This window comes from Apteryx mantelli, chromosome 1 (genome assembly GCF_036417845.1).
Source record: "Apteryx mantelli isolate bAptMan1 chromosome 1, bAptMan1.hap1, whole genome shotgun sequence".
Lineage (NCBI taxonomy): Eukaryota > Metazoa > Chordata > Aves > Apterygiformes > Apterygidae > Apteryx > Apteryx mantelli.
The window spans coordinates 135445293-135552357 of NC_089978.1; the positions used below are offsets into that span (position 1 = coordinate 135445293).

Sequence of the window (107065 nt, forward strand, 5' to 3'; positions counted from 1 at the left end):
TTCACAATTTAAGTTATTATTTATTTATTTGTTTATTTTATTTTTTTACCTACAACACTAGGGTACGTGTATTTTGCCTATTTTGTTCTTGACACTCACTCAAAAGCACAAGAGACTAGTATCTGGAGTAAAGATATTCTTTACTCATGTAAGGACTTGGTTTCATTCAGCTTCCTTATTTGCATCCTACAAGCACCATCTGAGTCTGCAGGGAATCGCACCACTGTGTGGATTTGAAAAACAAGATACCATCTTGTTATGGCAATGATATATGGTGAGAGCAAAATGCATTCAGAGCAATGTTTCTATTATTTGTAACTTCACAGAAACAGGTATATGAAAACAGAGAATAATTAAGACACTTCTTATGTCTACTTTCTCAGTATAATCAATTGGGATTTAATCACAGTTTTTCTACAAAGATACACTAATAATCCTGAATTTATTCAAGATTTTGCAGGACCCCATGTACTGGGTACCCATCAACACACATTTCTTCCTGATTGAGCACTGTTGTAAGGATGTGTGTGTTCCATCAGAATAGGCATGCCACATTCAAATTACTAACTATGTAACAAAATAAAGAAACAAACATGAACTCTGGAAGATACTATCTTAAGAAATTATGCAAAATTCTCCTTATACAGAAGTTTCATTTCTGTGCAGAGATATAGTTCTCCAAAGGGAAGATATGGTACAGATTAATCAAACAAGAGTTCTTTATTTTGACACCTCAAGGCAGTAAAATATAGGTATACAAAAAGTATATACGAAAGTGGCAGTGATAATGCAACTTGATGCAATCCTACAGAAAGGTAATTCTTACCATTTCAAAGAAGGAGCACTCAGGAAGAAAATGTTTATATTCCAGGGAGAAACAACACCCCTAAATTGGTATCTTAACATTAGAGTAAGGCATCCATTGGCAAGTATGATCCTAGATCTGCTTATCACGTGTTGTGTGCAAGATAAACTGCATCCCTTTGTGCTTCCTATTCATTTCTATCTTGAAACACAGATTAAAAAAAGCCACACTTACATAAAAAGAACAAGGCAGGAACTGTCAACCTACTGTGACAGAATAGAGAAGACAGAGACTCAAGTATACAGACTGTAGTCAGTACGTAATCCAGTATATCAGGATTTAGGCTACCACAAAACAGAACAATGCCCATCTCCCCCATCACATTACATGGCAGCAACTGAAACAGGACATGAGGCAAATTACAGTATGAAGAGAATGCGTAGGAAACTTCCAAAAGAAGTGATGGATTATGCCACTGCATTTCTGATTGACCAGTTATAGTGACACTTTGCAAACAATACTGGCTAAACAAACAGCTTTAAATGATCATGGCTGAAGGAAGAAAACTCACAGAATAAGGGTGATCATAATGTGAAATTCTTCCCTTTTAAATGAAAGGGAAACAAACTGCAATGATGAATAATCCAAGCAATATGCTTAGACTGTAAAGAGCTTCCTTGAATAATTTTGTTAATTAAACAAACAAAAGACAAGATCCTTCTGTACACTGTTGTGGGGTTTCAGTCATATAGTGCAATTTATAGACTGCTGAGAAGTTGATGGAGTGTCTGAATGCTGTATTTATTGTGACATGTAGCTACAATGGCAAACTAATTCATCAAAGTGATACTCTACACCGTTGCTCACATTTGGGACCAAGGGGAGCTAATCTAGAATTTCTAGATTCAAAACTATTTCTGGGGCAGTTTATGGAGACCCATTCCCGCATACAGGGAGTCCAGTAACTCCATTTATTTTCCTGCTAACCTGGGATGTCTTGTGGTTCTGATAACTTGGCTACAGAAGGAGTATGTGCAAAGTTAGACTTTAAGTGATGAATTGTGAAGTGTCAAGTACTGAAACAGTAGCATTTTAGAAAGGAGAAGGATTCTCTTTCACAAGGGAGTCCTTTTCTAACATGCACAGGATGTGACTGTGCTGCATGAAGAACCAAGCAAAATTACTTAAAAATGTTGATATAAAAGCATAAATAGCAATTTATGAATAATTTTCATTTCAGAAAGACTTTTCCAAAAATCTATATGAATAGTCAGTTTCCTTTTTTGCATTCATGTTGCTTACAAGTACCCTTATGTCTCCTTCCAAAGGATGTTGCCACTTCTTCCTAGTTCCAGTTCTGATCTGTTCATCAACATCTATACATATGGAATACGCCAGGACATTACAACTTTAAACCCTGAATTGAATCAGATTACCAATAGTTGCCAGATTATTTTAGAAAAAGACTTCAAAAATTGGCCTAGCCAGACATAAACAAGCATTCCTTGCTTGGGCACCTGACATCAAAGTCCGCAAGAAAAGAAACGTAGACAACCATACTCAAGAGTTCAGCTTTGGCAGTATAACTCTTCCAATAGAACTGGCAGGGTTAATTTCGTGCCAGGTAGCCAGGAAACAGGTAAAGGTCCCGACAGAGTGTGCTACAGTATTCTGACATTTCCTTACAGCGATGGAATTCTGTGCCTGGGGCATAACCTTCTCTTTGTTTGATCTGTCTATTCACCTAAAAATGAGAGAAAAAAAATTACTGGAATAATTAATAAAACAGAAGTAAGGAAAGTGTCATCACCTGCCTTACTCATAAGTTATTTTATTTGACTTATCAAGTAGTCCCCTGTATACTGCCTTTCTAAACTACAGGAAGCATTCAGAACTAGGGTGCAGTTCCACAGCAGATCAGGTTATCATGGTCACATTGCTGACTTCCCCCCATATTCTTAACCTTTCCCTTGTATTAGTCCAAGTGCTTGCGCGGCTATATGGTGAGCCAGTTCAGGGAATGAACTTATCTGAAAAATAAAATTATCGCTATACAAGAAAAGTGATTCCTTTTAAGCCAGATTAATTCTCCTCATAAATTCACCAGATGGTCACACAAGTACAAGAGAAGGAGTCAAAGAAACACACCATTCTTTACTTTGATTAAACTGCTGTGGAACCGTACCATTAATTCTACCTAACTGCTAGCAATAACTATGACAAGAAGTTCTCTGTACATTAATGGAGTAGAAAGTAATTGTTTCGCAAAGAATAGGACAAGAACACTTGCTTTAAGAGTAGATTAAACCTGGCAAGTTGAACCAATGGAGGGCTCTTGAGAAACCTGGTAAATGTGGGACAGGAAAGATACTCTAGCTCACCTTCACCAACATGTCAGCTACATGAGTGTCTCGGGAGTCCTCTGCAAACACAGAGGTGAGAGCCTCGATATACCAGGATCCACGCTTGGTGTTTCGCATGGCAGCAGTGCCTGAGAATAAAGAGTGTATATGATGAAGTTCCTGAGGGAAGACAGACAAATGCAACCTCCTTAGGCCCCAAGAACTAGGGCCTCTCCCTAGTACCTTTCAGACAAGCATATCCACAGATCATATCAGACCGTGTAGGCAGACGTAGCTTGAGATTTTCTTCCTTGTTTGCATCACTTTCCTCACAGCCTGGGGAATCTGACCGTTCTTTCCCATCTCTTTGATCCACTCCCCGGTCTGTCTCATCTAGGGGAACAATGAGGAGGAGGGGAAAAAAAGGAAGGGGAGAAATTATCCTAAATTCTAGGATGTAGTTTTCCTGTATTCCATCATTATCTTTGAGTCCTGGTCAGCAATCCCACAACTGTTGTAAAGCAGACAGCTTTTGCATGAACTATTAGCTTTTTCAGCTGTTTTTAAAACTTATCTGCAAGTTCTTCTGCACAAACTAATGCAGATACCAACAAGTGCTCAACCTGTTCAGCCTGATGTGACTGTTAGTCTGCATGCTGATTGGATTTTTCTTCCCTCCCTTCCTATGCAGACTGAGGGGTAATCGACAAAGCAAAAGTTTTTGGTCGTTCTTCATGAAGCATGAAGGATGTGATGCCTAGCCCTAAAAGTTTCTCTTTCCCACTTTTGATATCACAGAAATTGCAAAAATGTCTAGTCTAGTTTGCAATGCTAACTACCAACTTATTACAGAACTCAAAGAGAACTATACATTTAGTCTCTAAGATATATGCACAAGAAAAATCAAAAAACACAGACCAAATAACTCATCTAGTTCAAAATCCTGCCTATAATATCACTTGCTTCAATGAGAAGCATAAATTCTGCAATAGGAAAATGCAAAATAATTTGACCCCAAACACTAAAGACAGAGATCTCTAGCACATGTGGACATTAGTTTAAAACCTGGAGAACATTTAATGTCCTTGGAGTCTCCTCCTCTGGAGATATTCAAAACACGCCTGGATGCAATCCTGTGCAATGTGCTCTAGGTGACCGTGCTTGAGCAGGGGGGTTGGACTAGATGATCTCCAGAGGTCCCTTCCAACCTCAGTGATTCTGTGATTCTGTGATTCCAGGATTCATTAGATTTATTATGACAATTCTGGATATTCTCAATTGGTTGTTAACAGTTTCCATTTTAATCTAGAATAACTGCTTGGTTGCAATAACTTTAACAGTCCAGGTATGTTGCAATAAAAATGAAACTACATTAGGAATAGCTTTTACAGACTTTCTATATGATTTTGTCCTTTCTTCTTGTGTTATAAGATGAAAATCTCTTATTCTCCTTTCTTCCTAATAGCATGGGCCAGAATTTAGGTTTAAAAAGTGTTAAGTGTTCACCTCAGAGGCCTACTGGTTAGGATGGCTCTAGGTTTTAGTTGCTAGGTTGTGCCTAAGAAATGCATTTCTAACCCTTCTTCCCACATATAAGCAGTACTGCTGGTGGCAGCTCATAATTATGCACAGGGGATGGTTAGTTCATAGGGCGGCAAGGTCATTCTTCTTTTCCTCCAGAATAAAAGGAGAAGTGGGAGCAATGTGACTATAGACAGGCTAGATTTAGCCTACAACTAAGGCGCTACAGCTCAAGATTTAATGAATACCTTCATCCTCTCTTTAAGGAGTTTTCACCACACTTTTTTTTCATGGTTTTCCTCACACTTCTCCAAACCATTTTAGTTCTATGCCTTCTTAAACATTTAGAGTACTGTTCATAATGTATGTTATTTCAGATAAGATGACACAGGTAATTTTATAATGAAACTATATTATCCACACTGTCATCATCCCATAAAGTGTAAAGTCAAAGTGTTTTTGATCAAAGCTTCAGAAGAAGTAGAAGTCATTATTAATTTTTCTTCAAACACCATCCCAGTTCACTTGCCAATGTTAATTGAAAAGTGTAAACAATTAATGCCATCAAGTCATTCTTCTGAATGCTTAACCTCTAATTTATATCACCAGTAACTGGTATGCAAACTGATCCAGCCCGTTTGTATTTCCCTGAAGTTCCTCACACAGACCCTTCTTGCCCTGATTGATTTAAGTAACTGCCAACTGCACATCTGCCATCATTTGCCACAGTTCTTCATTTTTTTGAATTATCTACTATATTAACCCCAGCAGCTAATCAGCTTTAAAGCCTCTGAAATGAAGTGAACTCCGACTATTTGTCTTTTTCCATTGCTTTCTGTTGCCACCAATTTTTGATCCACGACAATAAGTGGACTACTTTAATTCTTTAGTAGACTCTGGCAAAAGGATTTTTGGAAATTAAGTAGTACCAGCTCTTCTTTATCTACATTTTTGAATGTGTTATTAATAGAAGAGAGACAACTATTTTACATATAGTTAGGGAGAAAGAATAACCTATGCATTTCCATTTTGTTTCAACTGGTTCCAGCTAATGCGCATGGGATTAAGATATTCATAACTAATCTAAAATCTCTCAGACTACTTTTATAGCCTTTTAAATATGAATTTTTAAGAAAGCAGTATTGGCTAGTCTAACCTTTGAATGCTAACTAGAGAAACTATACACTTTTGCTGGCAGCTTATTTAATTCACAAGTAGCTTTGCCTTCCAACTATTAATGAAAGTTTACAAGAAAGGTTAATAAAAGGCAGTTTATTCTTTAAACTACAAGATTTTTCCCTTTCAGTTGCTCAAGTCTCAGTCGTTTGCCTATTGCAATATCCCAGTGTACAGCGTGTTGTAGAGAAAGCTTCTTACTCTTTCCTAACTGACACCTTCTTGGGAAAAGGAAGGCCAAGCCTATTTTGTTTATGTGGACAGAACAACTGTGGTAACATTACAGTCAAAAAAACAATTAGGTAAGCTGCCAATACTGGCTTATTACACGTATTTCCACACTGATAGGAGACTGTACATTCACTTCTCTTCAAGAATATCTGACAGTTAAATAACATCAGGAAAGCAATCACATTAAATTCATATTGTAAACACATATATTGTAATATTCCCAAATGCTATAAGGATCAAGTATTTTTATTGATATCTAAAATATTTTTATTGTAGAGATTAGAATTTTTCTGCATTAGAATTAAACTCGTGTAGATAACAGTTGAATGAAATGTGCACTTCGGTGGAGGACAAAATATAAAGCTCAGCTAAAAATGAAAAAGAAGGGAGAAAATTGCAAGGGACAAGGGAAGAGAAGGGGGAAAAGCATGCACACTAGAAAGGATATTTCAGGCTTCTCTATCACAAGAGAAAAAAAAAAAGTTTTCCATGACAGAACTTCTCTTTGGAGTATCTGCAGTTTCACAGCAGTGCTCAAAAAGTGCAAACATTTCAGGGAAAAATTTAGTCATCAGCAGATCTGAAAGCTAGTTTGTTACACACCATATTTAGTTACAAAAGGAGCAAAATAATTAGTAGAAATGATAAAAAACAATAGGAACATGAAGAGTGAAAAAAGCCACAAGTCTATGAGAACTAAGGAAAGAATTCTATAACTGCAATAATATATGAAAAAGGGCATAAGGAAAGGTCAGATGAAGGTTGCGAGAGCAGGAAAGGGGCAGGGGGAAGGAAAAAGACTTGGAGCCAACTCAAGAAACACCAACACAAGAGATGCAACATATCTAGGATCAAGAGAAAGACAGGACCTCAGACAAGATTCCAGTGCTAATGTACCACTCCATGCTGTGCTGTAATTAGAACACCATATGCCTCACTACCTCTATTTCAGGCATAGCAAGAGAAAGCTTCAGCATATGATATGGAATATGACAGGGCTTTCCATTACTAAGGTGCTCTGGGGTCTGCAAGTCAATGCACACACCTCATGCAGAGCGAAAGACACTTACAGAGCAACATATGCAGTGGCAGCAGCAGGGCAGAGGGAGGTGAATATGGGTTCCACTTACACCTGAGAGAAGCTTTTCTCCTGAAAGAGGAGAGTTGACAGCAAGTTGAATGTGAGGGTGTGTATGTGTGCAAATGAGCCTTAATGGCATGCCAAATACATGGCTTTTAGTATTTGGACACTCACCTCCCCGGCAGGCCTGAATAAAGAACATTTTGGGCTTATTCTGGAGATTTGGACAGTTTGCATTATCAAAGAGCTGGAAAGCCTCCTGCAACTAAGAGAAGAAATAAGGTAAGTATTCTTCACTGCAGCCTTCTGTGAGCTGCAACCTAAATGGCTCACTTTACTTCACTGTATTTTGGTTATTACCTCACTACTCTTGATATTTTCCCCTTTATTTCACTTATTTAATTCCCCTCCAAACAATCACACTGGTCAGACCACAGGTCCATCCAGCTCTGTATCCTGTGTCTGACAGTGGCCATACACAAATACCTAGGAAGGAGTATAAAAGCAGGGCAATTATACCTGACAGATCGCTCTAATACTGTCCCTCCCAGCCTCTAAACATTTTTAGCTCAGAAACTTTTTGAGTTGGGTGTTTTATATGTATTTTGTAACTTTCAGCATCACCTACAAAGATGTCCAGTCTCCTCTTGAACCCATATAAATATTTTGTATTCTTAACATTTTTTTGTAAGAAGTTTCCCAGGTCAACTATTCACTGTGTGACAAACATCTCCTTTTGCTTATTTTCAACCTTACTCCCATTAGTTTCATTTGATGCACACTAGTACTTGTATGGGAGGAGAGAATGAACTAATTGGTTCCTATCTGCCCTATTTCTACACCATTCCTTATCTTCCAGATCTCTCACAGCACCCCCACACTTTGCTTCTCACATGCTCTTATTTTTCCTTTTTTAAAAAAGTAGATCCTCAGTCTCCTCATCACTTCCCCTCCTAATTTTTTCTCTTTACATCTAGGAAAGTAACAACGGAATCTAGAGCACATCGGTCACAGGAATATACCTGTAGTAGTTTGCCATCAGTGCCATAAACCCCACCCTCCACACCATGGGAAAGTAAGGCTATAATGCAGGAATCCACATCCCGATGATCTGGCAGCTTAGAGAATCTCTGCAATGCATTGTGCATCTCCTGGAAGAGAGAAAAAAAAGTGTTTAATGATTCCCATATTTGCACAGGGAAAATGGGTGAATGTACAAGGATAAATAAAAACGGCCTGCCTGTTATGGAACAAACCCAACAAACACACCAAATTTACAGCACAAAAGACATCTGTTCCATAATAATACGTGTTGTGAGGTAAGCAATCTCCCACTTACCTGTGCAGTTTGATCATGAAAGACAGTCACTTGGTACCCAAGATGCTTGAAAAGCATCTCCAGTGCAGTACAGTCCACATCTCCCCCTGAGCGGTACTCCAAGTCCTTCTCACTACTGAAATGCATATTGCTGAGAATAAGTGCTAAGCCTCGTGGCTCTGATATCAGTTTATATGCCTGAGAAGAACAAAGAAGGTTTAATATAGGTAAATTTAGCCTGCACAAGGAAATAATACAGTTTCAGAGTAGAATAGCAATCCCTGCATACCTGCTTAATTACTGAAAATCTGTAAGATATCTAGTTTGAGAAGGCACAAAAGCAGCAGAGGTCAAATTTTGGAAGTGTTTTTTTTTTCTTTTTTTAAATTTATCAAATGTTTATATTGCAAAGGGTCCTAAGGCAGCTCTTTCTGCAAGTCTCTGCAGCTGATGTCCCTGTAAAGTTGCATTATTAAGATGTTGTAATAGCTTGCCTTATTTCCCCTCTTAACAGAAACACAGATTTTATATTTCAAATTGTTAGGTCTTGCTAACTTCCCTTCCCTCCCCTTCCCCCAAACACACCCCCAACATGACCCCACATATTTTGGTCAACATCAACATCAACAACCTTAGGACATTATGTAAATTTTAGATAACATTTCTTAATTGCTGTTCGGAGCAGGTAAAAATGTAAAATAACACGAGTGCAATTGTAACAGCAAGAGATTGTCAATCACTGATCCTGAGAGTTATGAGGCTGGAAAAAAACGTTAATAGAGAAAAAACTAACTTAAGGAAGGTGTCTTTGAACTCAGTTCCTCCTTGCCCCTTCCACTCTAACAACAGCAAACTGATAGTAAATTGGTTACTAACACTGCCTTCAACTGGAAATGAAGTTTAATACTGAAAGAGGATACCAAATAGGGTGCAACCACAGACAGATGTAAAAATAGGCAAGTTGGGCCCATACTGATGCACCCCAATTAGGCCTCCCCAACAGACAGTTAAAAAAATCTGTTTTGCTGCATGTATAATCTGTGATAGAAGCATTAAGTGTTAATACATTGTGTATCTCTACTAGAAGAAGCTGTCCTGCTACACAAAATGATTCATCTTCCTAATGCCCCCCCCCAACCTATGCATTACAAACAGAATAAACAAAACATAATTACACTATCTACACAATGTCTGCAACTAGAGAAGACGATCCAGGTTGTTCTACCGGGTACAAAACAGAATTCTGATCTGGTTCTTGTGTCTAAGGAGAGAATCTTCCTAAGCCAGCTGGCAGTTAAAACAGCCAAGACTGTGATAGCAAGCTGAAACACAGTCCTAATATCTTACAGTCATTTGCAGAGTGTCTCAGCACAGAGAAGAACAAGCGACAAAGTAGATAATGATACAGATAGATAAACATGAGGCAACAATATAGGCAACTTACAAACACAGAGCAAAAAACAGAAGACATTTCAAAGAGTTCTTCATGAATAAAAAACAGAGGCACAGATATGTATAGAGTCACAGTCCTTCTCAAAATTTCTTGACACTTATAAGTGGGAACTACATCAAATGGAACATGACTGGTTAACACTTCAGTTACACAGATGGCACAACACTAATCCACATTGCAGCGAAGCATATGCTTCCAAGCAAGTAGTAAGTAGTGTTGTTTCAGTTGATATATCCAAACACTCCATATCTTGAGGAGATTTTGTCTATCAACTACTTACCAAGTGCTGGTGATCACGATAGAATTCTGGAGTGCAGTGCTTCACTGGAGGAACTGGGGGACCATCTCCATTATCCCAGGAACGTTCCACTGGTTCTGTGTGAAACATGCATATTAATAACAAAAATAAAAAAATTCTAACCGCAAAGCCTCTGCATTAAGGTCCTAAGCTACAAAATCTTAAGCATGTGCTTTTAGGCATGTTCCTGTATTATACTATTCATACCTCTAAAAATTTTGCTTGACCAGGGACTACAGACACACAATGAAACATAACAGAAAAAGCTAGACTACTCAAATGGTATACTTACTTTTTCTACTCTTTATATTTTTAATTTGCTGCCCTGTTTGTGGTTTAACTTTAATTAAAGCCTAGCAAATTCAATTGCACAGATTATGCAAACAGTATTCACACCTAAAATTACAGTTCTGCACTTTTCTGTTTTCTACTCTATCCCATCCCCTTCACAGTGAGGTTGACTAACTATTACTAGAAATATTCAAACAAAATAATGCTTTTTCTTTCATAAAAGACCTCCCATTCTCACTGGATACAATTTCACTGCTTGTTTTATGCTGAATACTCGTATAAGTGATCAAACTAGATGTTTCTAACTTCTATACAGGGCAATGCCCTTTTTAGTTCATCTGTCTGAACAACCCTTACCTCTGGACAGAAGCAGATGAGGGAATGAGAATCAATTAATTTTCATTTGCAGACAAACACTCATTCTCCTGTCCTGAAGAAACTGAGCTACTAACATTCATGACCTCCTTTGAAATCCTTTTGCAGCCTTTTGAACATAGCTCTCTGTTGAAGGAACATCTGCTCTAAAAAAAGAATCTTTGCACCTAACCCCCCCCCCCTTTAAAACCTAGACATTTGTTCTTTAATACCAGAAAGAGCTCCCTGTAACCAGCATCCAGTTAAAGAAGTGATTAGGGAACATTAGTACTCCAGGTATTACCAGAGACAACATAACAACCAGCAAGGTGATGCATTCCAACAACTAGTTCCTTGATCTAAGTCACAAATGCCTGCTTAAAAAAATGCTTATTTGCTGCACTCAAAGGAAGTTGAAAATCTGTTTTGGGCCCACATAACCTATGTAACGCCTTCTACTTAAACTTATATGCTAAGAAAGAAGTATAACTAAATTACAAAATATTGCTAGAAACCAGTATTAATTTTTCTACACTTCTAGAACTACCTAAGTTAGCCACTGTTTCTTACAAATCTTAAAGAAAGAAGAAAAACTTTGAAAATCTGAAATTTTACAGTTGACATGTTTTGCTTATGTAATAAAGTTTCCTATAAGTATAAATGAATGAAGCTGATAGAAACTGATTGTTTCTCTCTCCCACTATGCTCTTCCGCTATCTTTTTCTTGCCTAATTCTGCCTTCAACATCCGTTCACAATATATTCAATTCACTGACAAACTTCTATTACGAGGATGAGCAAAGTGGTGGCAAGTTTGCTTCTAAAATTGAGATACGACACTAAAATTGAGATAGGCAACCAAACAAATAGCCAGTCAAACATTCATGGTGTCATGTGTGACTCACCAATCCAGCGTGGTCTCTTTGAATTACATGATTCATGGACAGGGAATGGAAGATATGATCCATAACAGTGTTCCAGCTACAAGAGATCCAATAAATCCATGAAATCATTAGCAAAAGTCTTCTATTTTTTTTCCATAGCACAAGGCTGTAAGTATCATGGAACAGAGAGATAGGTATTTACACACATACATAAATGACTTCAAACATAATACACATCCAAATGAAATGGATTATGACAAGACAGCTGCGCTATTTTTTTTTTTCAATGCAAAATTCATTCCTGCCTTTGCTTATCTCTACTGCTACTCATATCCCCTGTAGGGAAACATTACACTGAGGTATCAGATCCCCCCTGTGCATCCTTAATCTCAGAACCTTTTGCCAAAACTTCATCTGTCTAATGATTCTTTTAGGTTGCTATCAAAATTTCATCATGTTTGTACAGAAACATGCAATTTAAAAAAGGAGAAAAAGTAGTCCGAGAAAGCCTACATTTTTCATAAGGGAACTTCTCTGCTCAAAAAAATCTGGTCTTCCTTAGTATGAAATATGCTTACTGCAAGTTCCCATCTTTGTCAATGCACTGAGAATACTGAATCTTTATTAAATTCTTTCTTTAGTCCAGTGTTAACAACTGCAGATAATGAAAAGGTGAAAACGAAAAACAAAATTAGGAAAGAAAAGTCCTTCTCTTCCTCAACAGATCAGACTAGTAGCTTTCTACTAAGAGAATCTTTCAACACAAATTGAAAGATTTTAGAAACAATATTTTCTTTCTGGCTTTCAGGTTCTTGGTGACATCAATAAGAATGCGAGAAAACTTTCTTCCTCCCCAATTCCTTCTCCCCTCTTTTTAACCTCAGACTATTGCAAGTTTCAATTTGTTAATAAAAGCCACTCTGTCCTTTGTACACACTCATTTCTTTTAACATTTAAAAACCATCCCTTTGTGCTCATACCCAATCCCAAATGCAGCCCATCCTTTTATTTTTAAAGTTGTTGTACCCTTGAAACCCCATTGCTCAAGTTGGATTCTGTCTTCAAGATCATTTCCTCCAGATGCTGCTGTTTGGTTTCTCGCAGAGCTTCGCAGAAGGCTGAGAAAGCATTAGGGCCTCTCTTGGGCAGCAAATTGAGGAATTCCACATTTTGGCTGAAGCTCCCAGACTTGGCCTAGATCCAGAGAAGAAACAGAATCTACACTCACAGAAACACCCCAGCACAAATCTTTTTTCTTCAAGTAAATATTCCATCACCGTGCTTAACTGTGCCAGATGCTTTTTAATAGTTTTTCCTAGTTCATTTCACCCCGCTGTTCACGTTAGTTTAAGAGGGAAGAGTATACGACAACATAGCAAGACAGCACTTCATACATGACCACACATAGTAACACATCCTCTCATCTCTAAACTTTCACTTCCAGTTAATGTCTGTATAATTTCTATTTCCTCTAATACACAAAGTCCCAAACCACATTTTCCGCTACTGCACAGCTTGTTTATGGTCTCCTGCACTCACGTACAAATCCCTCAGAAAGTGTTAAGTAAAATACTTGTTTTATGCAGTTAATTCCAAAAAGATACTACACATGTATAGAGTGTTAGATTTAGAGCAATGAAGCAATTTATAGTACTGTACAATAAACAGTAACAATCAACACTGAAAAAAATATATATATAACCCCCCCACTTGCTATATATATGTTTTTTTATATATGTATATATATATATAAAAATATAAAAAATCCACTTCCTGTGGATGTTTTACAGATATATAGATAGATATATAGGGATATTTATCTATCTATCTATCTATCTATATATCTGTAAAACATCCACAGGAAATTTTAGTTGTTAGAATATTAACAGAACATTTGTTAAAGAATTGTGTAATTTATGAAATAGTAGTCATCCCTGTGAAATCTGACATATAATGAAACACTGTGTACTAAAATACTGTGTACCAAAAAGCATGTTTTTTCACTTCCATGGAATTCATCCTACACTTTTTGGTTAACCAAGGCAATAGTGCTGACAACTGTAGTCATTAACAATGTCACTTAAATCCAAGATCTCTCTTTTGGTGATGATAAGAAACGGTTGATAAGTTACACAGAACAAATGACTAAAAGTACTTAAAACATTAGCAATAACAGGAACATAGGATCAGAAAAAAGCCTCGAGTCTGATATGTAAACCACTGCTACAGAAGATTTTACATCATAGAGTCCCTTTTATAAAATTTATCAAGCTTGATCTTAAAAGTAGTTTGGCTTTTGTCCCATCATATTGTTTAGAAGGATATTGCAAAATCATGTTGGTCTAATGCTCATGAACCTATTCGCCACTGTCCTTTGACTTCAGTGTTCTCCTGTCCTTTCCCTTATTTAACAAATTATTTTCTATAAATCAGTTTTCATTTGCTAGAGTAAACAAGACACATTCTTTTAGCCTCCTCTTATAACTATGGCCTTTTCCCTTTGACAATACAAGTACTCTTTCCTGTTTCCACAGAAATTTTGTCTTTCAGAACACTGCTGACTAAAATTGCATACAATATTCTCACCTATACCTTTCAAAAAAGTACAAAAATACTTGCCTCTCTCTCCTGTAAGCACTTCTCTATTAGTCCACAGAAGATAACCAGCTCCATTTACTTGTATCTTGCTGTAAGCCCTCTGAATTTTATCTTCCCTAATAAAGTAAAATGACAGCGGATATTCTAAAGGACCTATTAATTATTTCTTCCTTTCTAATAGACCAGCAGCTGTTTATGACAGTATTAAAGCTCAAGATCATGAATCTTCTTCACTTTGTACATCTTCATAGTCTATGACTCTGAGCCATAAATCATAACTGAGAACACGAGTTGTCTTGAGAATTGGACCTTAAGGTTAATTGAAAAGTTATATTTCCATAATGTTCATATTCTGCAGGTTGTATGTATAGTAATCAGCCTTTGCATAACTCCTTCCTTAATGGTTCCTTAAATACCCAAAGTGCAGTACCTCCTCATGTAACTTCTACATTAATGCCACTGTTACGGGTTAATCTAAATAATGTTCAGCAAATATTCAGGAGTAAAAGTTTCTTAAAGCAGATTTCTTTCATTCTGTTTTCTAATACATTCTTAATTCACCTTCATGCCTACAGATGAATTTGATAATCTGTAAAACATGGACTGGTTGTAAGACATACTCTGAATTCAATTCTTCATCAAAATTCCACAGTATTAGTCTTGTTATTGAGCCAGAATATACATACAAGATCTAAGCAGACAGGATACATCCTTGACAAATATCCTAACTGATCTTATGCCACTTTGTCAAAGCCACTGATCCCTTCATTGTCATCTAGTAACCAATATAAAGCATTTAGATATCCCTATCCCCATGACCTACTAACCCACAATTACATTATAGAGGCTTCAATTTGTTTCAAAAGGAAAACAAAACCCTTGCCATCATAACTGCAATTTTGAAGTTCTCTTCCAGAGCTCTGGAAGTACATTTGACACCCTGACAAGAGGACACTGATGAAGTGGATTTTGGACTTCATCTTAGAAATGGCTGTTTTCACTTTCACATTTTATTCTTATTGTCCACCTTTGCTTGGCCTTTGTGTTTGAAATCTCTCTTCAGGACCTTCATCTAGATAATGATTAGATTTACCTCATCTGCACTACATAGTAGGTCCAAATTCTTTCTTTGTTCTTTTCAAAAAATATTATGATTGAAAATATTCATTTTGTCTAGTATCTTTTATGATGCCTCAGTTCAAATTCATTCCTGCCAATGCTTACTCTTTCTCCATTTCTTCTTTTGGCATCCAAGCTGCTTCTATTTATTAATTCTTCTCCAGTCTACACATATAAACTCTTTACTTACTCTTCACATGCCTTATGAGCTCTTCATCCAGTTCAGTCACTTTCTCTTCAGTTGTTCTTCCAACAGTCTCCTTCCCTCCCACCTCTTTCTTACTTGTAATACAGATTCAGGATTGGTTTAGCAGCTCATACTTGAAGATATTCCAGGCTTTCTTCAGCAACCTGAGCTTCTCAGTTTATTTCACTTTTCTTGTGGTACTTCATTTAAAGAAGGTAGACTTTTATAAACTGTTTCCAGAACCAATTTGTTTATTCTTCCATTTAATATAAATGGAACAAACACATGACCAGTACAACTGAGAGATTTTTAAGATAGGATGATTTATAATATAATAACTCATCCAGATCTTCATTCCATGACTATTTGTTTGGAGGAAGGATACAGAGAACCAGTCAGTTACAACATCTAGGAAAATCTATGCTCTGTTATCAAACACAGTGGCATTTGTCTCTTCCCATTTCCACTAAGGTCCACCATTAATGTCAGAATACATTTTTCGGGAATGGTTCTCCTTAACAGTATTCCTAAGACCTTTGTTCTCATTTGACCCAGAGTGCAGGAGATTATAAGAAATTCACAGAACTACCCTAGAAGAATGAAAGAAGATAACTTGTTTTTGACTCAAGCAATCATTTTTTATTCATGTTATTTCTTGTTTATTTGTTGTCTATTGCACTGTTATCATCAGTAGTATCCTGCCACTTCTACCTTCATTTGTCATTCTAGTGCAATGCACATTTTGCATTACTATTGTTACAGGTTGCCACTGTTCTACTCCTTTCCATTCCCCCCCAAACATTTATGCTGTTACTTCCAGCTTCATATTCTGTATCAGTAGTCTAAGTTATTCTATTTTCTTGCTCCGACTGATGCTGCTATTCATATATATTTAAGCTACTCCTTATGAGTATACATAGTATCATGTGCAATTTGCCCATAAAGCTGGTCCACTTACCTGACTTCTCCATCACAACACTTTCTTCCTGCGTACTGTCTAAAGTATTGCTGCATTCCCTTTTACCTAATTATACCTGGAGGAAAAGACGCTCAGTCTTCTCCTCTCTTTCTCAGTTTAAACCTTATTAACTACAGCAGCATTTTTCCCAAAACTATTTCTTCTGGCACTGTCCCCGCTTCAAGAGGGTTTCTCTTTCAGTGACTGACTGCAGGCCAACAACGGAACATCTCTACAGACCAGCCACACATCATCAGTTCTTGATTCATCCTCTGCTCTTCACTATCTTGCTGTATCTTTGTCTTCTTTCACTAGGGATTGGAACTATTTCAGGGAAGACTGCCTTGGCAGGTATCCTCAACATGTTGCAAGAGAAATTTTGTGCTATCTTTTGACACATACTGAGTCAAAATTCATCAGGAAGTTACTTCCTCATTCCCTTCAAAAATTCTTCAAGCAATTTACAAAACACACATGAAATATAAATTCTTTATATAAAAGTAGCTTAAGTGCCACAACAAGCTGGCTATAATATATTCATTTACTTTTTCTCACAAGACTCTTTTGGAAACAGATATTATTCTTGCTTTTACAAATGGAAAAAAAATAGAGGTACAAAATGACAGCTAAGGACCAAAAGATACTACCTGACTCATCAAGTGCAGCCTGCCACAACTACAGGCCCCCATGCAGTTCCGTGATTTAGTAGATCTCAAACCATAATCATATTGTCGAGAGGCATACAATCCTTTCACGTGTTGCAAACACACCCTTGCTGCTGTGCACGTTCTCCAAATGTAATCAGATTAAAATATGCAGGTAACGCATATATGAGTTTTACCATGTTGCCACTTCCAAGAACGACACTGAGCTTAACTGGGAATAGAAGTAGCAGTGTACCGAGCATGACCTACATACCTGTATCACTTCCATCATCTCGGTGGTGATGATGTCTTTCTCTATCATATGCTCCATCAATTCTTTCAAAACCAGCTGCTTCGCCAGCATCACCCGGTTCTTCTTTAATGCTTCCTGCTGACACCTCTGCATGCCGCACGCCCCCAGCATCCTGGCAGAGAAGGGGAGATCAAAACCAAACTGAACCACAAGAGCGACACCATCCCGCCCAACTTTCCGCTCAGGAGCGAAAAGCCTGTCTCCGCGGGCAGCCGCCACCTGCTGGAGGACCGGAGGCGCCCGACAACGGGCGGAAGAGGTCTCCGCCGGCCGCACCACGGGGATCGCCGCCGCTGCCGCGGGGAACGGCGCGCTTCCCCCCACCAGCTGCCGAGGCCACACAGGCCCTGCGCCCACCTCTCGCCGTAGCCCGTGGCAAACCACCTCGGCACCGCGCCGCCAGGCACCGGCCGGGACAAACGGCCGCGCGCGCGCCCGCCCCTCCCGCCACTCACCTCCCCGCGCGCGCGCACTCTTTCCCTGCTGCCCCAGGGATTCAAACCGCCCGACCAGCTTCCTTGGAGTCACGTGGCAGCGGCGGGCGCCTGCGCCGGAGCCCCGCCCTGTGCAAGCGCCAAGCAAAACTAGCCTGTCGTCACCGGCTCTGCCGTCTGCGTGCGCGTGCGCTGGCGTGCCCGCTTGGTGCGATGTGCTGGGCGGGAGGAGAGGGAGGTTTTGCTGCTCCTCCGGCCGCGGGATGGCGGCGGTCGTTGGGGGCGGGTCTGCCTGGTGCTCCCGAGCGTCGCCTTGGCCCTCCCCACCGTTGCGTTTCTGCACATCAGAAGACTAGTAGGAGTGGTTCTGCGTGCAAATAGAATTAACAGGTATGCTGCTTTGCAAACATACTGCTTCTCTGATTTCTGTATATTTTTGGAGTTGTCACATACATTTTGTTAGGCAGAAATCAGGTGAAATCAAAAAAGGACTTCAGTGTTATTGAGTAAATAAGAGGAAGAAAGGCAGGATACAGGGCATGTGGAGTACAGCTGAAATAAAGAGAAAGGGAAAAGCAAGCAAGCATCCTTTTAGTGAAAACAAATTTTTAGCTCTTGCCATGTAAAGCTTCAGATTGTTGTTCCTTGGTGCATGCTAAAATTTAGCACAAGTTGAAATGCTTAACTAACCCTCTCAGATGCTGAAGAAAAAATCCTGTTGATCATAACTGAAGATATCTTTTTATCTTTCTTTTGGCTAGCTCTTATCTCTGCTGGTTGCCTGTGTTCCTGACTCCTAGGAATTTGCGCAGCCAGAAAGATCCTGGAATGCCCAACCTAGGCCATAAATCTCTATGCCCTTATGGTACGCTGCTACCCTTAACTGTTAATTGTGATTAGTTCTCTTGGTTTTGCTGATAGTGGAGTGAGAGAGAGTGTGTTCTGAAGCATGAATGAAATAATTAGCCTTCAAAAAATCATGATGTCTCTCTTGGCAGTTTTTTTTTCTCTTGTAATACTTTAATGATAGCGATATCATAGCTGCTTTGTCATTAATGGTACTAAAGTGATTCAGCTGTAGATTTAGAAATAGAATTCCTCTCCTCTTTCTAAGCCAAGGTTATCAAATAAGCAGAATGCAAGCAGCTGTTAGTCATGATTTTGTGGAGTGTTTCTGACAGGATGAAAAACTGATGATACCATCAGATATTTTTAATATTCACCATTAATGGTCCTGTTTACTTATAACAAACAGAGTCATCTTCTTTTGAACTATAAAGACTCAAACAGTTGGAAATAATGTATTTGCTCCTAGCCCATGGCTTTATGGTTCCTGGTATGAATTAAAAATGATGCAGTCATATGAGACAAAATGTTGGTCAAGTGTAATGTCACCTTGCTGAATCAAAGCCATTCAAAAACTTTTCATGGTTAACTTCAATAAGAATTTTTGCTATTTTGGATATTTGGATGCTCTGCATATGGTACTGAATGGCTGCACTTAGAACAGCAACAAGGCTGTGGTTTTCTTGCTTCATCTTTTTTTCCACAGTACTCCAAGGCTGTGATGATTGCTGCTCTCTTTCATAAGGAAATTTGGACCTCCATATTTCATGTTTTTATTTGGACATTCACCAGACTTGAATGTCTCTTTGCATACTGCAGACCACTTCAGCTCTAACAGTTCAGAACCTAACAGTTTGACTCAGCTATTTTAAAAAACAGTGTAGCATCACTAATCAGTGAGAGCTAGGACCTGGCTTCAGACCAGAGCCATCATGACAAAGATAACAAGTGCTTCATGACTGTTGTTCCCAGGTGCTCTCTGCTGCAGTCTTAACTTGGCCTTGGAAGAGTGACTGGGCCTTTCCAAACAAAACCATCCGCATATAGGTTTGTTACCAAGAACTTGAACAACATTGACATTTCTATGCAAACACATCAGCCATGATGACAATAAAGTATCTAGAGTGATCTGTGATGGCCTGTAGTACAACAGAGAAATGCTTTCTCCTGTAAAATTGGGAAGACGGTAGTCCAGGCAGAGGGTATGTGTCTGTGTCCCATTGTTGGCCTCTCTTGCATGAGAGAAACTGCTATTATCTTCCTCTTACTTATTGCTGTTTCTGTTCTTGTCCTTTCCAAGCCAGCTTGTCCTGGCTACGTCCCACAGTTCTTCAGCAATCCTTTGGCAACCTTGTCTCTTCCCATGATTCACTCTCCTCCTCCAAAAAGGGGTATCCCCAGGCTCGGAATTGCTGCTGTATATCATACATCTTTTTTTTCCTAGTGGTCTTCTATATCTTCTGCCAGGACAAAGCACTGTGGTATTGTTTTGGGCATGCATGAAGGTTCTAGTGAAATCAGAAGCTATGTCTGTAGTTCATCTCTGGTTCGAAGAATGGCAAGACAAACTTCTACTGTTTCAGGCATGAAAAAGACTCATCTCTTTCTCCTTCCCTCCAGGTGCAGCCTGCGTTGTGGTGAGGGATTTGGTCCTGCATTCATAGAAGGTGGAATTAATCATAATATTGAGGGCTGGAAAGCATTTTCAAAGATCTCATCATTGATGACACTCTCATAAGCAGGTGGTGGAGTAAGTGGCTCCAGTGGCTCAAACCTGTCTTCAATACCTTTCACTTCATGGATGTCTGAAACAAACCGCTGCAACCTGGGGGGCTGCACCAGCTGCAAGTGCATCCTGGAGCCTCTGTCTGTCTCAGAGGTGCACCTTGTGTTTGTTGGCACTGAGACCCTGAGAGTCTCTACCACAGTCTCTTCTTGGACAGATGATTCAATAACTGTATTGTAAGGCGGAGGCTCATTCAGTGGTGAGGGCACTGTGCCTGGATTGGATGCAATTGTCCATATTGCTGGAGGTGACATAGTCATCACCTCCTCGTAGGTAGGTGCTTCATAGGCAGCATTCACCCTATGCATGAAAGAGAGGAATGCCAGTAAAACTTTTTTATTTGTTTATTTTATGCATAGGCAGGCAGTCTGGGTAATGTAAAATAGGGACTATGCTACAAACAATAGATAGGACTTGTTATCTCATGTGGTCTGATATATGATATTTTCCTACACTTACCAGAATAAGTGATAACCCAGACTGTTCAATCCAGTACTCTAGTCTTGGCTTAATATCCCCTCATTTAAAATCTGCCACCAGTTAAAATTTATTACTAAGAATTACTAAGTGCTATTTCTCAGAATAAAAACAGGATTTTCCTGTTCTATCTCTGTTTTAATACATTAGACAAACATTCATTTATTTTTAAAAATGTAAGTGGAGAAAAATAAGTATTTTCATTTAGTTTAAAGAGGGACTTTCCATTCAGTGTTAAAAAGAATGTCTGCAGAGGAAAAATGTTACTTTAGAGACATTTTCACTTTTAGGTCATATTTTTGAATAGATAGATACAAGTTTTCTTCTAGTACACCTAAACTAGGAAAATGCACTATGAAACTTTTTTTATGTATTATTTCTAACAGTAAACACGTAGTAGCATTTTTGCTCTCATACAAAAACTTTTATTTGAGAATGTCGAGCAGTTTATGGATGTGGATAATGGTTATCCTCGATTATACAGACAGGCAAGCAAAGATGCAAATAAAGTTAAATTCTTTAACTACAGTAGGTAAATTGAGGTTAGATGGTACAGAATATCTGAAAACATAGATGAAGCCAAAAGAATTCGGGAGTATTCAGAGCCTCTCAAAATCAGGACCTATTAGTGTCAAGTTGGGTTTTTAAGAATGGAAACGCACCCAGTTACAAGTTCCTTTGTAAAATTTTGCCGAGGAGCAGTTGTTTTGGAAATAAAGTTTATAAAAGTAAACCAGCTAAGACTGAGTATTACCTCAGCATTTTTTCCTTTTTCCTTGTCTGACTCATTGTTGGGCAAGGCTCGATTACTCAAGGGAAGATAAAGGGGGGCTGGATCTGTTTAGTCTTGGAAATTTTCTTCCCCTTGGGAACAGACTATTTATATTGGACAAAATATAGGAGGTCAGTGACATAGACGCTTGCAAGCTCTACCTGGATAATGAAGAAAAACACCCTAAAATGAACTTCTGTACTCTGAAATGGAGTTTGTGTTTGGTTCCTTGGGGAAAGGGCAGCAAAACAATATATATAGCAGTCTTATCTAAGAAGAGAAGGTTAAAGTAAGAGGAATAACAGGGGTTGCTTCTTACCCTGCTTGGCTCTGTCTGTTAGGAGATCTCTCATTTGTATCATGTAGGCGCTGATGCTTCAGGTAACACTCGACAAACACACTCAGCAAATAGCCCATCAGGCACACTCCTCCTACACCTAGGAAGAAATAGCCTACTGGATTGATATTAGATGAAATGGCTAGCATGGTGACCCCAATGAGAAGAGCAGCAGTGAAAAGAAGCAACAAGGTTTGGCGGATATTCTTCCAGTGTGACTCTAACCACATGGTAGTATGGATGGTGGTAGCAGACAATGGAGGACAGATGGGCGGCTAAGGGGACAGACATCTGTGGAAGACAGAATAATTTTTCATCACAAAACATGAGGATACAAAGATGTTCTTATGACCAAAATAAGAACATATATACTTAAGTACATACCATCATGAGAACATGCAGATATACATACATAATAAGCCTGGAAAATCTGTGTGTAAATACATGACAATGTAAATATATATTGCCCTTAGAATTTGATATAGGAATGCATATTAAATAATGGGAATGCTTGGACTTGCAGTTGCAAGACATAAAAGGCATAAATAGACCACAAGCATTTATTGTCAGGCTTATCTGAAAAAGTATAGTCACTTAACAGAACTGAGAGAAGTCTAGGGTGCAGATTTGATGTTACCATAAAAGATAAAACTCAGAATAAATTTAAAAGGTCTATTCTAGGACGTTTTTGCATTGCATAAAGAACATTCAGATAATGGCTCAGATCTTGGAAGAAAGGTAGCACTCTTAATGGGGCACTCTGCACAGGTGAATTGGAGGGCTAACCTTAGCGTAGCAATACAACAGTAACATTAGGTTCTGGATATAGCTGGGTTGTGTCTGTTTTTGAGAAATGTGGATGTATGTTTGACTGTCTGGCTATATGCTCAGTTCTTTTCTGTTGATGTGCTTCTTCCCATCATTCTGTTCTCGGGCACCTCAGCCCTTGTCAGTTGACAGACTCCCTTCTGCCCCTCATTCAAAATCCCATCTCTGTAAAAGACAACAGTCGTCACTGTGTACAGTGGATATGGAATGAATACCGGTGATCTGTGGTATCCAAGAATTAGCAGAATTAAGGAGTCATCTTGCATGTGTTATACTAGTGTATGTATAAATTCCATTGTAGAAGACCCCTTTGAGGGAAAAGAGCATAACACAACAGATACATTTTTTTGTGAATATGCATCTCCAAACAAAAATAGTTTTATATAATTCCATATTACATTCTTCTCTATTGTTCACTAAATGCATTCCCTTTTATACAGCAGAAATACATAAATATATATATACACACATGCCACCTACAGAAAGACACATTCTTTCTGAACATATTACCTTGTTGCTTTTTTTTTTTTTTTTTTTTTTACTGTTGGCTTTCAGCATGCACTCACCAGAGAGAGCTTTTGGTAGGTAGGAACAATCATGTTTTAACTTCTCCCTTCATCACAGGGAAATGTGAAATCTCTTTTGTTCCTGCTACTTCCCCTTCTGACCTTAAGACGGGGTGCCAATAAAAAACTCTCCCTTCCTTTTTTTTTGAGTTTTCCTATAGGGAGACAAAGAAGATTTCTTTTAAAAATAAAAGCTGGAAACTAGTAAATATGGGAATGTACCAAACCACAGAAAGATCCTGTTACACTAGTTTTGCATGGGAAACTAGAACCTCATTTTCCAGATTCTGAACACAAAACAGTTTCACGTACCTTCTCTTTTTCCAGCTTTTCGATTTGCACATCCATCCCATGAAAGCAGGAAACTCATTAGGGGAAAAGGGCGGAGTGAACAGTCGGGGAGTGCTTACCTGTTTGAGATCTGTTTGGTCTGCTTTCCTTTAATGAGAGAAACTGTTCTGAAGATTGTTTTCCTGGCACAGCAGAAGAATCTTGATCTCTGCCTTACAAAGCAGGAAGGACTGCGGGCCCAGCCCACATCACATGGCCACCATATAAGTCTGTTTATGAGCTCTGTAAAATATAAATCTATACTTTTTTCTGTCCTGATTGGCTGCTGCATGTCAGATGTTGCTTTCTACCCTCTTTGATTTTACAAACAAAAGGAAAAAAGGAGGCAATAGGTTATTATTTTGCAGAGGGCTGGATTAATATTGTTTTTACTCTCAGATATATCTGGGAATGAGGAATACAGATAAGCAACAGGACAGGTACTGAAATATTCTTGAAGTTTATAGATCATCTGAACCTTTAGTACGTGTCTGAAAATCACTGGAAGTTCTCAAACAATGAGTGTGAATTAACTCCAAGAGCTGGCTGCAGCTCATTTTTATCTGTAATATGAAGATTGTTGACAGATTATTAATAAATTCCAGGCTGGAAGATTGGGCCAACAAGAATTGTTTGAAGTTTAACAAAGATAAATGTAAAGTCATGCATGGACAAAATAATTGCAAGTAGCCATGCAGACTGGAGTCTGACTGACTGCTCTGCAGCTCTGCTGAAAATGATCTGGTGGTCATGGTGAACAGCAAGCTGAACAGGAGTCAGCAGTATGCCTGAGAAGCAATGAAGGCAAACCATGTTCTGGGCTGCATCAGCAAGTGTATAGTCAACAGATCAAAGAATGGGATTATTCTGCTCTACTTAGCACGTGTTAGGCCATACCTGAAATATTGTATACAGTTTTGGTCCTCCCAGTTCAAGAGGGAAATTGAAAAATTGGAGAGGGTCCAGTGAATGGCCATCAGGATGATTAAAGGGCTGGAGAATTTTACAAATGAAAAAAGGTTGAAGAAATAGGATTTATACAGCCAAGAGAGAGAAGGTTCAGAGTGGGGGGAGTGTCTAATCACGTGTCTGATATCTAGTAGGTAATATCTAGTTTCTTCATCTAGAGAAGATGCAGGTACTCTCTTCACAAGGATACATAGTGGACAAGAGGCAATGGCACAAGTTGATTCCAGGAAAATTCCATTTGTATATAGGAAATAAAATCTGCAATGTGAAAACAATTAAATATTGCAATTACTTGCCTAGAGAAGTGGTGGGATCACCTTTGCTGGAAGTATTCAAGACTCAGCTTGACAAGGCCCTGGATAACCTAATCTAAGGTTCTACCTTCAGTAGAATGTTGGACCACATGGTCTCCCAACCTAGACTTTTCCATGTTGTTATGTTCCTAATATTTTTCCCTTAGGATTGCCTTTTTGGCTGCTGACATATAAAGGACTTTCAGCTCTCAGTCTTAGATTGCAACCTGACTGTTATCTGTTCAAGAATTCCTTTGAAAATGTCAGACAACATCAGTCTAAAGAGGAAAAAGTCAGGTGTCTGGTATGTAGCATGTCCTTTTGCAAGACCATAAATGGGAAAAATGATCTGTTTCTTGCAGCTCTTTCTGGTGTGGGGTTGCATAGTTTTGAAAACAATTTGACTGCTAGGGAAGATGTGACAAAAATGTTTTCAGTTTCTCTGCACAGAAAGCATGACTGACTTGTGGAGTCTGGATGCCTCAATACTAAGAGCAACTTCCTTCTAACCAGGGGTAGCTGTTAGGCTGGTAGTTATTAGGACTACTATTAGGTAGTTATTAGAGATAAAAGATGTAGTTTTACATTCTGTTGGGTTGAAGGGGGAATTAAAAAACACTTCAGAACATGGCTAAGTGTTCTGTTTACTGAGCTATTGTAATAAAAGAGTTTCACTACCAAAAGAATTATTTTAAAAGAAAATAGTTCCACTTTTTAAAGTAGTGATTTAAAATGTGGTTTGACAAGGCAGTTGAACCAATCTGATAGATTACTGCTGTGGAGTATGGTAGTCTTTGCTCCTTCCTGCCTCAGCTCCAAGCTGTCAAATCCTGTCCTTTCCTTTGCAGTGATTCTGGTGCTCCACTGATCCCTTGCTGAGCCAGTTCAGCTCACTAAGTTGGCAGGAAAGTCTTTACATTTTTCCAGAGTTAATCTTTTGCCAGTTTAGTGGGCTGAATCTGGTACTAAAGGATCAGCTAACTGCTAGATCCCATTCAAGGGAAGCAATGGGAATGCATAGCTAGCGTGGTGGAGGGGAAGGGGGAGAAAGCAGTAATATCTTTTAGGGCTGCAGTGAGGGCTGTTTGATCAGTTTAGCCCAAACCGTTCTAGTAGAAGGAAGTTGTTCCTTTTTAGCTGAGTAAACACTAATCCATGACAGAAAGGTAGAATTCAAGACCCATCACGTCCTCAGCATATTCTCTTAATTACATTAGGAATTGTTGGCTCAGCCTCATGACTTCAGGCAACTCCCAGCTGTGGTACACTGACTTGTTGAATCCGATTTTGCAGTACTTTTCCTTCCTCAGGCAACGTACAGGGAACCTAGGCACTTCACTCTTGTCTGTAGATTCTGTGATGGGGACTAGGCACATAAAAAACTGCTTTGAGGCTAGACTTTCTTGCTAAGTTAGGAGAAAGTTAGAAAGGTGGAACTAGCTTCATTAGTTGGTGGAAAACTACCTCTATGATTGCAAAGACTATTAGATTTGGGGGTAGATAAAAAGAAATAGATCTTGCTCAAAATATGTGTAGTAGTTTTATTGGTGCACTTTTTGGGGAAATATTTGTAGACATATCACTGATGAGCATGAAAAAGGCTAGAAATAATAGCTATCTCTGTTGTTTGCATATGTTGTTGCTTGTATTACTTGCGTTTCAGTTTAATCAGTAGCTGCTGGTATTTTACCCATAGAATTACATGGATGACTGGGCTGAATCTATGTAGGAATGATTTTTATGCATTTACAAGAGTGATACCTTGTAATGCAGCTGTAAATGCATTGGTTGAACATGTTTATGTAGGTGATACTAGCTACCTTCTGGATCTGAAGATACAAACTGCTATGAACTTCTATGAAATAACTATGATAATATGATTTCTAGCACTCAGTGCTTCTGTTTGGAGCCTCTTTGCATTTCTGAATGACTTTTGAATTTTTTGTTTGTTAGTCTGCCATTTTTGATTCTGTCCACAGTCTGGTTCAGACTGTCATTGCTTACAGTGTGTGGCTATCTATAACAGAAAAAGATGGACCACATAGCCACATCAAGAAGTCTGTGGAAATACCAAGATGTTGAGAACCTAGAGGGGCCTGGATGAGTCAACTGGGAAAGGCCTGACACGTATTACTATGCAACATTCCTGAAACAAGGGATAGAAGTCAAGGAGAGTAAACAAGGACGTTTATATGATCTTCTGAAACTATCTCCCTTTCATGTGCAGTAGAAGTGGATTTTATAGAAACCTTTGTGTTTTCTATTGTTCAAGCATGGTGTGGTGATCAGCCATCATTTAACGCAGCAGATCTCTGTAGTCAAGACCACAGATTTTCTTTGTCCCTTATTCTTTCCTCCTGTGTCTTATTGTTGATCTTTGTTCTTCATCTAGTCTCTGAGAAGCATTTCACCTTTCCCCTGTTTCATCTCACTCTGTTCTACCTCCTGCCCAGACTGCTACTAATTAACTTACTATGTACAGTAAATTCTCTTATCAACTTGGTATGCGGAGAAGCTTGCTTTATTCCCAAGGGCTTGTGACGTAGATTCCATGGCACCATTAACCTCTCTGTAATCACTAAGCATATTCTTCCCTATAGCCTTGTCCTGAAGCAATTTCTGAGAGCCTTAGCAAATATTGGGAACAAAGTACTACTGAACCACCTTTTCCTGTCTCTGTCTGCCTCTTCTTTCATTTCCGAGGTTCTGCTGAGTCACCTTGATGAAATATGACTTTGCTTTTTCTGCCGAGACAGCTCAGGATAAGGAGCATGTTGTGTCTACGTAGGCAGCCATGACTTATGGTTGATATGTTCCTGGTCAGTCTAATTTCCTGAGTATGAAGAGGCAAAACCCCAAGGAAGTTATGCCTGTGCTCATATGTTCGAAGAAGGTGTGTAATTTTGAGAACTTCAGTTATGCTTGAGCTGCCAGAGCTGAATGTTCTTATATTTCTTGGTAGCTGGCAAAGTCTTTGTTTCTTCTAGTCCATTCCAGTTCTCATAGGACACCCTGTAAAAGTTCTAATATGTATAGTACGCTGTCTGTTTTTTTGTTGGCCTGGCTGTCTTCCAACCTACAGTGACTTGGGTTGAGATGTGTTCACAAGAGGACTGATGTTGCAAGGAGAGCTTCTACTGCAGCTGCTAGTTCCTCAATTGTCTCAAGGATACCTGAAAAGCATAAATCTAAAGAGACTGCAGAAACAGTTGAGTCAGAAATGCTTGTTGTGTTGTGCAGAACTAATGGATTTCTCTTGTCTGAAAGTGGACAGCTGTATTTAAGGTGAGAAGCGTTTTCAGGACTGCCTACACTTTTAAAGTTCCTAAGTATTTAAAAGTAAGGAAGCAGTGCCTTCTTAATTCTCATGGCAGAGAAGTACTAAGCATTAACCAAGGCAATGTATTTTGGGTTTTTGATCTCCTTTCTCGGCCCTTAAAATTTGCTTATGTCACATTTTTAGCTTTTTCTGTGAAAAAAGAAAATTAAGGCTAGAAACTTCCTTTTCTTTTTATTTCAAAATCCACTTGTAGCAGGAGCTTTAAAACTGTGAGATTTCATTAGCTTTGGAAAAACTTTCTTCAGTTGGTTTTGTTTAATGACAGAGCCCAGTCTGGTCTATATTGTTTACTTTTTTTTGAGAGCTTTCTATACTTGTCTAGGGTCTCTGAACATTCAGTAGTTCTAACAATGAAAAATTGGATGTTATTGCATATAGGATGTAAGTTGGCAGTGTGCACTCTTTTGAAGGAATTCACTCTGGTGACTGTAGCACTACTGAATGGAATACTAGAGTAACTTTTCTTTTGGCACTAATTTAGTGCTCCTAATGTGAAGCAGAAGGAGAAGGAGAGAAATTGACTGACTACAGGTTAAGAAGAAGGAGGGCAGTTAAGATTCTATGGCTAGAATATGGTGAAAGAATCAAATAGAGTAGCTAGTGTTGTGGAAAGAGGAAGTGAAAAGAAATAAGTATTTTCAAGAAGAAAATAGGAAATTGATTGAGAATAGGTAAAAGAACACAGGAAGATCATTTGCTGTCATATTAAGCTGTATTAGATGACTCTGGAAATAAGAAAGAATATGACTGTATAGGCTGAGCTGCTCTACTATAGAAGAGTGTTTGCATTCATTACGTTAGAGAATAGCTTTTGCACTCATTTTCATCAGACATAATTTCACTATTCCAAAATGGTGAAATTTTCAGTCGAAGGATATGAGATGCAGTGAGATAAATTAACATTTAATTTCCACAGAGTTCCTGTGCCCTCTCTTCCTCCATGGCCCTAGCCACTTGTTCCTGCTGCTTATATTGCCAGTACTGGTTTCACTATAGCCCTCCCTGTCATGCTCTGAATTGCTAACAAGGCATAAAACTAACCAAGCAAAATGTCAAAAAAGGCTGTTTTTTGTTGGGTTAGTAAATTAGCAGTCACGGAAATATGCAGGAAGCACCAGGCTGGCTACAAGAAGGGAGAAAGGATCTCATGGCCTATGAATTTGCTGAAGAATAGAGGAAGCAAGCCTTTTCCCTTTCAACAGCATTAGATGGTTCTGCTAGTGGAATCGCACCTGGAATGTTTGGAAATTACCACCCAACATTAAAATATAGCTTCTTTGGGTTGGAATTCAGCAACTGTATACAACTCACTGCAATATTAAATAACAGTGTAATGAAAATAATAGGCATGAGAGGAGAAGAAAGAGGTTGAAGTTAGTGTTGCAGAATGTAACTTCTTGAGCTGGAATTTGTCATTGTTCTCTTTAGCTGGTGGGATCCATGTCTCCCCTGAAGCATTTTGTGGAGTGGCTATATGCCACAGCAAGTTTGCTTGGGAATGGAAACATCTGTACAGAAAAGCTGCATATGAGAGCAAAATGGCCTGAGTCCACTTATCATACGCACTTTTTTTTCCTGGTGTGACATATTCTTAAATAAACCTTCAGTATATTTACAGAGATTATTAATGGTTTAAGCAAATTAAATAAAAGCTTTCAGGAAATTTGCACCGGTAGTTGTATGGATGACAAGTCCGTAAATAGATACTAAAAGGACTGGGCAATTATGTAAGCGCTAACATTCCTAATACACTGCTCTTGTATGCTGGGAAAGTTTGAGGAGAATAGAATATTGGAAGTGAGCAGGTTTGTGCTCTCTTCCTAACTGGCATCTCCTATAGCCCTTGTTGAAAACAGACTATATGAATTTGTGGTCTGATCCAGTAAAGCATTTCTTACATTCCTATTGTATAGTACTGTACTTTATGCAAATTCTTGCAGTAAATAGCGTGGGAGGGGGAAGGGGTGGCACATTGCCAGGCAAAGGGCTCATTTAATTAGTTTATTGATGAGATGTGCTTTGAAGAGAAAGAGGACATTGCAGTTACTGGCTCTGATTATTCTTAGAGTACTGTACTTTATAGCAAATGTAGTGCAGAATGCAACGCGTTCCTAGGCACGTGTTCCCAGGCCTAAGGTATTCAGAGTCTAAAGCAAGTGTGACAAAGTACAGAGCAGCAATTCAAGTATGGAAGGACAGAACTTTATTTACAGACTGAATGTTTTTCTTCTAGGCTGTGTTTAAACTGGTAGATCTAACAATAGGTGTAGGATCTGTAAATGTGTTTCCACCCAAAATAAAGGCAAAAGCAAGGCTGTTTGTGAACTGTGGCAGTCTAGGTGGAGAAGTTTTGGCTGGAAATTGCCATAGTAAAGAGGTTTGTATGGCAGATTGATAGGAGACATTTGAAGTAGAACAGCTGGAAAAAACATACAGAAAAAGATGAAAAATAAAATCTGATATTCTCCAAATCAACACTGGATGGATGTCTTTGGATGAGTCCAAACAATAAATTACTGGGTTGGGGTGACAGATGCAATAACTGATGTTATAAAGAAAGAGGCTGTGGTTAGTTGATTCCTCATGTTTGACATGCCTGTGCAAAGTTCTTCAGGATGAGAAAGTAATTGGTTGTTATTGTTGTTCCTAAAGAGTCTGGTTTAGCCTTTGGCTCTTCTGGAGTTCTCTTGGAGTTTGACCAAGCCAGCTGGGTTTTGAGCACTAACACAGTATAAGTGTTTACTCTCTCTGCAAATCTAACTTTCCTCATTTTGATAGAGCTCCACTATCAATTATACTTCTGCCTTTCATTCCACAAATGTATTCGGTTCTTAATATTCTTTGAGAAGGAAGAAAACAACTTGCTCTCCTTTCATTGTATTTTAGTCTGTGCAGCTCTACTTGCAGTTAGAAGATTGTCAGGTCTTCCCTAATCTCAGTTTTATGTGCTACCATGGCATTGCTGGTGGTCTTTATTTCAGATCTACAGTTTACAGCAATTTAGAAATTACTGGATGTTCCCTAGTCCAGCCATGTGGTCACTTGCTGTCTAAGAATGGCTGGATGCTTTTTATCCCATGCAGATTTCACTTCAATCTATAAGGTATTGGATTTTCTTCTTTTAGCAATTCAGCTCACTGCAGTCCGGGGGTTATACTGAATTCTTACTGTCCATATTGCTCTATGCAGACTAATTTTCCAGTGGTGCTCGGGTGTTCTGATAGTACTGTCCGGGTCAGTGAAGTGCATAACAAACTGGTCCTCAGAATAATTTTTCCGTAGTTGTTCTGTCAGTTAAGTTTAATATGGAAACACTTATTTGTAAGACATGTTTCATAGCACTCCAGAAAGTTTGGCGAGCACTGCTCTGTAACAACTAAACTTTAAGCCATAGATGTAGTTTTTACTGCAGTGCTGACAGCCAGAATATATTACATATTTTATTAATATGTGTATACATATGCTTTACAGCCCATACATGCTAACCGGAACCATGTCCTATTATGATATATATACTATACAAACATGGTAGGAGACATCTTTTGCCATCTATAAGCAAAACATACCCCAAATAAATTCTTAATTAATAGAATTCTGGGTGTTCAGAGTTAGTGTATGGTTCCTACTAAGTGTTAGACATTTTCTTGCTGAATATCATGAAGTGATTTTTTTTAAGACGCTATCTATGCTGAATATTTATCAAAGCAAATATCAACTGTTTCCTGCTATGTCATATGTAGTGTTATACTACTAGACCCTCCTTATTCTTTGCATCCTTGTTAGCTCACAAACAGATAGATGATTCATGATTTTATCTCCTAATGCACTGCATGAACCATCTTTGCCTGTGTCCTGATGGCCTATCATTGTGGAATAATTGGTGGGTGTTTTTTGACTAAATTTCCCTTGATGTAGTAATTGTGAACAGTCTGCATATTGTTTGTTTACTATCCTAATTTATGTAAGTAACAATGTTCTCCCATTCCTGTAACTAGGGAAGGGCACTTGGTATTTTATGATTTTTGTCTAAATTTCCAGTTGCTACAAACATGTCTTGTGCGACTTTAAGCAACTCCCTTAGTTCCTCACATGTCTCTTGGAGAGCAAGATTTTTAGAATGGGGACTAAATCTTACTTTGTGCTTTGCAAGTAGGACCTAGATCTTAATTGAGCTGTCTTACAGCCTTCCTCAATGAGAAAAAATAATAGAATCGTTTCACTGAAACACATAATTTCACAACATTTCAGGTGTTGATGACACCTAAGAAATTTGCACCATGACCTCCCCCCAACATGTATTTATTAGTGAACCTCTATACCTTGGGGTATATGCCACATTGGATTGCCCTAATGTTTTAAGGTAAAGTAATTTGTGGATGTTCCCTGCTTCTGGCCAGCTCAAACACTGCAGTGAATCGTGCTCTTCACACTAATAAGCCACTGCTTCTGCATTTAAAGGGCCAGCTTCATCTTTCTCATTTCCCAGAGACCTGCCAAAACAAGAGGATTCCTGACAAGGAAGGGGAGGCTGGACAGGTGATGTAATACCTCCAGGAATTCCCTAGCTTGAGGTGGCCTGGCAGAGGCTGCTCTCCCCATTGTTGGTATTGCAAGTTCGTTTAATCCCTTCCAGCTCTGTCAGAATAAGAAAAAATCTCTGAAAGCTTCAGAGTTTCAGGCTGATAGGAGAAGATTGTGGTTCAGTTTATTTGTACAGAGAGAAATTAAGAGGTACTTTATCCCTAATTCTGAAAAAGAATCTAGCTCTTCTGATTCCCTTTTCATCTAGGTGTTCTCCCTGTTGTTGTCACTCACACTACATCCCTCCAGGTCTGACCTCCCTTCCTCTCCCCACTGTACATTATTTTGTTTACCCATTTCACAGCAGTCCCACTGCCATTTTGGAAACTTGTGGGTGCATAAATAGCACAATAACTTTGCATGTGCACCCTGTCTTTCTGATTGTTTCGTTTGTTGTTCTGTTGACTACTGTTATTCCCCTTGTTTAAATACTATTCCATTCCTGCAAACTGTTTAACTTGCTGACCTAACCCAGACAATGCCCATATTTTTAGCTATGTTCTCCTCAGTCTAACCTCATTCTAATGACTTGCCTCTCTGTTTTCCCCTCTGCAGAATACCCAGAGTTATACTGCCAAAATCTCCCCCAACTTATACTCTACTAACAGGTAAATTAGTAAATATTTCTATCACTGAGTTCTACTAGCAGGCCACATAGGTCAAAGCCTGAAAATAGGCTAAGGCAAAGTAGGAGTTGCAATATAGTTGCAATAATTTCACTAATTTAAAATACTGTTGTTTTCAAAACCAGGAGTCCTGCCATTTCTCATTGCTGTCCCTGGCTGTTCATTCCAGTCCGCTCCCTTGCACCGGTACTAGCATTCAGGATGTTACCTGAACAGTTGGCTGATCAGAGTGGGACTATCCCCATCGGTGTCAATGTAGTATGCAATCAGCTAAAGCTGCTTATGCAACTGTACTGACAGACTCCGAGTTCTGTTTCCTTTTCCTGACCCTCCTGCTGATTTACTGGGTGACAGCAAGAGTTAATCTCTCTGTGCCAGTTGCTTCTTCTGTGGAATGGGGCTAATAATGGGGACCATTCTCAATAACATGTTGTTCTCGATGACATATCTTCAAATAAAGGTGCCAAGGAAACATGAAGTGTTTATATGAAGCACTTATATAGAAACAAGTTCTTCTAGATTCTTTATAGACAGACATGAAGACCCTGCCCCAGATAATTACGTTCCTATAGACTTGATAAAAATATCCAACTGGGGAAAAAAGAAGTTGCCGTAAGTGCCCTGACTGAGGGAAAAGTTGCAGAGTGAACCTCACCAAAGATTCAGCATAACAGAGGGATCTTGTAATTGCTCCAAGAGATTCAGTCAGAATTCACATAGTCTTAGACCCAAAACAACCACACAAAACAAATCCACAGGAAATCATTCCATTTATAGAACTTGTTGGTTCCTATGCTTGTGTGAAAACAAAAAGGTGCTAAGTCTTTAATAAAACTTTTCCAGCCTGCATAACTGTGGAGGAAAGCTGAACAAAGCGATCCCTGAAGACTTGAAAACAAGAGCATAATTAAAAACAATTACAGTTGCAAACAATCGCAGTGCATCTTAAAAATAGCTCCCAGTTTTGGAGAGTCTGGCTCACAACCGGAGTTGCAATACCAACAATTTTTAATATACCCTTTCTTTTTGATCTGATTTGAGGAAACTCTTTGTTACTTCTGGTCAAATTCCAGCAGTTATTTGTTCAAAATATAGGAAAGTTTATACAGTCCAGAGAAGCCAATGACAGCCTGCTGTTTGAGCACACTAGTATTCTGTTTCTTTTGTCCCTGTGCCATGGGAAATATTTAACAGAAGAAATTGTTGTGGCATTTAATATGACATAGTAGGGGGTTCCCCCATCAGACTGATAGGACCAGAATGAGTAAGGCTGAGTTAACTTCAGTGCAAAATAGAATGCTTAATTTAACCTGGGGGATTAAACCTAATTTTGCTCTGAGTAAGATTTAAAGCACTCATTCAGCTGTAGATAATAGCCCTCTACAGAGGCAAAATGCTTTAAACTGCTTCGTCTATGTCTGCCAGAACTCATTTTAACATTGCCTAACACTGGTGCAACATAAAAAATTCTTTGATTATCTACAAAAATCATGACTGAATAATCTTTCCAATCCACAGGTGATTCTAATAACTAATAAAGTATTGTATCATCATGTCCTTTCACATTATTCTCTTTCAGTGCATTTGCTATGGGAGTAAGTCAGTACTAAGTTAGTGTTTATCAGATTTTTCCAATCTACCACTTTCTCTTCCTCCTCTGATCTGTACACATGGTGAATTCACATTACCCAGTTCACTGTCACCAGATAACTCTAATTATACTTACGTGGACTATAGAAATGAGCCTCCCTATGAAAATCCTCTCATTTCTAAAGGTCATCGCTGCAGGTCTGGGATTAGAAGCGCAGGGAGCACTGTGTGAGTGTACAGAGCTGCTCATGCTCCACCTATGGAGCTGCCAGTCTGGCCCCTTCCCCTAGGACCAGTCTTCTCTGCTTAAGAGCACAGCTGCTCCACAGGCTGGCTCCTCCATATTGACAATGATCTCTAGTTTCAAGTATGACAGCACCAACCTGCTCACTCTCCATTCATCTGCAGGTGGGGGCAGCGGAAGAGAAAGGGAGGGAGGGAGAGGGAGGACACTGCAACCTATGTGAATAATTGATAGTGCAAGGAAAGGAGAGCGTATGTGGGAGCAGCTGGGTTCCCTGCCTCCATCCGCTCACCAGCTGGGGATGAGAGATCATTGCTCAGGTAGGGGATGAACAGCTTAGTTGCTTTTATGCTCTTCTTGCCTGCAATACCAATATATTTTGCATCTAGAAGGAATCGGGGCAAAGACAGGTGGGGGAGGATTGATAGGGATCTTCTGTGCTGCTTGCTGGGCGTTGTGTAATGGATGGACCTTGGGGCAGTTTCAGCCTCAGCAGGGACAGCGGCTGTATGCTTTTTAAAAGACATTGTGCTGTACTGCGTTGTGCTATACTGCCTTGTGCAAAGAAACATTTAGAGAGAGAGAGAGAGTGTTGTGTGCAGATGGGGAGGGTGGATGTTCTTGTAGGAAATGAGACAAACTGGAGACCTGGAGGGGTGTGAAAGAGGGTCTGTCTAGACTCTAAGAAATCCCACCCTGATTCTGTCAACCTTTGGCATAAAATGATGACACCAAATAGAAGTGGGAGGTGCTGTTTGTGCACACTTAGTGCTATTTTAGAAGCTGTGTGCATACTTTTGTGGGAATAGCTGATGTGAAATCGTGCATGTTTCTGTTTGTGAGTGCATCTGTGAGCTTGTGATGATTGAGTGTAGTCTTGTAGTAATGCATAAAAAAGACAGTTTCTGCCCTGAAGAGTTTACCGTTGAAGGATATGTTGTGTTTATGTGGCAGTGTGTGGCTTCTGTAGAGCTTCTGATGTTCTTACAGTTGACTCAAATAGTTGATTAAAGTGCAGAGCTCAATTTTTGTGTTAGAGTAAATTGACACTTTTCCTATGTGAGCAAGAGAAAATGCTAATGCAGTTGTAAAAAAAAAAAAGTTTTTTTAAAAAAAGGGAAGATACATAGCAAAAGGTATAGGTAATAATTACTAAAATACATATGTTAACGTACCTGAAGGGATACATAGAAGAACAGGAACTTGTGTGCTAGTTCCTAAAACACACAATAACTATAAAAGGCATAATGATCCACACAAATATATACAAATATATGGATACTAATATGAAACTATAAATATGCAGAATTAATCATACAAGAATGCAAGTATCAATATGAACCAAGTCTACTTATTAATACAATTGAACATGTATATTAACTGATACTGTTGTACTATATATGAACAGTAGCAATTGTTAGCTTGATTATAAGTCAAGGAACAATTAGGGAAGAGGGGGTCTGTGATTTATGTATATGTGGAAGTGATTTATTCATATGATTATAAAAGTAGGCTGCTAGAAACAGTAATTAGGATATTTGATAATTGTTTGCTGTTTTGCTTGTGGATCTTGAGGGCTGTGTACACAAATGGAATTGCACAGTAGGTTAGGTAAAGTTACGAGATAGTTACATGAGAGCTGAGCCCGGGTCTGGTTTTATATGTGAATCTAGTAGGCACTTGTCCATAGTGGCAAGCTGATGGAGAATGGCAAAAGGACCAGGGCCTCTCTATATACTTTGCTTTTACTGTAAACAGGCTTATTATTGTGGCTGATAATGACCCTGGGATGGGGGAGGGCAGCAGTTACTACTGCCATCCCTCTCTAGCAGCAGAAGCTAATGTCTCTTCCTTCTGCCTAGATGCAGCAGAAGTAGCAGCTTGGCTCTCTGCCCTGGCCCAGTCACTTCCCTTTTCCTACTCAGAGGTTCAGGTGGATGAATAAGAACTGCTTGTACAGAGAGCAGCTGCTGTGTATGCAGTGTCCTGGAAGGGTGTGAGAGGCGCAGGGCTTCTAGGGAGGAGGGGACTGTACGGCAGAACCGATACCCCAGGATCAGATCTGCTGAAGAAAACAAGTAAACAAGAAGTGATGGAAACAGCTGCCCTCCCTTCAAGTTCCTAAAACCAGCAAGCTAATCCTTTCTTCTTTTATTCCAAGTTGTCCCCTACTTTGATTTCTTACAGTCTCTTTTCCCACCCACCCACACCTGAAACCCCCATGATACTGTTTGTCCCGGTCTTTTATAACTAGAATTTCTAGGAAGCATCAGAACAAAATTGCTGCACTCTTATCCCTAAGAGTTTGTTGTTACTGCTTTCTCTCTCTCCCATTTTTCTTTTTGCCCACCTATATCAATTATTTCATATTTTCTGTCGGTCTTTCTGCTTTCACTTCTCCTTAGTATCTCTTTCAAATTCTGAATTCTGAATTCTGTCTCTCATTCTTTGTTTCCTACTGTCCCTTGGTGAGTTAGAACAAACCAAGTGTGAGGCTTACTGTTTGTAGCTGCTGCCTTTACAGATCTTAATGTAGAGAGGTAACAATACCTCATCTTGTGGAATAAAATTGGGGATCGCAAAAGAAATGTATCTGGAAGATCTCTATGTTCTCATGTAAACACAACTATATGCATACACTTGCCATAGAGGATAGCGTTCTTACCCTCAGTTTTGTAAGGAATGACAATCTGTCCATGTATAAAAGCAAATACATGTGGTTAAAGGGTTTCTGGCCCTCAAAATTTGAGCTTCCCTAGAAAATAGGTAACATGTTAGAGCAGCCAGTTATGTTACAGGAGGGATGTTGTGCCAAATATATGTATTATTTGATGTATATCTGCCCCAAAGATCAAGGGCTAGTGGGCTTGTTATCCTCTTATTCTCCCCTTGAAGAGCATGAGAAGTTGTGGAGGACTGACATGATGCCCACTTGTCCTGGGGATAGATCTTACTCTACAGCAGAGTTGAATAAGGGGCCCCTCTGCTGTCCATCCTGGAGACTGTTTCTGTTACCCCCACTAACAGATCTGGAGTCAGCCTTCTGTGACTCTGCTGTCACAGCAGAGACCTCCTGCACGCTATTGCGTGTCCTGTGGGCCACCCAAGAAGGGGGAATGTGGGGGAATCAACCTTCCCTGGTGAGGAGAGAGAGCAGTAACTTCCCCATCCCTCAATGCCTCCTCTTGCTCCATCTGTCTACCTTCTCTCCTGTCTTTCTCTCTCTCATTATCTGTCTCCCCAGGAGCTTCCTTCCCATGCTGTTCAGGCCTGGTCCCGGCTGTGAGGAGCTCTTTGCAGTCTCTCTCATTTGAAGCATAGCTTGGGAAGGGGCGGGGGAGAGGGACTGATCTTTGTAGGGAGCAAGGAGAGAACCTGTGCCCTTCTCCATGCTGAGGCAGGAGGAGAGGAAGCACCCAAGGAGAAAATCTGGGAGCTGCCTTTAGTGGAGAAGTCCAGCATGTTTTCCCGAAAGCACAGATTCTGTGTTGGAGCCTACGGAGGGTATGTACTGGTATTGGACTGGCTGTCCATCAGGTGCATTGCACTGTGCATTTCCTCCCTTCAGCTTGGGGACAGGGTAGGGGAATGGCTTAAAATATTTCAAGGTGGAATGTGGCGGACGAATGGCATGGACTCAGGAGGGTTTGCGTCCTGAGACATTTATTATTTATTTCTGAGCATATTTAAAAAGTTAGCTGCTTCAGTGGTTTCACAGACACACTTTGCTAGACCAATCATCATGCAGATTATGTCACAGGTAGCCAATCATTACACTGATCACGCACGCAGCGGTCATGCCTTGTACCTTGCTACTTGTTTAGAAAAGCTGTCTTGCTCTTAACCTTGGTTCCCACTGGCTTCTGCTAGTTTATCTGTACTTTCTCAGGATGTATCATTCCCAGCTGCACCAGTGTCCTTGGGTATGTTTGTCTGAGGCTCCTGTTGCTTGCTACTTGCAACTTTCCACCAGTTTAACCCTGTCATGACCCTCCACAGTGGAATGCTGAAGTGAGTCTCTTTTGCCTGATGCAAGTCTTGTTGTAGGAGCAGGAAGAATAGCTCTTCCGGGATGTGTGAAAAGGAGGGGAGCTGAGAAGGTGGAAGGTGGTGGTCATGATCTAACCTGGAAAGTCCTGATCTAGCTTTGGAGTCAGCCCTGCTGTGAGCAGAGCATTGGACTAAAGACCTCCACAGGTCCCTTCCCACCCAAATCTTTCTGTGGTTCTAAGATGGTGAGTGGGAGAGAGGGTTGGCAGGGGTTCTAGTATTTCTGAAAGCAAATGGAGTAAGCAAAAGTTGCTTTCTCCTCTCTTCTCCCCCCAAACTTCTGGCTCACTGGAAGAAAACAAATTCTCTAATTAGGACTTCTTAGGAGGTAGAAGTAAGGATTTGTGGAGAGGGTCATTTCCCTCAGGAGTTCTCCTTTCTCCTGCCATGAAGGAGAGAACCCTGTTGTGGAGTACAAGATTAAGGGTAAGAACTGAGCTGATTTATCCAGGCTTTTTTGATACCTTTCCCATCTTTTTCATAGATACATGAAGGGACAGAGGAAATCCTGACCAAAGAGCAAGGACTGACCACAGCAGTTGGAGCAGTGGTTCTCAAGCTAGGGGAAGTAGCTCCCTAACAGTCAGAAAACAGGAGTGCTATTGAAAGTGAGATTTCTAACTTGAAGTCAGAGTCTATGAGCAGAAAAGTTTGGGGCAAGCCAAAAAAGAGCAGTGATTCATCTATAATAGTTACTTCCTTTTCCTAGTTCTGCCTTGCTAATTCCTTTTCTTGCCTTTTAGGAAACTGTATGACTTGGAGCAAAATAAAATGCCATAGTTTCTACACATACGGGTACTTACTAGAGTAAGGTCATTAGTATCATGTTTTTAGCTGTCTTCACTGAATACCTAAAAATCTTATTTGGTGGAGTAAGTCTAAGGGAGAAACATGGGAGTGAAATAGCAGAAACTGTTGCTCAAGGGAAGTGACTGCCCAGAAATGTTCCATACAAGCACTTCAGGCCTGTTTTTCTTGTTTCAAATCACCTTCAGATAGCCTTCAGTTCTTTTGAATTGGCTGTCCCTTCTAGTGAATGGTTCCAAGAATGTATCAGTGCCTCATTGCAAGAATTACTCATAAGGTTGGGACCCCAGCTATTATACTGACTGTAGTCCCACAACTAGTTGCAAGTCATGTAGTATTTTTTCTTCTACTGAAAGACTTCTAGGTTAGAAAAGGTTTTTATAATGGCCATATACCTGCTTCCCTGTGAACTTTCAGGAAAATAGTTACACAAGGATTTGGGACACTTGTCTCTTCAAAGTGCAACAAATCTCTGGAATACTTAGGAAAGATGAAAGGATTTATGAAACCTGTCAAAGTTAATTTTTAGTTTTCTCAGAACAAATTTTTGTAGAGTCTTTGCTATTGAACTGGTTCAGCTGTAAGCATCTAGGAATGACTTACAGAGCTGTGTGGAGATCACAGGACTGACATTGCTGGGGATGCTGCAGGACAGGAGTACAGGGCACTAACAGTGGAGATGTAGAGATCTGCAAGGGTTGCTTCTCTCACCGTTACAGAATTGAGAGTGGAGTCTTTAGGAACAGAAAGTGCCTGCTTTTAGTTAGGATACATGCTTAAAATGAATGCAGTGGTTGCTGAGAATAAAAACAATCTTTTAGTCTTTTCCATGGCCTCTACTTTCCCTAGCTGCCATTTCATAAAAATAAAGCATCAGCAAATATATTTTGACATATATATCTCCTTCTTCCAATCTGGAGAATTGTTTTTTTTTCAAAAGGATGGTATTCTGCTCTCTGAATGTGAGGTTTATGTATTATAATTACACGTTAGCTTTTGTTGGAGATTCAAGTGCAGACAACTCCAGAAGTTCAGAATACACAAATGACCTTTCAACCACCAAATTATGTGACTTTTTTGTTTTGTAAAAGATAAACTAAAATCTAAAACATTCTCCTGTCTTTTTAAAGTTCCTCTGCACATTACCAGCCTGGGATAATTACAGAATTGACAACATCTCTAAATGTGTAATGGGGCCAGTGATTTTGGCATCTACTCTAGTCCTTTTGGCAGGAGAACTATGCTAAGACTAAACAATAAGGAACAGTTGCTGCATGAAGACCTACAGTCAGTTCAAAGCACAGAGGTGAGTTTATGGCAAGAGGATGGGGCAGGACTGTCCACACTCACCTAAAGTAGGAGTTGCCAAATTTCCATGATACATATATGTATTTTGCTCTCTGCTGAATGATTCAAGATTCAAACCAGGGGCATGCAAAAGAAAAACACTATAGCATGCAGCAAGTCCCCAGGGCATCCAGTTGCACAAAAGACATATTGTTACACTTTTCTGGAAATGGCTATTTTCTGAAAAAGAGAGTTTATCAAATTAAGTTCTTTGCTTTTTAGGGTCCACAGAACAGAGCCTTCAGTTTTCTAAAACAAACAGTGAAAATCTTTCACATAAAGCCTTGGACATAAATTTGTCCTGTTTGTCCCAAACATGCTCCAACTAAGTGAATAAAACTAATAAATAAAGCAAGTGTTGGTATAACACTCGCACTCATTTATAAACACATTTGCTATTTAACTATTCCAGTATTTATTTCAGGCTGTTTAGACTGACTCATTCATCCTTCCTCCCATATGCATTATGTATTTAACCTTTAGATGTGTAACACCGATCTCTTTCACTTTAGTTTTAGAATAAAATTGTGGGATGGAAGTGTTATGTTAATCTCTGTAGAGAACAGCCCATATACCAGTTACGTGGTGCAGATGGGCTACCAAAATACATTGTGAATTATCAGAGAGTTGGTGGACATAGGGATTCTTGGAGCTTGTAATAAAGTGTAGTCTCATGATTATAGAAAATAGATTAGACTTCCATACAACAGAGAATGTAGCCATTGGTTTCAAATCATGGGCCTTCACCACTTACAGATACTGATCTCTTAGCATGGAGGCAGTAAGAGCCCTGCATATTTTATCTAACAGCTAGAGGATAACATCAAGCCTCCTATGTTAGAACTGATTTGAGGCATCCGGTTTTGAATGTGCTATACTCATGATTGCTTTACAAAGTGGGTAAGTTTTGTCTCTTACATTAGAAATCTGGACTTTGTTCCCCACCCTGCCTATTTATGATCCTTGCCTACATGACCTTAGCTGTGAAACGACATACTTGCAACCCAACTGTGACTTCTAGTAAAAATTGTGAATGGCATGGAGTTTTTCAACTCTCAGTGGGAGACCTGCAGCTAGCACTGATTGTGTCGCTATTGTAGTTTAATATATGTTTATTAAAGTACAGTACGTTGGTTGAGTTATTTTTTGTTTTCTGTGAAATTAAATGAGGGCTGCTGCTGTTTGTATACACACAACATGCTGTTTCACTAGTGGCCAAAATAATAATATATTTTCAACAGAAGATGTGCAGACAGAAGCCCATATAATATGCACACTGGCTTTATCAGCAGTGGTAACAAACTCATGCCTGATTCTCTCCTGCAGTATGTACCAGCTCTGTTCTAGCACAACGTCTGTTATGTTCCTGTCTTGGAGACTAATACCCAGGCTGTGGCAACTGAGTCTGTCCTTTAGGTTCTGATTTCAGTGACATTTCAGAACTTTTAGCTCTTTTAATACCGTTCAGTTTTGAGATGGGTGGAAATTTCGAGGAACTGGCAATTTGTAGTAGTATTTTGGCATTTGGACCTGATTTGAGAGTGGGTTGCATCACTATCTCCCTCACTGCTAGCGTTCCTCCCCATCTGGTGCCAGAGCTTCCTATGAGACCTGTCTTTCTTCTGCTGTAAATCTATGTTACAGTAGGAACTTGGTAGAAAAGATCATTTAGCACTTGAACAACAAGTGTGAGGAAAATAATGCATGTGAGCAGAGAGGAAGACCTAGGGGCCAGGAATTTTTTGGGGATATATCCAGGACATCCGCAGGTGGTAAGTGATCTGTGAACCATCCATATCTTCAGCTGGGTTGAGGTGATGGGAGTGACAGCTTCCTCATAGCCAAGAAATGATCTGGGGATAGAGTGAGTGAGCAGAAGACAGCAGAAGGCAGAAAAGGCACTGCAGGCAAGTGTTGGCATCTTGAGTTCTCCCAAGAGTTAAGTTTTTCTTCTCCCCTTCCCTCCACCCCCTTCTGCCTCTGTCTTACAGGAGGTCCGATGAGGGGGTCTGCTGCATCAGTGATGTTATAGACTCTCCGACCCAAGACATTCCATCTGCTCTCACTCCTGCTGTTCCCAACAAGGTAAATGCAGTTCACATTCCTTTGGTTCAGGGTAGGAATGTGCCTTCAACTGTTGTGCAGATCAGAAGTGAAGGAAGACAAGTTTGTGTGTGTGTATGTGTTATAGCTACTGTTACCGACTTCTGTGTGAGAGTCCTAAACTTGTTTGTGTAGTTCGTTCTTATATTATATTGTATCAAACCATTTTGGGGGTTTTGACCCATTCAAAGAGAAATTCCTGAGACATGCCCTATCAGGTTCCAGGTCAAGCTTTAACAAGGCAAGATGAAAATTTAGCTAGTTGTATTGACCATGCCATCAGTTGAGGAAGAGAGATTCCATCTTGCCTTCAGCAAGAAAATAGTTTCTGTGCCAAAACATAGAAGCTGTTGGCTCCATCAATATCTGGGTTACCACAGAAGATAGTGTTTGCTCCTGCAAATATTAAATTATTTTCCCTATTACCTTTCTTTCTTCACAGACTGTGGACTTATTTGAAATGATTGAAAAAATGCAGGTAAGGAGCAATTATTCTGTCAGACTCTGAGATCTCTTAATTTTTTGTAGCCAGTCAATCATCAGCTCCTATTCCAGGCTTGTCACTTCACCCCCAATATCCTTTACTTTGGGCTTGCAGCATATTTAGCTCTCCTAGGCCAAACCTCCAATACTCAGTCTTAAGTGGGTTTTCAAGAGCATTTCCCTATGTTCATTTTTCCAGCCAGCATGATGGAAGGAATAGACACAAATTCTTATGAGTCTGTCTGTTCTTTGCTGAAGTATGATTCTGAGAGAAAATTAAAGTTGCGTTAAGGTATATCTGGAGTGTTCTTCAAGAAATTGTATTACTACGGGGTAGTAAGCAGGTTTTAATGACAGATGATTAATAGGATGCTAGCATAACTGCGTTTAGCAAGGCCAAATAGTCTAATAAATGACTACTGTAGACCTAATCTTTAACTCTCACAAGTGGTCTGGCTTAATTGTTGTATGGAAATGCACACATGCAGTTTTATCTATTACGTGGTAAAATTAAAATAGAGAAAATTAGAAAAAAAACCCCTCCCCTACCAAAATAGGAGATATGTATATAATAATACTGTGTTATATATTTAACGAAAAAATAGTTAAAACTGTATTTTTCAGATGGCCTCTTCTCAGAGCATCCTTACATAGTGCCAATATTATTTTCTCTGACTGATGCATTTTCTTTAAAATGCTAGGGTTAGCTTTAACCTCTTCAAGGGAAATACATAACTCCTACCCTTTATTATAATTAAGAGTTACCTTTCTAAGAAAGTGTTAACTTCTTTTCTGGAATTTGGGTGGTCAAATTATGGATATGGAGCAAATGCAAGATTTGGGTGAGATCATAAAGGTGAGGAGGTGCAAGTTAGCAGCAAAATACTGCCTACAGATAGAGATATGAGACTGAGGTACTAGATTGCAGACTAGGAAGTATAAATAGGAGGAGGAGGGGCAGAAGGTATGTCTCCTTCAGTATATTCATGTATATCTATTGTCTATACTGACACCTGAACAATTGGGGTCTATTTTCAGTGCTATAGAATAAGGTACTTTATAAGAATGCCTGGGTTATTTAATTCTGTGCTAGAAAGTAAGCTTGAATGTACAGAGTTCCTTGCTCAGTTCAAGCACATATTGAAAGGTATGGTAATACTTTCTTGCAGGCCTTTTGAAATCTGTAGAAAAAAGGAGCACTAGCAGGTGTCTTTTAGTGGAAGAATGGTCTGCTGTAAGATTCTCAGTGTTTCTCAGCTCCCAGCTCACCATATGAAAACTGTGTTTCTCACTGTATTTAGACCTCTTGTGTTAGAGAGAGAGAGATAAATTTAAGAGAGGGAGCTGGTAAGAATTTCTGGCCCACAGACCACCTAATTTCACATCTATATTGGTTTCTTAATTGTCCATTGTTAAGACTATATGGTGTATGTCTAATTTAGCTTGTTTTGTCACCTGACTTGCACTAGGAAAAGTGGTAACTACTGCTTACACATGGTCAGCTTTTTTTTGAAGGAAGGGTAGAGGTGTTTTCCAGAGAAACGTTCCCTGCCCCAGATATATTTATTTATTATTTATTCTTTTTTGTTTGGTTTTTTTTTTTTGCTCTCCCTTTCCTTCCATTTGATTCCGACTCTCCTTTAGATTTATTGAATCATTCTTGAAAATTGAATTCGGGATTTTCATAAGCAATCAAGTGAGCAAAAGCACAGCAGGAGACTTGAACATTTCTCAAAATCCTGTAAAATAACAAAGACACAAGATAGAATTAGTTTTTGAGTATTTGCACAATCTTACTAGAGTATCATTGTTTGAATGAAAATTAACCTAGCTATTTCACATCATACATGATGAATTAATGGGTAAAGTTGTGTTCTCATTTTAAACTGAAACCATTCCATGAGACCTGAGAGTGAAACCTTTTTTCAAGCATAATAATCATTATTTGAAATAAATGTGCTCCATTGACTTCAATACATCTGTATGTATAGAACATAATAAATAAATCTGTTAAGGATACAGGAATAAATTGTTCCTAGATTGCTTTGCAGTGCAAATGGTTGAAAAGCAGGAGAAGAAAAACAAACAAACAACCCCCCCCCCCTTATTTCAGCCACTAAAATGGGATGTTAAGGTCTTCACATACTTGCATAGCCAATCCCTCTTCAAAATGCCTGCCTTCGTCTTTTATGATGTGACCTTCACTCCCTCTATTCTGCCATTAATGACAGTCTCAACATGTGTTCAGTCTTTTTCCTCACAATCATCTTCATATTTCCATCTCTTTCTATATACGAGTTATCTGTTTTGAACTAGTCACAGAATCCCAGAATAGCTGGGGTTGAAAGGAACCTCTGGAGATCATCTGGTCCAACCTTCCTGCTCAAGCAGGGACACACAGAGCGGGTTGCACTGGACTGTGTCCAGATGGCTTTTGAACATCTCCAAGGATGGAGACTCCACAACCTCTCTGGGCGAGCTGTTCCAGTACTCTGTCATACTCGCAGTACAAAAGGTTTTCCTTATATTCAGATGGAATTTCCTGTGGTTCAGTTTGTGCCCATTGCCTCTTGTCCTGTCACTGGGCACCATGGAGAAGAGTCTAGCTCTGTATTCCTTACGTTCTTCCTTCAGATATTTATACATATCACAGAATCACAGAATCACAGAATCGCTGAGGTTGGAAGGGACCTCTGGAGATCATCTAGTCCAACCCCCCTGCTCAAGCAGGGTCACCTAGAGCACATTGCACAGGATTGCATCCAGGCGCGTTTTGAATATCTCCAGAGAAGGAGACTCCACCACCTCTCTGGGCAACCTGTTCCAGTGCTCTGTCACCCTCACAGTGAAAAAGTTTTTCCTCATGTTCAGATGGAAGTGTCTGTGTTTCAGTTTGTGCCCATTTCCTCGCGTCCTGTTGCTCGGCACCACTGAAAAGAGTCTGGTCCCATCCTCTCGACACCCTCCCTTCAGATACTTGTACACATTGATAAGATCTCCTCTCAGCCTTCTCTTCTCCCCATACATATTGATAAGATCCCCCCTGAGTCTTCTCCAGGCTAAACAGTCTTAGCTCTCTTAGCCTTTTCTTATATGAGAGATGCTCTAGTTCCTTAATCATCTTAGTGGCCCTCTGCTGGACTCACTCCAGTAGCTCCGTATGTCTCTTGTACTGTAGAGCCCAGAACTGGACGCAGTACTCCAGATGCGGTCTCTCCAGTGCTGAGTAGAGGAGACGGATCACCTCCTTTGACCTGCTGGCAATGCTCTTCCTAATGCAACCCAGTATACCACTGGCCTTCTTAAAGGGCAGCTCACCCTCCTCACCTTCCCAGCCTGTCCTTCCTAAAGAGCCTGTACCATTCATTGCAGCATTCCAGTTGTGTGAACTGTCCCACCATGTCTCCATGATCCCAGTGAGATCATAGCCCTGTAACTGCACACAGACTTCTGATTCCTACTGTTTGTTCTCCATGCCGTATACATTAGTGTACAGGCACCTCAGAAAGGCAACCCAGCATGCTGTCTTCCTAGAATAGGCATGAGGGCTTTCCCTATGAAAGTGGTCCCATAGGCACTTCCTTATTTACTTGCATACACTTCACTTCAGCCCTGTTTTGTTGATCAAGAGGTCCCTTCTGCTTACATCACCCCAGACTGTTTGGTTGCCAGCCCTGTCCACTACTTCTTTACTTGACCATTGGTCATTCGCTCTCACCCCTGTTATTCCTGTTGGCAAAGATACTTTTTCTCATTTTGTCAGGTGGATCCTATCTCTACCAAGCTGTTTTTGGTCCTTGAAAAGGATCCCATGGTTTTAGAAACTAAAACTCTGTTGTCATCACCAACTGTGCAACCAATTATTGACCCGCAGGATCCATCTAGTCCTCCTCAGATCCATCTAGTCCTCCTCAGACCCTTCCCCCTCACCATCAGAATCGAGGAGAACACCACCTGGACCCCCATGCCCTTGATCATTACCCCCAGAGTGATGTAGTCACATTTGATACTTTCCAGGTCTCCCCTGGCAGTACTGTTAATGCCCAAATGGAAGAGCAGCAGGGGGCAATAGTTTGAGCCAGACAAACTTTGGCAGCCTCTCCACAACATCATGTATGCAAGCCCCTGGCAAGCAGCACGCTTCCCAAGATAGCAGGTCAGGTCAGCAGATCTGGGCCTCGGTCCCTTGCAGCAGGGAGTCTCCCACTACTAACACTTACAACTTCCTCCTGGTGCTTGTGGGTGGCTGAGGCTTAGCTGGCACAGGTGCTCCATTTGAGAATGTTCCCAGCTCCTTGTCAGCTGCAAGAGGAGTGAAACTATTCTGAAGTTTCAAGTCTTCTGATAGTGCAGGAGCCCTTCTCCTCATACCAGAAGGCACCAGCTTCCAGCCTTCACCATCATTGGAGTTTCCATTTTTTTAAGGCCCTCCTTAATCAGGGTTTGGCTGGAAAAAAGGTCCCAACAACCTCCCATCAGGGGCAACTGACAGAGCTTGTTAGCAGCTGCTAGAGCTTCTCAGGAGAAGTTAAGGCCTCCTGCGGCTGTCCTTACCTGGCTTTCCTTACCTGTCAGCAGCAGGCCCCCTCTAGTTCCTCAGAGGGTTTCCAGGAATACCCCAACAATCTCCAGCAAAATCCCCAGAAGATCTAAGCAGGGCCTAGAAACTGCTGCACAAACTGCTGCAACCATTGCTATCTGTTACCTGCGCTCTGGGAGCAATACTCTGGGCCTGCCTTTTATATAGGCGTCTCCCTAGCACTAAGCTAAAAGGGTGCTTGACTGTCCCTAATCCTGTCAAAGCACTACTCTTTCCATGTTGAGGTCCTTTCTGAAAGGATCTTCTCTGATGTGTAGAAATAAACTGATTAACACTGGAAGTGAAGCTATGCCATAAATGCCATCTGTGTTATCATATGATTGTTATTACTCATTGGACCCCACTGTGTGTCTGGACACCTTTCTGTCTGCCATGCGTTCTTTCATCCTGCTCAGACCAAGTGGTTCCCCTGTACAGGACCCTGGGGATATCAGATTCCAAGTTTGATGCTGTCTCCATTAACCTACCTACCTAGGGAGATGGTGAAGGAAAGTCCTTTGTTACAAAAAGAGTTGCAAACCAAACTAGAAGGGTGTCTCAACAGACAGGTGAGACTGCTGTAGTTGATGCCTCTCCCTTTTGGGGAATTACAGTGATCATCAACCAGTCGTTTTGTCCATACTTTGAAACCACTTCAACAACTTATGCTGTCCCCTGCAGTCCCAGTTACCCTCAAAAATAAAGCTTTGGACTATATGGCCAGGCTGCATTAGATCTTTGCTAGTATCTTGAGCCTCACTCCAGAGGAGGGGTTGGTAGGTATAGGCCCACATCCTCCATTTTCACAGAATCACAGAATCGCTGAGGTTGGAAGGGACCTCTGGAGATCATCTAGTCCAACACCCCTGCTCAAGCAGGGTCACCTAGAGCACATTGCACAGGATTGCATCCAGGCGCATTTTGAATATCTCCAGAGAAGGAGACTCCACAACTTCAGACTGACAGAGTAGCTAGTGCACTATGTGGTCATGGGAACAGAGCTAATGGGACATTAAATTGGAATAAATGGCTCAGGTATTCCTCCTAATCTTGCAAAAATGCCTTAGCACTGCTCAGTTGTACACCATAGGTCTAGCTTTAGGATGACACATCCTTGATCTGACTGTAAATATAGTACTATTTCTACCATCCTACTGTCATCTCTCTCTGTAAACTATTCCCCTGTGCAGAAGAACAGCAGCAGTCTAACATTATGTGGAAGGAAGGGAGAGAGGTTATCACTCCTCACACAATTTAATTTGCACATTCATACCTGCAGTTTGGCCACCTATCTCATTTTGCATGCCTATATTTTGTGTAGTTTTGAGGAAGAAGGTGGGTGAAATCTGGCTTCCAAGTTTATTGTTCTGAAACTTCTGTATTGTAATGCTGGGACGTGGGAAGTGGAGTCTAATCTATAATCCTAAAGTAAAACTCTAAAGACAGGCTAAGGCTGAAGCCCTAGCTGGGGACACAGCTTGGGTTATCATGGGAGCATAGCATTTAAAAGATTTCCCACATTTCTGCTAATGGTCCCTTATGATTTCAGACAGAAGAGGAGTATATTCCTTACCCCAGCATTCATGAGGTGAGTTATTACTGCTCTTCTCTGGTTTTCCCTTGGGCTTTATTGGCCTTTCAAGTTAAGAGAACATCATGGTCTCTGTCCTTCTGAATAGGTGTTACAGAAAGGGTGGCCATATCCTCTCATTATCTTACCCCAGTTTGGGGGCTACTGGATTGAAGGGACGAACCACAGCCTCTCCAGCTTGAATCCAACTCTGTCTGACATGCCATTTCCCTGGAGTGGTAAAGTGAAGCTGGAGAGCGACCCTACAGCCAAGCTGTACCGCAAGCATTTCCTGGGGAAGGTAAGGGTGACCTTCAGAGCCTTCTCTGCCCACCCAGCCTCGAGGCTGAAATGTACCTCAAGCTCTTCCTGATGGATTTAGAAATAACTGCAAAGCCACTCCGTCTCATTTCCTCCCACGGTGGTCTGAATTAATGTAAATAAGATACATTCTACCACATGGCCATTAGTATGTTAAGTTGGTCTTGTCCCCTTGTGACCTGTGTGTAGTTCTGTGCATTAACAGGAGAGAAACATTTGTCTTAGAAAAAGCTTATATTCAGTTAAGAGTCTCTCTTGAGGCTTGTGGACTGATACCAACTTTGGGATCATGAAGGGGAAAAAGTGTAATAACATTGGAAATGGATATGCTATTATTTTTTAGAGGGACTGAGATCATAACCTTTGGCACGAATGGCGCAGAGCCCTCAGTAGTGAGCAAAATGGTTCATTTTTGTCACTGTAGATAAGTAGCAAGCATGGTGACCAGGCAGTTCTGGTCACCAGAGAATGTCTATGAGAGAAATAGAGAATGGGGTGTATAGGAGTTTGGTTTAGGTAAGTTTGATGCTAAGTGTTTCCTGACTTAAAAAATTCCAGTTTGACAGATAGGGAAACAGAGCTTGGCCTCAGAAGGTGGACATTTGTCCATCTGCCCATCTGCATTGGCCTTTTTAGGGAAATAGTTGTTTCCCAGATTGACTCTTGAGATCATAGTAACCATCAAGAACACTTGAGAACAAAAACCACAATCTATTCTGAGACTCAGTTCATGGCATAAGGAGATAAAAAATCCTGGTGGATGCACTCGTGCTGTGGCTTATTCAGTGAACTATCTCTGCAACTGCTTGAAAAGCTAAAAACCAGGAAGAGCTGGAGTTTTGGGCAGCTGTGCTGGAGACCTGTTTGGCAGTAGTCAAATTTGTCTGAATGATCTTGTGTAGTATGTAACACTAGAAACAGACCAATGTTAGTATTGTTTATCATTTAGTAAATATTAAGTACCTTTTCCAGAGGCTTCCTCTCAGGACTGACAGATCTGCTGTACAGCCTGTTAATAGACATTGGTTCTGGGACATTCTGGAAGCCTTCAATATGCCAACTGTAATTATTTCTCTGTCATGGTAAATTTAGGGTTGAGCCTGAAGGTTTCTAGAGGTAGCTACACGCGAGGTAAATTGGGATATGATTTTTGGTCTGATTTTAGGATTCACTGCTGACCTGATATCATCATTGCTCCTTCCAAGTGAAGATCCAGGACTTTCCTTTCCATCAGACTCTATAGTTTGCAAAGTGCCCTGATGAAGAGTACTAAATAACTAACAGTACAACCATCAGTGGTTCAGTACTACAGAAGAACTCCTTTCTCCTCCTGTATTCTTCCTTTTCTACAGTGGTGAACAAAACATTCTTCATTCATTCTTCAAACATAAATTAACCAATGTAGGCTCAGAAATCTTAATGCAAATGTAACACTGCTTTTTGGGAACACCTTACCAGAATTCTCCTCACCCCCTTCAAAATATCAAGTCCATTAGGTCCTCTGTTATCACAGACTCTTTTGAGTTAAATGACAATATCGGATATAGATAGGTATTTTTGGTGTAAGCAGACACCATTTGTTGCACAAAGAATGTTGAGACAAGCTTCACATGCACAAAGATTTATTTGTGGGGTCTGTAGCTGATGGCATACGTTGACTCTAACAGTAGAAGATACTTATGCTGCTAATAGTGCTGATTGGCATACATTTTGATCAAGAGCAGGTGTTGAATGCTGACTGATCATTAGCTTTATGCATGCATATTACTGGGTAATGCTTACTGGCCATTTAATGACTTCATTATTCAGTAAGTCTTGTTTTCCCTCTAATTTAAACTAAAAACTGAAAACAAGGGATAAAAATGAGGGAGGGGGTGGAAGGGGTCATTCTCACACCAGGATCAATTCCTCTCTGTAGGAATCCTGATAGAAGAACAATATTACAGAATAGCAGAATAGTTGGGGTTGGAAAGGATGTCTGGAAATCAGCTGGTCCAACACTCCTGCTCAAGCAGGGTCAGCTAGAGCAGGTTGCCCAGGATAGTGTCCAGTCAGGTTTTGAATATCTCTGAGGTTGGAGACTCCACAGCCTCTCTGGGCAATCTGTTCCAGTGTTCAACCACCCTCACAGTGAAAAAATGTTTTCTTATGATCAGATGGAATTTTCTGTATTTCACTTTGTGCCCACTGCCTCTTGTCCTGCCACTGGGCACTGCTGAGAAGAGTCTCCCCATCACAGAGAGAGTGGGGTTTGCAGGTGCAAGACATGAGTACAACAGTACAAAAACAGCAGCACAGGGACAAGGGTAACCATAGTAACTTTGGAAAAACCCTGCCACAGCAGTTTGGGTGGAAGGTTACAGAGGTAAATGTGAAAGGCAAATTATAGAATTGCAAATGGAAGGCCCTTAACATTACAGAGGTTAAGGCACTGTGCAACGTAAGGTACATTGAATGTCCACTGAAGTAAGCAGAAATGAAACTCACCATGCTAAGTCTGACTTTTGCCTATTCTACAAAGAAATCACTAAGTCATTATTAAGTTATGTTCTGTAGCTCTGAACAGAAGGCAGTTTGTCGCTCAGTGTTTGTAGGGAAGAATATTACATAGCATCTGTGTATGGGAAAGAAATGGCAATATTCAAGAAAGTGATCAGGAGAAGTCAGCATGGCTTCACCAAGGGGAAATGATGCTTAACCAATCTGATAGCCTTCTATGATGGAATGACTGGCTGGACAGATGAGGGGAGAGCAGTGGATGTTGTCTACCTTGACTTCAGCAAGGCTTTTGACACTGTCTCCCATAACATCCTCATAGGCAAGTTCAGGAAGTGCAGACTAGATGAGCAGACAGTGAGGTGGCTTGAGAACTGGCTGAATGGCAGAGCTCAGAGGGTTGTGATCAGTGGCACAGAGTCTAGTTGGAGGCCTGTAGCTAGCGGTGTCCCCCAGGGGTCAGTCCTGGGTCCAGTCTTGTTCAACTTCTTCCTCAATGACCTGAATGAAGGGACAGAGTTCACCCTCAGCAAGTTTACTGACGATACAAAACTGGGAGGAGTGGCTGAGACACCAGAAGGCTGTGCTGCCATTCAGAGGGGCCTGGACAGGCTGGAGAGTTGGGCGGAGAGGAACCTCATGAAGTTCAACAAAGGCAAGTGCAGGGTTCTGCACCTAGGGAGGAATAAGCCCCTGCACCAGTGCAGGCTGGGGACTAACCTGCTGGAAAGCAGCTCCCTGGAGAAGGACCTGGGAGTGCTGGTGGACACCAAGTTAAGCATGAGGCAGCAATGTGCCTTGTGGCCAAGAAGGCCAATGGTATCCTGGGGTGCATCAGGAAGAGTGTTGCCAGCAGGTGGAGGGAGGGGATTCTCCCCCTCTCCTCAGCCCTGGTGAGGCCACATCTGGAGTGCTGTGTCCAGTTCTGGGCTCCCCAGTACAAGAGGGATGTGGCACTACTGGAGCAAGTCCAGCAAAGGGCTACAAAGATGATGAAGGGACTGGAGCATCTCTCTTATGAGGAAAGACTGAGAGAGCTGGGCCTGTTTAGCCTGGAGAAGAGAAGGCTAAGAGGAGATCTTATCAATGCGTACCAATATCTGAAGGGAGGGTGTCAAGAGGTTGGGTCCAGACTCTTTTCAGTGGTGCCCAGTGACAGGACGCGAGGCAACGGGCACAAACTGAAACACAGACAATTCCATCTGAACATGAGGAAAAACTTTTTCACTGTGAGGGTGACAGAGCACTGGAACAGGTTTCCCAGAGAGGTGGTGGAGTCTCCTTCTCTGGAGATATTCACAACCCGCCTGGATGCAATCCTGTACAATGTGCTCTGGGTGACCCTGCTTGAGCAGGGGTGTTGGACTAGATGATCTCCAGAGGTCCCTTCCAACCTCAGTGATTCTGTGATTTTTACTTGAGAAATACAAGAAACTGAAAAAGAAGTAGACCAAACTTTTTGGCAGGAAGTGGTGTTAATCTTAATTGAAATGAATATGTATCTGTGTCTCATTAAACATATAAGTCAGTGAGCAAGCCTGTACCACAAAAGAACAAAGTGAACAGGACTCCTGTCTCCATCACAGAAAACACTATCAGATGTCACGGGTATGAAAGGTTGCAAATGCTTGCTGAAACGGACTTGGACTGTGGAAGCTCTTTATGTAAACGTGGCAGTATGCATGGCTTAAAGGCTTAGGTAAGCAAAGAGTTCACAGCTTTTCCACAAGGAAATTATTTCTTCAGTTCAAATTTGGAGAGACCGGTGATTTTGATGCTGTGCCACCTGGATTCTCTTCTTGCTGAAAACTTGTGAAGGTTATTTCAGAAAGGTAAAAAAAGAGCTCTTGCATGTTCTGAATAACTGTGGTCATTTCTTAGTCTGAGAAAAGAGTCCATAAGCATGATATGATGGGAGAGGCACAGCAAGTTGTTTAGAGAATATCCTTTAAGTGAATGGAGAGATTAGAGTGTAGCTGGTATTACAAAATTAAAACAATAGTCTATATGCATATTTTTGTTGTGGGTATGCATATGCTAAGTCACTCAAACCCAGACAATTCTTTTGACCCTTTTTACAGAACACCTTACAGCAGACCTTACAAAACAAAAAAATATGTGCTAAGACATACAAGCCATTACTCAGTTCCTTTCCTCTGTTTCATGGTCTATGTTTGGTTTTATGATGATTACACGGTAAGATTCATTTTGCCTGTAGGAGGAAGACTGTAACAGCTTATGTGTTATACTGTGGAAAATATTAACTGCATAAGTTGTCTTCAGAAGGCTATAGTAGAGAGAAGTAGCCTGAAGTAAGAAAAGTTTTAATAATGGTACACATTGGAAATGCCAGTTAAAGAATCTTAGGGTGCAGTTTCATAAAGACTTGAAGCTGGCACTGCTGATGAAGGAAGAAATCCCTGCCTTACCTTTGCAAGTGGTCATGTATTTCTCCATTATGCTGTGCCTTCTTTGAGCTAGTTAAAGTACTTCTGCAGTGCTGTGAACTGTATTGGGGAACTAAATCAGACTAAAACTGTCCAATAAAATAATGGCAAGAAACTGCATCTTAAGTTATTAGTGGGAAATTCTGGCTTAACCTAGGAGAAAAAGGTGGAAACTATTTGATATACTGAAGCACTCAAAGGGCATTTTTATTAAATAGGTATAATTTTAATGATGTCTTTTGTTATTTTAAAGTTTCGTTTCATTACTGCAAGTCTATGCTTTCAGTAAACATGTTCTCTGACTTGCCAAGACTGCGGGTCTTCTCATATTTAGGATCATTTTTTTCTGGCATGCAAATGCGTGTGTTTAGGAGCCTGTTACTGTTTTCCTGTCATGACAAGCTGACATCAGCCCAAGATTCTTTTTTTTCAGTTTTCTCCAAGCAGAGATGCAGGGAAGGCCTGAACGGAGACAACCTTATCAGGTATTATTTTGGTACCAGCCCTGCCTTAGTGGTTCTGTGTTCTGCAGTTGCCAGCAATGACATTAGTTTCTAGGTCCTTGTTGTCATTTGACTGGCAAACAACACCTTACACTCTTCCAGTAAGACATCTTGCTGGAATAATGATGCTGCCTAAGCAGTACTGTAAGTTTATTAGGTATCTATCACTGTTGATATGTTTGGAGGTTCAGGTATATTTGTCTTCCTGTTTGTCTTCACATAATCATTTGGTCACCTACCAGGTGACCAGAGGTTACTGAGTTTTTTCCAAGTTGATTGTTTTTTGTTTTTAATTCTCTTGAAGGAAGAGAATGAGCTAATGAACCCATTTTGAATCCTATAAAGATCTTTTGATGTTCCCTGGCTTCATATGCTCCTATTGCCAAAAGAAGTGATGAAACTTACCAGGTTCCATGGGGGAGACCTCTTTTACTTTTGTCTGGTTTGTTCATCTCTGGTGCAATTGCTGCTACTGAGTAGTCAAAATAATTCTATTTCATCAACGCTTTGTTCAAAAACAAGCAACTAAGAATATGGCTGATACCTTAATAACTTTATAACTTTGCAAGCGAATTGTCAGCACTCCTGGCCTCTTCTCTCAATTGATTCTCTTGGCCTCATGAAACATATCTAGTTGCTTTTGACAGAGATCCATCTGACATCCAGAACTCCGTTTCAGACTACCTTAGATGTTGCACAAACTGTTTCTATGACTCTGACCAACATTGTCATCTTGCCTTCAGGGTATCTTCTCACCACTGAGTTGCAATCTTCCATATAAACTATTTAGACTTGTGATGGTTCATCTCTATTTAACACTGACAGACAGAGATAAATGCTGTTGTATGTTGAAGGACTCTGCCTTCTGCTCCCTCTGTGTTTTCACAGAGGAAGAAAATCATAGGAGGAAGAAAAAGTCATAAGGAGGAAATTACAGTTTTTTTCATACTTACGATTACACAGATCTCAGTTTATAACCCAGGCTTACACTCAGGATAAACCTAGGCAGCCAGAGTAGCTTGAAAGGTGACAAAATTTCAATTATTTTAAGCCTCCATTAATTCTGGTGTCTGGTCCCCTGGTAAAGATTGCACCCCTTTATGCAGCTCTGTCTGGCTGTGGCCAGCCACAGATCTGACACAGCCCGGTCTCCACAGCAACTAAGATTCCAGTAAGTCAGACCTGCTGGAATCTGGCTCAGAAGTCTCATTGAGAGGCATTCTGTTTTGTGGTCTTTGCAGCTCAGTGTGACTTTCAGCTGCAACTAACTTCAGACTTTGGCTCCTGTTCCTTTTTTCTGCCTTCTAGTTCTGACTTTTATTTGCATTTTTCCATCTTTTCATGATGGAGCCTGTCTTGGGCATCTACCTTAGCATATGGATGGCTTTGGTTTATGGGCTTCCTTGGTTTCAGACTTTAACCTGGTCATTGAGCATGCTCTGTTTTGCTCCTTGCATTTATGTATTCCTCAACTGCTCTAGCTTTCTACCCTTGGTCACTCTGACTACTGCATCTGATTCTTGTTCACATCACAAATATTTATTAGTATCCCTGAAGTAATGCTCAGAAGAAATACATCATAGTATGCCTGAAGTCATACTCAGGAGAAAGAAACCATTTTCTCTGCCTTTGTGTCTTCCTTTGCTTTTGGCTGTTCTTCCCCTGTAGAGATAGGTTCAGTCACTACCACTGACTTGTGTGACAGATCACACTGGATTTCTGTGATTTGGACGCTGCAGCTAGAGTCAGTTTGCCCATTTGCTGCTCTGTACTTACACCTTGTCTTTTTCAGTACCCACTTCTTGAGCCTGCTTCAGCAGAAGATAGACTATGCTAGCACTGGAGCCATAGAACTTTTTTCCTGTAAGTCAGTAGCAGGGAGGGTCTTGGTGTCCTTTTTCTATATCAAAGAGGAAAGCAGGACATTGATATCTCTTATACTTAAAAATGTTCAATAGCTTCACCTTCACATCCAAGTTCGGGGTAGTGGCTGAAGTCTTAGGTATTCCTTTTCTTTTCCAAAGAAGGGATTGCTTTATTTCTCTTTACTTCAAGATGCCTACTTCCATGTAGATATCAGAGCATTTCACTAGTCCTATCTTTGTTTCACAGCAGTTCAGAAGTACTACTAATACAAAAATTTGTTTAGAATTTTCCACATCCAAAAGAGATTTTACCAATAAGCTGGGAGAGATTGCAAGATGCCTGAGACACAACAGACCTTCTACTGTATTTTCTAGGCAAAAGGCTGAGAAATGAACTCTTAGAACGCTAGTTGTCCGCCTGTTGCACAGCAACTCTTCTTGATCAAATGACACAATGCTTCCATTCAGTCCTTATTATTAATTAATTGTGTCCAGAGTATTCCTTTCACAGAACAGATTCTAGATCATGCAAGTTCTGACTGTGCAACTGGACACTCAGCTTACTGCCCCAGTGCATACCACTTCCATGTCATGTGCAAGCATGCGTTTATACAATGCTTCCTATGATGCTTCCTCTGCGTCTTGTGATCCTAGTTACAGACTGCAGCTTTTCTGGCCATCTTCTTAGGTTGCGGATGACTCTTTGTCTTGGATTTGAGATGGCTCTTATGCGGATGGTAGAACAACCCATTCAATATTTGCAGGAGAATGGTGTTTTATTTCCCTCTTACAAGTAATTTACCATGACAAACACTTTGTGTCTAGGCTGGGAAGCTCATTCCTTCAGCCATACAGCATAAAACCACTGGTGTGCATCAGAACAGAATCTAAGCAATATGAGATATACACAGACTATTTTGTTTATACTTTTCAAGTCAACAGATGATAGACAACACTAGCATTAGGAAGTATATCAGCAAACAAGATGGCATTTGATATTGTTCTCTATGAAAGAGTTGACGAGTGGAATTTGGGAATCAAGTTCCCCATTAAGGTGTATGCAGCTTATCTCCTGGGAGTTTTTAATATCTCAGTGAGTGGACAGGGTTTCTTTTTCTAACAGAACCACAAGTGGGAAATCCAGCTGGATATCTTTAGGTATGTGGAGGAATGGTTAAGCGAGAGAGGGCATGATCTGATTGGGATGAGCAATCCCGTTCTCAGGGTAAGGGAAGGAATGTAGGCCAAGGCGAGTGAGCCTTGCAGCGGCCGAGTGAGCCTTGCAGCGGCCTTGGGCACTACAAAAGAAGGTATTCACAAAACTGGTAAACAAGTCTGGACGGAACTAGGTTCCATAAATGTCGACGGAGCGTGGACAGCAGCCTTGCACCAATCATATATCCGCTTTATGCGCGTGGACAGAAACTGTAACCAATCATGTAACTATTGCTAGCGCATGCGTATTGCTTGTCAATATGTATACTTTGTGTAAGCTCTAATAAGGGGAAAACGACCATACTCATATTGAGACTCATCGTTACTCCGGGTCCGTCCCCCCACTCCGACAAGGTACATCATCTGGGATTTGGAACATCCCAAAATTTCTCTGCAAAAGATACCAAAAGAAAGCCTTGATTTTCTGTTCTGTGCTGAGGATCTCTGTGGATACATTCCTGATTCCATGGTCAGCAGATTGCAATATGGCTTTCTTCTGATTTTCATGGTTCCAAGGCATAAGAAGGCACTGATAATTCTGCCTATTGTAGTGTAGCTGAGATGATTTTGCTTTCAGGATTCTACTGGTTTGTGTGGTTGCAGGACTTTTGTTTTTGTTTTTGCTTTACTGAGAAGGACTCTTACCCCCACCTCTCATCATTGCTAACTCAGAAGTACAATACCAATCTCATTCTATTCTATTTCCTGGATTGGAGGCTAAAAATTGGAATGTACTAGCGCCCCTTAAAAGATGTTCTCATTAGCAGCAACAGATTAAGATACGAATCTAATCTAATCCAAAGAGAATCAGGTCCCCTGCATGACATTCTCATTGATCTGTCTCTCCTGCTCATACATCAATCCCAATAACTCTGGACTATTTGCTGATGACAGAAGAGTTCATTCTCTCCTCTTTGTTCAGTCAGTCTATATAGCAGCCAACTCCATTCATGAACTGTCCATAAAGTGTTTTTTCTGATGATAATTACCTCTGCTAGGAAGATGGGAGAGATCTAAATCTTTCTGGATGATTCCACCCATGCAGTGTTCTCTTTGTGCTTGAAGTTTCCCTTCATATCTGATGTGAAAAGGCTATATTTGTTGAGATAATCAGGCTATTGGAGCCCCCTGTGGCTGTATACCTCGGAGAGATCTATGGCCGCAGCCACTTCCACACAGAGACTGTCAAGTGTTTGCATCATGGCTCATTATTTGGCTGAAGAGGCAGAATGGCTCTCTATGTTGGAGGCACACAACACTGAAGTTCAAGGCACTGCTGAGAACAGTCTTCATCTGCAAAACAGTTTCCTGGAGCTCTGGCTGTATCCTTCCCAAGATGTGGGTGCTCTTAGAGATCAACCATAAGTGATATTGCATTTGGTATAATTATCCTGCCAGTACTGTTCATATAGAAAATTTCCATGACCATTTGAATGTGCTAGAGATCACTGCTTAGTCATACAGAGTGTGAATAAATGCAGGGACAGTCCCTCAAATTTAAGAAGAAAAGTTATTTACAAGAAACTGGAGTTATTTAAAATGTGTTGTGGAATGTTGTTGATGAAAACATCCTGCTTCCTTCTCAGGAGCCCTTCTAATAGTCTACAGCTGAGAAGGAGCTCAACTGACAGGGGGTGGACTTTGCATCATGTACTTATATGTTGATTGCCAAGGTGACTGTGAGACAGCATATTAATGTTCTCAAGCATGCCATTGCTAGTTAAAGAAAAAAAATAAACTAATCTTGAGTGATAGTTTGTATGCAAAAAATCTGGTGAACTTCTCTGGGAAGTGCGTTGGGAATAATCTGCTTTGACTTCCTGTTTTCAGGAGCACCAGAACTTTTACTCCAGTGACACATCTTTGGGCTACCTGGTACTTTCTGTGAAATATGAACAGACTGAAAAACAGGAAAACCTACGCCTGTTGCTGAGGTAACAATGCCTGTTGCTGAAGTGTTTGGTACTGTGCTGTGTCTCTCATCTTACCAGGAACTCCCTTCCCATAGATATGAGTATGAATTTCATGAGTCTTTATCCTAGGGAGGACTGCAAAGTAACCTTTAAGCCTTCTTTTCTTGCCTTCCCTTCTGAGCATCTCTCAGCAGTTTCCTTCAGAAAGCTGAAGTGGTGTTTTCAGGCACATCTTCAGAGTTCCTGTGAGAAAAATATCTGTTCTTTCCTCAAAAAGGAACTTTTTATCTTCATTCTGTTTACTTAGAGACATGTGAGTACTCTCTAGGAGAAGATGCATTCCCTGGTAGAGGGCAGCCTAGCTCAGGCCTAACTTTGTACTTTGTACTTGAGACTAAGGCTCACCTGACAGTGAGCTGGAACATTAATTAGCTTTCCAAGACAGCCTGCAAAATACCATTACCTTTGGGGGTCCCACCCCCAACCTCTGAGGGTTCCACAGAGGGCCATTACCCAGAGAGAGATGCTGAATAAGCTAGAGGAAGAGCAGAGATGGTCTTGTGTGCGTGATAGGCATGTTACAGAAAAGCTTTTTAGCACACTGTTAGCTGGATGCACTTCCAGTAGGCAATATGCTACTTAAAGCAACTGAATCTCTCATCCAGGATTGGCAGAAAACTTCGGGTTGCATAGGAGTCAGCTGCAAGAGAATCACTGGTGTTTTTCCTCCATTGTAGATAGAGAAGAGTGCCAGGCAGAGAATAATCTTCTGAAAAAATTCAAAAAGAAACAAAAAACCCCCACAGACAGCCTATCTGTGAGCTGTGCCAGGAAAAGTTTGAGCCCAAAAACCTTATATAGAAAGAGTCTGGTGAAGAACAGGCTGGTATTGATTATATTAATTATTTTATTAAAATATCCTATTATATATGACACCCTTCTCAATAGCTTGTTTATATAGATGGAAGATGACTGTGACAGTCAAATATTTCTTCTCCTCTAGAAAGAGAGATTTCCTTTAATATAGGGAGAGAGAAAGGAAACTTTTCTCTATTTGTTTTCTGGGACAGCGCTACACCGGTTTCTGCTTACCATACATCAGTTTGCACAGGTCGACCTACCTAGGCTGTATCTAACAGACCTTTTAGCAGTCCTTCAAACCCTCATTGTATGGTCTTCTGTATCCATCGTAATACTGTGTCCATGAATCATATTTCGACATTCATATTTCTATAAAAAATAGAAAAAAGTGCAAAATGTGTATTAAAGCACAAAGGCAAAGGAGCAACAGATGAAGCATTTCTTTCATCTTCCCCTCCTCCCCAACAACAAGTGATGAGCAATAAGAAGCATAAATACTTCTCCTTTTTAGTGATTTTAAGTGCTAGGTTTAAAATTAATCCTCTGGAATTAATTGCTTTAAGGATAGATCTGAAGGAATGGCTACTGTTTCTTTAAAGAGACAGAGTTGCTTATGTCTCCCTCAGCATTTGCTCTAACCTCTTTTGTTTTGTGTCAGAACTCGGACTGGCACCAGACATGATCTCATCCCCATTTCCTGTCTGAAGGAGTTTCCCAATGCTGTCCAAATGGCAAAGGTGAGATCCACGCTTGCCTGTTCACACTTACACCATGAGTCTATCTCTGCCTCTCCCAACCCTTGTCCTTCACGTTATTTTCACACCTCTGTCCTCCCATTTCCCTCTTTTTTACTATTCTCCACCAGTACTGACATAAACTTCCCTTTTACGCTTCCATTTAGCTTCTCTTCTCTCTCTTCTTCTAATTTTACCTTAGCATTTTCTCCTGAAAGGACTCCTGTCAAATAATTATTAAGCAATGTCCTCACTCTCATGACTGCAGCAAACAAGAGCACACTTTGATAACACTTCTCTCTTCCTCTCTCTCTCTCGGCAGCTACTGTGCGAGGATGTGAATGTTGAACGATTCTTTCCTGTCCTCTATCCCAAGGTATAATGTACTGTTATGTCTGTATGTCCCTTTACCATCAAGGGCTGGCTGATGAGATTAATTCATAATTTGTATTTTTCCCCCTTTCATTCCCTCAGGCTTCACAGCTTATTGTGGCATTTGATGAACATGTCATAAGCAATAACTTCAAATTTGGTGTCATCTACCAGAAACCTGGACAGGTAAGCTCCCTCTTTACTCCAGATCCCAAGATATTTGAGGCAAAACACAGAGCCAGTTCTCTTAACTTAAATGTGATAACAAGGTCTGTTATCCTGTGGAAAATAAAGGCTCTGTAAAGAGAAAGGATACAAGCTTGCCTTATGTTGATTTATTTTCTTTGTGCAGGATCTCAAAGCTGCTGGGACTGTGTGTAGAAATCATTGCCTATTCTTTGTACTGTTTGTGCTCTTTATCACTTTTTCTTTCCTTTTGAAGACAACTGAAGAAGAAGTCTTCAGTAACACAGAAGAGAGTCTGGGCTTCTTGGAGTTCCTGGATTTCCTTGGTGACAGGATTCAGCTGCAAGATTTTCGTGGGTGTGTAACCAGCACAGTTCGAAAGTCAGTATGAGTTAGGGAACACTGCTTATGAGGCTTCATCTCTGAATGAGCAACTCTGTTAAAGCCCTGCTTTCATAAAAGTGCTGTGTTCTTGGAATCCCAGTGGAGGTGTAGGAGCCCAGAATGCTTTTGTCTACCATCCTCTCTGCAAGCCAGCTGGAGTTCAGACCACTGCTCACTGTTGGCAGTTTTCATTTACAGGTCTGATAGGATCTCAGTCTGGCCCACAGCATCAGCAAAGAATAATTTTTTTTTGATTGTGTGGAGGTAAGTGGGTTTCACAATGCCAGTGGAGAGTTTTGGTCTGTTTCTGTGTGGCAATCTATACACTGTATGTTTCTCACATATGGATTTTGTTTCTCGGGGGAATGCCAAAGAAAGGAGTTCCTCTAATGATTCCTGGTTTAGCTTTGTAGTTTTTAGTAAGCAAGGGAGTTCATCAACAGAAACATAGTGCGGCTTTAGTCAGTGCATTCATTTTGGGAAGATGTGGTGCCCCTCTATCACTGATTTCTTAAAAATTACCTTTGATAATGTTGATGTACGTGCTGGTGTTACTGATACCTTCTTTCTTCTCTCCACATTCTTATCTCTCACCTCTATCCTGCCCAACCTATCACATGGAATTGATTTATTCAGGTTCCGAGGAGGCTTGGATGTCACTAGGGGTCAAACAGGCACTGAATCGGTCTATACAAATTTCCAGGGCAAGGAGATCATGTTTCATGTGTCTACAAAGCTGCCCTTCACTGAGGGAGATTCCCAGCAGGTATTGTAAGGAGAGCTGAGGAATTCAACAGGGTGAATGAGAGGGGTATTTGATGAGGGGCTAGTTAGGGGGAGAATGCCTAACTGCTTAAATGTTGGGAGTTATAACCGGAGTAATGGTAAAAGAAGTGATGAGGGTTTTGACTGAGGAGATGGGATGGGTTGGAGATACTAGACAGATTGATGTTTGAGGAGGGAGGCCCTGTCTTACTGTTCTGCTTTTTTTCCCCTGCATCCCCTTTTTAATACTTTTTCTCTCCAGCTTCAGCGGAAGCGTCACATTGGGAATGACATTGTAGCCATCATCTTCCAGGATGAAAACACACCTTTTGTTCCTGATATGATTGCTTCTAATTTCTTACATGCTTATGTGGTAATTCAGCTCACTCACAGCACCAGTGGGGAGACTCTCTACAAGGTAAATGGAGCCAATAGTGATGATTTAGTGATACTGATCCTTGAAGTGGAAACCTTTTCTTGAGCCTTTGGGAGAGGTACATGTTCAACCAACTGTAATCCCAACAGCTTTGCTTCCTCTGTCAGTCAGTGTTATCAGCGTTATCAGTGAAAGTGAACATTATCAGTGAAATTAAATCTATTATCAATAAACATAGCAATCCAGTGGCTGCCACCAACTCTCCTTCCCCTTCACTCACTCTTTGATCTCTGATTAGGAATCTCCTTCCTGCTATTTTCTTTATTCTATAGGTTTGCAGAAGTCCCCTGTTTTGTGTGATTGCTACTATTTAGTCTGTGTTCATGTTTGGTGAGTATTCGGATTTCATAAAGACATTGGTAAGCTGAAGAAGGCTAAGAGGTGAGGCTCAGAATGATTAAAATTCTGGAACACAAGTATTTTACTGAAAGGAAAGCAGGACTGCTTACTGCCTAGCATAGAGAAGGTCAAAGTATGATTTGATCAGTCTGTAAGTATCAACATGTGAAACTAGAATGTACTTGTATGTTTTTCAAAGTAGCTGACAAATTTCAAAAGCTTAAGGCTTGGGAATTGAAATCAGATAAATTCAGATAAAAAAACTGTGTTTATATCAAAGAGCATGAGGAGCAAATGATTCAGTTTGGGGGAAATATGTCTTGTATTTTATATGTTGAATGAATCTTGTTCAGGTGACCCTGAGTGACACTTTGTGACAGTCATTTCTGCATTGCTCATGCTGTACAGCACAGTGCTGAGAGCTGTCCCATCCTAAGACTGCACATGGCAGATACAGCTGGTTGACCTGATCTATGGAACTAACCGGCTGCATCTGGTTATCTGACGTGCCCATCTGGCAGGGGTGTGCTACCTGTTAAGGCTCCACACTGGAAGGGAGCCCTAATGGAACACAAGTTCCCTGTCTGCCGTCTCTTTCCATAGCTTTTTCTCTGTCACAGGTCACTGTATGAACATCTATATTACTTTATGTTCAGCTTTCAACCGTCCTGAGATAATAGAAAGTTTAGAAACTTGATTTTATGGTGGATTTTCCATTGTAGAAACATTTTAATCAAGATGGGATACTTTCTAAAAAAACCCCTAGTTCAAGCACAGTGATTGAACTCCAAGCAGAAAATGCAGTAAAATCCTATGTCTTATATTATGTGGTAATTCTGATTTGGTGATGATAAGGAGTAAGGAGTCCTGCCTTTTAGATCTATCGAATGCCAAGAATATCAAATTTAGAACAAGATCCTATCACATCTCCCACCAAATAGGGTACTGGGGGTGGAACTGCCAGTTTCAAGTGTTCCCTGTACTATTGGCAGCCAGGTCTATAGCAATGTAATAGCACCATCATGATCAGGGGCATGGGGTTTCACTTCTCTCACAGTCCATTTTGTAGGGCACAGAAATTCAGTGGATTTTTTTATTAAAAGAGTAAGAGCTGGGGAAGCTTGTCCTTTATCTTGTACCTTTCTACTATTGGTCTCCTCTCTGCCTGTCTGCAATGGCATTGTTTTTGTTGCTATAATAGGGTTTCCTATATCATTTCATAAAAAAGAAATAATCCCAGCCGTGACCCTGGGGCCAATGCAGAGTTTTCTCTAAAGGCTTTTCCCAAGGGGTTTTAACTAACTCTACCTTGAGAGCATTCTAGTACATAAGAGATTTCAGTTTGGGAAGATTTTTTTCTACCCATCTTTTCCATGTATTTAAGCTTTAGTGCTTAATGGTTAAATTGAAATATTCACAGTATTTATTATTTTAAATCAATTTTTGCAATCAGAAACAGGCACAAGATTTTAACTGGTGGATATCTATTGGGAGAGAGAGGGAGGTCTTGTGATTAGGGGAGCTGGCCTGCAATGTGAGAAATTTGAATGAAGTCAAAGGCTTCTTTCCTTCTTTCCCTCATTAAATCCATGCCTCTGGCTCTGGAACATTTCCAGTGTTATTCTGAGGCAGTTTCTGTTAAATTGCTCTGACACTGTTCCCTGTTGTATGAAATGGCAAAGAATGGTATTGCTTCATCTCAAACACAAAGATAAAATTATAACTGTGAAACACACTAAGTGCTCTATGTGTTGGGTAACATAGCTGCATACACTTAAAGTTATATGCTCTGAAGAGTTAAGTGATACTATACAGAAAACTAGATAGGCTACACACTGGACTTAAAGAGTGCTAGCTACACCATTGATGGTGTCCAGGACTCCCTTACAGTTATTTTTTTGGCATGAGTGTGTCAGGTAGGAGCAAGTTAAAAAAAAAATAAAAGCACTGATCCCTTTATCTCTTACTGGGAAAGTACTTTTGTCTGCTTAGCACATCTGGTTCAGAGAGATGGTGTCACTGTACAGAACTACTCCTTTCAGCATAGAGTGCATCTCCACTGAGGAGTCTCTGTCAAAAAAAAGGTCAGTACAACCTCAGTGACAGAAGCTTCTTCTAGTGGAGATAAATCTTGCAGACTGAATAGAAGCATCTACTTTTTTTGTTCTAAATATACTGGTTAACTTAATTGGCTTGGCTGGGTTTTGTTGCTATTACTGTGTGCACATCTAGCTAGCTGAATTCTTGGGAGCTAAGTCAGCACATCTATTCACTGATGCCAGGAACAGAGAATGGATAGCATATTAGATATCCTTTGGATAGCTACAGTGGATATCATACTGTATTTCTGATTGCATTAGCTTTCTCAGATATGTAAATGATTCAGGAGGGTTCAGAAGTACCATAGTAGATTGAAGTCTTTTTGCAAAATGGCAAGGTTTTCACAAGAAGGTCATGCATGAGATGATGGATTTTATTCTATCTGATGTTTTCATATCTCCACACAGTACAAGTGAAGGTTTTGGTTTTTTTCTTTTTCTTCTGATGATGTTCACACTCTGAATATCTGTGTTACTCACACTTGCAGCTGGAGGAATACTCGTGTAGGACATATAGGGTGGAATGTGCTAAACATCCCTCAGCTCCTCTCATCTTCCTCTGCAAACAAACAGGACTTTGATTTTCAATAGAAAGCTATTGTTTGTGAATTCTCCTTTGGAGGTCTTCCTACCTTTTATTTATTTTCTGGTTTTATTCTTTTTTTATCTAGATTTGTTCCTTTTAGCATTCTGTTTCTTCTTCTTTTCTGCCTGGAGCTGTGCTGCTCCTTACCCCTCAGCCAATGCCTTATTTTGCTTTGCTTCTTTGTCCCATTCTTCTAGTTTGAGATGTTGTCTTTTAGAATCAAAAAGGAACAATCTTTCTTGACTAAGACAAAGTACTTTCCAGTTCTTCTTGCTGTGGGAGGCTTTGAAAGTCTCACTTATGTTATGACACTGATTTTTTTTTCATGTATTGTTTCAGGTTTCAGTCACAGCCCGAGATGATGTCCCCTTCTTTGGGCCCTCTCTTCCAAATCCAGCCATATTTAGAAAGGTTTGTGTCTCTGGTCCAGTGTTAGATGGCAAGGGGATGTATTTTTATCATATATATCTATTTACTTTTATATATTTTTATACATTTTACATTATCATTTTTATATATTTTTAGTTTATATTTTTATATCTTTTATATATTTTATACATAAATATTTGTTTTTTATTACTTTTATTCTGAGTCAGTGTTTTCAATCTGGCTAGATGACTTTGGAGGTCTAAAGAGTAGTAAGGCAGAGCTCTTCACATCTGATATCTATATTATGGTCTTCATCTCCAGTCTGGTCTTCATCTCCAGTATAGTCTTCATCTTATGTTGTAGAGTGCAGAGTTTCGTGAATTCCTCCTGGCCAAGCTCATCAACGCTGAGTATAGCTGCTACCGATCAGAAAAATTTGCTAAATTAGAGGTGCGTTTATTACCTGTTTGTTCGTATTAAAAATGATAAAACTGTGTTACTGCCAGATTAAGAACACAGGGTATAATTTTTTACTTTCTTCTTCTAATTTTGAGTTCCTTAAAAAAGGAAGATTAAATGTAATTCTGTTCAGCCATGTAATGCTTATTTTACAGCAGGCATGATATGAAAAGGTACATTCTAATGTAAAGATTTAATCCTCAGATAAGAATGGGAGTATGACACACACACATTGCTGGAGGAAATTCTGTATTAGTGTGAGAGTCAGTGTTGTTAGAGGGAGTGTACTCATTGATTTTGATTCAAGGTACCAAAATTTTCTTCCAGACTCTGCTGCTTGACTTTTGGATGACCTTGAAAAAAACTGTTTGCCCTTAACCCATGCCTCAGTTTCCACATCTGTAAAAAAGTTTTAATGGCCTTTATGCCTTGTAAAGATGTCTTGATTAGAGAGGGTTCAAAAGGGCTGAGTATTACTATAACTACAAAACTGAAACTACTTCATATTGTCTAAATTAATTTATTTTTTTAAGGGAAGATGGGAGGCATTGGGAAAAGAGCATAAAACCCAAACCACCCCAAAACAATAGCTGTTTTTTTATTTCCACTGTTGGTGCAGGAGAGAACCCGGAGTGCCCTCTTGGAGATCCTTTTTGAGGAGCTGCAGCTTCGCAGCCGCAGTATGATGGGCTTGCCCATAGGGGAGGATGACAAGATGGAGAATGGCAGTGGGGGTTTCTTTGAGAATTTCAAGGTGAGCCTTGGTGGATTGTGACAGTTCCTTAGCCAGCTGCTCACACTGAGCTCAAGCTCACTGTGTGTCCCCTCAAGGAATATTGACCCTGCTGACCAGCTGTTCTTAGGGTGAGACAGAGAAGACATCTTTCCCTACAGCAGCCTTTCTTTAGAGCATCTTCAATTGTTCTTTACCATATCCCTCAAGAAAATACATTTTTCCCATTCCTCTTCTCCTTTCTGAAAAGCTACAGCTTGGTGCAGTATGGCATCCCATACTGTCCTCAAGGAGTCAAACTCTTTATGCTTCATGCTGGTATCTAGTATCAGATGGGGTTTCACTCATTGATGTATAGAAAAGAGAACGGGTGCTTGCAAGAGGAATTGTAAAAACCAGTAGGAAGCAGCAGATCTCTTTCAGTTCATTTTCATTATGACTGGGAGTTACAAGAATTACATGTAATGATTACTTCTAACACACAGGAGTGTAATGTCTAGAAAACTGTGACGTTTTGCTTTCCTTCTAAAAGCCAGAGCTAATTTCCTGTTGTTCAGCTTAAAGCACTTTTTTAAAAATCAGGATTAGGTGACAGAACCTACTTTTACAAGTGTAAGATGTGAGAAAGCGGAGTTTGTGCATAAACAGGCAAATGAGTTTTGAACTGATTATATAGGAAGGATCTTACATCAATTGCCTGACTGCTTTCCCTTCCCACTTCTGTCTCACCACTTCTTTTGTATAACATGTTATCTGTCTGTACAGAGATTCTTAATATAAATAGCATTATTTCAGCTAACCTCCTCATGCTTTGTCTGGTGGGCTGGTTAGATTTGCTAAGGGCTGTGGACTAGTCCATTTACATATCTGCATACCTTTGGTCAGAGCTGGGATGCTTTGGTGTGGTGTAAATTTATATGTACAAAGCCTACATTACCTTTGCTGCTCACCAGGAATTTCATACCCATTCCATGTCTTTCATTAATTATCCCCAAATGTGCTTTTTTGACTTCTAGCAGATGCTGTGATCTGCATGTCATTGTACACAGATGGCCTTTGAAGCAGGCTGGAGAAGACTGAGTAAACTCAGAAAATGGCTTTTTCAGATACTGCAGATTTTGATATTATTGCTTTCTCTTTGGGACCAGCACTCAAGTTTGTGCAAGACTGAACCATACAGTCTTGAATAGGAGTTTGATTTTGTGTTTTGTAGCCTATACTGGGCAGGACTGTTCCAGATGATGCTGTCTTATCTAGAAAGTTGTGATACTGGTAGGGAATCTTTATTTGTTGCAGTAGGACAACGGAGGTGAAAGCAGAGAATATACTTGGGAATAGTTCTTCCCTGGCAGTGAGGTTCATGAATCAGCTAGGACCAAAAATGGGTAATATCTAGAATGCTGTCTTCTAGGAGTTAGGATTTCTGTGGTACTGGTGTTGGTCTGTCCCAGCTTTCCACCCTTTCTGTGGTGTTTTTCATTCTGCCCTACTGTATGCATGTCTATACGTGTATCTGTGCTTGTCTGTTTCCCTGCCTCCCTTCTGTTTAGCGAGTGATCAGAGGCCGCAGCCAGAGCCTGGATACCATGGGAATATCCATGAGAAAACAGCAGTCAGCTACCCTGCCCAGCCACCCAACTACAGCTGGTCTTGCCCTCAGCCAGAGTGTCACCGAGGGCCCTAAGGCCATTGTCCCGGTAAGGTATTAGGGTGGACTGTAAGAAAGAACGCAGCATACCTGTGGGACCCACCCATACATTTTGTTTCTCTTTCCCTATTAGTTTTTCCTTCTGTGAACCTCTTTTGGTTCTGTCATTCCATTTCACAAGTGGTTTTAGACAGCATATGTTGCAGTCTATCTGTTTTGTCTATGCCTGTCTCCAGCCCCAGTTCATCCATGAACTAGAACTGAGATTGATGCAGACTGTGAAAAGAAAGACAAATGTGACTTTATATCAAACATCTAGCTCTGCTATCCTGGATTAGATCCTACAGGGTGTCATAACTTAAAAAAATGCATGCACTGTGGTTTGACCAGAATGGTACTGTATTTGTCTAATGACAAGAGCTGAGAATGTTGGGGTACTAGAACTGTTTCATTTTTCAATTTCACCAGTCAAAATTTTTCTCTGTAATATAAACAACTGCACAATGTTTATTCAAGACATTGCTTTGCTGTAAATGGAATTTGCGTGTTGGGAACAAATAGCAAAATGAATAGAGTTTAGGGTGAGAAAAAAAGTGAGTAATTATGGGTATTGTCAAAGTCTTTCTTGTTTAACAGGGATGCTAAAGATATGAGATCAGTGTGGACATGATAAATCCATGACAAATATTTTCCAGGAAAGTATCCGTATTTCTGATGTTGAAAATATGGTCACCTTGGCTAAATTTCATCCAGTTGACTGTGGTCTCTGCCCTAGTGGTGTCAATATAGGCAAACTCAAAAGAGCATCTCTGAGTAAGCTTTTCAGTGCGGGAGTTTCTTGGTGACAGTTTACTTAGTTGTATGCATTCTTTATGTCAGCATGACAAAGCTACAGAATAGTAATGACATGGGCTTGCTGCCTCCTTCTGTCCTTTAACTTCTAGTTTTCTCTGCCTCTTTCTGATGCTACCTCTCCTTCTCTCTTCATACAGGGATACCTCTCTTCCTGAGCCCCTTTCTCTGCATACTGACTGTGTATCTTGTTCTGCCTTTGTTTCTATATCTCTCTGTCTCTTTCTCTGACCATCTCTGTACGACTTTGCTTCTCTTTCTCACTGACAGAAAGTATTTTTTCTTGCACTGGTGGAGCTGGGCAGTGCTATAGCATACCAGAGTAAAGGAGAGGATTTGGGATCCACATAGCAAACTCTCTCACACTTTTCCAGTTCTTCGCAGTTTTTTTCCTGTCTAGTTCCTCTTGCTATTTTCTGTCACACTTTCCCTTTTTCTAGTCTTTTGCCATGCCTGGTAGGAGCCCATCATGCACTCGAGCCAGCCGCTTCCATGGGCGTCGAAGTAGTGCCATTGGCATTGAGAACATACAGGAGGAAAAGAGGTATGAGCCATGGGAAGGTGAGGCAGAGAGAAAAGACAAGAGGAGATGAGAAAAGGGAGATAGAAGAGCTCATATAAGGACAGAAGGAATCAGTAGGAATGAGAACTAAATGGAAATGGCTGGAATGGGAAAAAGGCCTATCAGCTAATGGAAAAATGGACAAATCATGGAAAGAAAAAGAATAAGAAAGGACATTTGGAAATGGGGAGAATAGTATTTAAGGAAGAAAGGAGGAGATGGGAGGAGGAATGTAGTAAGATCACTCATAAACACTCTTAAACTGCAGTATGATCCAAGAGTCCTGGTTCTCCTCTTCTGTATTCACCACATTTAGATAAGAGACAGGAGAAAGGCTTTTATTTGGGGAAGGAAGGGGTGCTTTTTTATTTGTTTGCATTCACGTTAAAAAAGTTCAAATAGGCAAAGCTCATTATCTTTGGAAGAAAAGAGGATTTTTCTTTTTCTAAAGTTTTAACTCAAAATGACTAACATTTAAAAGTTCAGATGATTCAAGGAATAATTGTCATTAAGGCATAACATACAGGCTCAAGGAGTAATTAGGTGTATTTGACTGAATTATAAGCCTTCAAAAATTGTCTACTGATCACCAGAGATTATTTAGTTAAATGAATAAATTTGCCTCTCAGGTCTAGTTATGTAACACCTTTTTAAGAGTATACAGAATCTCAAAAGCATGTGGGTGCTCTGCACTTAGTATACAGTTTTCCCAGTTCCAAGAATTCCAAGAAATAGCTTAAAGACACAGTGTAAAAGAGGAAAAGCCATCTTTAATGTAGAAACCAATGATTTCACAACAGGAAGAATTTTTGCCTATTACATTGCACCTTCTTTTCCTTCTTTGTTCTGTTGGACCTTTCCTTAATGAGGTACCTATGTTCTTATTTGAATAAAAATAATTTAAAACTTTTTTTGAGAGAAATAAAATATTCTGAGACAACTTCTCTTTAACAGTCTAAGCCAACACAGTAGCCATAGTTCCTCATTGCTTACCTTAGTTTTGCACCTTATACAGCTATACCTCTCAATCCATTACTTTGTGTACTACATTCTTCCCTATCCCTTTCAAAGATTTGTAAAACCTTCCTACAACAAGAGGAAAAAAAAGACTTATTTTCTTTTTTTCTTTCTGCTGCTATTTGCTAGGAGCGAATTGGAAAGGTGTTGGGTTAATTTAGCTCTTCTTCTGCATATTTTTAACCTTGGATATGAGGAATGATGAGCCTTATCTTCTTGTGTTTTCTAGAAGACATTTTGGGTGATTCTTGAAGGTGCAGTTTCACTAACAGCTGGACTGATCTAACAGTTCCCTGCCACTGAAAAGCAGATATCATACTTTCTCTCTTATGGTATCTGATTAACTACATAATCCTGTTCCATTCCTTGTGATGGCTCAGATGCTGTTGTACCCTCCATGGAGCTCATTCAGACTATTAATGTAACAGAAGAAGTATCAACTTTCTTTCACTGCATTAGTTGTCTCATGGAGAAGTCTGATGAGTACCAGAACTGATGGAAAAGTACACCCAGCAAGAGCGGAGGAGGCTGGAGCAGGCTTTCTGTTTGGCAACAGTCAGCTCACCGTGTCATGTGTGACTTCACCCTGAAGTTGTAGTTTAATGATATGTAGGCTTTGGTGACAGAGCTGACCCAAGTTTCAGTACATCCTGCTTGTTCCTGTGTTGTGGAAGTTTCAGGGGTTTTTATTTTCAGGATTGTTTCTTATCAGGATCATTGTCAGTCCCACAAACAGTTATATTAGCACAAGTGGGAGGGTGATGAACTGTGATGTGAGCAGTAGGATCAACTTGCCAAAAGAGCAGAGGAGGAACTCTAAACTGCACCACTAAAGCCACATATCATGAAAATAAAAACTGAGGTGAGAAGTGGGAGTTTTCTAGTCCTTAATTAAACACACCCCACTTTTCAGGTACTCACACAGACGGCTTTCTTCAGAAGTATCTTGGCAAGTATCAGTACAAATAAAAGTATTGTAACCATCCTGGAAAGGAATGTTTGCTGACTTCAGTTAATCAGAAAATCCTTTTTTCTTTATGCAATAAATATATTAGCACTCCAATCATAAAGCTTCTCATGACCAATGAAATGGGGTGGGTGGGAGAACAAGCTGAAGAAATAAATAAAAATACTGAAATTAATTTAGGCTTTTATATTAATTCAAAAGAAGCATGAAGTTGGCCAGTTCTAATATATTGCTCTCAACAAGTCACATCTAAGGAGTCTGCCCTGTTCAACACAGCTGCATTTGCTTCCCCTTCTGTCAAAGAGATACAGCTTTGTACTGTGACTTATAAGGAAGTATTAGAATAAATAGTGGAGAACTCTGACCTTGGGGTATAGCTGGTTTTCCTTGCATCCCAGCAGGGACACTGCAGAGAGGATACAAAAGGTGCTGGACAGTCCAGGAACGTTCTTTGACCTGAAGTCTGATGGATCATCTAGTCCCAGCTCCCTGGAGTTCCCCAGTAGGAAGAGCAAGTGAGTTGAAAATAATTTTAATATTTGAAAGGTGCTCACTGTCTCTGGCATTGGTTTAAGTGTGCTGCATGTCTTGTTCTCTTGGAGGCTCTACTAAGATTGTCCATGTTAGGCATTGCAACATCTGAAAAAATAGATGTCTGGCCCTGGCATAGTTATTCAGAGCATGAAAGTAAGGGAATCAGCTTTCTTATACTGCCAGCGAAGAAAGATGGGACTGCTCAAAGGTGATTCTGGCTTGATTACTGTCATGCTAGCTTATATCCAACAGGATACACAAAGCCCTAGATGTCCAAATATCAGTGCTTACTTATGTGTGTGATTCCTCTGTAGCTTCTTCTGAAATGATTTTGGACCTTTCTGGAGAAGCTTGGAATAGGGTATGTTAGGATGTTGGGTTGTACTCAAGTTCTGCCCCTTTAAGCAGGATTCATGCTGCTGCTCCCAGCTGGCTTGAACAAGCCTGCCTTCAGTCATGTCAGGGTGTTCTAGCAGGTGTTATGGTCTCATGTGTCTCATCTGTGTTTCATTTGTAAAATATCCCATCCCACACTCAATGTTCTCCTGCAAAACACTTCATGCAGTGGGCTGTGCAACAGTTCTTCACTTTCTGGTGGTCAAAAACTGGAAAAACACACTTCCATGGCAGTGCAGCTTTGCTTTTGATAAGCTGTATTATTGGGCCATCTGCTGGGATGTGATCCTATCTAGGTACTTTAGGACTTTGGAGAAACCACACATTTACATTTCTAAGACTCCAGAGCAGCCTATCACAAAATCCAGGACTGCAACTGACTTTTTGGAACAGCTTGCCACACCAGACTTTTTCACAAAAACTTAAATGAAACCTGTGGCAGAGGGGGTCCTGAGTACTTAGTACTAGGCCATGTCCTTCTCCAGGACTGAGGCTGCTGTAACAAAATTGAAGGAGGTGCTCTAAAGCTAGGCCTCTATGGCTGTAGTTGCTCTACATGCCAGGTCTGTGAAGGAAGGGCCTTCCTTCCAGCTAGACCCAATGCTCCCTAAAAATTACAGGCTGGTGACTATCTGCAGAAGTTCATCTCTCCAACTGTATGCTCTGGGACTGCCCAGACTATTGTCACAGCCAAGGTGCAGAGCTCTGATGAGTATGTTTTTGTGATGTTAGTTTTTGGGGTGGGTGGGAGTGTAAAATTTTGGTGGGGAGGAGGTTGGGAGCATACTTAGGAGAAACAAACCATTTGAGATGCTAGCTTTGTCAGCCAAGGACAAGAGAGAATGCAGGACATAGAACCACTGATTGATCAGCAATCCCCTTTTTTCAGCATTACCACATCATTCCACATCTGTTCCCTCATCCTGCTTGGGGCTTTGATAGAGAACTAGAAGTTCTTCACTAGGCACATGAAGGGGCTCTTGCTCTGATTAGGTAGCTGAAGTCATCATAACCGGCTAGAATTCTGCCTAGTAAGAAAATATCTTATATCTGGGCCAGTCCTGATTACCCTATTATGGAATGTGTGCATGTCTTGGAAAAACTGAAGCTCTTGGTATCTGTTCCTGATTTCTGCACTTAATTGTGAGCTTCCCCTACTTCCCAACTCCCATTCTTTGTTCATCAGCTGGTAGGTAAGCCAGCTGCAATGGCTGTTTCAAACTGGTATCACATTCTTTTGGATAGCAAACGTAGCATGGGATTTCATTAACAATACTTGCATGAATATTGTTTATGAAAATGAGACATGGTCTTTCTGATTTTGCAGTCCATCTACCTCTGTCGCTGTGATTCTCTCTTTGCATCTTTTTCTAATCATGGGCTCAAAATCACTTGTACAACCCCAAAAATGTCTATTCACAGTTCTAGTAGGTTAGTCCATTCCTGGATAGTTTGCTCACAAAGAAGAGTGTAACATGTAGTTTTGCAACAATTGTGATTATCCAGTCTTTCAGAGCCAGGGACCAGCTCAAATCCAAGTATATCTTCTGCATCATATCCAGGACAGGTAATCACAGACAGGTAATTTCACCATACAAAGCAGACCATTTGCACCAGGACAGTATTAGCACAATATTGCAGGAACAGGTTAGGGGTGTCATTCCATCAGTCTCTCTCAGAGCTCCCTAAAATTCTACTGGACCACTCTATTTACTGTTCATGAAGTGAAGAATCACGAATCAGGATCATGATATAGGCATATTTCTAATGATAAAGAACTCTAGCTCTTTCTAGAGTTATTTGGGCAGCCCATACTGCAAATGTCATTCCTGATAGTCCATCAACCCACTCCTGATTCTCTCCAGGAAATAGCATCACAGAAAATTTCTCTATTGCAAAAATGTCCAGCATGTCACTGCTGGTCTTAAATAATCATTTTAGATTCCAGACTTGAATCATCAAGTTTTTCATCTGTGTTCTACTAAGATCATAAATAGAAATAAATGTGAATGAAACACACAAATAACAGATTAATTCTTACACAGTAGAGATAAACTAGCACTTACTTTTCTTCCTCACATGCTAATTTCCAACACAACCCTTCTGCAGTGATCAACCTGAAATCTGTGAAACTGCACTGTTTGCCTGGGCTAATCCTGTCTTCTCTCCCACATACAAGGACTATTATCCTTAGTTATTCTGCTCTACTGTTCAGGTAGCCCTCCAAATAATCCTTCTTCCCAAGAAGCAGACTCAAATGAATGAACCCAGCCTAGGTAACCAGGTAGGAAAATTCCCCAGGACCAGATATCTTTCTGGGTTGCATCTGAAAATCAAGCACTGTACTGTGTATGTCCAAATCCTAGGAAAAGTACATGTTTTTTTTGTGTATGTGTTTTCCCTCCTCAGACACATCTGAGTGGAAACATCAACTCAATCAGGAGTGGACCAGATGCTAATCAGTCATTGGTTACCTCACTGAAGATACTGACAAGACTTTTGGGTTGAAATGAGAGCCCTGGCTAAGAGGAGCATGAACTTGCTTAGAGGACCTCAAGGACTGTGCAGAGACCAAGTGGCATGACGTAATGCTCCACTGGCAGTTCCTGGAGCAGGAATCCTGGGAAAGGGAGATGGACAGACAGCTCCTATTGGAGCATTTCGGCTCTAGGCCTTTCCCATTGCCCAACCAGCAGTCACTGAACCAGCTTCTCTAATGACTGGGGGGAGGAGGCCACCTTGAGTGCTCCCCTTCTCTTCTTCTCCCCTCAGATGAGCAAAAAGAGAACAGCTTGGCCTACAAAAGGCAGGAGCAGAGAAACACCTTGCCCTCTGTCTCTAGTGCCTTTGGATGACAAAGGTCAGGAAGTGCAATGCAGAGAATGAGGATGGAGAAATCTGCTGAGGAAAGATGCTGAGAAGGGGACATTTCATGGAAATTTAGGTCCCAGCTCACTTAAATTCATGTTATTGATTTGTTCTGCTAAGGGAGAAGCATGCTGGCCTTCATTTCCTCTGAAATATATTTCCTTATCTCCTGAGGAAATATCTTTGGCCTGTATTGGCCCTGCCTTTAATGTTCTCCCTGTTGCATGCTGGCAGGTAGTATGCCTGGGACTTTAGGTTTCATAACTGCTTGTAGATCAAGACTGGCCATATTTTGCAGTGTTTCTGAGGGAATAAATATGTTTAGTATGTTAAAGTTGTCTTTTCTTGCCTCTCCTAGCTTTTTTGGGTTTCTTAGCATTTTTAAGCCCTTCATCTCTCTATTATTGGCTGGCCTCTCATGGAGGCAGTGAGTATTTCAGCATAAATGTTACACTGACATGCACAGTGCACCTTGAACCATGTAAGCACTTGAGCCTCATGGACTGCTCTTTCTCCTGGCTGGTTGCAAGCAGTGGGTCCCACATTCTGAGCTGGAGGAAGCTGACCTTAAGGGTCTTGTCTTGGTGGATATGAAACATGCAGCAGACTACCTTGATGTACATGACATCTGAGAGACTGGTGGTCAAGTGATTCGGTAGTTTTCATATATAATGCTTTGAATGTTCCCTTCATAACCACCCTGCAGGAGCTAAAAATCTAGTGGGATGGACCTACAAGAGCCAGGCTAGTGGCAACTGGGCACATGCAAAATCATCAGGATGGGCTCCCTGACATGGGGGTGTTTGTGTCTGCCAGCAGGAAGAGAGTTCTGACCTGCCTCTGCAAGAGCTTGGCACTTGATCAAAGTAATTTGGCATTGAGACATCCCAAAGTAATGCAGATTTTGGTAATTCGTTTCTCCCTCCCTCTGCTTTCTTCTTAATTAACCATTCTGTAATGTTGTGTAATGTGTATATGCCCTCCTGACTCCTCCCATTACAATTGCCCAGAAACCTAGTGGCAACACTTTACAAAGTGTATGAATAGAAAAACATTCTGTTATAATACCCTTATACTGCCTGGAGTTTCATATAAGAGCAAACATGGCTGCTGGTGGCTGTGGGAGTGAGTTGCCTAGACTGGGTAATGCCCACCCTTTATATCCAGTTTTAAATTTGATAATGTTGTGTTTAGGCCCCTAAAATCTTTGATCTCCAAAGTGAAGGCATCTGTTGATTTTAATGAACGTCTAGAGGTAAAGTGCTTAAATGTAGGTGGTTTGACTCACTATAAGACACTTAAGTCTGTAAATTAAAAATTCAGCTAATCTGAACATGACTGTTGTTCTTTCATACAGCTATCTTGAATGGAAGTAATGAGGGGTGTTTCTAATAAATGAAATACTAGAAATTAAGGAACATGAGCTAGTTCTCTTGAATTCAGTTCCTAGTTGAAAACCTAACTGGATGAGTAATTTCTTCTTCTTGTTTCTGATTACTATATAATAAAGCTACATCACAAAAAGTGCGAGCCTATATGTAACAATAAGCATGATGATGTTAAATGCTTGCATTTCACAGAATACTCACGAGTCAAACTTCAGGATACTGTGCGATGCAGCCATTCTCACATTCTTCATCCAATGTAAGCAGTTGTTGTAGTGGTTTGAGGGAAAATGAAACATCTGAGGAAGAGGAGAATGACAGGGTGGGTGCATGATCTCTAACATACAACAATTACCCTCCCTGATTTTACAGATTGCATTATTAAAACAAGTCTCTTTTGCCTTCTTCAGGAGCTGACGTGCTCTCTTGAGGGCCCTCCAAAGCAGGATTCATTGGTTCAGAGTATCTGGCTGGATGAAAGTGACTGCACACCCACTACTTCCAGCTCACCAGGTAAAAAAAGAAAAAAAAAAAAAGAAAAAAAATCCTCTACTTAAGCATCTAGAAACATATGATAGGTTAAGCTACGTAAACTTTTGGCAAAATCTTTTGTGTGCTATACTGAGGATGTGAAGAGCATAGAGAGATGACAGGTTCAGTGGAACAGGGAGAGAAGTTAGTATGCAAACTTTAATAGGGAGGGAATGGGGCAGGGAGAAAGGTGTTTCAGTAGAATGAAAAAATAGTGCTGTACACACTGGAAAAGGAGTTACAGCAGATTCTAGGTAGTTAATGTGTTTGTAGGTCTCTGTAGAGAGCATATATCTTGATGCATTGGTTATTGATATGACTGCAGTGCTATATACCCATTCCCATTTATAAACTGCAGAGTCTGGATATGGGCATCACTGCAGCCACAACAGAAACAGTGCTCCCTGCACAATGCAGTATGCAGTATGGGTAACCAGGGAGCTAATCTGTCCTTAACTGCCACAGCTGGGCTTTTAGTGATAGGCAAAGTACTTGATTGAAATCAGCTTGGATCTGTTCACAGTGCAGAGATGTTTACAGTTACTATAAACTCTGCTTAGTCTCATAGCAGGCAGAACTATTGCACTGTCTGTTGCTGAGATTGTGTCAGCCATCCTGATCTCAGACCCCATTTGCAGTTGTGTTTTCACTTTGTTAAAATTAACTCTTCAGATTGAAACATTTCATGCTGGGCATCAGCCTAAAGCTAAAATTTTGGAAAACTTCAGTCAAAACAGTACAGCTGTTTCTGAGAATGAGCCTGGAGGGACTGGGTAAGATTTTGGGATAGTATGATTGAAAAGACTGCTCTGAGATTGGGAAGTCATTAGGATCTGTGGAAGGCAAAACTTATATTTGTTGCTAAAAGTTTCTCAAGTTGGAGGAGGCTGAGATGATAAGAGATTTGTGTGGTTGGTGAGGAAGAGAATGGTTGGAAAAACGGAAACCTTTATAGGAATTGTGGGAAAAGGGATTGTTGGAAAAATTTAGAAGTATAATTCAAAAGGGGAGACAATTTACTTGAAAGACAGAGCTAGGTCTCTCAATCTCTATAGCAGCCCTCTCTTGGAGATATCAAAGGTGGCCATCAGGACCCTGCTTAAAATTGTCTGTATCGTAGCAACAGCAATGAAGATATGATACTGTGAGATGTTCTGCAGAAGTGGAGACTCACAGAGCATGAGTGCTTGCACACTTGGAGGCACAAGAGAACCTAAAGGGCTGATACTCTGGAAGAAGAGAAAGAACAAGTGGAGTTGCTGATAGTGCAGCGGAAGAAGGGGGCCATGCCTTAGGCTGAAATCAGGAAATGGGGAGTTATACACAGAGCGTGTCTGTCTTGAGGGAGAGAGATAAAGGTGTTATATGGGGTGATATGAAAACGCAGCATGTCAGGAACCTTCACAGTAGAAGACAGCTAAAGAGCTACTATGAAGAAGCAGAAGTTGGGAGTGAGCTTCCTCAGAGTCTTGTGTTGAAAGCCAGGGAGAAAGAGTTCAGTGCCATCACTTCTTGAGCAGCAGTGATAAATACTATAAGGCCAGGAAGCCCAACACTGTGAAAGGTCTCTTTTTGAAGCGATCTGGAATTGCACCAGGTATTATCTGCTTGGTGCCTGGTGGTGTGTGAGTTTTCACTGTATCACCAGGGCATTGTTCAGGGTGCCATTTCTACCGCTCTGGGATTGTCCTATGGGAGAACAGGCCACAGCCCCCTCACAAACGTGAGCTTTATTCACTCTTGTAACCTCTGTGGCACAACACTGAGACCAAGCAGGTGTGAGAGATGGTTCCCTGCGAAAAGTGGACAGGTTGTGTCTGCTTGTGATAGAGAAATACCAGTGTGAGCAGAAAACTAATGTAAATGCAAACTAGCTTGTTTTGCTTGTGTGTCAGAAGTTGTCTAATGTCATCAGCAAAAGTATTCACCTCCTTCTTGACCTTATGGGCGATGTTGGTTTCCCTTGCCTTCCATTTCTCCCAGAGTGCTCCCAGGCATTGGGATGATTGTGAATGACACAGACATAATGCAGTGATGTTTTCAACTACCATTATGCCTCCCCTGCTATAGCCCATAGTTTAATCCAACTGTGATCTTTCCACAAATCAACCTACCACTGTTATCTACCTACCTTACATAAAGCACGGTGGGACTGATCCCACTGATCCACTTTAGACTTTTTATTACATTGGCTTGGGTTCTCTCTCCTGTTCCCCTCTAACTACCTGTGCAATATTTTCTTTCCTGCATTCCTTTTGTTTCCAGAAAATACCACCGGATCCTAGATCTGCTCCTGAGCTACGAAGGTTCAGATCTGGATGCCAGTGCTGGGCTGATGGTACAGGCCCTGCTCTCTCTGAGCTCCCAGCTTGCCTTCTTGGCGAAAAGCCTCTGTCACTCAGTATACCCTGCAGTAAAAGAGTTCTAGGTTATTCACCCTAGCTGTTACTCTTTTCTTACGGACATTGGAAGCAGGGATGCTTTCCAGTGGCTTCTGCTTCTTTTTGCAAAGTTTTCTTACCTGCTGACTGCTCATCATCTCACAGGTATATTTATATACCACACTGAGAATAACCATTAATTGTGATGTGAAGTTCAGCATATTCTTTAAGGTTTTCTACAGTCCATTGTCAATGGCAGTGGTCTGATACTGACAGATCAAAACTTTCACTGAGGTTTCTCAGTATCTTGGCATTGTGAGTCAGCTGCACCCTGCAGGATTGGTGATGTAGTGCTATATCATATGTATCCATTGGTCTTCCATGCAGAGATGTTTTCTTAAAAAATGTATATGAAGATACACAAACAAATATGTAGATTTGTACCTGGGCTTCTGACTTATGCCAGGAGAACCGTGGTTAAAGGGGATAAACATTGCAGATATTTTTCTAAATAAATAGAATCAACTCACCTAATCAAGAGACTGTAAAGAAGTAGTCTTGAGTGCCATTTGTAGACTGCAGTAATAAGGCTTGGTGATCTCACCATCTGCAACATTTAGGATGTTCCTCTGGCAATAGACAAAGGGGCAGAAAGGAAGGAAAAAAAAGGTCATTGTGAGTGTGAGGTACATGAGGTAGCAGTGTTGAGCCTCCACTTTCTGAGGACACACTGGGGCGTTTTCTAGAAATTCCAACAGTTCTTTAGCTAGAAAGTCATGGGATTAAGAGCAATTATTTGTGCTAAATATAATCAGAAGAAAACTGGTGATGATATATTTATTTTGATTTCTGCAAATACGAAAAAGTTTCCTATCTTTATACTACAGCCAGTCCTGATAGAAGACTAATCACTGAAAGGTCAAGCATTGCATTACAAATTAACATTCCTAGACAAAATTACAGTTAAATGAACATTAGTAATTTCAATTAATCTGTGCAACAGGGAGGCACTGTAATTACCCCTAACCAAGCAAAACAAACTGAGGAAATTAACTGAGGAGTTAAGCTAAACTGAAAACAAAAAAAAACATTTTCAATCATGGAGAGGCATCTAGATATTTTAGTTTTGTCCTTTAGTGAAGTATACAGTAAAAGTTCAGCCACAGTTAATGTACTGTGTAAAATCAAATGAAACTCAGTTTGGATGCCCACTGTAAGTCTGGATCTTACTCTGAGCAGTTCTGGAATTCCTGAATTTGATTCATGCGTGCATTCTTGGATAGTCCAATTTGCCATTCAGATTACGAGAGCAAAGTTACAGAAAAGAAAAAAAAAACAGCAGCAGTCTATGGTCATTGTGCTGCCAAAGCCAAATAAAGACATAGAGAACTGCAGTAAGCCATTGCCAAGTAAGCCATTGCAAAAACTATATTCTGAGTTGGCTGTAAAGTACTGATGTGTCTCATATACCAGTGCATATCAAATAAGGCAGAGGTGGCTTTCCCCTGCAGCTTCAAGGCCAGGAAATAAACTCAGCTGTAATCCTCATTAACACTTTCATTATGTCATTCCTAGGTTAGTTAATATGCATACAGTTGTTTTAGATGTGTTTTTATTCAGTTACTTGGTCTGTTATATCATAATTAAATTTCTAAGTACAGGAGACAGGATCAGATGGACTTACAAATGGATCAGAACCCTGCTAGTGCAGATTCCTCTTGTTTAAAGCTACTGTTCAGAGACAAATGGCAGTGATTTACCAGTTTTGTTTTTTAATTCCTCAGAGTTTTGAATTATGTCATGAAGCTGGGAGAGGGGGAAAGTCTACCCTTGAAAAACAGCTGAAGCACTTTCTCTCATTTGTCCCCTAACAAATATTGGTATGATCATGTAATGTTCAAAAAGAAGAGGTTCCTTTCAAGAACATCTTGGCTTACCATCTTATTGCAGGAATCCCTCATTAACTAAATTTTACAGCCTCCTTAGCTTTCCTGATTGAATGGTGGATAGCTGTGCCATCGAAGTCATTTTTATCTGCTTCTTCTGTCCCTTTAGCACATTCAACAGGAACAGCTCTTCAACTTCACCTCTGTCCATCTTTCTCTCTTTGATTTGAAGAAAAGAGTAATAATATAGATTTACTGTGGCATTACATCTATGCATGAAACTCCCAGGTACTATATCATTTATGAAATGATAATATTTAATACTCTTAAACCACCTTTAGTGCATAGGATGGAGAGTCACCTAAGAATAAACCAGAACTGTGCAAGGAAGAGGACCATTATCTGAAGAACATCATACTAATTTATTGTGGAATGTGTATGGTGAATACAAGCAGATGATTACAGAAAGCAAAAGAATGGTTTAACTTTTTGAAGTCTGCAATATGTTTCATCACTGTTTCTGCCACAGTGTTGATAGGTGATACTAGGCAAATTCTTTAAATCCTGAGCTAGATGTGGGAGTCTTGGGAGAGGGGACAGAGTGAGGAGAGGGAAGAGAAATAGTGTGAGATCATAATATTAAATTCTGCTTGATAAACTAAATTCATAAGGATAAGGCATTCAGATTGCACAGATGCATTCAGTAATGGCATTTCTTAGCTTGATTGCATGATACAGCAGGAAGCTGCTGTATTATTTTAAACTAGGTTTTGTGTGTAACAGTAGACTGATACAGAAATTGAAGAATGGACTGATGGAAATGTTTGGGAAAGTTGGAGAATGCCTTCATTAATTGTTAGACAGCTATAGCTTTTTTAGGCAAGAGGCTATAGGCATAACAGCTGTGCAATTGAAACAGTCTGGAACTACTGGTCAAATTCAATAATTTTTAGTATTAAATGAAAGATGGGTAGTCACTTTCTTTGTGTTTCAGGTTGGAAAGATAAGTAGCTCAAGATAGCATTAGTTGAGTTGGGTGTGGATAAACTCCATTGTCTCTAACATTTACTGTAACTGGATGAGCAACAGATCTGAGAAAACTTTGGGGTAAAAACAGCTATTTGTGCTGCTCCTGCAATACTCTTCTGATTATCCCTTTATTTTTTTTGGCTTGGTTCCTTCCAGGAAGCAGGTTGCTTCCTTCCAGCAGTGTTGCTGGCTCCATTGAAAAAGGAAGAGGCAGCAAAGCAAATGCTCAGCACCATAGTCCAGTAAGTGCTTTAATACAATGTCTTTCCTTCTCATTTGCACAGAGATAAGGATAGAAGAGAAAGAGAGGGACTTAATTTAGGAAACTTTGCTTGCTCAGGGTTCAAAGGACAAGAAGGTGCTTGCAGGGAAAGGTTAAAAAACTGCCTTGTTCTGCAGGTGTCCATTTTGTGCTGTGTGTGAAAATCCCCATCGCTGGAGGATTGTTTCAGTGCATACTGGGTAAGAAGCACAGCTAACTGACATAGAACTGTAGGCCAGTGGTTCAGGGTGGAAGCAGGCTTCTGGCCCATCATTAAAAGAACTCTTAAAAAATACTGTACAGCTTCACAGTAAATACAGTTAATCCTATACCTTCCTCCCCAAATGACCTTTTATGGCCAGCTCACTTTGGCCTGTTTAATCTACCTAAACTCTACCTTTCATTGTTGCCTGCTCCCTCTCAGTGAACAGTATTCCTTCTTGAGGGACCTCTATCTGCAGTAATCTATACTCAGTTCTGCTCTCTTCTTTTTCTTCCATTGTTCTGTTTCCTTTACTCAGGTGCCATGACTATGTTCTCTACACCTATCCTCTGCTTCCTGTTGTTTTGGCTTTTTAGTGAACCACTTTCTTTTTTGCTCATTTCCTGACTTTGTGCATATTTCTACACTTGCTTGTATGCTTTCAGCCTGGCATTGGTGGGACCTACTTCTCCATGTCAGTTGCACAATTTTTGCAGAAAGGGAGTGGGACTGTATCTCCTGGAGAGGTCTGCAATAGGACAAAGGGGAACACAGTCTCCAAGTTTGTTCCCTAGATTCTAAGTTCAGTTTTGCCTGCATCTTTGAGAGCTGTTTCTTTGAACTCAAAAATCCCTCTCCCTGCCTAGTATCCTCTCTGGCTTAACAGCAAAACAGCATGCTACCTTGATGTAAGTGATGTAAGGCTCTCAGGAACTAGTTTGCTATATAACTAGATAGAGGAGGTATCATTTTTTTGGAAGAAATTAGGCTGTGTCCTAAATAGCTGCCAGTTCCTGGTAGTGCTTAGTACCTACCTCTGTGCCTGGTAAAAGAAGACACAACAGATTAGATCCTTAAAGGTTTTTCAAATAATGCTCAGCCACCTGGTGACATTCAGAGCAGCGAGATAAAGTTGAACTCCTCATATAGTGCTGGCCATTGGTGTCCCAGTGGACTGACATTGCCAGATCAGAAAGGGAAGCCAGGTAAGGAGGCTGGTAAGTCAATGCTGAGACAACTTAAATGCCTGCTATGCCAAAGATCTGCATTGAGAATGACGGGATAGCTGCCAGCTAGCACATCCTGGGGTAATCAGCAGGGTCTCTGCCAAGAGCTCGTGCACCTGATCAGCTCTCTGCTGTAACACAGGAGTAAGGTTACCTAAAGAAGAAACAGAACTAGCTCCAATCTCTCTCTCAAACAGGCAAATTTTGCTGGCGCTAAATACAGAGTTTTAAGTTATGAGCTTAGCAGCAACGTGCATATTCACCAGCAGAACTGCAGAGGCTGTAATCACTTAACATTGGTTATGACAGGTAATAAGCAATGTAAGGAAAGAACCGAATTTCGATTTTGTTAATCTCAGTAGCGTATAAATAGTATTTCAGTACCTAAGACTTTGAGCATTTTCATTCCCACTGATATCAGATGGGTCTGAGGGCCTTGAAGACCATTTTGAGAAGCGTGCATCAGTCTGTATAATCCATCTCATTTGGCCCATCTGCCATTATCAACAAGTTCTGTCACAGAGGCAGGTGTTTTTCAGTCAAGCTGGTTCAGAGGATAAAGTTTCAGGAGATCCTGGTTTTGACCATGAAGTTAATTTGTTTTTTGCACTTTCCTCACCTTTGTACCACAGTTCATTACCTCCACAAATGTGCTTTCCAAACATTTCTGAGATTGTGCTGCAAATCCAGTCATAGGGGTGATCTGGCTAAAAATGATATCTCAGTCATTCAATTTTTATCACAGCTTCAGAATCAGTCTTGGGGCTTAATTTGAGGAGTAGCAAATTTCAGGGAAAATAGTCAAAAAATTCTGACATGACTTCAAGGGATTCAAAGAAACTGTACTTACAGCATCCAAACACATACAACTTCCCTGTCATTCTAACTCCTAATTGAATGTAGCCTCTTATACCTCACAAAGATTTCCTTAAATTCCAGGCTGGATTTGCCCAGAGACTAATGGATGCATTGGTGGAAGTGAGAAGGGAGTTCTCAAATTATAAGATATTTCCTATAAAAGCTGAAAGAGATGTAAGGAACAGGTACAAGAACATGAAGGAAATTGATTTTTTTTCTGCTGCTTTGTTTCAGGATTTGCTGTTCAAGTGAGCGAGTGTGGAGATGCTTCACCTTAAAGTTGAAAGAGACAAAACAGGAATTCCAGATGCTGCTAGTCCTTCTCCTTCCTCCAGTGATGCGTCGAAGGCAGCCAGGAATCACTGACAAATGAAACCTCGTACAGATTTGTTCAAGTGTATTACTCCAATTCAACCAATACAGGGCCAGGTTCAAGCTATTTCAGTGTGAACTAACTACTGTAACGAGAAAGTGAAAAATGAAGTGTTCTGGTTTTAATTTGATTGTTTGCTTATCTTTCTCCCTACAGACTATATGATAGGATGTCCCTCATAGCCATATCCCAGAACCACCTTTGGATAGGCAGCAATTAGGCCATCCTTGAGGAAGGGAACCACAGTCTAGTTCAGTTACCAACTAAATTCACATGGTATTCATCAGTGTCCTCCAAGGACATTACTGTAAATTTGGCATTAATGAAAGCCCCCATGCAAAGGCTGGGCCTGGTCCCTGAGAATGCATGGAGGTCACCTCAAATGTCAGTCACTGCAATGCAATACATATAAACTACTGTCCATGTGGGGGATAGTTGCTTCTGAAGTACTTGATGGGTTCTCAGATTCTCCTTTGGGATTGATTCGTCCCTCTTACAGTTTTCTCTCTAGTGTCCCCTCCACTCGTCATGTTACAGAGGAAGCATAAAAGTTAAAAGGAAGCATAAATGCCTTACTCCATTCTTGAAGTATCTATATAATATCTTGGACTTGGCAAATAAAAGGAGAACATGGCCAAGCTCTCTTAGGCTGTGTGTCTGTTTCTGAAGATTTGAATGTGTGTGAAGATACAAGAAATCTCTACACAGTCAAGATCTCAGTGCTGTAACAACAGTTAATCCTCATGCTTTTAAAGAAAACTAATCAAAAAGGCAGAATGTGTAATCTGTAAAAAATCTTTAATGTTCAACAAATCTGCTGAGAGAAAAGAAGCATACTGGTGTTTGTAAAGACCTGACCAGACAGGTAATATTGGCAAACCTCAAACTTCATCTTATTTGGAAATGAGATTGAGCTGTAAAATTAGTAGTTAAGGAAGAGAAAGCCATCTCTCCATAAATTGCATACATTCAAATGATCACCAGAGATTGACCATATTTTCATAAATGCCATATCTCTGGGATGTTCTGTAAGGAAAACAATATTGTTACTTATTTTTTATATATATATATACACACACACACACACACACACACACACATACATACATACATATATTTTTTTCTCCTTATATTTTCCCCCTGGACTTTTCACATCTTGGGGCTTGGAAGTGAAGGAACTGGTCCCAGCCATTTTTCTCCTGCAAGACAAACCAGCACAAAAGAGGAAGTTAAAATTCAATATACAGAAGTGATTGGACAGTCACATTTCTGCAGCAGGATGACTGTTCTTACTCCTCTTTTGAAGGGTAACTACTGATGATGGGATATAGATTTTTATCTTGTTTGACATTCTTCAGCCAATGTCCTAAATCCTTCTCTGTCCAGTCACAACTGGAGCTGTACAGAATAATTTTTTTCCTCTTGTCACAGATAAGAAGTTCTGCAAGTCTGTTGCACGCCAGATGAGGAGGAAGCCAATTCTTTCTAAGATCCCTTTTCTGAAGGGCTGAGGGTGAGGAGGAGGGAAAGAGGGGAAGGCTGGGGAGTAAGATAGAGAAGAAGAAAATCTGTTTAAGTCCTTGCCCTGTTTGGAGTGGGGACTAGGAATCAGGTCATGACAATTCAGTTAGGATTAGTGACTATGGTAGTGACTGTTGGGAAGTGAATCTTCCTCACTCTCATCTTCATCGAGAATATTTTTGTAGACCCATTCAGAAAAGAAAATAAGCCTCAGAAAAATGCCACCCCTCTGTGAATCCTACAACTAATTTTAATTTTCTGCTGAAACTTCAACAATGCATCAGAACTAGTTATGTTCGTAACTCTTTCTCATGGCTGCTTTCCTAGTCTGCAAGTGCTGCCAAATCTAAGATCAATAGTCAAATTCCCTCTAACTCAAGTAACAGCGGGTGACTGAGTTGTATTAATCATCACAACCCCTTCACATTCCCTTAAAAAATTAGAAATTTAGATTTTCTTAACAGAAAAATGAAAACAAGGACATATACATCCAAGAGGAAAGTCAATACAGGAATTGTGTAGTTACATAATTACAATTATGAACTGGGGACTTGTGATAATGCGCTTTTTATTAAGAAGGAACAGATTTAAGATGACAATGTTAAAACCACAAATAGAGGATTATCAGCCATAGTCTTAATCTGAGCCAAGATCTAATGCCCAGTATCATATTGTTAGTTTGAAAATAGCATGTACAACACAAAGCCTTAAAACATACCAATGGGAGTTCTCCACTCAAGTTACTAAATGTCTGGAAGAGGACTACATCTTTGGTCACTGCAACTGTGTGACATTCCATTCAACAGTTTTACCCCACAAGAAGGATACTAAACATAATTCAATATTTAAAAGACATTAAGAGTGTTTCATTTAACTGTATTCCATATTTCATTAAATGAAGGTAAAAACATGAAACTGAAAGTGAGGTTATTAAGTACACTCACCTATAACACTTCCTAGCAGCTCTAAACGATCAGAGCCAAAAAAGAGATGCTGTTCCCCATTAAAATGTGCCACAACAGCAGGCATCCCAAATGCCTATCAACACCATGGAGATATAAATAAAGAATGTTACAGTGAAAGAAATTTTTGTAGATACATGACCAATCCTCAGGAATAACAACTGAAAACATTGACTTTTTTCCTCCCTTTCCTTTCACCTTCTTCATTCTTAAACACCAGTCTAATGTAGCCATCACACAGTAGAAGACTCTCCAAAGCCTGTGAGCCCCTTGTGACTGAGTAAAAACCCAACCTACCAAACCCACAGCTTTATGTCAAGTAGTGATAAACAGTGTCTCTTGGTACTGGCCCTGTAAGTGGTAAGGCCTCCCATCCTTGTCATCCAGCTGGAATGGGTCAGGGGGTCAACCTTAGTTTCCCAGATGACAATACAATAAACTAAGTAATAATAAGTTAGCTTTCACATGTTCAAAAAGCAAAAGAGACTAAGAGAAATGGTCTATTTAGTGTTTTCTAATCATTGCCCTCATCACCAGTATTCTTAACAGGGAAAGACTGCATAGCTGTGATCCCAAATGGCACTAAAGCATCTTACCCCATATTTTATTGCATCCTCTGTTGTCTCTTTCAGACGATTCTTCACTGCAGGGGATGAAACCATTTCAAGTAGCTTCTGGGCCTGCTCTGATGACAGCCCAGCCTGTCTTGCAACCTAAGAAGACATAAATAAGAATATTCTAAGTATTTTAATTCCTACCACGGACTAATTAATTTAATCTTCAGTGTTGATCACACAAAATTATTACAAAAAAAATTACAAGGTACTCTTGAAGCACTTCTTGTACAATTGTCTGGCTGTATTCCCAACCCATTCATCATTTATCAGCTCCTAGATAGAAAGTAGATGGAATATTTTACTCTTCCAACCCCCAAATCTGGACTTTCTGCAGGAGTTCTTAAATAGAAGAATAAAATAATGAGTTTAACTTCTGTTCCAATGAGTTATCACACAACTTAATAAAAAAAAGTATTGTTCTGAAAAGGAAAAGCAAGAGTCTTACTGTACTAGCCTGCTAAGACAAAAATGGACAGTATGTATGACAAATGTAGCCACAGAGGAAATATGAATGATGCTGCATGAGACTGTAACTCTTCGAGGTTAAACAGTTGCTAGTGCTACTGCTGTACTTCTTCACCCTCACCTGTGACATTATGCAACACCAGCAGTACAGGAATAAGATAAAGTGGCCAAAAGTAAAAGCTATATAATTTATTGGGTCACATTTAAGTTACAAATACTTATTTTTAATAAAGTATGCCACAAAGAATGTTAACTTCCATGTCATTTATGTGAATGACATCCCCCCCTCTTTTTTTTAAAACTGTTTAAAGTATTCAACATGGACCAGTAATACTGGATATGCAGGTCTTTTTTCAGATTCCTTCTTTCACAATCACTTTTCCTTCATTTAATACCCATATTTTCTTGTGCCTTCTCCTCCTTCCACATCAGGGAGATCAGGACTTCTTTTTGCTCTACTTGGATGGGAGACAAACAAGTGCGGCACAGCACTAGAACAAAATGTTACATGTGCTTGGCAGCCACAGTGCTTAAACTACAGTATTTAGAGAGACATAACATCTGGCCATCCCTACTCCAGAGCAGAAGAAGGAGTATTTAGGAAGTCTAGGGCAGGATTCAAAGACCACATTGCTTCTATAGTAAGTTATGAGAAGTTACTACTGACTAAAAAAGGAGTAAAAAAGTAGTACAGCCACACTAAGGAACTGCATTAAGTAAACAACATACCATTGTTCATCAGTGTATAAAATAAATTCACCCACAAAAACTCAGATGAAGACGTTGGGAACCCTCACACAGCTTTAGATGGCGTATTTCCACATGAGAGGAAGGTCTAGTCCTTGCTGCAGGAGTGAATGAAGACAGAAACAAGCCAACAAGGAGATGTCTACCTATCTCCCTTGATGAATACGGATGGATACTCACGGACTGTGAAGCTGGGACTAAATTACAGAGATCTTTTTGAGTATGAAGTTTGTTTTTCTGAAGTTCTGCATGTCCTTGCCTTGTTTTTAAGGAATGATGGATTCAGAGGCTATGCAAGTACTTTCTCTGTATGTTTAAATATATCCTTCACATGCTGCCTCTTGAAGAGGCAAAATGCAAACAAATACTATTACTGATCCAGCCCACCAATAGAAATTTTTATCCTTCCATCCTTTAACATACAAATGCAGAAGCACTAACAAGGAGACACTTACAGCCAATATACTTGTCGGCTGACTGATATCTTCATGCTGGTGAAAGAAGAAAATAAGTAATTCAGTATTTATAAATAAAAGCTCAGTTCCGGACTTGAAAGCAAATTTTCTAAGAAAATAGAAATAGAAAGAATATTAGTTGATCCTGCTGAAGAAACTTTCTTAGAAAAGATTTTAAGTCACACAATCTAGAAATATATTAAGTGCCTTCTGATATGAACTACCGGTTCACTCATCACACAGGACTCACCATACATACCTAACAGGAGAAACTGCAAATTAAGCTGACTGAAAGCTAGTTCTTTTCTTGCAATGAATCCCAAACCACTAAGATCTTAAGTTTCCTGCCATGACTTCATTCAAACACGTTTTCTTTCTCTTGCTCACACTCCACATTTGAATGAAGTGGGGCTGGAGGGGAGTCAGACAAAGGAGCAAGAAGTTCGCTTTGTAGGATACTGACCTGTGACCAAAAACGTATCCAGAACTCTCTAGATACAGGTTCCAAGAACCGTGGTTGTGTCATATCAATGGCTGTGATAAAGCGCATGGCACCAAGACTGCCTGGGATCGGTGAGAAGACAGAGAAACATACTGAAACAAGGCACAGGATCAGCAAAAATGGATGAAGTCTGCAGAAATGCTACCTAAGGACAGCACGATTTTCTCTGCAATGGTTCCCAAAAGGTAGAGCTTGTGCTGATTCACAGCATCTTCTATGCTAATATCACTCACAAGCACATTTGCCCAGTTCAGAAGTTCCCTTTATGATTAAAAATGCACAGATTGCATATTGCTCACAGATACAGGAAGAGGCCACAGAGAATTCACCTTCATCTTTACTGTCATGGAAAATTTGAACCAGAAGCACTACAGATGAAACACACATCACCAGCTGAGTTGGGTCCCTTAGTTACCTTTATCGAGGACACGTTGGAAGTCATCTGCTGAAATTTGTACAGGGACTTGGTAATATTTTCCCAGCCTTTTTATATCCTTCAGCAAATATTCGGCACGCTTTGGCAACATTGCTGGGGGCTTGTTACCTTTCCAAAAAAGGTTCTATGGTAAGCAGGAGATTTCAATTATATTATAACAACATTAGACAAAACAACATCGGACAGAATAGACCTTTCTCAAACATATACCTAAATAAGACTGCAATTTCATATTAATTTGGTGAAATGTGCAGATTTTCCAAAGTTAATGCTATGGTTTGAACATAATTTACTTTGGTTTTGCAATGTGCAGATAAACAATTAGCAGAACCAGTTTTAACTACGGTACAAAGTCCAGATACTAAAGTACAATCCAGGCAGGGATTTATGTTGATTCAGACAGATGCCCTTCTAAGTCTCCAAGCTTATTTACACGTTTGTGTGTAATGAGACTTGTTAATTTTTTGATTTATGATTTATAAATCTCAGTGATTCAGTTGTTCTAATAAGGTCACATGTAATATGTTATGACTTACTTTGATCCCTCCTGCATCTTACACTGAAACTGTTCCATAAATTAATTTTGGTTTGAACATAACAAAAAACTTTTTAAAAAATCACATATCAAAATATTACTAACTTCTTTTAGAACTGGTGAACTTTGGCATGGACAGTATGTGCTGCAGACAGTATGAGTGTTAGAGGCAGTATAGTTTTAACAGTGTGATATTCCTTGTAGCTGATTTCTCAACCGTTGTTTAGCTCCACAATCCTATAGTTAATTTGTCATTAGTGTCAAAACTGCATTTAAAGTTGTCTTTGCAGGGTCTGCACTCAGTAGGATCCACTGAGAGCTCTCGCACAGCAGTGTCCTACTAGTGAAGTATTTCCCTACAGAGTTAACCACTCCATAAAGCCTACCAGTTGCCTGCATTATGCCACCAAGAAAAGCTGGACGAAAACGCAGATCAATGTTCCAGATGTGCTGGTACCGGCAGAGTACCTGCAACAAAGAAAAGTAAGGACAGATGGACAGTTTGAGATTTCTGTAGAGCTGCATGCAACCAGGAAATAAGCTAAGGCATGAAATGGGCACTGCAGATAAAACCCTTTATTATCATATGGTGACAGCACTAAAACTCCTTTCCTGGAGCCTGCTACAGAAATCTGATCTCAGAAAACTGAAAGGACCACACTTGTATTAAGACTATGCAAGTCTGAGCAGGAGCAGAATAAGCAAAAGATCAGGCTCATGAGGGAACAATTACATTTGTTATACATTAAAATATTCTCTAAAGCAAAATGCTCAGCAATAAATATCAAATAAGCACACGCCATGCTGCCATTTAGCTGAATTATGCTTGTTATCCCTGGCTTTCAGCACGTGAGGAAGACACCGAAAGACGTCACAAGCGGGTTAAAAGTAAAATCTTAACAAGATAAAATCTAAGTATATGTAGGGGAAAAAGCTCTAGATAAAGTGGCTCTGGAGTCACGGCATCCCGAGGCTGCCGGACGAGCTGCCCTTCAACCAACTCCTGAAGGACAGCCGGATCCGCAGGAAGCGGCTGCGCCCGCCCCGACCGGCCCCAGCGCCCGCAGCGACGGCAGGAGCGCCGCCGCGGAAGAGGAGGGGGTGGCGGGGGACAACGGGGCGCCCCGCCAACAGCCCCCCTCCGCCCACCCCCGCAGCGCCGAGCCCCTCACCTCGAAGCCGAGCCAGGAGTACGGCGACACAACATCGTAGAAGAGCTCCACGAGCGTCCGCGCCGCCGCCATCGCCGCAGCCGCCGCGCCCCCGCCGGAAGAGCTGGCGCCACCTCCCCGCGCAGCCGGGGACCCACTGCCGCCCTTGCTCCGGGCCCGGCGCTGGGCCGGGCTTCTGGCCCTGTCTCTCCCCCCTCCCTCCCTTCCCAAATTGGATAAGAATGTTCCTTTCTGGTAAATAAAACTTTTGGTGCTTCAGAGAAAAGTGGTAATCATTAAGCCAGGACAAATGCTCTGCAGGCACGGTACATGCTTCAGCAGCTCCCAGGCAGTGCTTTGTGTATTCCTGTGGTGCATGTTCAGAATGCTCTGTTATGGTGATAGTTATTATTAAAGGAGTTATGTGTCCTGTCCCCCAGAAGCCTATTCTTTCCTTCCCTTAGGAAGCTTGCTTCAGGAAGTCGGAATTTCATCTCTGCCCCTTGCATCGTGCTTACTTCTTATCCTCAGATCTTCATTCTGAGTGTCGGTAGTGTTTCTCTGAAATTTTTGTCCTTTTTCCAAGCTCATTCTGCAGAGTTAGTTCAGAGTATTTCGTTTGGCAGATTGTGTGCAATCACATCTTGAACCACTTAGCTGATGCAAATCTTTGCTAAGGATTATTCTGGTGTGATAGGCCTTTCCTTTGTTGGCAGAATACAAGCATGCAGAGGTTAGGGTAGTGGAAAAGGCTGAAACAGTGACCTTGGAGGGAAGTATGAGACTTAAATGGGTGTGCTTCTGACAGTTTATGGGTGTGGAAATAATTTGCTCTTTTCTTGTTTCTGTTGTGTTCTGGAAAAGAAGATTTTAACTATGTTTTTGAAAATAAACAACATCTTGTCAAGGTATACTTGTCCTGTCATCTCTTTCTCATTATATTGAAATGATTCCACAAGCCAGCAAATCCTAGTTATCCACAAATGTTGAAAGGGGCAGCTTGATTTTCCTTTTATGCAAAACTAAAAATAGGAACTTCCTCTTGAAAGTGACTTCATATCATTAATAACTCAGAAGGTTTTAGAAAAATTAAAAAAGCAAATAAAGTCTTTGTCAGAAAAGAGAGATTATTACTTCCTTTCTAACAGTTTGCAGCAATTTGGGAATCAAACTGCTCTGCTTTCTTCTCATGCAAGGGGAATTTACAAAAATACAAAGGAGCAAGTATATTGGAAATGAAATCAACATGTTGAAAGGAAAATTAACACATGGAAAAGAATATTAAAAAGTGATCCTGCAAGGGGAGCTTCAACATGAACAGGCAGTGGACTCTTGGGTTGTTCAGTTTGCAATTCCATGCATAAAGTGAAATAAAACAAGCACTTTCTCCACTTTCTCTCAAATTCCTAAGAATAAACTCAGTAAAGTTACTGTAATGTATTAAGTAGATTAAAAGCTCCTTTTACTACTAATATTAGAAATTAGTGCTATCGTTAAATTATTAGGAGGAAAGTTTCCTCTCTCTCCCGGAGCCTGTTCCCGAGATAGACATTAGTCCTTCTTTCCTTATTCCTCCCCTTCCTTTCTCAAGATGAGGTGGAGTTTGCAGTGGCCATTGATGAGCATGCTTTCTGGGGTGTGAGGATCCAGACTATTCTCTCTAAAAGAAGGAGATTTCAATTCTGACCATGCAGTGCAATTGGAGAAGGACTTTCTGGAAATACACCTTTTTCAGGTGGCTATGTGCATATCAGTGCCCTCCAAAGCAGTGCCAGATGTAGAGTGAGTTCCTGCTTCCTGTTTGCTGTACAGGGCTTCCCCTTCCCTCTGTGCCTGTACTCACGGGCAAATTTCTTCCAAAAAGTGGGCAGCCAACCTTTTTAGGTCCTGAGTTTTCCAATGCAGCTGCTGCCTCCCTGAAGGTTGGCACTATATATGCCTCGGATCCCAAGGCTTCTTGAACATATCTAGCACATAGGCCCTTGCAGATGGCTTGTGCTCTATGCTTTACCCTGATACACAACTCTGACAAAAACAGTCTCAATCCATTGGCTTCAGTCCCATTAATCATTATCCTAAATACTAGGTAGGTTTTTAGTAAAACAAAGTCGAGGTTCAACAAATTTTAAAGCAAAAAGTTCTGCATTGGAATAGGCATTAGGGTTTGAAACAAAAAGGTTAAAAGTTAAACAAACACAAAATGTAAATCAAGTTGTACTTAGTAGCAAAACACTTGCCTACTTGGTCTGGGGTCTAGAACCCAAAATTCAGTTCTTGAGATGTTTGAAGAACCCAGAGAATTTGTATCATGTGACAACTCTGACTTTTAAATACTCCTTTAATTAAACACTTACTCCTTTCTCTCTTCTTTGTAGATTTTCTAGTTCAGCTGCTTACAAATGCTGTTTCAGTGGCTTATATCCTGGGCGTGCTTTTGAAGCATTCCACACTTGAATACTTTCTTATGAAATACAACAAATTCCCAGCCAAAATGAGTCTACCTCCTTCAGAACATCGTGATCCTTTGCATCACTTTCACTATAGCTCCTTTCACCTCCTTGTTCCTCAGACTGTATATCATGGGATTGAACAAAGGGGTGATGACACCCCTGAGTGTTTTGTCGTGATCTGGTGAATGGCTAGACCTAGGTCTAATGTACATGAACATGGCACTGCCGTAAAATAGTAAGACCACTGTAAGGTGTGAGGCACAAGCTGAAAATGCTTTGAGCCATCCCACAGCAGTGTGAATCCTTGAGATGGCCAGAAGAATTTGGATGCAGAAGATCAGGATCAAGCAAGAAGGGCAAAGAAGAACAAGAATGCCGATAACAAACACAGTGATTTCATTCATGTGGGTGTCAGCACAAACGAGTTTAAGTAGTGCCAGGATATCACAGTAGAAGTGGTTAATCACATTTGGGCCACAGAACGGCATCTGCAGGGTCTGAACAGTATGGATCATAGTGAGAAGAAGCCACATATCCAAGCTGCTGCTGCCAGCCCTACGCAATTCTATGGTTCATGATCAGAGTGTAGGACAGTGGATGACATATTGCTATGTACCGATCATATGCCATGACTGCTAATAAAACACATTCAGTGATGCCTAAGGTTAGAAAGAGGTATATTTGAAAACCACACCCAGCAAAAGAAATAATTCTTTGGGGATTCAAGAGGCTGGCCGGCATTTGAGGGACAGTGCTGGATACGTAACAGATGTCTACAAATGTGTCTCAAGAAGAAGTACATAGGTGTGTGGAGCTGGCAATCCAGTCAGGTCAGTACCAGTATGATCATATTTCCCACCAGAGCAAGGGTGTGGATGACAGTAAACAGCCCAAACAGTTGTTGTATGCTAGCACTGAGAAACCCTGCCATAGAGCCAAGGTAGGCATGGTCTAGACAACTGCCTGTATTTGTAGGTGTTAGGGCTAACAAATGTTCTATTAAAAATCATTGAAAAGTATAATTAAAGATCACAAACAATAATTTCTCCTCTGTTATTAAACTAAGTCTTGTGTCTTTAAAAGCAAGACATATGTATGAGAAGATCAGCTTTAGTATAGAGAAAAATGTTTTCTAAATGACAAATACTGTTACTTTGAGTTGATAATTAAGAGAAAAGTGAAAGCAATCTACAGGAGAGTCCCAGTATAGTGTTTATTTTCTCTTTACATCTTGTTCTATTTGAAGATAGAGTGAAAAAGGATACATGCAGATTATAATCCTGCCATCACAACTGAATTTTGATTCAGGCAGAACAGTAATCTCAATCAGTAGAAATTTTGCTATTTGAAGGGCTCTATAGCCTGTCCTGTTTTATATGTGAAGATAAAAGATGTTAAAAGTATTGAAGTTCTTATATTTTATTGTTTGAGTCATTGTTAATTGATGTAAGATTGGAGAATAATATTTCATTCTCTTTTGAAAAAAAAAAAAAGAATCTTATGATTATTCTTCTGTTGTTTATCCTGAGGATATTCAGAAGACATCAAATCAGATGGTTATTAACCTGCTCACATGCAGCAGATCTTATATCTGTCAAACGAAACAACCCATTAACTTTAGATGTCTTATGACCTTAGGTTTAATTTCATGCTATGACATGAAACATAGAACATGCCTAAATAGTATACTATATTGTGTAAAGACCTAAACACAAATATAGCAGTTGTCATGATATTAGGGAAAATTAAAGATAACATCTCATCATGCTTACCTACTGTTTGAAGAGAAACTATTTCTCCTCCATTTAATGGCATCACAGAGCTATGAAAATTTATCGAGTTCATTATTTTTATGTCAAATCAGTACTGTATTTCTAGACAAGTATGTTGGAGGTGTGACTCCATGACAATGCTTAGGCCCTTACCCAACTAAGTTACAGGAATACTTCTCTAATGTCACTGTAGAGACAAGTGATGTTGAAAATTAATTTCTGTGGAATTTTAAAATCCTATAGGATTTTATACATAATAATCTGAAGTATAAATATCCTGTTAATTTATTTGTGTCTCAGGAATCTGGTCCTTAATAAGCTTAACAAAATAACACTGAGATTCACCCTTTATAGCCTGGAGAGTCTGAATATGCATTGGAGCAGACACTCGTGATCTTTTCCTGGAATGTTATTAAGAAACACATCAACAAACATTTGAAAGAAAAGATCTCAAACCATTTAAGATCCAACAGATCTCAAATTTGACTCATGCACCTCAGTAAAGGTGCAATGGTGTTGTAAGGTACAAAGAAACCATGACCATGTGCTTCTGCATCTGGGATGACCATTGAGGAGCAGTTCTGAAAAGCAAAGAATTAATTATGGATCTTTATTCTAACATCTCAGAGCAGGAAACCTTCCAAAGAGTTTATAGGACCACTCTTCAATCAAGGTACAAAAGAAGTGCTCAGAGAAAATAAAACCATAGCAAAAGAATTTCCCCCACCCCCAAAAGAAAAAAACAACCCTAAAATAATTTTTTTGTATTAGTGTTTATAGTGAAGGAGCTTGGGGAAGTTTTCTGGTAGAATCCTCCTTTATCTCAAATTGAAGAGTGATTTAAGGAGGTTATAGAACAAACAGATAAAATGAGCAGTAGCATGCTCCAAGGATGTTAGCCAAGTATCCTAAGGGGATTCGGGAATAAAGTAGCTGAATAACTACCAGGGATGTGTGACATCTCACTTAGCATCACGATTCCAGGAGGATGGAAGGTTGCTGCTGTGACACCAGCTTTTAAAAAGCTTTCAAGGGTAACTATGAAACCCTCAATAAATCTGGATAATATGAGATCATCTAAATATGCAGTTCTCAAGGAAAAGAAAGCCAAGAAGTGGGATTGGCACTCTTAATGACAAGAGGAAGGAGTCTAGATATAGGCTTTTATCTGTGCTGGTCTGCATGTGCCCTATTGAGAGAGTGGAGAGGTGGAGTATTCAGCAGGGGAACTGTCTGAAATTAAAGTAACTTTAATTTCTACTTTAAAGTGATTGAATTGGAAGATGTTATGGTACACACAGACGAGCAATTATACACACAAGTCACCAAAACAGGATGATACCCACCCAGAAGTTCTAAAAAAACTCAAGGATGAAAGATCTGAATTATCAACAGTAATTCAGACAGCAATCTGTGACGTCTCACTGAAACCTTTCTTAATACCTGAGTAATGGCCAGTGAGGAGTGTGGCACCAATTGTTAAGAAGGATCTGGGGGAGAGCTGGGAAACTTCCGTGTGGTGTCTGTACAAGGCAAACTGGTAGAAATGGTAATAAAAAAGAATTAATGGATACCTGAATAAAAATGTCTATTTGGCTTCTCAAGAATTCTGCCTTACATTTTTTTCAAGGGGTCAGCAAAAATGGAGAGTAGGATGGGTTAAGGGATTTTATCAGCCACCATCTCCAGAACCTGGGGATTCTTCCTTCTTGGCCCCTGGAGCCCAGCCCAGAGACCTGGAGGTCCGTCTCTCCATCCCAGGCTGAGGACTGCATCTGCTGTTTTACTGTTTGCAGGTTCCACCACTGGTGAGGCTGAGTGTGTATCCCAGAAAGGCACACACATACCCCCACACAGAGGGCACTAACATGGCCAGATACACAGAAGCTGTGCTGCCTTCAACAACACCCACATATTGCCCCTCCAGAACTCAATTAAAACATAAGTATAGGTAGCCCAGTCATGTTGCTCCTCTCTGGCTGATCAGGTATGACATTCACTAGTGAAAACACGTGCCCATATACTCTAGATTCACGGGTTCACCCCCATTCACAGATCCCTCAAATATCAGCATGGCCCCTCAACCCATCTAAAATCCATGCCTGGGTCTTTGGGCTGCTTTCCAGTATACAGATCTCCTCCTACCTGCTGTCTAGTCCAGCTTGATGTTTGCTAGCAAACAGAGGCATGCACTCACCCACTTATCTCGCAAGCACTCCCACACCCATAGATCCCTTGAACAGCAGCACAGATTCTCAGCTTGCTTAATATCCATGCCTGGATTCTAGGCTCCCTTAACCACCTCTGGCTCAGACTTAAGAGTCTTTCCAGACTCCTACACGGCCAGTTAGCTCCACTTACTCACTTCAATTGCTGGCATCCCAGATGCATAGGCCCCTATGACCTGCACTTCCTCCAGTTGCTGATACTAAGACCCTCACTTGCTCCAGTTGCTGGTACCACAAACACCTGGGCCACTATCACCCGTGACCTGATTCCCATTGCTGACACTTTATTCACTCACTTGTGTCTCTCCAGTTGCTGGCACCTAGACCTTGCCTCACACATGGAATAGAGTGAAATTACACAGAAAGATAATTAAGAAAGGATTTAATAGGATAGGATAGACTGTGGTGTTCAGGTGCAGGGCCTGCAGACAAGCGTACTCATCGGTGACTGCTTACATATGACTGGCCTCTTTTATCCTTTCTTCTCTCTGTTTCCTCCCCTTGGTCCTCCCTTATACCCGCTTTTCCCAACCTTTGACCCTTCCCCTAAATGTTGCTTAATAAGTTTTACAGACCCCTTCAAAAATCTATAATACTCAAGTTCTCTTGTTTCCCCCTGCTTGTCAGTTACAAAGTTCAGGCTGACCCTCTTCAAAGCTTTGCCTGTAGTTTCTTAATGGCCCATCAACTAGTGGCTGAAGAATTTTAGTCTTGTCTCCCTTATCAGGTTTGTGCCTCTGTGTTTTTGTTTCTATCTCTCTCCCTGTTACTTATTATTTATTCCCTTTGAACTGAAAAGGTCCTCGATCTGATAACTTTAATGAGACAGATGTTCTCACATTCCACATTCCCTTGCATTCCCCTGCATTCCCCCACTTGCATACTACCACAAGGAGCTACACCCCCCCCCCCCCCCCCATTGAGCCTGACTGGGCCTTCCATGGCACCCCTTGCATGGGCTGCACACATGGGTGTGGGATCAAGAGAGAATTCAGGGAGAAAGATAAGGGGGCACAAAGGAAAAACAGTACATGGCAGCCAAAGCACACCACCCTTTTGCAACATGAGTAAAAAAACTAGCTGGTGAAGGCCAGACAGTTTGTTCCAGCTGCACGGCGGAGGAGGGAGCGATGGAGGTATCACGGTCCGCCCCTGACCACAAAGGGTTGCATCCTGAAAAAATAATTGCTGCTCACAGACTAACTGTTGACCTATAGTACCCCTAGCCACATTATCCTTGCTTACCATATTAAAAAACATGCCCTTTGCTGCAGAATGATATGTAAATAAGGGGGGCATACCCCCAACAACCGTGCAAATGGCAATCTGGCCAATGAAGTATGTCTGCCGCACTTCCATATCCCACCTTCAGCAACTATAAAACAGAGGATAGCTCACTAAAGTTTTTTGGAAGGGAAGAAAATTGAACCCCCAACCTGTTCATTGGAGATTGCTGACGAGCGAGCCTCCTTCTCCCCTCCCTCAAACAGGGATGCCTCTTTGGTAAGACTTGTGCCTCCGACAAACATCGAGTGTTACCCGGGAAAATATATTATTATTGAAAGTGCTTAATTGTCAGTTTGAGCTCATAGAAAGAAAATTTGTAGCAGCAAGTGCATTTATCAACAGCAATTCCGAACCTGTTGTATCTGTCACTTTAATAAAATTTTATTCTTTTTACTTTGCGAAACTGACTCAGGGAAAGTCTTCAAACAGGGGGGCTCTGGCAGGCAAACATAAATTATAAAGATAAGGAAGGGCCTTCCGTCCCTCCCCTTCACGCAACAATGGGGGCAGGAGCTTGATTCCACAAGGCATTTCCTGGGCAGGGTGCAAGGAGCTGCAGTGTAACGTCCCATGGTTGACCCAACAGCCATGACTCCTTTGAGACAATACAGTGTGTGAGGCACTTAAGATCAATAATGCCTCTGTAAGAGTAACAATCTGTACAGACAAGTCCAGTTGTTTGGCTCTGACAGCAGCCTCTCCCCCATGCCCAAAGTCACGGGATATCGGTAGCCGGGTGGATTCTGTAGTTTTGGTCCCTTTCCTGCAGATCTGAGAGAGCTGCATCAGTGATCTTACTTCATGGCTGGTTCTGTGTTGATTGCTAAGTTACATCACAGCTTTGAAGATCATGTTAAGTTTACCTCTTGGTTTCTTAGAATCAGTCTTAGCTCAGTACCATTTGTAATGTTAGTCCATGTTACACATTCTTTCACAAATCTTAGGGCAATTGGTGTTTTTTTTCTAGTTAAGGTCAGCACTACTCTTCCCACACCTCTTCATTTACAGTGAACCACTGTTCTGGCTTTACTGGGACTATTTATTGAGATTTAGGGGATGTTGTGGCAACCCCTCCCATAGATTTCCCAGTCTAACCCAAACACCCCCTGCCATCATTTAATGGGTTGCAAACCAGAAACCGGGATTCAGGATGACTATGTGCCTTTCAAATTACCTGATACATTACATAATCTTATACACCTCCTCCTACCACCTGAAGGAAAGAGTCATGTACTGGTAACCCTCCACCCCCCCCCCCCCCGCCTTACATTTGATATTGGCAGATTACATACTTGTTGAAAAAAAGGGAAAAATATTACTGAAATTTACAAGTCTATCATTCAGTCTAGTTATTTCTCTTGAAGTTCTGGTTCTTCCAAGGATTACCGTGTAAACCAAATCAAGAAGGACCTAACAAGGCCATTAGTTATTATAGTTCTGATTAATAGATATAGATTTTCTTACTTGGTTAAGAATCTTCCTTCAGTACAAGGTTCTGTGGCTACTTGGAGAAGGTTAATGTGGTCAGGTATATCTGTTACTCTTTTTCCTGTACTCCCAAAGCCATATTGCCTGCAGTTTTGCAAGGATCTGAGTAAATCATTCCAGCCTGGTATAATTAATGTAGTGTGATCAAGTGAACTGTACCCTAACTACAGCTATTGAAAGTAGAGGGGCGGGAGTGAAGTGACACAAGTCTCACCACCTCTCCTTAATCACCACCTCTCGTCAATATCTCATAGGGAGAAATCCCCTGACAAGCAGCAAGGGCCTGATCAGACTCTCATGATGATTTACAGGAGGGGGGGTATCTTAGCTTCAGCTGACTGACCTCAACATCTTCATTGTTCAGTCCTCCATTCCAGTATCTGATCTCAGTCTGTGGTGGTTCAGTAGTTAATTTAGAGAGGGTTCAGTACAAATTAAAACACAATTCCTGCTGCTATGGTGAATGAGCCTTGCATCTCTGGCTCTCTGTAGCAGGGTTGTGGTGGTGGTGTCTTAAAATGATTTCAACCTCCTTCCCCTGTGGTGACCCCTGTTCCAGAAAGTGTTGCTGCTGTTACCTTTAATGCTTAAATTATTGAGGGGGAAGGGGTCATGCCTTGTGATACTTAAACTGTAAACTGATCCATCCTGTGCACCCATATTGCTTTCTTTCTTCAAGGGCAGAATCTTTAAGGATCTCTAGGAGACCCCCAGGTCTTTAGGAACTGCCTATATTCCCTTGGGTCAAGGTCTTTATCTGAGCATCCTTGGAAACACAGACCCTTTGTGAAGCTGAGAATAACACTGGCTGATCCTGGGTTGTCCTGTCCAGCCAGCTCTTCTTTACAAGCAAGATGACGTGTTTGTCTAATGACAGGAGCCATGAGGAATTTATCTTTCCAGTATACATACATTATTTATGTTTTTTACAGAGTTAAGTATTGTTTAGGAGTAGGAATTAAAGGAGGTATAGGGAAGAATAGGTGTGGGAGGATTGAAAGAATCAAACAAAGCAAAACAAGGTGAGGTTAAAATTTGTACCTTTTGTTCTTCCCCATAGTTCATTGATTTTTTCTACAGTACATCGGGTTTTGCTACCTGGCTCCATAGGATTTGAATCTTTCTCTAAGTCGAGGTTACTCCTTTGCAATGGTGTGTTTTCCTTTTATACCTGATTTTTTCACATGTTTGAAGGTTCAATTTGAGGACACCTTGACCTTAGCCTGATTCTCTCAGGTTTCCTACTGCTCTATAGCCAATATAGGTTGTTGATTTAATACTTTGAAGTGATCTATTACTTACAGGAGGGCTGGTACATACTCTTGTAAGTGTCTTTTTGCATTCCGCAAGGTACAAATCCCACCTACTTGTTTCCCTCCATCTATATCTCATAGCCTGCCTGTCAGGTCTTACTGATACTGCTGGAGAAGCACCCAGCAAGTCTTCTTTTCTTACAGGCCTGGTTCCTGTGACAGGTCCTCCTGTGATGTAGGTTTAACCAGGGAAGAAGTACACCACTCCTGCCTGGAGCTAGATGTCCAGGTGGTTGCTTTACCTTAGGCTTTCTTCTAATGAAGTGCCTTGTCTCTGCCAGACTTGCCTTTCCTTTTGAATTTCCTCCTCACTACTTTCAGCCTAGCTCAGAAAGAATAATATCAGACAAGTTGAAACATCCTATGCATTACAGAATAACAAGCACTCCTGCACTCTCACAAGATCCCATGGGGAAGCTCCATCCAGTGCTCCATCAAGACATACACAGAAGTGTAGGTTTGCCAGGCTACTCAGTGAATATAAAACAGTATTTAGTTCATCCCTGTGCCAACCTCTTCTGCCTTAGTCCTTGGTACAAGATTATGAACACTTTAAACAGTTCTTAATAAGGAAATATCATAAGTTGAAATATTAACTCAGTAGGAAAAAAAAAAACAGTGAAAATATTTAGAAATAAAAAGCAGAAACTGTCCAGGCAGACATGGCAATAAGAAATTAGAAGGGAAATAAGAAATTTTCTTAACAGTCAAACTTGTGTTTCTTCTAAATATGTAATCCCTCTCCTGAAAAAAAAAAGGTAGGTA

The 107065-nt window shown here is 40.5% G+C and overlaps 4 protein-coding genes, 1 long non-coding RNA gene and 1 pseudogene across 7 annotated transcripts; 2 read left to right on the top strand and 4 right to left on the bottom strand.

Moving 5' to 3' along the window:
• Positions 1-701: 701 nt before the first annotated feature.
• On the bottom strand, positions 702-18122 carry CASP2 (caspase 2). Of its 2 annotated transcripts, XM_067303574.1 has the most exons (11): positions 18028-18122; positions 17534-17684; positions 12780-12947; positions 11775-11850; positions 10208-10302; positions 8496-8672; positions 8179-8307; positions 7331-7421; positions 3391-3540; positions 3187-3296; positions 702-2549 (listed from the first exon to the last, which is right to left on the bottom strand). In XM_067303574.1, the coding sequence occupies exons 2-11, from the start codon at positions 17681-17683 to the stop codon at positions 2415-2417; spliced, it is 1281 nt and encodes a 426-aa protein (XP_067159675.1). In that variant the 5' UTR covers position 17684; positions 18028-18122; the 3' UTR covers positions 702-2414. The 2 variants fall into 2 exon arrangements, with proteins under 2 accessions (XP_067159675.1, XP_067159679.1); XM_067303578.1 differs by lacking the exon at positions 12780-12947.
• A 193-nt stretch (positions 18123-18315) lies between these two features.
• Positions 18316-20555, top strand: LOC136993195 (uncharacterized). The gene is made up of 3 exons (XR_010885430.1): positions 18316-18396; positions 18768-18871; positions 20473-20555. It is a non-coding gene; the product is annotated as an uncharacterized lncRNA (long non-coding RNA).
• TMEM139 (transmembrane protein 139) lies at positions 20530-22454 on the bottom strand. Its single transcript, XM_013958064.2, has 2 exons — positions 22207-22454; positions 20530-20938 (listed from the first exon to the last, which is right to left on the bottom strand). The coding sequence occupies exons 1-2, from the start codon at positions 22452-22454 to the stop codon at positions 20530-20532; spliced, it is 657 nt and encodes a 218-aa protein (XP_013813518.1).
• Positions 22455-43812: 21358 nt separating this feature from the next.
• On the top strand, positions 43813-88925 carry LOC106497244 (rap1 GTPase-activating protein 1). The gene is made up of 21 exons (XM_013958105.2): positions 43813-43880; positions 44341-44376; positions 50510-50548; positions 50640-50831; positions 61208-61311; positions 62810-62888; positions 63208-63261; positions 63360-63443; positions 63700-63800; positions 64464-64593; positions 64855-65010; positions 68392-68463; positions 68785-68871; positions 69500-69634; positions 71164-71310; positions 72554-72657; positions 75058-75174; positions 80038-80164; positions 80253-80355; positions 85826-85911; positions 88233-88925. Exons 2-21 carry the CDS (start codon positions 44359-44361, stop codon positions 88248-88250), a joined length of 1953 nt encoding a protein of 650 aa, XP_013813559.2. The 5' UTR covers positions 43813-43880; positions 44341-44358; the 3' UTR covers positions 88251-88925.
• A 225-nt stretch (positions 88926-89150) lies between these two features.
• On the bottom strand, positions 89151-95904 carry GSTK1 (glutathione S-transferase kappa 1). Of its 2 annotated transcripts, XM_067303596.1 has the most exons (9): positions 95784-95904; positions 94998-95079; positions 94056-94184; positions 93602-93702; positions 93139-93174; positions 91451-91567; positions 90837-90930; positions 89483-89570; positions 89151-89397 (listed from the first exon to the last, which is right to left on the bottom strand). In XM_067303596.1, the coding sequence occupies exons 1-8, from the start codon at positions 95853-95855 to the stop codon at positions 89521-89523; spliced, it is 681 nt and encodes a 226-aa protein (XP_067159697.1). In that variant the 5' UTR covers positions 95856-95904; the 3' UTR covers positions 89151-89397; positions 89483-89520. The 2 variants fall into 2 exon arrangements, with proteins under 2 accessions (XP_067159697.1, XP_067159691.1); XM_067303590.1 differs by lacking the exon at positions 89151-89397 and having other exon boundaries at positions 89436-89570; positions 95784-95903.
• Positions 95905-98268: 2364 nt separating this feature from the next.
• Positions 98269-99143, bottom strand: LOC106497170 (olfactory receptor 2A12-like; annotated as a pseudogene).
• Positions 99144-107065: the final 7922 nt, after the last annotated feature.

What these genes read in the sequence shown, in the direction of transcription:
- CASP2 (XM_067303574.1), bottom strand. Translation starts at nt 17,683, where the DNA reads ATGCTGGGGGCGTGCGGCATGCAGAGGTGTCAGCAGGAAGCATTAAAG. An exon ending in AGATGATGGAAGTGATACAG is followed by an intron (nt 12,948 to 17,533) that starts GTATGTAGGTCA and finishes CTCTGGATCTAG; the next exon opens with GCCAAGTCTGGGAGCTTCAG. An exon ending in ATCGTGATCACCAGCACTTG is followed by an intron (nt 8,673 to 10,207) that starts GTAAGTAGTTGA and finishes TGTTCTTCTCAG; the next exon opens with GCATATAAACTGATATCAGA.
- TMEM139 (XM_013958064.2), bottom strand. Translation starts at nt 22,454, where the DNA reads ATGTGGTTAGAGTCACACTGGAAGAATATCCGCCAAACCTTGTTGCTT. An exon ending in AACAGACAGAGCCAAGCAGG is followed by an intron (nt 20,939 to 22,206) that starts GTAAGAAGCAAC and finishes TTTCATGCATAG; the next exon opens with GGTGAATGCTGCCTATGAAG.
- LOC106497244 (XM_013958105.2), top strand. An exon ending in AACATACAGGAGGAAAAGAG is followed by an intron (nt 72,658 to 75,057) that starts GTATGAGCCATG and finishes CTTGCATCCCAG; the next exon opens with CAGGGACACTGCAGAGAGGA. An exon ending in TTCCCCAGTAGGAAGAGCAA is followed by an intron (nt 75,175 to 80,037) that starts GTGAGTTGAAAA and finishes TGCATTTCACAG; the next exon opens with AATACTCACGAGTCAAACTT.
- GSTK1 (XM_067303596.1), bottom strand. Translation starts at nt 95,855, where the DNA reads ATGGCGGCGGCGCGGACGCTCGTGGAGCTCTTCTACGATGTTGTGTCG. An exon ending in GGATACGTTTTTGGTCACAG is followed by an intron (nt 93,175 to 93,601) that starts GTCAGTATCCTA and finishes TTCTTTCACCAG; the next exon opens with CATGAAGATATCAGTCAGCC. An exon ending in AGCCGACAAGTATATTGGCT is followed by an intron (nt 91,568 to 93,138) that starts GTAAGTGTCTCC and finishes ATGTCTTCTTAG; the next exon opens with GTTGCAAGACAGGCTGGGCT.